Consider the following 144,179-nt stretch of genomic DNA (forward strand, 5'->3'; position numbering starts at 1 on the left):
CAAGATCCGAAAATAGTACAATACAATCCTAGAAATAAGCAGTGGATTTTCCCCCAAGTCCATTTTAATAATAGATTATGGACTGCTTTTACTACATTCTCTGGCAACGAATTCGAGTTTAATTTACATGTTGAGTGAATATAACTTAATACATTTCTTGATTAGCTTTCGAAGGTTGCCCTTCTTCGTCAGATCGGAAGAAGGGCAACCTTCGAAAGCTAATCAAGAAATGTATTAAGTTATGTCCAAAAAAAAGGGTATCATCTTATTTTCTTTTCCATGTTTTATTTTGTTTGATTTCTATTGATAACCTTTAAGAGTGGACTAACACGGCTACCACACCTCTCTACATGTTGAGTGAAGAAATAGTTTTTCCAATTTGTTTTAAATTTACAACTTTGTAGCTTAATTGTGTGGCTCCTAGTCCTAGTATTTCTAAGCCCTCCTTAAATAATGTTACTATTCTACTGCAAGAGCTTTTTACCCCATGTTAAGTTTTTAGGGTTATAAGTGCCATGGTATGTTTTTTGTTTTTAATTACAATCAGTCAAAGGAAAGTTGATCAGGTTAAAGAATGCTGACAATTTGCCATTCCAACATTTTAGGTCAGTCTTATGAAATCCGGCTGCATGACAATAGGAAACAGGGAGACTATCAAGATTTCAGCACAAAGTATGTGAAGGTAAGGAGGGACTGGAGGTTTTCTTTTCTTTTTTTCTTGTTGATAACTGCTCCTTTCTTGATGATGGAGCACAACCTCATATTTGGGGTGAATGTGTGTTTGGGAGAGGAGGAAATTCTTGTACAGAAAAACAAACTTTTCTATAAACCCAAATTGCAGTGAGGCTGAAGAAGGGCCCTCTGCAACACTGATTCATAGCTAACATTTTACTTTAGGGGCTGATGCACAAAAGTCCCCATAAAGCACCGCTCGCTGTTTCCACCAAATAGCAAGCGAAGAGTTGCATGCAGATGAGCTGCATGGACTTTTACCGTGTAGCTCGGGCCAGGGCATGTGCATAGCAATTGCTAAGCGTGGCTGCTATGTTCATGCCCTGAACGGCTAAGCGTGGCTCCATGGCGACTTTTTTCAGGACAGCAAAGCCACTGCTACACACGGCTTTCATATATGGGTTTATTGTGCATGTATGAAAGCCGTGTGTACCTTTTTTTTCTAAACCACGGGACACAGCAGCAGGATCGAGGGCGAAGACCGACTGCTGGGGGCTACCCAGGTTCATTGTACTTTTGCCGGGTGAGTCCATGCCCGCCCACCCTCTGGCCAGCTCTGCAGCAAGCCGGGATTGATGGTGGTGGGTATGGGACAGCAGACAATGGGGCGTCCAGTCCTGCTGGCCTGAGGGGGTGCTCGGAGTTCCTGCATGGGTCATAAGTGGGCCTGACCTTCCACCCTACCCCATTTCCCAGCCCCGCACACAAAGCTCTCGTGGCTGACAGCTTCAGGGACACTTCAGGGAACCACTACCGACAGCTCTTGACCTCCCATTAAAATTTCTTCAGACAAGGCATTGGTCAGGAATGCACTTGTACCCCACATTTTCCCACCTCTTTGCAGGCTCTGTGTGGCTTACATAGTACCGTGAGGTGTTAGCCACCTCCGGTGATGAAACAAATACAGAATGATGTTACAAAACACTGGAGAATCAAGAGAAGAAGAGTGTGATATATTGTTCATTGCAGGTTATGGCTTCGTTGTGTTGCTGAGTTCAGTTACTTAAGGTTTACTTAACGATTTTCGTTGGCTGCCACCACGAACGGAAAGGAGCCCGCTGAACCCTTTTATGCATGTTTTGCAGAATACCGTCCTCGCTAAACCGGCTTGAACCGGTCTAAATCGCACATTGCTGCCCTGGTAAAGAAAAACACTTGTACCCAGGAAACTGTGCGGTTTTCAGGTGGCTTCTGTTGCTGCTTGGAGTGCCAACGAACATTTCAGAACAAGATATATTAGAACCCAGCTATGTCGGGGTTGTGGAGTTAGAGGCACAATGGGGCATGTATGGTGGACAGGTGTGAAAATTAGGGCTTTTTGGAAATCAATCCGTAGCAGGTTGCAGCGGTGGTCGGGAGGCCTGATACCATGGAAACCTGCCTTTTTTTTCTATTCTCTGCTAAAGCGGAGGGCTTCACCCCCGATCAGCAAACTCTGTTGCGGTATGCTACTTGCGCAGCAAGAGTTGTAGTAGCCTCATGTTGGAAACAGCCCTTGACTCCGCCGATAGAGAGGTGGCTTCAAACATTGAGGCATGTAAGCGAGATGGAGAGGCTACTAGCAGAGAGGCGCAATCTGTTAAACAAGTGGCGTATGATCTGGGAACCTGTTGTCCTCCATGTATAAATTCCAATGTCACCAAAGCAGTGGCGTAGCCAAGGGTGGGCCCGGGTGGGCCCAGGCCCACATAGTAGCAGTACACCTTTGATGTAGCTGGCAGGGATCCCCAAGCCCCACCAGCCGAAAACTCCCAACAGTTGTCTCTCCTGCATACCTTGTAAACAGCAGATCTTCACCTGCAGCGGCTCCACAGCCTTCCCTCTGATGTATTCCTGCCTATGCAGAAACAGAAAGTTGCATCAGAGGGAAGGATGTGGGGCCAACATGAGCAGTGTGTATTAGTTGCTGCTCGCCACCAGGGAAAATCTGCTATTTAAAAGGTATGTGGGGGAGGGGGATGTTCGAGAGACCATATGGCATGCAGGCGGGAGAGGGAGAGACCAAATCACTTGTAGGACAGGGCAGAGTTCTTCTGCCCACCCGTCTTGGGACCAGGCCCACCCAAAATTGGGTGTCTGGCTACGCCCCTGCACCAAAGGTACCAACAGCACAAGTCCTGGGAGGGAGGGGTTAGGGAGGGGGGAGGGTGGGAGTAGGAGGGAGGGAAAAGGACCAAAATAAGTTTATAAAATATTGAAGTCCACACTGAACAGTTAGAGAAATAACGTTGTGTATTATGTTGTGATGAGTGCATTGTAATGGGTGGTTTGTTGTCTCTTGATATTTTGTATTAACTGTTAATAAAGACTTCATTCAAATAATAATAATAAAAAAAGATATATTAGAACATAAGACCTCCATACTGGGTCACACCAAAAGTTCATCGAGCCCAATATGCTGTTTCCAGCAGTGACCAATCTAGGCCACAAGTTCCTGGTAGGATCCCAAAAAGTATCAAGATTCCATGTTGCTTACCCCCCCCCCCCCCCCCCCCCCCCCCCGGCAAAAGCAGGTGCTTTCTCCCAAGTTTACTGTAATAGCAAGTTAGAAACGTTTTCTCCAGGAACTTTTCAAAACTTTTTTTTTTAAGCCCATCTATGCCACCTGCTTTACCACATCCTCTGGCAATGAATTCCAGAGCTTAATTATGTGATGAGTAAAATATTTGCTCAGATTGGTTTGAAATGTTCTTAGTCATGGTAATATCCCCTAGGTTTATTACTTTTGTAAGAGTAAACAATTCATGATACCAGACACTGAATAAATCTACATTTCCTGCCTTCCTTTTAATAATGCTTGGCTGTTCAGAGTATCATCCGTGTAGTCTTCCATGACCGGCGTTTACAGTACACAGAGCATCAGCAACTGGAAGGCTGGAGATGGAGCCGGCCTGGGGATCGGATCCTTGACATAGGTGAGTCTGTTTATCTCTCCTTTTCAACTTTCTTCTGAAAATTTGCTGAAGCCCCTTCTTGAGCTGGATTGCAGTGCACTTGCCAAAATTAATCTCCATGTATCTGACCAGTCGAAAGCTACCCCCGCCATTTAATTCACTTTGCTGTTAAGACTGAGTCTGTGTGATGATATGTTCAGTTTTTTTTTTTGTTTTTTTTTAAAGTGAGTCTGGGGTCTGGTAAATGGTTTGTGTGTGGCAACCTTCTGTCCCTGCTTCAATGTAATCTTTTTTAAAATTTTAGGGGTTTTCTTCTACAGATATCCCATTATCAGTCGGTATCTTAGACCCCAGGGCCAGCCCGACTCAGTTAAACACTGTGGAATTTCTGTGGGATCCCTCAAAGAGAGCTTCAGCATTTATTCAGGTAATGTGGGCACCTGTAGTGGAAGGATGACACTAGAAATAGTGTGCATGTACCTTGTCATTCTTAGAAGGGGATTTCATCATTCATAACCTACTGTAGAAAATGCTTACATTTATAGGTTTATATCAGCAAAACTGAACAAATGCAAATAAATAGAAAGAGCTTAAGAAGCAGGGGTGGCCCAAGGCGAGATTCCGCCCCCTCCCCCAGGGCAAGTTTTAGCATCTCCCCCTTCCTTCCTCAATCGTGTTCACTGAATTTACCTTCTTTCTTCATGTTCTAAACACTGCCGGGAGCAGCCTCTTTTTCTACTGCGGCCATCTCTGAGGAAACAGGAAGTTACATCATGAGAGGCGGCTGCAGTAAAGAGAAGAGGCAGGTGCCAGCGGCAGGGCAGTGTATTGGAATTGTGCCTGCTGCCGCCGGCTTATGGAGCATGAAGAAAGAAGGTAAATTCGGAACAGGGTGGAGGAAGGAAGGGGGAGATGCCGCTCCCGAAAGGGTGCCACCTGAGGCCCCCGCCTCAAGTGGCCTAATGGTCTGGTTGCCCCTACGCTAAACAGTATTCTGTAAATGGTGCTTAAAGTTAGGCGTCATTTATAGAAAAGCATTTAGCGCAGGGAACCAACTGGTGTAAATCCTCGCACCTAAATTAGGCGCAGATCTACCTTATTCTGTAACAGTGCACATTTAATTGCAGGAACACCCCCGATCTGCCCCCTCACCCTCCTATAGTTACGCCTCCTTTTTGGAACCACGTAAAATTTGTGCGCAGTTCCCGACACCTAAAAATGCTGCATAAATTTTAATAAATGCCTATTAGCGCCAATAATTAGTAGTCAATGATCGGTGCCAATTGGTTGGTTTGTTCAATTAAATTGTGCGTGAAAATTGGGCACACATTCTGTTTTCTGTTTCTAAATTTTAGCGCTGTTTACCACATGGTAATTGAGTTACAGGGTTTTGTGGTAATTTAGCAGTTATCGTGCAGTAAACCACACGTTAAAAGCTTTTTGTGTCTTTGGGGGCGTGGCATGGACAGAGTGGGTGAGAAGGGATTTGGCAGTGAACATGCTGCACTTATCACGTTCTGGAGTCCTTTTACTAAGCCGTGGTAAAAAGTGGCCTGAGGTAGTGCGAATGCCAAAAACGTGCCCATTGGTCCATTTTTTACCACAGCTGGGAAAAAAAGGCTTTTTGTTTTTTTTTTTTAATGAGGCAGTAAATGGCTGCGCGCTAGAATTAAAAGTAGTACATGGCTATTTACTGCCTGAGCCCTTAACGCCATCCATTGATCTAGTAGTATGGGCTCATATGCTACACGCGTGGTACTCATATGGCAGGCGCCAATGTGGCCACGCTGCCGAATACCGCTGGGAATGCCGCCCCCCCCCCCCCCCCCCATGGTAGAAAATAGAAAAATATTTTCTACCTCAGGAAACCGTGCACTCCAACTTTGAAATTACCAGTGGGTGGGGTATTCTAACCGGGCGTTAGTATCAGTTTGGCACCGTCTACACGTGCAGTAACCCTACCACCTCTTTGTAAAATGGCCTCTCTAATTGCCTAACTTGGAGTTAACGAGGGATCACTTACTACCACCTAAATAGGAGGTACTAAGCAGGGGCGTAGCCAGACTTCGGCGGGAGGGGGGGGTCCAGAGCCCGAGGTGAGGGGGCACATTTTAGCCCCTCCTGGCGGCGCTGCCACCACCACCAACTTTGACCCCCCCCCTGCAGATGACCCTCTCGACCCCCCCTCCCGCCGGCAACGCTCCCCTGCCGCCGTCGCCTACCTTTGCTGGCGGGGTGCCCCAACCCCCGCCAGCCGAGGTCCTCTTCTTCTGGCGCAGGGCTTCATTCTGTTTCTGAGTCTGACGTCCTGCACATACAACGTGCAGGACATCAGACTCAGAAACAGAACGAAGCCCTGCGCCGGAAGAAGAGGACCTCGGCTGGCGGGGGTTAGGGTCCCCCTCCAGCAAAGGTAGCCTATGGTGACAACGGGGGAGGGTTGCCGGCGGGAGGTGGGGAGGGTTGGTGGAGGAAGGGGGGGGGGTCGAGAGGGCCGTCAGGAGGGGGTCCAGGGGCAAATCTATGGGGGCCCAGGCCCCCATTGCCCCACATAGCTACGCCTCTGGTACTAAGTACTTCTGTGTTAACCAGGAGCAGGTACCTCTCCTTTTAATGTGAATGTTAATGCATGACCTGCAAAAGAAAATTAGTGGTAAAACCCTCAACAGATGCTACCACATGGTAAAATCCTGCGTTAAGTCACTGTAACTGCAAATTTTTACAGCAGTTTAGTAAAAGAGCCACAACGGGAAGCATGTTTTCAAAGCACTTAGACCTACAAAGTCCCTTAGTATCCTATGGAACTTTAGTGCTTTGAAAATGAGCCCCATTAAAATGCCTCTTAAATCTTTTGGCAATAAGTGAAATAGTCAAAAGCAATTGCCTGTGATACTTGTCTGCCTTGTCTTCCTCCTACCCCCACTGAGGAGCAGTATAAAGAGAGGGGATGTAAAATGGTGTCTGCAGTAAATGACAGCCCTCCTATCACTGCTGTATCATTCCCCTGCTGTCTGTTGACAATGAGTGTCAATGTGTTATGTATGGGACTTTTTAAGCTGATATGGCACTGGGGGTTTTGCAGACTGCCAATGGTACAATTTAATTATGCAAAATCAGGTTTCAAGTTAGAGTGTTACTCTTTTGTATGTTTTTAAAGTTTGGGTTTTTCATGAATTTAAATACCAAAGAAATTTCAGGAGGTGTAATAATCTGTTCGATAGTGTCCCTTTTAAGTCACAATTCATGGGTTGCATTGACTAACAGTGAAGCCCATGAAAATTCACCCTTGTGGTTTAGGTAATCCAGACAGATCTTTAATTGTATTATTTTTTTTCTAGTAACTTAAAACAGGAAATTGTAGGATTCATTGTAGGCAGCTCCTTGTGACTCTGGACAAGTCACTTAACCCTCCATTGCCCCATGTAAGCTGCATTGAGCCTGCCATGAGTGGGAAAGCGCAGGGTACAAATGTAACAGAAATAAAATAGATACTATTGGTGATTCTACATGGAATGTTGCTACTATTTGAGGTTCTGTTGCTACTATTGGAGATTCTACATGGAATGTTGCTATTCCACTAGCAACATTCCATGTAGAAGGCTGTGCAGGCTTCTGTTTCTGTGAGTCTGACGTCCTGCACGTATGTGCAGGACGTCAGACTCACAGAAGCAGAAGCCTGCACGGCCACATTGGTGATCTGCAAGGGCCGACTTCTACATGGAATGTTGCTAGTGGGACTCTGGGCAAGTCACTTAACCCTCCATTGCCCCATGTAAGCCGCATTGAGCCTGAGTGGGAAAGAGCGGGGTACAAATGTAACAAAAAAAAAAAAATCCACGTTAAGTATGGGGGAGGAGGGAGGAAAAGGGAAAGTATTATAAAAAGGGGTTTTGGGTTCACATAGGTTTCCATGTCAAAACAATTGATTGATGTTTCTTTTTAGGTTCATTGTATCAGCACAGAATTTACACCAAGGAAACATGGAGGAGAGAAAGGAGTCCCCTTTCGGATCCAAATTGACACTTTCAAACAGAATGAGAATGGGGAATACACGGAGCACTTGCATTCTGGTAGCTGCCAGATCAAAGTGTTCAAGGTATGGAAGTGATTGGCTTTCTCAGACATGTTAACAATAGTGGGTGTGTTCATCCTTCCCACTTGATTTGCAAGGACAGGAATTTGCAAAACTTGGAACTGACAAAAGTTACTAATGCTGTATCATGAGTAGAGAATGACATGGGGACAGGGACTGAGCCTGAGGGGACGGGGTGGGGTTGGGGACAGAGTCTGTGGGGACAGGGACAAGCTTTGTCCCTGTGTCATTCTCTACTTCGAAGGCTGTTAATGAATTGGACAGTTATTTATGTTCGAGTCATGCAGGCGATGATTTCATTTTTTGGAAAACAAGCAAAATTCCTGGCCACAACTGGCAAAATTTCCATGGGGGATCCTGTACATTCCTGCTACCTGCACATCATCCGAGAAGACATTTTCTGTTGCAGGAAGGACTGTGGAAGACAGGCGAGCTAGTCTGAATCCTGAGATGGTTGATGACTTATTCATCCTTAGATTAAAAAATCATAACGGTGCTTCATAGGTCATATTTCTCCCCCACTAGGGCATACAGAATGAGTTGTATTTTGTACCCCTGCGCATTTTAACAGGGTGGATTAGGGTTCCTTGGGGTAGTAGAAGTCAGCTATTGTTGGAGTTGGTAGAGGGTGGTGGTGGTGAGGGGGGGGGGGTTATTATAGTTGCTCGTTGTTATTGTTTTCTATTTGTGATTTATAAACAACAGTTGCACAGTATATATTCCTTTTTATACTTTAATAAAAATATTTAAATATAAAATCATAAGTGTTCGAGGCTTCTTCAGATGAGGACAAAGCCCGCGAGGACGGGGATAGAATCTGCAGGGATAGGGACAAAACCTGTGGGGACAGAGACAGAACCCATGGGGATAGGGTGGGGATGAGGACAAACTTTGTCCCCATGTCATTCTCTAAATGAGGGGGTGTCAAGGAAGCACAAAGGCAGACTGTCTGCGAAACCCAAGATGGAAAAAACAGAGCAGATCGTAGGCAAACAAAACGTGATTTATTAATATAAACAATTGTAATATATGTATACACACACAAAAGCATTTTCAGAGGTACGTGACTGTCGGATTGACTCTAAGTCAGCATTCTACTTTGTGGCATCTCTGATCCAGATGTTTTTTTGAATCAAGATGATCTTCTTTATATTGATTACAGTATATTGAGCACGTATCTATTACCCTTGACAGCAAAGGATTACTGTGTAGCCCCTGAAGCAGCCCTGTTGGGCGAAACACGGCCTGTGTCGGGCTGTTTTTGTGCGTGTATACATATATTACAATTGTTTATATTAATAAATCACGTTTTCTTTGCCTACGATCTGCTCCGTTTTTTCCATTCTCTAAATGAGAACTGTATCCTCATTCTGGTGGTGATGGGCTCACTGTAGCCGTAATTTAAAATAATTTAATCTATAGACTGGGATAATGCAGATTACGGAATAATCCAGATTATGCTCTAACCGATTGATTTGTATATAATGCAGATAATGTCAAATGCCTTGCTTTCAGCTGGGTCCTGGAGGTACAGGGAGGTAGCACTTGCCAAGGTCATACAGAGTGGTAGGGCTAGAGACCATTTTTGAACTCATGTCCCAGGATTTCTCTGATGTGTGGTCTACTGTTCTAACCACTCTTTTTCAGCCTGTTGAAATTTTAGGCTGAACGAGTATTTTCTTTTCATAGCAGCATCACCGCTAACATTGCTTAAAAGCTAGGACAGATCCTGAGACTTTGTTGTAGCCTGGCAGACTACTTTAGGGGCCACTTCATTCTTGCATGCCTGGTTCCTATTTATTTCCATCTAAAGTACTGGGTGGCAAGACCAATAGTGGAAGTACAGGAAGAGAGCCTTTTTCAATTGAAGGAGAGCTCTGGATGAGGGGGCATACGATGAAGTTAAGAGGGAATAGATTTAGGAGCAATCTAAAAGTATTATTTCACAGAAAGGGTGGTGGAAGCGTGGAATGGCCTCCCGGTGGAGGTTGTGGAGTTGAGGACTGTTCCAGAATTTAAAAAGGCGTGGGATAAGCATGTGGGATCGCTTAGGAAAAGGAAGAGTTAGGGGTTACAGAGAATGGGCAGACTGGATGGGTCATATGACCTTTATCAACCGTCATGTTTCTATGTTTCGACTGATTGAAGCACCACCAACAAAGGTCAAAGTGAGGAGAGTTCCAAATGACCAAGGCAAACAAGGAGTAAGAGCTTCCAAGAGCACCTAGTGGTCATGCCTTATAGCGTGTATTATTCCAGTGCTCTTAGGGTTTTTTTCCCATGTAAAGACTCTGCGAAGCTGACTTTATCTGCACTGCTACGACCCCTGAGGAAGGCTTTGTGTTGAACATGGCCCGTGTAGGGTCTTTGTGTCAGTTTATTTTGGCAAATAAACTCTTAGATGCTCTTACACTTTGTTTGCCTTGGTCATTTGGAACTCTCCTCGCTTTCACCCTTGTTGGTGCACCTTGACTGTTTGTGGAAATTGTGAGGACCCCTCCTCTTTTCTTGCTTTGAGAGTATTGATGGAAGACCAGTAGTGCTGATGGATGAGGTAAGCCAATACAGTGAGCAACATCTACGGAAAGTGTGCGTTATGTGACGTGCTTTGTTTTCTGCTTACAGCCAAAGGGGGCGGATCGAAAACAGAAGACTGACAGAGAGAAGATGGAAAAGAGGACCGCACAGGAGAAGGAGAAGTACCAACCTTCTTACGAAACAACGATTCTTACAGAGGTAAGAAAAAAAATTTTCTGTCTTCAGAGTTCTGCCCTGGCACTGGATTTTTTTTTTTTTAAAGGCATGTTTTGCATCAGGCAACATCACCTTTTGTCTGTCTGTCCGTTTGTCTGCACTCATCTGTTTGCTTGTGCGTGCTCAAACATGTGGAGGAGTGGCCTAGTGGTTAGGGTGGTGGACTTTGGTCCTGAGGAACTGAGTTCGATTCCCACTTCAGGCACAGGCAGCTCCTTGTGACTCTGGGCAAGTCACTTAACCCTCCATTACCCCATGTAAGCCGCATTGAGCCTGCCATAAGTAGGAGAGCGCAGGGTACAAATGTAACAAAAATAAAATAGATACTATTGGAGATTCTACATGGAATGTTGCTACTATTGGAGATTCTACATGGAATGTTGCTATTCCACTAGCAACATTCCATGTAGAAGGCTGCACAGGCTTCTGTTTCTGTGAGTCTGACGTCCTGCATATACGTGCAGGACGTCAGACTCACAGAAGCAGAAGCCTGCGCGGCCACATTGGTGATCTGCAAGGGCCAACTTCTACGTGGAATGTTGCTAGTGGAATAGCAACATTTCATATAGAATCTCAAATAGTGGCAACAGTGGAGGAGTGGCCTAGTGGTTAGGGTGGTGGACTTTGGTCCTGAGGAACTGAGTTTGATTCCCACTTCAGGCACAGGCAGCTCCTTGTGACTCTGGGCAAGTCACTTAACCCTCCATTGCCCCATGTAAGCTGCATTGAGCCTGCCATGAGTGGGAAAGCGCAGGGTACAAATGTAACAACAAAAAAAAAACACATGCATTCCAAGTATATTAGGATGAAGTGCCAGTGGTAATACCCAGCTCCCACCAGCATAGATCAAGGTAGAGCTGGCACAACAACAGCAGAAAATTAAAGGGCTCACTAGCCTGAATTAGAGGTCCTCTGGATCCCTCTCCTGGGGGGACCTCCGATTCCTTGTGGTCCAGTGAGCTTCCCCTCCTCTCCCTCCATTCCTGGGACCCAGACTCACCTGTAGGAGTTTGGGGGGGGGGGGCGATGGGGGCTAAGAGTGATCACCACTTGCTTCTGCCCCAGTAGCTGTCTATTAAAATATGGCACTGGTTGACCCCCCCGAGCAGTAGTCAGGGTCTATTGGGGAGGGGGGCGTTCAACAAGGCCACTTCGCCTAGACCTCACAAAGAAAAGGAGCCTCCATTTGGAAGATGTCTATTTGTTTAATAATATTTTTAAAACTGGAAATGAAATTAACTCAGCTACTGGATTTTTCTTAATTGTGAACAACTTTGCATATTTCTACAGCGTTATGCTTTTCAGGATGAAAAATTATAGTCAATAGCCAGAGTTGTGACGATTATATATCTTCCTATCTAGTATAGAAAAAAAGTAAAAAAGAAATAAAGAAAAGTTATACTAGGCAGTTCACCTTCCTTAAGGTCAAGTTTAAAGCGTGGGGTTCCCTGATGGTTTGAAGTTATAGTTATGCTTCATTGATTTGAGTTTTTCAAGTCCTGATTAAGAGATATAGTTTAGATTGGCGCACTTGAATCATTAAATTGGTATAAATTATTATCCCCTTTTTTTTGACAACAGACTTTTTCTTCCATGAGTGAAGGTCTCTGGAAGTTTTTACTCTGTTTTTTTTTCGGAAGGTGGAGGAGCCTAAGATGCCAGCCAATACAGTGGTGTCCTATTTTAAAGGTACCCTAGGCTTCTGAGGCTAATTTTATAAAAAGATTCATATATCCATTTACGAGTGATTATAGTGCTTAATCTACTATAACATTGTAGAGTGTTTTTGCCTTATAGTTTCTATATTTCTACAGCTAAAAATTGTGAGCCCCATTTAGCCCTGGGCCAGACCTCTTTGGTTCTCTTAAAGTTCTGGCAGTAATCTCATGGTACTATTGCTGCTAGGGGTTATGTTTCTAAATTTTTTATTTTTTATTTATTTCAATTTATATAGCATATCTTATTGCAACTGCAAAACAGAATGGTTTACATGTGTAAAAAATACAACTCGTATGTACAAACAAATAGAACTCCAGTCATGACATAAGTAATGCCATACTGGGAAAAGACCAAGGGTCCATCGAGCCCAGCATCCTGTCCACGACAGCGGCCAATCCAGGCCAAGGGCACCTGGCAAGCTTCCCAAACGTACAAACATTCTATACAATCAAGCCATTGTGACATCACTAATGAGGTTGGCTCTTATTGGTGGAATGAGCCACTATGACATCACAATAGGTTAAATCACTGCTCTATGTAATAAAAGTGAGCCAAGTAGAGGACATAAGTAAATAAGTAATGCCACACTGGGAAAAGACCAAGGGTCCATCGAGCCCAGCATCCTGTCCACGACAGCGGCCAATCCAGGCCAAAGCTCCTGGCGAGCTTCCCAAACGTACAGACATTCTATACATGTTATTCCTGGGATTTTGGATTTTTCCAAGTCCGTTTAGTAGCGGTTTATGGACTTGTCCTTTAGGAAACCGTCCAACCCCTTTTTAAACTCTGCTAAGCTAACCGCCTTCACCACTTTCTCTGGCAACGAATTCCAGAGTTTAATTATGCGTTGGGTGAAGAAATATTTTCTCTGTTTGTTTTAAATTTACTACACTGTAGTTTCATCGCATGCCCCCTAGTCTTAGTATTTTTGGAAAGCGTGAACAGACGCTTCACATCCACCTGTTCCATTCCATTCAATATTTTATATACCTCTATCATGTCTCCCCTCAGCCGTCTCTTCTCCAAGCTGAAAAGCCCTAGCCTCCTTAGTCTTTCTTCATAGGGAAGTCGTCCCATCCCTACTATCATTTTAGTCGCCCTTCGCTGCACCTTTTCCAATTCTACTATATCTTTCTTGAGATGCGGCGACCAGAATTGAACACAATACTCAAGGTGCGGTCGCACCATGGAGCGATACAACGGCATTATAACATCCTCAGGAAAGCACAGGAAGCCAGAAGTAACAACAACAGCACAAACCATGTACTTATTTGTAAATGTAATCCTTATTGGTGGTCCTGTGAGACTACCGCGAAGGATCAGCTTGTGCCATAGTTGTATAGAGGCAGCTGCTATGACAGGGGTGAGTGGGGTTTTCCGCTGCCCCCATTGCCTCTCTCCAGACTGTTAATGATGAGTCAAGGTCCTGGGGAGAGGAAAAAGCCAAGCCAATTTGACCCAACCCTATATAAAGGAGGAGAGGGGGAGGTGGGGCAGGTGGAATCTGGGCAGGCTCACTGGACTACCAGGGATTAGAGGTCCACTTGGGGGGGGGAGGGGTGTTATGTTGCCACCAAACAACACACCTTTGTGCAATTTTTAGAGCCTAGAGATATCTTTAATTTAATTTGTTTTAGGAAGTTTGCTTAGCACTTACAAAAACAAAATTATCCAGTTTTTTTCCCTGTTTTCTTTTTCTTCACCAGATACGGGCATTTCAATATATATATACTAGGAAAAAAGGCCCATTTCTGACACAAATGAAACGGGCGCTAGCAAGGTTTTCCTCAGAGTGAGTGTGTGATACAGAGAGAGAGTGAATGAGTGTGTGTGTGTGAGAATGAGTGTGTGCCAGGGGCCCCCTCCCTTGCTCCCAGTTTCAGGGTCGGCCCCCCCTCCAAGTTCCAGGGTCACCCCCCCTTCCTCCATCCCAGTTTCTGGTTCCGCCTGGCCCCCCTCCAAGTTCCAGGGTCTGCCCTCCCTCCCACCCACCCAGTTCCAGGGTTGTTCCCCCCCCTCTGTCCTTCCCAGTTCCAAGGTACTTGCCCCTTCTCTTTCCCTCCCCTCCCCTCCAGCCACCCACTTGCAATGTTGTGAAGCTGACTCTGTGGCTTCATTGAAGTGAAAGTTCCTAAGTTTCGTCAGGTTCGTCGCTCTGTAACCATCTGTCTCGGCCCCGCCCTCACGCCTCTGATAGGTCTGCCGCCCTCGACGTCAAAGTGTGATGACGTCGAGGACGTCAAAACGTGATGACGAGGGCGGCGGACCTATCAGAGGCGCGAGGGCGGGGCAGAAAGAGATGGTTACAGAGCGACGAACCTAACGATCCTTCGAACCCTTCACTTCAGTGAAGCCACGAAGTCAGCTTCAGAACGTTGAAGGTGCCTTTTAGATATGTATGTGTGTATGTATGTGTGTGTATATATATATATATATATATATATATATATATATATATATATATATATATATATACATACTATAATTTTTTCTTTTTCTGGAGTGCCTCTTTTATTTAGCTTCTTCCATCACAGTTTAATTTTAAAGCCACTTCTGTGCATAACGCAGAGACTTTTGTGGGCAGAAAAAAATTGCTGATGAAATTGTGCGTAACTGGAAAGAGGAGTTACTGGGGGTGGGGTTAAGAAGGACCTTGCATTTATGTGTATACTTTTGAAAACAAGTGTGTAAATTTAACCTAGATAATTTGTGCATGGTCAGGAATAGATGTAAACGTCGGTGTACACAACCCCTGGGGTAATTTTCAAAGCGTTAATACATGGCATTTTTTTCATTTTTGAGAATTCGCTGGTACCAAGACAGAGTATGAGCATAGTGTTTCCACATGTACTTGGGAGTAACTTCAGTACTGAATCAGTCCACTCCTGTGCCAACCCTCACTGCGCCCTGTGCAAACATTGTCACACTAATGTATGCAAAGTATAATTACAGCACTGCTTCCATATAATCATGATGTAGAAGTGGTATTTATGCTTAGCATTCATCGTCTCACCTTCTATAGAATCCAAAACACACAACAATCAGACCGTACAGGTCTTTATCTGCTGTCATCTACAATGTTACTATGTTATGTTAGCACATCGTTCCCTGGACAGTAAACTGTGGGGTGTTGCAGGGATCCATATTGTCTCCCATTTTTATTCAATATCTACCTCAAGCCTCTGGTTGAGGTGCTTCGATTTGATGGCTACAAAATTCTACATCTATGCTGATGATGTGCAGCTACTCATAACCATTGAACCAGTTCTACTCACAGCTCTGCCTAACCACAAATCAAGAATGTTCAGACAACAAACTCTGCCTGAACCCACGCAAAACAGATTCTTTGGGTAGGTACTTAACACAAGTGGACAAATACCTGACTTCAAAATACCTTTTGGGAAGTATGAACTCCCCCTAAAATCACAGGTTGGGAATCTTGGGGTACTGGCTAGATTCATCACTCACTCTGATCCCACAAATTCAAACAACCTTTAAAAATTGTCTGTCACCTTCGGCAGCTACAAAATCTCTGCATACAGTGGTCCATGCCATGATAACAGCAGCACGACTGATAGAAGGCCGCAAGTGGCGAGGCCACATCACACCCTTCCTGCAAAAACTACACTGGCTACCAATACCTTACAGGGCTAAAATTTAAAACTCTGTGTTTGACTTTCAAGGTCTTCGGACAACATGGGCCAGAGTACTTAAAGAATATGTTAGCCCTTTGCACACCTTTGAGACCTGCACCCTTGTCAAAAGAAATTGTTTGATATGATACCCGCCAGTGAGCCTTCTCAGGAGTAGCCCCCACGCTCTGGAATTTACTCCCAGAGGGATTAGGTATAACTCAAGACTACCTCTACTTCAGGAAGCAGAGGAAAGCCTGGCTCTTCTCCCAAGCCTGCACCTGGACTAGTTTGCTACACACACTGTAACTTAGATCAGTTCCTTATCTCTTGCTTAATTACACAAAGAACTTGCCTTGAGTTTTTTGCCAATCATCAAATTATCCCAACTGACTCTGTACCACACCGTCCATATATGGCTACATGCTATAACTGTATTGTAGAAAAACATTAGCATCATATCTATGTTGAATGTTCTAATGTATGTTTTTATTGGATATTCCATCACCATTATGCTGACATATTATATCTCTGTTATTTGAATTTCAGTGCTGTTAAATGCATATATTTTTGATCACGTTTCATGGTAGTTCTATTATGTTTTAATTTTATTGTTTTCTAGTTTACTTCATTTACTGGATTTATGTCTATATTACATTTTACCATTGTTATGCTGTTAACAAAATTGTAAGTTTTATGTTAAACTGTACCTGCTGTACACCGCCTTGGGTGAATCTCTTCATAAAAGCAGTTAATAAATTCCATTAAATAAGTAAATAAAAAATCATAATCGTCCACTTACATAAAACCTACACATATAAACATAATACGAAAACCCAAAAAGCTTGCAAACCACAAGATCAGGGAAGCATTGAGCTGACCCATGAATTGGCTTTTCAATTGCTGAGAAATGCTGAAAAGTGCTAAAGAGCACACACACAAAATACAAAATAAAATGTTAAATCATGTGAGTCCCCCAATTTTTGCTAACCCTCTTTCCATGTGGAAAGTGTCCTTTACTACATGTGGGAATCTTTGGAATTGACTATTGGATTTTGAGATCCTATGAAAACACAATCTATACAGGAAAAAAAGGGGAAAATAAGTACAAGTGGCAATGAACGTGATATTGAAAATAGATGCCGAGGAACTTTGAGGCAAGTGATCGCTGTATGAAAAGAGGAGCTAGGATCTCAAATAGCTGGGACTATAAGAGATCCAATAGCCCGTTAATTGAGCTACTACTGAAAAAGGTGTGAGCAAAATGTAAATAGATTAGTTACATTCAGGTACACTGGATACTTCTCTGTCCCAGGAGGGCTCACAATCTACATTTGTACCTGAGGCAATGGAGGGTTAAGTGACTTACCCAAGTTCACAAGGAGCAGCAGCGGGATTGGAACCAGCCACCTCTGGATTGCAAGACCAGTGCTCTAACCACTAGGCTACTCCTCCACTAGCAACATTCCATCTAGAATCTCAACTAGTAGCAACATTCCAGAATCTCAAAAAGTAGCAACATTCCATGTAGAATCTTCAATAGTAGCAACATTTCATATATTTTTTGCTCACACCTTTTTCAGTAGTAGCTCAAAGTGAGTTACATTCAGGTACTCTGGATATTTCTCTGTCCCAGGAGGGCTCACAATCTAAGTTTGTACCTGAGGCAATGGAGGGTTAAGTGATTTGCCCAAGATCACAAGGAGCAGCAGTGGGATTTGAACCAGCCACCTCTGGATTACAAGACCGGTGCTCTAACCACTAGACCACTCCTCCACTTATACTTATCTGATGCCTCTTTGTTCTTTAGTATGTTTTTGTAAGAATATTTATTTTATCGCATTCACGTTCATTACTACTTGTACTTGTTTTCCCCTTCCACTTTTTTCCTGTATGGATTTTGAGATCCTGGCATGCACCATTTTTATGCCTGTATTCAGGGCCCCTTTTACAAGAGCGGCAGTGAGCCCAACATGGGCTTACCGCTTGTTTAAAAAGGAAGTACCGCCGGGCTACAGCAGCCTGGCAGTAGTTCCCACCCCCAGTGCGCTGTCATATCCAGTGTGCACCTGACCACTCGCTACCCAGTTACCACTGGGTTAGCGTGGGAGCCCTTACCGCCATCTCAGTGGGTGGCGGTAAGGGCTCCTCCTCAAAATGTCCGTGGCTGGCCATTTCCTCAAAAAAAAGAGACCTACGTTTTACCCGCTGCGGTAAAAGGGGGGGGGGGCCTTGGCGCACGTCAAAAAACACGTGCTGACGTCAGTGCAAGCCCCTTTTTTTGCTGCAGCTTGGTAAAAGGGGCCCTCAATTAGTTTGTGTTCTGAGCTCCAAGCATATCAAAGGGAGTGCAGTGAGGGAGGGACATTTCTGAAGCATCTCTGCAAGGACTATCCTATATAATAAAACGCACCTCCAACGTTCTGAAGCTGACTCCGTGGCAGTAAAGCCTGAAGCATTCGTGCTCTCAGAAAGGATGCATCCATCTCATGAATTGACGTCACGTACTTCCGGGTACGTCACACGCAAAAGCTGACCAACCAGAGGTGGGTGGGCGGGCGCAAATGCTGACCAACCAGAGGTGGAAGGGGGTCAAGGGAAAATGGAGAACCGCTAGGTAGGTGGAGGGGGGCAGAGGACAAAGGACCGCTAGGTGGCTGGAGGGAGGGGGGCAGAGGACAAAGGACAATCACTGGGTGGCTGAAGGGGGGGCAGGGGAGAGAGGTGAATCGCTGGGCAGCTGGAGGGGGAGCAGGGGACAGAGGAGACTCGCTGGGTGGTGGGAGGGGGGGCAGGGGAGAGAGGGGAATCGCTGGGTGGATACAGGGGGTGGGGGCCAAGGAAAAAGGATAATCGCTGGGTGACTGGAGGGGGAGCAGGGGAGAGAGGAGAATCGCGGGTGGCTGGAGGGGGGCAGGGGAGAGAGGGGAATGGCTGGGCAGCTGGAGGGGGGAGCAGGGGACAGGAGACTCGGTGGGAGGGGGGCAGGGGAGAGAAGAGCATCGCTGGGTGGATACGGGGGGGGGGGGGCCAAGGAAAAAGGATAATTGCTGGGTGACTGGAGGGGGACCAGGGGAGAGAGGAGAATCGCTGGGTGGCTGGAGGGGGGGGGGCAGGGGACAGAGCAGACACGCTCGCACCCAGCAGTCTCACTCTCTCACCCAGCAGTCTCACTCTCTCTCTCTGTCACACACAGTCACTCTCACACACACACTCCAACAAAAACCTTGCTAGCGCCCGTTTCATTTGTGTCAGAAACAGGCCTGATTTCTAGTTTGAGTATAAAGGCTCTGGCTCTGTTTTCTATAAACACCTCAAGGAACTTCACATGTTGCTTTTTAGAGCTGAAGCACAATAACCTGTGATAACCCACTACAGGCTAAGCAGGTAGAGGAACTATGAGGAGAGAGACTGGGTAAAGATGGAAATTGCCTTAGCACAGTGGTTCCCAAACCTGGTCCTGGAGGCGTCCCAGCCAGTCAGATTTTCAGAATACCCACAGTGAATATTAATGTGAGATTTGCATGCACTGCCTCCACTGCATGCAGATCTCTCTCATGGATATTCATTGTGGGTATCCTGAAAACCTGACTGGCTGGGATGCCTCCAGGACCAGGTTGGGGAAAAAAAAACAAAGAAAATGACATTCAAATTATGTATGGTTGATACGTTACTCCTGCACGGTCAGTTGTTTTCCAACGGTATTGCTGGGGACAGGGAGGGAAAGTGTGGGGCATGTTTTGAAGGCTCTGTTCAAAAACCCGAGCTTATCGGCTGTCAATCCAATATAAAATTCACAGGCTTGCAGTCCCCAGGAATCCCAGTATCTTACTCAAAGGCCTGGCCTGGAACTGACCATGGTGCTAAATATTTGTCTCCAATAGTACTTGATTGCTACCATGATTCTGGTGCAATTTTGGAAGAAAAAGAGCCTCCCCCACTTCAGGTTTAGTTTTCTAGATTGCAGTATGTTTAAGATACAGAGATACCGGTTGTAGAATGCAATAAGTCCCTTTGTAAATAAGAAAAACTGTGGGGTCCCATTGCTGGTTTCCTATATTTGATCCATAGTTTTATTTTTCAGATGCCTCACAACCCCTTTTCTAGGATAATCCACTCCTGGATTACTTTACTTTTTAGGGACTAATTTGATTAGGCAATGGGGGTGTGAAGAAACAGTGTACTTTAAGCCTGTAAAACATATTGGATATTTTCGTGTTTTAATTATGTATGAAGCGTATTTCTCCTATTTGCCTACAGATAGTGCATGTTTATGCTTAAAGCTGTTACAGAGGACTGACTTCTCTCTCTTCTTTTTTTTTTTTTTTTTTAGTTTGCACACAGATAATAGGAAGTTCCTGTAGTGATGTAACTAGGTTTTATTTTAAAATTTGTTAACTGGGCTCTGATTGGGCTGGAGTTTGAAATTACCCAGCAGTTGTTGCTGGCTGTTGCTTCAGTCTTAGCCTGGAAGAAGAGAGAGAGACAGATCTCTTTGCTTAGGCTCTGTGAGCAAATATATTTCCAGATCTTCCCAGGTACTGTTTAGATAGTATACAGATGTTTAGTTTTCTAATTGGTTCATTTTTCAGTTACTTGTTACTGTTTGCTATTTGCATATATTTTTTTCTCTCCACTGTTCCAAGTTTTGAGAATAAACACATTTGTTTGTTCTTTCTGTCTGAACTGATAAAGAATCCTGGTGGTTTGTGTGTTGGGTCTGTGAGTGCTTTCTGGGAACTGTGGGACCACTGGGAGTGTCCCACATTTTTTGTACTTTAGATTGTAAGCTCCTTTGAGCAGGGACTGTCCTTCTTTGTTAAATTGAACAGCGCTGCGTAACCCTGGTAGCGCTTTAGAAATGTTTAGTAGTAGTAGTGGCTCCAGTAACTTAGAAATCATTGGGGATAATTTCAGAGCGGGAGACTTGCTCAGAGGCGGTTGTGACCCAGTCGGTGGAAGGAGGGTGCTAGTGTGGAGCTTGAGGGGCAGGTGCAAGCAGACCTGAGCTGTGCTGGGGATAGACCCTCTAAATGGCTGCGGGGTAACCCCAGGCGGGTGGCTAAGCGTTTAATGACAGCGACCCCAATGTTCCCTTCTTAACTGATTTGTTTTGCCCTGTTTTGTTGAGTTTAGAACTGGCCCATTTCTGTTTTTTTCTTTTTATTCTGGGATAAATTGAAAACATTGAAATTAAAATAGAAGTTATACTGACAAGGCAGCAGGGTTACCATTTGCTGGTTGTTTTGGGTTGTTCTTTATGTGGCATCTGTGACCATTATGGTTTTTACTGTCTGTTGTTGTACTTTTTGTGATTTATCTAATTTAAAAGACCTCTTTAAAAAGAATCATGTGGGTCCCATATGCTGAGATTATATTCATGCCCCTTTCTGACTTCACATGAAACTTCCTTTAAATTAGTCCTCTTACTTTCTAACGCTTATTTCTCCGTCTTATTTGTCTCTGTATTCCACCTTTGCTTCCATCTTATGATGTATATTCAAGTGTTTTATTGCATGTTGTGTTGACATTTTAAGTAGCATACTATGTCATGCATGTACTGTTGTTTGAATATTTTTACTGCTGTAATTGTCTGCCTACATTCAACTTATTCTTGCTGTACACTGCCTTGGGTGAATTTTCCTAATAAATAAATATGCAGTAATCAGCAAGCCTTTTTCCCTTTTTATAATACTAGTTGTGATGTTAAAAAAAAACAAAAAAAAACCCCCACCTATATCCAGTGTCACTATCCAGATAGTCCAGTGATGGGCAACCTTTTGAGCTTGGTGTATCAAAATTCGCCAAAAAACCGAGCATAACTCGGGTGGTGTGTCACTTCGAGAAAAATCACTGCTACTAGGACCGCTACCGGGCTCAGAACTAACCTTAAAGCCTCCTTTCACGTCACAGCAAGCAGCAGCAGGGCAGACCTCTCCTCCTTCCTTCTGTGCTCCGCCCTCGCGGACGTTACGTCAGGCGAGGGCGGGACACGGAAGGAAGGAGTGGCCTGCCCTGCTGCTGCTTGCTGCGACATGAAAGGAGGCTTTAAGGTTAGTTTCTGGGAGCGAGGAGGGAGGGCGGACCACACTGCGGCGCCGCCGCGTGTCATCGAAAATGGCTATGCGTGTCAGTGCTGACACGCGTGTCATAGGTTCGCCATCAGGGAGATAGTCAGTGGTGCTCACAATTAGTAGCTATATATGTAACCATGATATTCGTCCTGCATAGCTGTAGCCAACCAGTTTAATTCAGAACAGCTTTTTGTCAGGCCTAAATTAAAACTGCTTAAATGTTACAAATAATGGCTGTACCACTATACCTATAGTTCAGTCTAGCACTATCCAGACGTGAAGGACTGGCCTAGTGCTTAAAGCAGCAGGCTGTGAAGTAGAGAGACCACTAGTACCCCTTGCAACCTTGGGCAAGTCACTTACCCGTCCATTGCCCTAGGTATAAACTTAGATTATAAACCCTCTGGGGATAGAGAAGTATCTACTGCACCTGAATGTAACTCATCTTGAGCTACCACTGAAATCCATAAGAACATAAGCATTGCCATACTGGAACAGACCGAAGGTCCATCAAGCCCAGCATCCTGTTTCCAACCGTGGCCAATCCAGGTTACAAGTACCTGGCAAGATCCCCAAACTGTACAATACATTTTATGCTGCTTATCCTAGAAATAAGCAGTGGATTTTCCCCAAATCCATCTTAATAATGGCTTATGGTCTTTTCTTTTAGGAAATTATTCAAACCCTTTTTTAAACCCTGCTAAGCTAACTGCTTTTACCATGTTCTCCGGCAACGAATTCCAGAGTTAAATTACACGTCGAGTGAAGAAATATTTTCTCCGATTTACCTTCATTGCATGCCCCCTAGTCCTAGTATTTTTGGAAAGTGTAAAGCCAAATACCAAGAAATGAATAGCAGCAGATTGTTTAGGAGTTTTTGGGAACTGAGAGGCATATTTTCAAAGCACTTAGCCTTTCAAAGTTCCATAGAAACCTATGGAACTTTGGGAGGCTAAGTGCTTTGAAAATATGCCCCTATAGTACTGCAGAAAATTCACATCTAGGTGACATTGTATGTTTAGCAGCAGTCTGACAATAGCCAACCCTCCCCCCCTCTCACACACACACATACGGCAGCGATTTAGTTAATACGCTTTCTCATAAAGCAGTTCTTTACAAAGCTAATGCAGTCTTTGAATGAGACTCAGTAAAGCCTTACACATGCCTGTGGGATGGATTTGTTCCCATTGTAGATACTTTTGAGTTGGAGATATCCATCTTTTTGTTTAAAAAAAACAAAATTGCTATCATTTGTGAAATGATTACCTTCTGGCTAGTGACTCCCCTGCACTGTTGCTACTCCACATAACGAGCTTAACAAGTGCTTGTTTCTGAGAAACATTACTTCTTTGATTTTTAAAATCCTCTGTAGCAATGTTGGTATTTAAAGCCTAATCCTATTTCCTGTGATCTTGCACTTTCAGAGGCAAGAGGGAAAAAAAAAAAAAATCAGTCAGCAGATCGAGAACAAACTTTCATAAATGGGGGGGGGGGGGAATCTTCTTTCATGGAAATCAGAAAAAAATTCACCTCCTTGCATGCATTAGGCCACTGCGGTTTTTAAAAGAAGAGATTCCGGGGTTGTCTCACTCCATTTCAATCACTGATCTCTTCTCGTGGAGTGGTTCTAATTTCTGGGCAAAGCCTCAAATTCTTAAAATTCTTCTGATGCAGTGACTGGCGTTCAATTTACTGTGAGGTACTGTTAATAAATCCTAGCACGACTGTGTTTCAGTTTGAGGTTCAAGGCAGTTTACATCATAAAAAAACTCATGCAAAAGTAAGGACTTGCACAAACATAAATAAAAATCAGTAAAATGTACTAAACAAAGGTTTTAGCTTCTTATGAAGTTGCATATAGTTTACTTCCAGTCAGATGTACGGGAGAAATTCATTCCATATAGCAACTGTCCATATGGGAAACATTGCATCAAATTGGCGGTTCAGATGCATGCCATTAAAAGCAGGGAATTTCAACAGAAAATGATCTCTTACCCGGGAAGAAGTAAAAAAAAAGGAGCGCAAAAAGAATTGAATAAGCAATTCGGATGTGCTACCATAGAAAACATGAAAAATCACACGGACAACTTTAAAAGTAATACACGCTTTTAAAGGAAGCCAACGGAGCCTCGTATACTGAGAAATACTCTCGTATTTTTTCAAATGGAAAAACCAATCGCAATGCTGTATTTTGTATTAATTGCAGTTTATTCAACAATTTAACACTCAATCCCTCGTAAAGAGAATGGCAATAATCCAGGTGGGACAACACCAACATCCGGACTAGTAATGCAAAATGAGTAAGACTGAATCAATTAGTGGAGGAGTGGCCTAGTGGTTAGGGTGGTGGTCTTTGGTCCTGGAGAACTGAGGGATTGAGTTTGATTACCACTTCAGGCACAGGCAGCTCCTTGTGACTCTGGGCAAGTCACTTAACCCTCCATTGCCCCATGTAAGCCGCATTGAGCCTGCCATGAGTGGGAAAGCGCAGGGTACAAATGTAACAAAAATAAAATAGATACTATTGTAGATTCTACATGGAATGTTGCTACTATTGGAGATTCTACATGGAATGTTGCTATTCCACTAGCAACATTCCATGTAGAAGGCTGTGCAGGCTTCTGTTTCTGTGAGTCTGATGTCCTGCACGTACGTGCAGGACGTCAGACTCACAGAAGCAGAAGCCTGCGCGGCCACATTGGTGATCTGCAAGGACCGACTTCTAGTGGAATAGCAATATTCCATGTAGAATCTCAAATAGTAGCAACAGTGGAGGAGGAGTGGCCTAGTGGTTAGGGTGGTGGTCTTTGGTCCTGGAGAACTGAGGGACAGTTCGATTCCCACTTCAGGCACAGGCAGCTCCTTGTGACTCTGGGCAAGTCACTTAACCCTCCATTGCCCCATGTAAGCCGCATTGAGCCTGCCATGAGTGGGAAAGCGCAGGGTACAAATGTAACAAAAATAAAATAGATACTATTGGAGATTCTACATGGAATGTTGCTACTATTGGAGATTCTACATGGAATGTTGCTAATATTGGAGATTCTACATGGAATGTTGCTAGTGGGACTCTGGGAAAGCGCGGGGTACAAATGTAACAAAAAAAATTGTAACTGCTGCATACGGTAAAAAATTTGTTTCCAAAGATTAACCTGCGATTCAAAAGTAAGCAGAGTCCAAGATTACTCCTAAAACACTTGATTCTCTATCTACCTTTTAAGGTTTTCCCATTAACCAAAGATAAAGTGGAAAGGACAAACCCAAAGTACTTTAATTTTGATTGGATTTAGTTTAAGCGTATTCTTCACGGTCCACTGTTGAACTTTGTCCATACAGTGCAAACTCTATAGCAGCAGGTATCATCTACTGTAGTGAAAACTGGTACTTATATCAGAATATCTGCATAAGAGAACAGACACTCACCATCCATAAGAGAGATTTCCCAGAGAGCTCATAAAAAGATTATACAACATAGGTGACAGTGGAGAACTCTGAGGAACCCCAAAATACAAACGCCAGCTCTTGTATAACACACCTTCTTTCCGCACACTATAAGACCGATTTACATAGAAGTTCCCGAAACCAGTTCAAGACCGGAGCCATCAATTCAAGCACGCCCAGTTCCTCCAATAACAATCCATGTTCGACTGAATCAAATGCAGCCGAAGTGTCATATTCTAATGAGAGTATCTGTTTAACCCTACTTAAATAATCTCTAATCTCTGTTGTCAAAGTTAATAAAAGGGACTCTGTGTTGAGGTCTGAACCCAAACTGAGACAGATGAAGACAGGAATATTTATCTATATAGAGTGATAATTGGTAGTAAGACTCCAAGAATTTTGTAAGTATGGGGATCCCTTCAAACTTGAAGTAAGGGACAAATCCATCTCTTGAGACTTGAGAATAAAGGGCCTCCATTGCCCCATGTAAGCCGCATTGAGCCTGCCACGAGTGGGAAAGTGCGGGGTACAAATGTAACAAAAAAAAAAAAATCTGATCCATCCCTATGGGAAATCTGCCTGAGACCAAAAGATTGTTAAAAATGTAACTAGCCATATTTGTAGGTGATTAGCTAACAAATGAGGAGTACAGATATACAAAACACCGTGACAATGTGTAAACTTAGGCAATAAAGTACATAAGCAATCCCACCCTGGGAAAAGACCAAGGGTCCATCGAGCTCAGCATCCCACCCACGACAGCAGCCAATCCAGGCCAAGGGCACCTGGCGAGCCTCCCAAACGCACAAACTCTACACACGCCACTCCTGGAACCGTGGATTTTCCCCAAGTCCATTTAGTAGTGGTTTATGGACTTGTCCTTTAGGGAACCGTCTAACCCCTTTTTAAACTCTGCCAAGCTAACCGCCTTCACCACGTTCTCCGGCAACGAATTCCAGAGTTTAATTACGCGTTGGGTGAAGAAAATGTTTATCCGATTTTGTTTTAAATTTACTACACTGTAGTTTCATCGCATGCCCCCTAGTCCTAGTATTTTTGGAAAGCGTGAATGAACAACTTCCACAGTAATGGAATCAAATGAATTCCATACTAAATTTGCATGAATACCAATATCAGATCTAACGCTGTTCTCTGTATATCGTGTTATTATTATTTTTTTTTTGTTACATTTGTACTCTGCGCTTTCCCACTCATGGCAGGCTCAATGCAGCTTACATGGGGCAATGGAGGGTTAAGTGACTTGCCCAGAGTCACAAGGAGCTGCCTGTGCCTGAAGTGGGAATCGAACTCAGTTCCTCAGGACCAAAGTCCACCACCCTAACCACTAGGCCACTCCTCCACTATTTGAGATTCTATATGAAATGTTGCTATTCCACTAGCAACATTCCATGTAGAAGTTGGCCCTTGCAGATCACCAATGTGGCCGCGCAGGCTTCTGCTTCTGTGAGTCTGACGTCCTGTACTCTGCGCTTTCCCACCCATGGCAGGCTCAATGCGGCTTACATGGGGCAATGGAGGGTTAAGTGACTTGCCCAGAGTCACAAGGAGCTGCCTGTGCCTGAAGTGGGAATCGAACTCAGTTCCTCAGGACTAAAGTCCACCACCCTAACCACTAGGCCACTCCTCCACTCCAGATAGATATTATAGATAGATGTGTGATCTTTTACAAGATGGAACTGCTCCGTGAGAAAAGGTCTGTGATTTAAATCGAGAGGCTTTTTCCAGCATCTTTGCCGGTGTTTCTACTCTTTTTTTAAAATACGAGACCTCTTATTTTATTTCATAATCCCAACAGCTTACTGCATGCAGTGAGACACTTTTGTGTTTTATGGCTGATGGACCAGATCTTTTTCTTCGTGATTGTGAATTTTGTTATCATCTCACGATATGATATTTAGGCTACTTCTGTGTCCCAAGTTCCATTAAACTAGGTCTTATTAAACGTGAGCCCAAGTTTTGCTTAGAGCCTTAAGCGGCTGCTTAATACTGTCCTTCCGCTGCCCCTTGTGTCTCTGTGAGAGATAGTTCATGGGAAGGTGTGGAGGGAGGGAGGAAGGAGTAATAAGGGCGATTGTCAAAAAGTTCAGACAATTAGGACTAGTAGGGAAGGGCTGGGAGGGATTTGAACAATGGTCAGGAACAGAAAATAGAACCAGTCACCCCACCCCTGATCCCAATTGTGGAAGGAAGCCTATGTGGTACATTTTTTTCTTTTAAAAAAAAAATAAGTGAGGCCTTACTGGTTTTAGATCATTTGAGCAGTAATGGGAGTAGAACTCAAGAAAGAGCCAGCCTCCGTGCATTTCGTTGTAGCAGGGATGCTTGAAAGTGGTAAATGATAGGATAATTTAGAGATCACCTTTAGGGTAGATTTAAAAATGCAGGGATGAATGGCAAGCTTTCACCTGTACTGGGGAGGAGTGTAGTTTTTGTTTAGTAAAAAGTAATGACTTGTCTTTGCAACATAAATGGCCTATTGTTTGGTAGTAAGAATGAAAGGTTTTGATGGGGGAGAAGGAAGGGGAAGTTAATTGATTGGGAGGGACCGTGAAATTGAAGATGTAGCCGCGTGGCGGTGCCTGTGTTGGAAGAAATGCTGTGCTATTTCTACTCTGTGTTTGAGAACCAGGATAAAGTCCCTGGAGATGTCGCTTGCTTCTAACAGAATGCGACATCAGTTAATGTCATATATATCCCCGCAATCATTTTATTTTCCTTTCATTCAACCACATAAAAAAAAGCTCAGACAAATTAAAACTTACACATCGGTGGCGTAGCCAAGGGTGGGCTTGGGTGGGCCCAGGCCCACCAACTTTGAGCTCAGGCCCACCGGTAGCAGCACACCTATGATGTGGCCAACAGAGATTCCCAAGCTGAAAACTCCCAACTGTACCTCCTGTGTACCTTATAAATAGCAGATCGCCTGCAGGAAGCAGCGACTGATACATACTGCTTACACCGGCCCCACAGCCTTCCCACTGACGTATTCCCGCCTATGCGGAAACAGGAAGCTGCATCAGTGGGAAGGATGTGGGGCCTACAAGAGCAGTGTGTATTAGTTGCTCCTCACTGAGAATCTGAAATTTAAAAGGTGTGCAGGAGAGGAGGGATATTTGAGAGACCATATGGCATGCAGGCAAGAGGAGAGACCAAATTACCTATGGGATGGGGTGGGGTTCTTCTGCCCACCCATCTTGGGCCCAGGTCCACCCAAAATTGGGTGTCTGGCTACGCCCCTGTTACACATTTAGCACTCTAGCTGTCTGCTATTTCATTAATACTCTGAAGTGGTGATTCTCATAGTCCATAAATGTTGTTCAGTGTTCGCACGTGTCTGTGGAACCGCACTCGACGTCTCTGGGAATGTTTGCTATTTTCATTGATGTATTTGAGTTGGTTGCATAAGAAATATACAAATCCTCAAGTGTTTGCTAAGATTACGTAGTGCTTGTGTGCAAATGTTTTGTTACCTCTTTGAAGTCTTTAGTGCAAACATCTGAAGGTATTCTGTGCAGGCCAACATCGGCATACTTTTCCTATAGGATAACAGGGTATAATTTATTTATTTGTTGCATTTGTATCCCACATTTTCCCACCTTTTTGCAGGCTCAATGTGGCTTACATTATGCCGTAAAGGCGATCGCCATTTATGGAATAAGAAATACAGAGTAGTGTTACAATAAAGTTCATAGATGTTGAAGTACAATATAAAGTAAATTAGATAAACAGTTCATTTCAGCATAAGAGATAAGGGGCTAAATCGTTAATGTTCATTGGTGGCAAATTGAAACAATCAGGTGAAGGGAATACAATTTCATCTGGTTCTGATGGAGTTTAGATGTTAGGTCATTGGTGATGGGTCATTATGGTATGTCGTCTTAAACAGGTTGGTCTTTAGTAACTTCCGGAATGCTTTTAAGTCGTGCATTGCTTTTAAGGCCTTTGCTAGTATATTCCACAGTTGCGTGCTGATGTAGGAGAAGCTACCTGCATTTATTGATTTGTATTTAATTCCTTTGCAACTGGGGTACTGGAGGTTCAGGAATGTGCGAGTTGATTTTTTTTTGTGTTCCTGGTTGGCAGATCTATGAGGTCTGACATATATATCGGGGCCTCACCATGAATGATTTTATAAACCAGGGTACAGATTTTTGAACGCAGCTCATTCCTTCAGTGGAAGCCAGTGCAGTTTTTCTCTTAGGGGCTTAGCGCTTTCGTATTTCCCTTTTCCAAATATGAACAAGTTTAATAATAAGTTTAACAAAATAAGAAATCCTTCACAAAGTTAATATTGCAAATAACATAACTGTTTGTTTATTCTTGGTTATTAATAATAACTCACAGTTTTTATAGTTATATATAAAGCCATAGTGCGCCTATAGATCCGTGCCAAAGTCGTGTATTCTGTAATGACGCGTGCAACTTAATTAGCTTAACAAGCCAATCAGTGTTAACAGCACTTAGCAAGCAATAATGAGCACTAAATGGCAATAATTAGAATTTATGCACACAACTCACTGAGTGTGTTCTGTAATGCGCTGTGCCTAATTTCTAACGCGCGCAGCCAAAAAGGGGCGTGGTTATAGATGGAGAAATGGGAGTTTCGCGGGCATTCTAACATTTACGCATGTAGTTATAGATTATGGCCCAGTGTGCATAAATTTACATGTCTGGATTTACGCCATATTTTTTCATTGGCGTAAATGGATGCGATTAGTTTTAGGCACTGAGATAATCAACTAAGTGTATCCTATATACTGCGCCTGAACCTAGGCACCACTTATAGAATACACTTAGGCTAAAATGTTTTCCGCACGGATCTTTTAGGCACCATATATAGAGAATTCCCCCCTCCCCCCCCCAATTATACATAGGGGCTAAGTGGGGAAATGGATGCCCAGGTCAGGCATTCACATTTCCCCCAATATTTTTGCAAAAGGCTCTGCCGATTTGTGCGTAGTTGTAACTCTAGCCATGCTCTGCCCAAGCTATATCGACTCCAGGAACAGATTATGCAAAAGTATGTGTGCTGCTGCTGATTACATCTGCATTTGTTTGTTTATACACCCCCACCAGTTTACGTGTGCCAGTTTCCACGTAGAAAAACAAGCTGAGCGATAGCCTGTGCTGGTTTGTATTTTTTTTTAAACTCTGCTCACTGTGGGCTTTTAATACCCAATTATTCAGTGCCAGGCTGTCCCAAGATGTACTAGTCCTGAATGTTTGGGGATTGGGCGGTTGCCGGCATTTATTTCATTACCAGCAATATTCAGATCAGTACCAGGATTATGTTACTCCACTACTTATGCAGCTCCACTGGCTTCCGATTTACTGTTGTGTTCACTTTAAAATCCTGCTGTTGACTCATAAAGCCCTATTATCTGGGTGAACCACTATCCTTGTCTTCTGTGGTGTTCCCTTATACACCGACCTCTTCCGTAGGCTCTCTGGATGCTAATCGTTTAGTTGTACCAGGTCCCAAGGGAATCTACTAGAAATTCGGCCTTTCGTCCTCCCTCAAATTGTGGAATTTGTATTTATTTATTGGGATTTATTAACCACCTTTATGAAGAGATTCACACAAGACCGTGTACAGCAGGTACAGTTTAACATAAAACTTACAATTTTGTTAACAGTGTAACAATAGTAAAATAACCAAGAATAAACATACCTACAATAAAAGAGGTAAACCTGAAAACAGTAAAATTGAAACCTAATAATAGAACTACCATGAAACAGTATCAAAAATATACACATTTAACAGCAGTGAAATTCAAATACCAGAGATATATAATACAATGTTAGCTTAATACTAATGATATACCTAATAAACAGCATTGGATCATTCAACTAACATAGACTTGATGCTAAATAGTTTCTGTCTTTACATCTGTAGTGAAATGTCCCTATATAGATTTAAGAATCTCCTAAAAACTCATTATACATTGGCCTATCACTTCCCAAGTTGAATCTGCTCAGACACACCATTTTTTTTTTTTTTGCCCTTCTGGATCGATGGATACACTGATTATATTGTAGAATTTGCTTGGATGAGTGTTCTTGAATGAATGTTGTTAACTTTCCTTTTTAACTGGATGGAGCTCTTTCTGTTTGTTTATACTTTTCTGGGGCAGGGGAATATCTTTTTGGTTGGAAGGGCCACACGAACCAATCTCCAGCCACATCTCCGAGTTCTGTAGTTGCTGAAGTAGTTTTGGGCAAAATATTGGTGAAGCCATGGCCTCGGTGGCCCACTCCGTTCTGTTGCCTGTGCTTTTACATTGTACAATGCTTAGATATGCATTGCCATTTACAGGCGGTGTAGCAAGTTTAATAAATATAACTGCCTGGAGAAAGTTAGGATAACTTTTTTGCTGTGTTAACTTTATCGAGGTAGTTATATGGTTAGTGGACTGGGAATCATTGCTAACAAGTAAATCCAGGTTTTGCCCAGACTGTGCCCCTGGATTGCACCGACATTAACCTCTGGATTCTATATATGGCGCCTTAATTTCCGTATGGAAATCGAAGCGTATTCCATAACAATGCGCATAACTTAATTGGTTAACTAGCTAATCAGCACTGTTAATTGGATGTTAACAAGCAATTAGCACTAAATGGCATTAATTACGATTTACACGCACAACTCGCTAAGTGTATTCTGTTAACGTGTGTAAATTCCAAGTTGCGTAGTTGAAAAAGGGGCATGGGCGGGTCATGGGCATTTCGAAAATCTATGTGCATTATTATTGAATACACCCGCTCTGCACCTAATTTAAGCATCGGGATTTACGCCAAGTAAAACGTGGCGTAAATGGATGTGACCCAATTTGGTCACGTGGAGAGGCGCTCGGCATATTCTATATATCGCGTGGAAATTTAAGCCGATTCTATACGATATAGGCATATTTTAGAGAATACGCCTAGGCGTGGTTTTTTTTTTTTCTTTTAACTGCGCAGATTTTTCAGGCGCTATATATAGAATCTAGCTGTAAGTGGGATAGTGCTGCAGTGGCACTAGCAGGTTAAGTGTCGCTGATTATCTGGGCATTATCTGGTCAACGTGAGTTAACTGGGTATCAGCTACTTCCTGGTTAACTCGCACTGAATATCAACCTTATGCTTTACACACTGAAGATGCTTTTGTGAATTTACCTCCTTCATGTATCGCTGCAGATAGGATGTGATATGTTTTGAATGAGACTTCAATCCCACCACAGAATTTAGCAAACTTCCTCCAGATCTGGATTAGAAGTGTGTGTTTTGGGAGGGGGGATGGGTGGGAGCAGCTCATTCTTCTATTAAACACTGTAACTTATCTAGAGCCAAGACCTGTATTTTGGCAGAGAAGTGCGCATCTGTATGCCCAGGATGTATAAGAGCAGAGAATATCAGCACGTGTGCATAAACGCCCTAAGTAGTATTTTATATGGCCTCGTGTAAGTGCTATAGCAACCAACTGCAAGGGAAGTTTACATGTGGGAGGGCAGGGGGTGGGGGAGCATGGGCAAGACATGGTTGTGTCCAAAAATGCGTGCAACTTGTAGAATACTGTATGTTGCATGCTTTGTTTGCTGCTCTTAGGCATCCCATTTACACTGGCATAAACGGGCGAGCTTATATTTGGGTGTGAAGTCAGCCACTCAAGTGGAGGAACGAGGAACACTATGAGCGTAGAAAGGTAAACAGGGGAGTAGTGTGGACAAGAAGACGCTTCCAAAAACACAAGAGAGTTGGAGGTTGTCATACATGAGATTTATTCATGGAAAGCCACTAAACTACTATACACGGCACCGTGTTTTGGCAAAATTGCCTTCCTCAGGAGTCTTATTGTAAATATGAAACGCGAATTCATCAATAGTGCGTCAACACATCATAATGACGCTGAGACGGGGCAGTCTTGAAAGACTTGGGACACACCTCAGAGAGAGTATAGACAGCCGATGACTAGCACTACCGAAAGCTGCAGTAATTGCTACCAGTAGCGCTAGTCATCGGCTGACTCTATACTCTCTCTGAGGTGTGTCCCAAGTCTTTTTCAAGACTTTTCCATCTCGGCATGTATTGACGAGCTATTTGATAAATTTGTGTTTCATATTTACAATAAGAATCCTGAGGTAGGCAGTTTTGCCAAAACGCAGTGCTGTGTCAAGTCATTTAGTGGCTTTCCATGAATAAATCTTGTGTATAGAGAGGAAGGTAATCCACCGAAGTGAATGAACACAAACTGTTTGTCTTCTATAGACTACAAAGAGATGCTACGCGCTTGATATTAATCTGTCAGTCTTTTTCAAGACTATCCACCAGTATATTCGTTTTCCAGACTACTTATCAGCATATCCATTCTCCAAGCCATGAGGATCTTTCAAGATAATTGGATAATAAATCCTTTTTTCAACCCATGTGGATCATTCAAGACTCCTGAGGCAGGCCTGTGGCCAAAACACAGTACTGTCGAGTCTGTGAATAAAGTTGTTTGCTTCATCACCATAGTCCCATCTTCCTGGAGTCATTGGTCCATTTCCCACTGCCTATTTGATGGTAAATCTTGTGTATGTCAGCCTCCAACTCCTTGTGTTTTTGGAAGTGTCTTGTCCTCACTACTCCCCTATATTTAGGTATACCAGTGTTAGGTTTATGATACATTTAGGTGACCCTATAGAATTATCACCTTAGCCCTTACAACTAGCATAGAAACAATCTCTAGATTCATTATTCTATAGAAGTCTTGACTTGTATACTTACTAGGTTTCTTTGTCTGTTTATTGCCCATAATATCCCATTCTGTGTTCTTCTGTTTATTCAGTGCTCCCCGTGGCCAGAAGTACCTTATCAGGTGAACAACTCCCCATCTCCGGGCTACAATAGCTCACCAAACAGTTTCAGCATTGGAGAGGGGTAGGTAATTTTTATTGAAATTTTTGGAATGGTTGTGATTAGTTCTAATTCTTTTCTTGACAAATGGAAGTTTTGTATGCGTTTTCGTCTTTACAAAAGTGATGAATTGTATTATATGTGTATTTGAGTTCGGAGTGGTGGTGGGGGTCTTGATCTTTTTTGTAGCTTACTACCCGTGGGAAGTTATGCAGTGGTGGGCTATGGATTGATAGCAGACAACCTGTACCAAGAGACATTTGGGAAATTCTGATCTATCGCATAAAATGTCACTAGCGCCATCTGCACACATTTCCAGAACTATTTGAAGAAACTTTTAAATAAAGTTGAACAAAAATGCATTTTGGAATTCTTGCAGGACGTGATTAGCTCCTCCTTGTTGTGCTGTATGGGCACTGTGATTTCCCGGCATGTATCCTGGGCATTCAGAACTGTCATATCCACCCAGGAGATCCCAGCACTTGGCTGTGCCTCATGTGTTCACTTACTGGGTGTGTAGTTTCACAGTGTACGCCTGTTCTGTCTTAATTGCTAGACAAGCAATTTCATCTTTAAATCATGAAGATTTATTTTCTGGTAGGCACAAAATTAAAAGAAAAATGATCATTTCTTAAGGGATTCTTTTACTGTGGGCAGAAAGTAGACAACACCTTTTAGAAAATGGGTGTTTTAAAATTTTTTTTATTTTAATTCTTTTAACCTTGTGCTTTTGTATGGCCAATTATTGAACACCATGTCAAATAAGAGAAGAAATAACTGGTAGTTCTTTGGAATCTGAGGGCATTTCTATTAGAAACGAGGGACCAGATGTACTAAAGCATTTTTCCCATAGATGAAAAGAGGGTGAAAAAATCCTTCAGTGTTAGGGAGATTATAAATTTGAGGATTGATAAGAAACCGAAGACCTAGGCTAATCCAGGCAGACTGGATGGATCTTGCATTTGTTTTCTGTGTGTCAGATTCTCTGTTTCTGTTCTACGTTAGCACTTTGAGTCTGGCTAAGACGAAGGTAGGGTTATGAGCACCCTGAAATGCTGTGGGATCTGATCCTAGAATTCAGAGCAGAGATGACTCAATGGGGATTGCAATTTTAAGAGTGTGTACTGTCCATGCCGTTACCCCTCCCCCCCACCTCATCTACTACTTAGAGAAAACGCTAAAACAGAGTGATGAAATTGGGAACTGTTTTTGTTCAAGTTCTAATGGTTGACTGTGGGTGCATGTCTAGGATTATTAAGTTATTGATGCTCTACAGCTGTTGTGAATATTGTGTATCACTTTTAACACTGTATCCCTGATTATCTTGTCCACCACTTTCTATATTCTGTGCCCTTCACATTTCATTAAAAATTTTTTTTTGTGTGTGTGTGTTCAAGATACGATGATAAGTTCAGGACTGTCATGAGTAGATATGTTTATTCTTGCCAACCCAACAGATTAAAGAAAATATGCATAAGTGGTTGAGAATGTCTGTCTATCTGGGGGCAGAAGACTATTGGAGCAAGGCCAAATTTGGCATGGGGGAAAACCCAGTGAAGAGACACATGAAGGGCACTTCTGTAATAGAACGCCTGCAATTAGGCACCAAGAATGTGCCGGGTAGGAGCCCATTCTGTAAAGGAAAGTAGATGCCTAGTTTTCTTTATAGAACACAACTGTAACTAGATATATCGGACCCAATATTCAGCTTGCGGGAGGCAGGCCGGCTAAGTCCGGTGGTGGGTTCTGAGCCCGGGTATTCAATTCTGGGCCCTTTCCAGAGACTGGCATTGAATGTCTAGGTTTTTTTTTGGCCGTTATGAATTTAACCGGCTAAGTTAATATTCAGCGCTGGCCAGTAAGTTTATAGTGGCCAAAGATAATCCTGCTATTTAGGTGGTCTGACATGGCTGCTTAACTTAGTGAAGTGCTGAATATTCACGGCTAGCCGGTTAAGTGCTATTTTTAACCGGTCAGGAGCCGTTCCTAGCTGGTTAAATAGTGCTGAATATCGAACAGATAGGCAATAACATTTAGGTGCGAGCACTTATGCCAGTGTATACTAATACACTCGTATATACTTTTTTCAAAAGAGAAAAACGGCTAAAAAGTAGCATAAAGCAGCGTTTGGGCGTTTTTCTTACAAAAACGTCCAAATCAGTATTTTCAAAACCTATTTTTCAGATGTTTTTCTATGCGTCCAAATCTCAAGGGGGTGTGTTTAAGGGCGGGATTTGGGCGTTCCTTAGCTCTGTCTGGTTAAGTTGAAACTGACCAAAGATAGACCTGCAATTTCAGCTTCTGAATTTGGCCACCAAACTTAGCCAGCAATGTGCTGAATATTAGCAGATAGCCAGTTATATTGCATGATATAGAGCGGCATAATCGACCAGAAACGCCTATCTCCATGGGCGTTTATCTCCGAGAACGGGTCCGTGAAGGGGCGGAGTGAACCGTATTTTTAAAAAAAATAGACGCCCATGTGTTATTCGCCAAGGTGTGAGCTGGGCGTTTTTGCTTCTCAGCGATAATGGAAAATGAAATCGCCCAGCTCAAAAACGAATAAATCCAAGGCATTTGTTCGTGGGAGGGGCCAGGATTCATAGTGCACTGGTCCCCCTCACATGCCAGGACACCAACCGGGCACCCTAGGGGGCACTTTTACAAAAACAAAAAAAAAGGTAAAAGAGCTCCCAGGTGCATAGCACCCTTCCCTTGGGTGTTGAGCCCCCCAAATCCCCCTCAAAACCTACTGCCCACAAGTCTACACCATTACTATAGCCCTAAGAGGTGAAGGAGGGCACCTACATGTGGGTACAGTGAGTTTGGGGGGGTTGGACGACTAAGCATTAAGCAGCACAATTGTAACAGGTAGGGGGGGGATGGGCCTGGGTCCACCTGCCTGACGTCCACTGCACCCCCTAACAACTGCTCCAGGGACCTGCATACTGCTGCTTGGGAGGAGGGTATGACATTTGAGGGTGAAAGTAAAAAGTTGTGAAACATCATTTTTTTGTGGTGGGAGGGGGTTAGTGACCACTGGGGGAGTCAGGGGAGGTCATCCCCGACTCCCTCTGGGGGTCATCTGGTCATTTAGGGCACTTTTTGGGGCCTTATTCGTGAAAAAACAGGGTCCAGGAAAAGTGCCCTAAATTCTAGCTACAAACGTATCCATTATCGGCGAAAGGCGCCCATCTCTGTTCGGGTGATAACCACGCCCCAGTTCCGCCTTCACCACGCCTCCGACACGCCCCCGTCAACTTTGTCCGCATCCGCGACGGAGTGCAGTTGAAAGCGTCCAAAGTTCGGCTTTCGATTATACCGCTTTATTTGTTTTTGTGAGAAAAACGCCCATCTCCCGATTTAGGTCGGAACTTGGGCGTTTTTCTCGTTCGATTATAAGCAGGATAATCAGTTATCTGCTAACCCCCAGATTATATATATCGCGTCTAGATTTCCACGCAGAAATCCAAGCGGATCCCCTAACAATGCATATAACCTAATTAGTTAACAAGCCAATCAACGCTATTGGATGTTAACAAGAAATTATCAGCACTCACTGGCATTAGAATTTACGCACAGAACTCGCTAAGCGTATTCTGCAACGTGGTCTGCTTAAATTCTAATGCGCATGGTCAAAAAGGGGGTGTGGCATAGGCGGGAGAATGGGCGTTCCCAAAATTTACACGCAGGATTATAGAATACACCCTCTCCGCACGTAACTTAGGTGTCAGTATTTACACCAAGTTTTACTTGGTGTAATAGCTCGTGACTACATATAGTCGCACAGACGGCCGATAACCATATTCTGTAAACACGGAAATGTGGGCCTATTCTATAAAGTTTAGGTGTACTTTATAGAATACGTTTAGGCAGAAATTTTTTCCACGCAGAATTTCCAGGCGCCGTATATAGAATCTACTCCTAAGTGCTAATTTGGCAATACTCAGTGGGAGAACCAACCATTCCTGGCTGGTTAAATGGATTTAAATATTGGGTGGCAAGTGGGTTTTTTTTTCCCAGTAGGATTTAACACAACGGAGCCCCAGATTATTCGTATTCGATCTAAATCACTATTCAGCTGGATACAAATAATGTATTTGGGGAACTGTTTGGGGCCGATTCGAATCAAATACAAATGTTCGGTACAGTCCTGGACTCACTTTGACATTAAACTGATGTTAACGTGAGCTGCGAACAGCTGTAGTAATTTCCTCAGCCCTGGATCTAAAACTGTGGTTATGACCTCAAGTCCATGGGACAGAAATACACACACACCAGTTTGATTTTCAGGCTAACTGTAATATATATGCATGAAGAAAGTGTTGCCTACAAGAATATCTTAATAATAATAGTAAAACTTTATTTATAACCCGCTATATCTATAAAAGTCTAAGTGGGGAACAAACCACATACAGAATCAATAAAACACATAACAAAAATTGTTTCTTTCCTCAAGACTATACAGTAATTTGCTGTATTACTCTTAAGTAGAGGAGTGTGGTAGCCGTGTTAGTCCACTCTTAAGGTTATCAATAGAAATCAAACAAAATAAAACATGGAAAAGAAAATATGATACCTTTTTTATTGGACATAACTTAATACATTTCTTGATTAGCTTTCGAAGGTTGCCCTTCTTCCTCAGATCGGAAATAAGCAAATGTGCTAGCTGACAGAGTATATAAGTGAAAACATTCAAGCATTACTATGACAGTAAAATAGATACCATTGGAGATTCTACGTGGAATGTTGCTATTCCACTAGCAACATTCCATGTAGAAGGCTGCGCAGGCTTCTGTTTCTGTGAGTCTGCGCGGCCACATTGGTGATCTACAAGGGCCGACTTCTACATGGAATGTTGCTAGTGGAATAGCAACATTCCATGTAGAATCTATAGAAATCAAACAAAATAAAACATGGAAAAGAAAATAAGATGATACCTTTTTTATTGGACATAACTTAATACATTTCTTGATTAGCTTTCGAAGGTTGCCCTTCTTCGTCAGATCGGAAATAAGCAAACGTGCTAGCTGACAGTGTATATAAGTGAAAACATTCAAGCATTACTATGACAGTCTGACAGGGTGGGAGGATGGGGGTGGGTAGGAGGTATGCATGGGGACATCAAAGCATATCATTGATATTCTAACAGGATGGGTGTGGATAGGTGAGGGGTGGGGTGATCAACAGAGACATACAGCTTTATGGTTTATAATGGGCTAGGAACCCCAGGTCCTTGTTAAGTCCTTTCTGTTGGGTGTTAAAATATTCAATCATTCTGACTTCAAAGGTCTTACGTTCTTGTATGGTTTTAAAGTTACAGAAGGGCACACGTCCCTGTAATTTATCCAGTTGCAAACTATGCCAAAATATTTCACAGGACCCCACAGTTACCCACAAAGGAAAGATATTCAACATAAAGGGATCTTTCACTTGCTCATCTTCCTATGTGGTATATATCATTCAGTGTAAAAAATGTAACGAAGGATGCTATATTGGAGAAACAGGCCAGATGCTTAAGACAAGATTCAATTTACCTAGACATCACATGAACAATACAGCCAGCAGGGCCCCCACCCCGGTGGGACAGCACTTCACAGAACCAGGACACTGTACCAGTGATTTCACAGTAAGAATACTGAAAGGTAACTTTAAAACCATACAAGAACGTAAGACCTTTGAAGTCAGAATGATTGAATATTTTAACACCCAACAGAAAGGACTTAACAAGGACCTGGGGTTCCTAGCCCATTATAAACCATAAAGCTGTATGTCTCTGTTGATCACCCCACCCCTCACCTATCCACACCCATCCTGTTAGAATATCAATGATATGCTTTGATGTCCCCATGCATACCTCTGACCCACCCCCATCCTCCCACCCTGTCAGACTGTCATAGTAATGCTTGAATGTTTTCACTTATATACACTGTCAGCACATTTGCTTATTTCTGATCTGAGGAAGAAGGGCAACCTTCGAAAGCTAATCAAGAAATGTATTAAGTTATGTCCAAAAAAGGTATCATCTTATTTTCTTTTCCATGTTTTATTTTGTTTGATTTCTATAGATTCTACATGGAATGTTGCTATTCCACTAGCAACATTCCATGTAGAAGTCGGCCCTTGCAGATCACCAATGTGGCCATGCAGGCTTCTGCTTCTGTGAGTCTAACGTCCTGCACATACGTGCAGGACGTCAGACTCACAGAAACAGAAGCCTGCGCAGCCTTCTACATGGAATGTTGCTAGTGGAATAGCAACATTCCATGTAGAATCTCCAATAGTAGCAACATTCCATGTAGAATCTCCAATAGTATCTATTTTACTGTCATAGTAATGCTTGAATGTTTTCACTTATATACACTGTCAGCTAGCACATTTGCTTATTTCCGATCTGAGGAAGAAGGGCAACCTTCGAAAGCTAATCAAGAAATGTATTAAGTTATGTCCAATAAAAAAGGTATCATCTTATTTTCTTCTCCATGTTTTATTTTGTTTGATTTCTACTGATAAAATAAACTTGATGAAATGAAGGCACTTCGAGTAGCTGTTTCTGAGATGATCTTGGAGAGCGAGCAGGTTGCTAACACCTTAGAGTGGCCCTGAGTGTTGGGAAGATATTACCATTCAATATTTAAAAAACTAACAATAAAATTTTAAACTCAATACGGAATTTATAGGGGGCCAATGCAGTGATTTCAAAATTGAAGTTACGTGATCATTGGTGTGATCCCCCTTTAATCACTCTAGCTATGGAATTTTGAACAAATTGCAAGGCCTTCAACATATTACATGTAATTCCCATTAACAAACCGTTACAGTAATCTAACAGTGGACAAACTGCATATTCATTGTGAGTATCCTGAAAACCTGGCTGGCTGAGTGAGCCCTGAGAACTGGGGTCAGAACCCTTGAAATACAATTGCACCACTTTTTTCTTAGCTGAAAATAGCAATTGAACGCAGAGTGATCTAAGATCTCGATCACGTCATTGACTTGGCAGGAAAAAAGAAGCAACTTTAAAAAAAAAAATTGTACATTTTGCATCAGAGGAAAACAATTGCTGATCTTAATATAACTTTTTCTTTCCCAACTTTATATGATTTTTAGAAACTGTTCTCCGACACACCAAGTGGACCCACCACCTCCAAGCGGCGATGTAAGTATTTGGGAGATCATGTTAACTTGGTGCTTTTGTTTTTTTAGGAGACTGGTGAACAAATTCATTTCAAGACCTCTTATTCTTTTTGCAATGTAGCACCTCCTACCTTCTGCCTCCATTCAGGATGTCCAGCAGTGGCTCCAGCGTAACAGATTTTCTCAGTTCTGCCGACTCTTTTCAAATTTCTCCGGTAAGTTGAGAGGTTCTCTTTGGCCATGTCTTCACCTTCCTGGCAATACCTCTGGTCATGAGAACTATGAGTTTCCGGTGACATGGAAACATGGTTTTACATCTCTGGTTAAATTCTAATGTTCACTATAGTCTATACTTTTTTTATATTATCACAATAGCATGCATTACATTTAAATGAACATTATTGTACTACATATTTTGCATACTTGTGTTTCAAAATGCTTTTTTAATGGGTTATTACTCGTTCCTTTACACTGTATTACATGGCATTATTTATGGTTTTCATTAATTTTTTATACACTTTGTACATTTATTATTTTTACCTCCTGTGTGTTTAAAAGTTATATGAGATTTAATTTATTTTTTTAGACTCCTGATGCAGGCCTTCTGGCCGAAACACAATGTTGTGTTAAGTCGCTTTCATTTTCAATAAACACTGTTTTACTAAAGACCAGTGGCGTAGCCAGACTTTGACGGGAGGGGGGTCCAGAGCCTGAGGTGAGGGGGCACATTTTAGCCCTCCCTGGTGCTGCCAACTTTCACCCCCGCTGCCGCAACCCTCTCGACCCCCCCCCCTTCCCGCCGCCAACCCTCTCCCGCCGCGTACCTTTGCTGGCGGGGGGCCCCAACCCCTGCCAGCCAAAGTCCTCTTCTCAGCCACGTGGCGTTGCCAAATGATCTGATCAAGTTTGAATCTGTTTCTGTGTGTGCGTCTGACGTCCTCAGACGCACGCACAGAAACGCAGGCAAAGTCAGTAGGCAGGCAGCAGGCAAGAGAGTAATCCAGGCACAGGTAAAGTAAATAGGTAGGCAGCAGGTCGAGAGTAATCCAGGTACAGGCAAAGTCAGTAGGCAGGCAGGCAGCAGGCAAGAGTACTTCAGGCACAGGTAAAGTCAATAGGCAGGCAGCAGGCAAGAGAGTAATCCAGGCACAGGTAAAGTCAATAGGTAGGCAGCCGGTCGAGAGTAATCCAGGTACAGGCAAAGTCAGCAACAAGGGATAAAGTAGAGAAGAAGCAAACTACTGAGCAAGTAACACCTACCAAAGTAGAAGCTGAAGCATGGAGTCCAGGAAGAGCTCAGCTGATAAAGTGCCGGCATCTGACATCAGCAGGGACCAGCAGGGAGAAGGAGCACAGTCATAGATCAAGAGCAGTGGAAGGAGGAACCAGAAGACCAATAGGAGAGAAGTAAGGGAAGCCAGGCAGAGGAAGAGCAGACCCAGGTGGGTGGAAGCAAAGCAATCAAGGAGCCTGGAAGCCAGGCAGAGAGAGAGCAGAGCCAGGTGCATGGAAGCAAAGCAATCAAGGAGCCTGCAGCCAGAGAAGAACTACACACACATGGCTCAGGGCAGTGCCAGTCAACTGTGCATGTCAATGGAACCCTGCGCAGCCCGAGGACGCCGCTTGCGTTGAGGTAGGGGACATGACATTTACAAGCATTGGTGGTGCAGTTGGAGTAAGAGCGATTCTCACTCTATCCTGTCCCTGCTGGCTCCTTTATCAGAATGGCTGCCATGATCTCAAGCGACAGTCTCGCGAGACCCCCACCAGAAGTAATGGGTAGGAGCAATTGCCTATGCATGCCAACTCCAGTCTCAAAATGGCTTCTGTGACTTCTGACAGCAGTTGTGGCAGCCATTTTGACAAGGGAGCCGGGAGAGGCAGGAGTGAGTGAGGATTGCTCCTGTTCCAACTGCACTTGCTGGATCACCAAAGCTTGTAAGGTAGGCCAGTGGTTCCCAAATGTTTTCGGTTCAAGGCACCCTTTGTATCTGAGCAATTGTTTTGCCCCCCATCCCCCCACGTCCACAGAGGCCTCCATCCCAACCCCGGCCACACAGGTCTCTATTTTTTTCTCTGCACAAATATAACAGACCATAATAGGGGTATCCCTATAACCAGCCCCTCCAAATGACACACTGATTACGATTTATAACAAATTACTACTCTGCTTATGAAAAGTTATTATACTTCCTCTGTGTACATCTGTATGCTGCACAAGCCAGCATGTCTGAAAATATAAGTGAGATTAAATCAAAAATGCTACCAACAATAAAGAAAGATGTGGATGTTGCAGCTCATGGGTTTGCTTGCTTTGTTTTAAATGGGAAGGGGAAACAGAGACTGACCTATTGGCTTCAACTTTTTGACTTCATCCCATCTTCTGTTTTCATCCAATCTCCGTGGCAGCAAAAGTGAGTCCTGAAGGCCATCTGCTCTGTGTTCTCAGTGGCTGCGACAAAAAAAAAAGCAAGCAAGCTCATGGCTGCAGCAGCCTTCAGGCATGTGCTGTCGGCTCTGCAGGTCCTCTGCCCCCGCTGATGTCAGCTTCCAGTTCCGGGGGCAGAACTGACAGCACGTGCTTTGAAGGCTGCTGCACTCCTGTGCTTGCTTTTTTTGTTGTTGTTGTTTTGCCACCTTCTGTTTTGCTGCGGTGCACCAGGGTGCCGCAGCACACAGTTTGGGAACCGCTGAGGGAGAAAGGGTCCTATGGGCGGTGGGAGGGGGCTGCTTTTGGTTTGGTGGAGGGACCTGGGAGGGGAGGTATTCCTATTTGGAGGGGGGAGGGGAAAAGCAGTGCTGATTCGAGATGGGCAGGCTTCTGTTACTCTTTCAGCCAAAACTGAGTGGCGAAATTGGTTCACAGCTTTAGTTTTGGCTGAAACTGAAAAAAAAATGATTTGGGGGCATCCTCTACTTCCGCCACACCAGCCACCAGTGAAACCTCCACTAGGAGCTCAGAGTGGGTTGGAGAGCGAAATTCGTGCCAAGGAGGGATAGGGGGAGGGAGATTGTTAGTAGGTGTTTTACCCCACAGCTCCTTTAAGCGATAATGGGCTTGATTTGTGACCCACTCTCTGTATTACTGTAGCAGTAATTTCCAGTGTTCTTGGCAGCAGCAACCCAGATTGGTGAGACTGAGTCACTTTTGCTTTCCTTTATGCAGCATCACTGCTCCTGCTGGATGTGCCAGCAAATACTTGAGTCATTTTTCTCTGTAATTTACCAAAGGCTCAGCGTTTGGTGAGCCTTTTGTAAAATACAGGGAGAATTGAGTATACCCTGACCTAGGGTTACCATATTTTGTCCCCCCAAAAGGGAGGACACATGCCCTGCCCCCTGTCAAACACCCCGTCACCCCCCTCCCCTTACCTTACTACTGCCCTGGTGGTCTAGTGACCCCTTTGGGGCAGGAAAGAGCCCCCCTCTTTCCTGCCCGGAGCGCTGCCCTGCATGCACCCTTCCTGTTGTTGATCTCTGCGCCGATTCAAAATGGCCGCCGAGAGATGAAGTCTCGCGAGGTCACGTCAACTCTCGGCGGCCATTTTGAATCGCTGCCGAGATCAGCAACAGGAAGGAAGCATGCAGGGCAGCGCTCCGGGCAGGAAAGAGGGGGGGGGGGGGTTCTTTCCTGCCCCGAAGCTGGAAGAGGTCACTAGACCACCAGGGCAGTAGTAAGTAAGGGGAGGGGAGGCTAGCAATCTGCCCGTTTGTCCAGACATGTCCGGGTAAATCCAGACATATGGTAACCCTACCCTGACCTGGATGTTTTAATTCCCATCTCAATGACCTGTCTAAAATGGGCCTTCATTTGTGCATAATTTTTACTTATCTATAGTCTGCACAAAAAAAGCCATTTCTCGTTATGGACACACTTCCTTTTAAAATTACCCATGAAAGGCTGAATGTATTAAAGTTTTTCCTGAGACTGTGTTACATAGGGAAAACCCTGTGTTTGTCTGGTCCTAATTTATTTATTTATTGGGATTTATTAACCACCTTTATGAAGAGATTCACCCAAGGCGGTGTTCAGCAGGTACAGTTCAGCATAAAACTTACAAGTTTGTTAACAGCGTAACAATAATAAAATAACCAAGAATAAATATAAATACAATAAATGACGTTAAATTGAAACCTAATAATAGAACTACCGTGAAACAGAATAAAAAATATATGCATTTAACCACACTGGAATTCAAATACGAGAGATATAATATAACGTTAGCATAATACTAATGATACACGTAATAATCATGCATTAGAACATTCAACTTGTTGACTTTTGCTACGTTTCTAGTTAATATGGGACAACTTCTGTAAGAAACACACCTTTCTTAACCGCCTTCATGCAAGGTGATGCACATTGGAAGGAATAATCCGAATCATAGTTACTCATGCTAGGTTCCACCTTGGGGGTCAGCATTCAAGAAAAAGATCTAAGTGTCATAGATAATTACGCTGAAATCTTCTGCTTAGTGTGCGGCAGTGGCCAAAAAAGCAAACAGGATGCTAGGAATTATTAGGAAAGGGATGCCTTTGTATCGCTCCATAGCGCGACCACACATTGAGTATTACGTTCAGTTCTGGTCGCTGTATCTCACAATAGCGGAATTAGAAAAAGTTCAAAGAAGAGCGACCAAATTGATAAAGGGGATGGAACTCCTCTCGTATGAGGAAAGGCTAAAGAGGTTAGGGCTCTTCAGCTTGGAAAAGACGGATGAGGGGAGATATAATTGAGTTGCACGAAATCCTGAGTGGTGTAGAACGAGTAGAAGTAAATAAAATTACAAAGACAGGGGACACTCAAGGAAGTGACATGGAAATACTTTTAAAACAGGAGGAAATATTTTTTCACTCAGTGAATAGTTAAACTCTGGAATAGTCTGCTATTGAGACTGACACGGGGGATTTGTAGCATGGAATGTTGCCACGATTTGGGTTTCTGTCAGGTACTTGTGACCTGACTTAGCCACTGTTGGAAACAGGATACTGGGCTAGATGGACCATAGGTCTGACCCAGTATAGCTACTCTTATGTTCATGAAGTCTTGCCCCTAGGAAACCTGAAATTATCTATTGCTCTATTTGTAGATTTCTTTAAATACCTTGATTGTCATAGGTGCTGACTTACTGAAAATGTCTAAAGAAGATTTTGTCCAGGTCTGCGGCCCTGCTGATGGAATCCGCCTCTTTAATGCCATAAAGGGCAGGTTAGTAAGATTACAGTCTTTTATCTTGTAGTATTGGTTGCATGAAAAGTACACGTGAGCTGAGTGGTACAGTTCCAAAATTCCTTGCTATTAATCCCTAAACTCTCCTGTATTTTTTTTTTTTTTTTAATGGAACTGTTCTGGAATGTCCGAGTTAAACTCCAAGCACCTGAACCCCAAATCAACTACAACCAAAATGGCTGGGGGGGGGGGGGGGGGGGGAAGTACAGCCTGTGAAATTAAGGGGTATCAAGTTTCACCACCTTGAAAAGGAGGTAGATTTTGCTCACTGTAGCAGTAAAATACATGGAAAATGTAACGGTTCCGGCACTAATTTTATGTTCAAATGTAATTAGAAAAGCTTTGAGAAGCAAAAGAACTATCCAGTGGCATTCCTTGGTCGGCTGCCACCTGGGGTGGATCGCTTCTGCGCACCCCCTCCCCCTCCCCCTCCCAGGTGCAGCGTTGTCCATCCCCTCCGTGTGTAGTATGACACCCCCCCCCTCCGGCGCATCACCTTCAAGCCTCCCCCTCCAGTGCATTTTTCCTAGGGTTACCATTTTGTGTCCTCTGAAAAAGAAGACACATGTCACGCCCCCTACCCCACCCCACCACACCCCCTTCAGGTCCTCGTTCCGCCCCTATTCCCCGCCCTCCACGTCACATAGTCCCCTTCCCCCCCCTCGTCACATACCCCCCTCTTACTATCTAGCCCTGGTGGTCTAGTAGCGTCTTCTCTTCGGGGCAGGAAAGAGCCCCCTCTTTCCTGCCCGGAGCGCTGCCTGCCCTTGCCTGCTACATCCTCCTCGGTCTGGCTGGGGATTCAAAATGGCCACCGAGAGTTGAAGCGGCCTCGCGAGAGTTCAACACTCGGCGGCCATTTTGAATCCCCAGCCAGACCGAGAAGGATGATAAACGGGGAGGCAGCGCTCCGGGCAGGCAAGAGGGGGCTCTTTCCTGCCCCGAAGACGTCACTAGACCACCAGGGAACATGGTAAGGAAGGGGAGGGGACGGGAGACCACACCCACGGCGCCGATAGCCTGCCCGCACCCGCGCCCACATTTGTCCAGAAATCCGGACAAACGTGGGCACGGGCAAAATCCGCCGGACGCCCCGGACATGTCCGGGGAAATCCGGACGAATGGTAACCCTAATTTTTCCTACCTGCAGGGAGCAGCCGCGCAGCTGTCAGCTCCGCTGATTCCCTGCTCCCTCTGCCCCGGAACAGGAAGTAACAGCAGAGGGAGCAGGGAACCAGCAGAGCCAACAGCCGCGCGGCTGTTCTCTGCACCCCTCCTGCCGCGTGCACCCGGGGCGGACCGCACCCACCGCCCTGCCCTAGGTACACCACTGGATCTGTCCTTGGTATGATAGTTACTCTCTAAGGAAAAGTCCTAACCCGAAAATTCGGAGCTGATGACCATTGAGAAGGAATTTCATGGTGTCCGGGGGTTAGTGTGACCTTCGAAAATACATTAGTATTTTTTTTTTTTCTTAGTTAATTCATAGTTTGTGATTGTGTTCCCCTTCAACTTTAATACATTCACGAGGTCTTTGACACCACTGAGCTGTTGGCTCAGTGAATTCTGGGATTTCATTAATTAAGAGCTGAGCTGTTTTCAAGCTCGATGCACTGGAGCTCCAAAATAAAGTACTTGGAAATGTGTCAAATTTTCAGGCAGAATTTTCTGCAGCAGTAGGACATTTTTGGGTTATTTTGGAAAAATGTTGGGGTCCCATTTTTTTTTGCAGACACCTTGTATTTTCACTCTTGTAGAATTTGGCTACTGGTGCACAGTAGCTTTTGTCATCTTTGTGGTACAAGCAATTTATGCTGTGCTTGCTGGTAGCAGGGGCATAGCCAGTATGGTGCCACGGGGGCCTGGGCCCCCATAGATTTGCCCCTGGACCCCCCCCCTCCCGCTGTCGCCAACCTTTGCTGGCGGGGGATCCCAACCCCCGCCAGCCGAGCCGAGGTCCTCTTCTTCCCAATCCCACGCAAAGCTGGACGTCAGACTAGAACGAAGCCTTGCGCGGGATTGGGAAGAGGACCTCTGCTCGGCTGGCGGGGGTTGGGATCCCCCACCAGCAAAGGTAGGCGACGGTGGGTTGGCTGCAGGAGGGGGGTCGTTGGGTCATCGTCGGGGGGGGGGGGGTCAAAGTTGGTGGCGGGGGGGGTTCAGCAGTGGCAGGCGGGGGGGGGGTCAAATTTGGTGGTATGGGGTTCAGCAATGGCGTGGGGGGGGGGGGTTGGCGGCGCTGGGGGGGGGGCTAAAATTTGCCCCCTCACCTTGGGCTCTGAACCCCCCCTCCCGCCCCTGGCTGGTAGCCATCTCTTCTGGAACTTTACGTGGGCTGGAAGCAAGGGACTGTATGCATTCAGCAGTGGTGTGTGCAGTCCTGCAAAACTGGTCTCCAATTTAACATATTCTGCCTTAGCTGCAATGAAAGCTGTTATGCTTTTACCTGTGGAAGATGTGAAAAGAGGCTGATGGGTTTCACTGGTACATAGTTCTTCCATGTACTTAAATCAAGGGATAAAAACAGGATTATTGTTTAATTGATCTGCAGGCATGTGCGTCCCAGGCTGATAATCTATGTCTGTCAAGAGTCAGAGCAGAGCAGGACTCATCAGTTGCAGAAGAGGGAAAGTGCAGATGGCAATATGTGTGGTAAGTTTCTCATGGTACAATAAGAAGTTGTCATGTGCAGATATCATGACAAGTGCTTACAGGCACGTCGTATGATATGGATGTAAAATTCACTAAACTTCAGCCAACAGTGTATTGATCATGCATTGCCTGGAGCAGAAACCCACACAAGGGTTGCATGATGATTAACGGCCAGGGCCGCCGAGAGAGGGGGGGGGGGGGGGGGGGGTAAAATTCCCTTTGCCTCCAAGGGGGGCCCGACGCCGGGGTCAGGCCACCGGCGTTGCAGTCCGCGGTCTCACCTGCCTGCCTCCATGGCTCCGGGCCCCCTTCATTCAAAGTGGCAGTCACAGATTGCCTCTCTTCTGGCCTTCCCGCCCTGTGTCCTGCCCTCGCGGAAACCGGAAGTTACATCAGACGAGGGCGGGACACGGAGGGAAGGCCAGAAGAGACTCGATCTGTGACTGCCGCTTTGAATGAAGGGGGCCCGGAGCCGTGGAGGCAGGCAGGTGAGACCACGGACTGCGGGGGGGGGGGGGGGGGGCAGAGGTCGGGCGACCTTGCCCCGGGCCTGGCCTAGTCTCTTGGCGCCCTTGTTAACAGCGGTGAGGAGGTGGAAATGCATTTCTAGAGTATTATAACACCTTTTTTTTTTTTTTTTTTTGTGTATCTGCAAATATAACTTCCTATACTCCAAATCACTGGCAAATGCAGAACTGCTGTACAACTCGTTAAGTAGCTGTCAAAAGTTGTCTCGTATCTGCAAACAGTTCCTTTTTTATTTATCTGTATTGTCAGATCCAAACTGGTGTGACAATTGAGAAGTTAGTCTGTCAGGCTCAGCACAAATCAGCAATAACATTATGCTTGCCGCTCTGTGCATACTTTAAGCATGTGCTAATAAGAAACCGGAATTTAGTTCCATTATGGTCACCAGCACTGGCAGACCCAGATCTCTCTGTGTGGGGGATTAAATGTGGAGGTATCTAATGAAGGCTGTCTTGGCAGGAAAACGGAGAGTGTGTGGTTGAACTAAGGGGTAAAGTCAAAGGAATGGAGCTGAAATTTAGCCACTGAGATGATGCCCAGTTCCTGCTGGATTCTATATATCGCGCCGAGATTTCCACATGGAAATCGAAGCGTATTCCATAACAATGTGCATAACTTAGTTAACGAGCTAATCAGCGCTGATAATCGGATGTTAAGGAATTATCAGCACTAATTGGCATTAATTAGAATTTACATGCACTACTGTCTTAAGCGTATTCTGTAACATGGTGCACATAAATTCTAAGTCACATAGTTGAAAAGTGGGTGTGGAATGGGTGGGTCATGGGCATTTATAAAATCTATGCGCGTTGTTATAGAATACACCCGTTCTGGAGGAGAGTCTATAGATGGCGCCCATTATAGAATATGCTTAGTTGATACTTCAGCGCCGATATCTGCACGCATCCATTTACACCAACGAAAACCTGGTGTAGATCTCCGCGCGTAGATTTAAGTGCACTGGGCAAACGAATCTTTTCCGGAGATGGGAAGGCGGTAGAACGAGAGGACATGAAATGAGATTGAAGGGGGGCAGACTCAGGAAAGATGTCAGGAAGTATTTTTTCACGGAGAGGGTGGTGGACGCTTGGAATGCCCTCCCGCGGGAGGTGGTGGAGATGAAAACGGTAACGGAGTTCAAACGTGCGTGGAATATGCATAGAGGAATCCTGTGCAGAAGGAATGGATCCTCAGAAGCTTAGCTGAAATTGGGTGGCGGAGTAGTTGGGGGGAAGAGGGGGTGGTGATTGGGAGGAGAGGATAGGGGAGGGCAGACTTGTACGGTCTGTACCAGAGCCGGTGATGGGAGGTGGGACTGGTGATTGGGAGGCGGGAAATACTGCTGGGCAGACTTATATGGTCTGTGCCCTGAAAAGGACAGGTACAAATTCAAGGTAAGGTATACACATATGAGTTTGTCTTGGGCAGACTAGATGGACCATGCAGGTCTTTTTCTGCCGTCATCTACTATGTTACTATGTTACTATGTTATGTTCTATAACCAAGGTGCCTAAATTTGGGAAGGCCCATGAAACGCCCATTTCCCTGCCCATAACCACGCCCTCTTTGCCTCCACACATTAGAAGTTTGGCACACATCGTTACAGAATACATTTAGTGAGTTGTGCACCTAAATTCTAATCAGTGCCAATTAGTACTCATTATTGCTTGTTAAGTGCTGTTATCAGCGCTCATTAGCTTGTTAAGCCAATTAAGTTACGTGCAGTGTTAATAGAATCCGCGCCATTTTCGCCTCTTCTGTCTATTGCGGCCCACCTCTGAGGAAACAGGAAGTTATGTCACAGGTGGGCCGCAGTAGAGAGAAGAGGCCGGTGCTGGCGGCAGGGCAGCCAATGGAAATCGCTGTCGCTTCCGCCTTTTATTCTTCTCTCATCTTCTCAATTCCCCTTGCTCCCTTCACTTGTCTTTATAGCCATGTTTTTTTTTTTCCTTCTCCCCCTCCTCAAATCATTTTCCCCTCTTCTCTTCCCTTTTCCCTCCTCTCCCTGTCCCCAAGTCAGCTGCAAGCTTCAGTATTTCACCAATTAGGGGCAACGGCAAACTAATCCTTACTCCAAACTTGTTCCTCCATGCTTTGACTCCATATTGTTCCATATTCTTCGTTCCTGGGAAGTGTAAAGACAGGACCTAATGCTCCAAGGGTACATTTTTATTACTTCCCATGCATGAAAGGACCCAACATGTGTGCACACTACAACTCGCTTATGGGAAGCATATTGGCTCACATGCTCTCTACAATTATGTTTCTAGGTATGTTTTATTAATATACATATTGATATACCGCTTTTAACTTTTGACAGAACTCAGCGGTTTACATTAAAAATAAACAATTTAGTAGAAAAGAACTCCATTCCGTATCCTGCATTATCAAGAAAATCTAAGCGGGGGTTCAACCTCACATACACATATAAAAAAAGAGATGTCTGAGGGGAGACATGATAGAAGTATATAAAATAATGAGTGGAGTGGAACAGGTGGATGTGAAGCGTCTGTTCACGTTTTCCAAAAATACTAGGACTAGGGGGCATGCGATGAAACTACAGTGTAGTAAATTTAAAACAAATCAGAGAATATTTTTCTTCACCCAATGCGTAATTAAACTCTGGAATTTGTTGCCAGAGAACGTGGTGAAGGCGGTTAGCTTAGCAGAGTTTAAAAAGGGGTTAGACGGTTTCCTAAAGGACAAGTCCATAAACCACTACTAAATGGACTTGGGAAAAATCCACAATTCCGGGAATAACATGTATAGAATGTTTGTACGTTTGGGAAGCTCGCCAGGTGCCCTTGGCCTGGATTGGCCGCTGTTGTGGACAGGACGCTGGGCTCGATGGACCCTTGGTCTTTTCCCAGTGTGGCATTACTTATGTACTTATCATAAAATTTTAAATAAACTATCAAACTAGCAATTTAGCCTCACATCATGGTAAAGCAAAATTCAGTATCTGTTAATAATCTGACATCAGTTTACAACTTGTTCCATTCTTGTGGACCTGCAAATGAAAAGTCTCCCAAGTCTGATCTCGGCCAAAAGAACTTTCAACAATGCTGGGATAGTTAAACATAAAAGTTCCTTCTGATCTCAGGGCCCTGTTAGGTCTGCACATCTGGCAGATAAAATGGTGCATTATTTGCTAAGCCTTGTAACATTTTAAATTTTGTGCAAAATTGGACAGGTAACCAGTGTAGATTTTCGTCAAACATGGTTTAATATGTTGGTTACTGATCTGAATAAAAATGGGGCTGACAAAATTCCTACTAGATACTGACTCTTGCAGTGCCGTAGCGAGGGCAGCTGACACCTGGGGTGGGTCGCCGCTGCGCACCCCCCACCCCCACCGGAGCGCACTTTTACTTACATTGAGAAGCGCGGGACGGGCAGGTGGGCCGATCGGCCCCCCGAGTGCACATTGCTGGGAGCTGCGTCGGCTCCGCTGGTTCCCTGCTCTCTCTGCCCCGGAACAGGAAGTAACCTGTTCTGGGGCAGAGGAAGCAGGGAACCAGCGGAGCTGACACCCCCCAGCGGCGTGCACCCGGGGCGGACCGCCCCACCGCCCCCCTCCCTTCTACGCCACTGGACTCTTGAGTTGTTAATGTTGGAACCGAGGGCCTTTCAGCCTCCCACATCTGAAACTGTTACAGATTATTTTTGGTTGTAAACATTAAAGTATTATATTTAAGGAATTGGGGGTTGGAGTAGTATCATGGGATATCACTAAATCGATAGCAAGAATACCCTTATTAGTATCGGATGCTCGCTTAAGAGAATGTGCCTATCGTTGTATTCACAGGGGATATGTAACTACAGCTCAACTAACCCATATGGGAGGGAATCGGAGCCCAGAGTGTCTCAAATGTGGGAAGGACCCTGGTACAATGCTACATATGTTTTGGAGTTGCCCCACCTTGAAAAGGTTTTGGACACAAGTTCGAGGCTTTTGGAAGGAGCGGTTGGGGCTTCGGATCTTAGGGTCAGCTGAACAATTGCTTTTAGATATCCCGGGGTCTTTCAGAGGGCAGAATAGATTTGAAACAATATTGCTCTGAAAGATGAGCTTACTGGCCAGGAAATGCATTTTACAGTACTGGACAATTAAAGATCCTCCAGCATATTGGCACTGGAGAAATCAATTGCACCAGTTGGCATCTTGGGAGGCCGGAGAATCCCAGCTCTCAAAGAACAAGAGAGTCACGTTTTTGGCTGTCTGGGGTCCTTATCTGAGAAGTCTAAGCCATAGAGGTCGAAGTTTACTCTTAAATGCAGGGTGAATCCATGGATTAATACTGAATAGCTCTCCAGGTCTGGGGAGGGGGGAGGGAGGGGGGTAGAGGAGGGGGTTGGGGGAGGGTGGGGGTAGGATAAGTACACCCTGACGGGAGTAAATAAATAAAAAAAGAATGTTGTATTTAAGGGAGGGGGGGGGGGAGAAAGGGGGAAGAAAAACTCTAAAATGATACATGTTCATTGATCAATGGTTGAATAATTAGATTGAGGTTTGATGACTGTTATCAGCAGAGCCTTGTAAGTCAACGTTTATGTTACTGTAATTTCAATAAAAACTGTTTCAACATAAAAGCAGAGGGGAAGGAGGGAGGGTTAGGAGGGGATGGGAGAAATTGTTAAAAAGTTTTGATGATGGATTTTATCATTGTATTTCTATTTTGAAAGTTTGACGGTGGCAATTATGTTTATGCCAGATATTGGATGTAGTTATTTTGTTTCATCAATAAAAATGTTGAAATATATATAAAGTATTATATTTAACATTTATTGCAGTATACCATGCGATTTTCTTAGAGGAGCTGACCAGTCTGGAGCTAATAGAGAAGATAGCAAACTTGTACACAATTTCACCACAGCAAATAAATCAGATCTACAGGCAAGGACCAACAGGGATCCACGTAGTGGTGAGCACAGAGGTAAGAGATGTTCAAATGAACGGTTGTAGGTATGTTTTGCAGACATAGGCCTTCCCTTTCCAGAGCTCTTTGAGGGCATTTCAGGTTTGTGTTCTGCTTCCCTAGCCCTTTGCAGCGGAAACATTTGCCAGGCTATTTAAACTAACTTCCTTAGGAGCTCGTGATCATGAAACTGCAAGTGTCCTCGGCCCAGTGGCGTAGCTACGTGGGGCCTGGGGGGCCTGGGCCCCCGTAGATTTGGGCCCTGAACCCCCTGCCGCCGCCAACCCGCCTACCTTTGCTGGTGGGGGACCCTAACCCCCCGCCAGCCGAGGTCCTCCTCGCAAAAGGGTTCCTATTCCTTCTGTTTCTGACGTCCTGCATGTTGTACTTTGTACGTGCAGGACGTCAGACTCACAGAACAAAGCTGATCTGCAAGGCTTCGTTCTGTGAGTCTGACGTCCTGCACGTACAATGTGCAGGACGTCAGAAACAGAAGGAATAGGAAGCCTTTTGTGAGGAGGACCTCAGCTGGTGGGGGGTTGGGGTCCCCCACCAGCAAAGGTAGGCGGGTTGGTGGCAGGAGGGGGGTCGAGCGGGTCGTCGGGGAGGGGGGGGTCAACAATGGTGGGCGGGCGGTGTCGGCGGCAATGGGGGTGCAGGGGGGGAATTCGCGGTGCCGGGGAGGGGGGCTAAAATGTGCCTCCTCACCTCAGGCTCTGGACCCCCCTCCTGCCGAAGTCTGGCTATGCCCCTGCCTCAGCCAGCCGCAAGACTCTTCTAAACTGTAGCTCGGCCTATATAATCAGGTTAGGATTAAAGCACAGGCCTAGTTCGCCTATGCTTTAAACCAAGGCCCAAATATTTGAAAGAGGGCCTGTAAATTCAGTGACTCTCAAGGCAGGTTTTTGCTCTGGTAACTCAGCTGCTGACAGAAATCAGAATGCATGTGGGGGGGGGGGGGGGGGGGTTGGAGTGTAAGCAAGCCACCGCTGCTCATGGAGACCTGTCTATTCTTGCCACCCCCCTGTGCATTGTCCTCAAGATGACAGAAGGAGCCAGTAGCTTCTTACCTGCTGTGTCCTCCTTGGCTGGTTTTCTTCTGGGCTTAGAACCATACAGAGCTCTATTTGTGGAAGTTTTAAAATACATTTTGTATTACAATGGGGGAGGGGGGAAGCACAACATACTTGTTTGCCTAGGGCCTACCATAGAGTTTAAGAACACAAGAATAGCCATACTGGCAGAAGCATAGCTAGGTGGAAATGCACCCCCAAATGGACTTCTGCCGACGCCTATTTTAAAATATGCCCCGGTGCCATCAGAAGTCCGCTTTCTGCTCCCCTAGCACCCTCACTTTGCATACACTTCTGTGTACTGGGTTAGACTAATGGTCCACCTAGTCCAGTATCCTGCTTCCAACAGTGGCCAGTGTAGGTCAAAAGTACCTGGCAGTATCCCAAAATAGCAGCAAGATTCATGCTGCTGATCCCAGGGTTCATCCTGCCCTGTGTATATCAGACAAAGTGTGGTGTTCACTCCTTCCACTGAAGAACTTCTAATCCAGTAAGACAAACGGGATGGTGGAAATCAAAATATGCTATGAAAGGAATTTTGATTGGTGAGGGTAACATTTATAGTGGGCGGGTTCTTCCATTGGCTTTGCAGGTCTTGAGCACTTTAGATTATTTTTCTATCATCACATTTGGAAAGTAGGTTGCCATGTTCTTGAGTCTTGTCATTCCTTCTTTGGGTCTTAGGTAGGCTTCCTTTCTCATGTCCCAGTGTAAATATTTTGTCTTCTAGTTCAGTGTTTTTCCCAAGTCAGTCCTGGAGTAACTTCTTGCCAGACAGGTTCTCGGGACATCCACAATGAATATGCATGAGATTGATTTACATACACTAACGCATGCGTCAACCTTTTCCTACTTGAGCACACAATTCTGGAATGCGCTGCCGCGAAATTTAAAAACGATCTATGAACTGACTTCCGCAAATTACTGAAGACCCATCTCTTTAACAAGGCATACCACAAAGATCAACAAATGTGAAATCCTCCACACATACCTATAATTGCCTTATAATATCTGCTTGTTATATTACTATCATGCTTTATCACTCTCATGTTACCCAAGATCCTTCTGGAATACTAAATGTCTATTCTCTTATGTATTTCCACTATTCACGATGTATTGTAAGCCACATTGAGCCTGCAAAGAGGTGGGAAAATGTGGGATACAAATGCAATAAAATAAATAAATAAAATACATTATCTCCATTATATGCACATCTCTTTTTTATGCGTATTCATTGGGAATATCCTGAATACCTGACTGGCAAGGAGGTTACTCCAGGACTGACTTGGGAAATACTGTTATAGTTGGTACCCATGAAAAGCTGATGATTGGCCTGCTGTTTTGTTGCTGTCAAGTTTGGCCTGCTGGAGTGGAGGAGTGGGTTAGTGGTTAGTGCAGTGGACTTTGATCCTGGGGAACTGGGTTCAATTCCCACTGCAGCTCCTTGTGACTCTGGACAAGTCACTTAACCCTCCATTGCCCCTGGTACAAAATAAGTACCTGAATATATGTAAACCGCTTTGAATGTAGTTGCAAAAACCTCAGAAAGGCGGTAGATCAAGTCCCATTTCCCTTCCCCTCCTTTATTGGCTAGGATGATGTATTCCAGGGCTGCGCAAGGAAAGTCCGTGGTATCATCGTCGTCTTGGCTGCCGCGTAAAAGTGTGCGCTTTTCAACTTGCTTCATTTGGACCAGCAGTTTTCTTACGCTTCTTTGGAATTCTAGCATTTATTGGGCTCCTGTGCCCATTATACAGACCGACCTTTAGTTCGGAAGAGCCTCACAGGTGGTTCGAGGTGACCTGCAGTTTCATGGATCATGAGCCCCTAAGGAACTTACTTTAAATAGCCAGTAAAAATGGCTCCAAAACTTGCATTGCAGAAGACAAATGAGGCAGAGCACAACATTGAAATGCATCCTACGGTTTTAAGTGCATGTTTAGTCTCCCAAAAGTCTCCTTTGCCATTTTACCCAGATTAAATCTAAGGCCCTCAACTTTTTAATTGCTGCAAAGTGCTTCCAGGCAACTTTAGGTAGAGAATTGCCTTTGCTAGCTCAGCCATCTGGGGAGTGTAATTAAATGCTTCAGTTACATATTAACCATGTGGATTGCTTTCTGCGTGGTTCTTCGTGTGCCCCTGGTAGAGCAGCTAAAGTGGGGGAGGGGGCACCGAGAAAATGTACTTCATGGGCCATTAACTATATTAAGTGTGTGCATAAACATGCAAAATAATAATAATTTAAGAAAAAGACGTGGAAGGGGGATAGAAGAAAAGAAATGCGCTTGAAGGTTGTACCACTTGAAGTTTATGATGTCCTGGCCGTGGCGTAGCCAAGGGTGGCCAGGCCCTCCCACTTTCAACTCAGGCCCACCCAGTAGCAGCACACCTATGATGTGGCCCAAAACTCCCAATGACTGTCCCTCCTGTATACCTTGTAAATAGCAGATCTTTGCCTGCACTGAGCAGCGACTGATACATACTGCTCGCACCAGTCCCACTGCCTTCCCTCTGATGTATTCTCGCCTATGCAGAAACAGGAAGTTGCATCAGAGGGAAGGCTGTGGTGCCAACCAGGGGCGTATCTGCGTGGGGCCTCAGGGGCCTGGGCCCCCGCAGATTTTGCCCTGGCCCCCCCTACCGCCATCAACCCTCCCCCGCTGCCGTTCTTACTTTTGCTGGCGGGGGACCCCAACCCCCGCCAGCCGAGGTCTGCTTCCACCTGCCGCTGCCTTCAAAACTTCTTCTTCAGCCGGCGGGGGACCCCAAACCCCCGCCAGCCGCCCCGCGCTGTTTAAAATTCATCTTCGGCCTCCGTGGCCGTGCTGCTGGGATAGGCGGCGCTGTTGAAATCCACTTCGGAGTCTGACGTCGCAGCACGTACAACGTACAACGACGTCAGACTCCGAAGTGGATTTCAACAGCGCCGCCTATCCCAGCAGCACGGCCACGGAGGCCGAAGATGAATTTTAAACAGCGCGGGGCGGCTGGCGGGGGTTTGGGGTCCCCCGCCGGCTGAAGAAGAAGTTTTGAAGGCAGCGGCAGGTGGAAGCAGACCTCGGCTGGCGGGGGTTGGGGTCCCCCGCCAGCAAAGTAAGAACGGCAGCGGGGGAGGGTTGGCGGCGGGAGGGGGGTGGAGAGACTAAGTTATTGGTGGCGGTGGGGGCTCGGCGGCGGCGGCGGGGGGGGCGGGGGGGGGGGCGCTAAAATGTGCCCCCTCCCTCTGGCTCTGGCCCCCCCTACCGCCGGAGTCCAGATACGCCCCTGGTGCCAACATGAGCAGTGTGTATTAGTTGCTGCTCGCTGCTGGTGAAAATCTGCTATTTAAAAGGTATGCGGGGGAGGGGGGGGCTGTTTGAGAGACCATATGGCATGCAGGCGAGAGAGGGAGAGACCAAATCAATTGTGGGACAAATGAAGTTCTTCTGCCCACCCAAAATTGGGTGTCTGGCTCAGTGGCGTACCAAGGTGGGGGCGATCCGCCCAGGGTGCACACCGCTGGGGGGGGGGGGGGTGCCGCGGCGCGTGCCTGCTGCGAGAGTTCGCTAACTTCTCTCGTTCGCTGCAGCTCCCTCTGCTCCGGAACAGGTTACTTCCTGTTCCGGGGCAGAGGGAACTGCAGCGAACGAGCAAAGTTAGTAAACTCGCAGCAGGCGTGCGCTGCGGCAGCCCCCCCCCCAGCAGCATGCACCCGGGGGAGGGGTGTCTTTTGCCGGGGGGGGGGGGGGGGGCGCCGCCCCGGGTGTCCGCCCCCCTAGGAACACCACTGGTCTGGCTACGCCCCTGTGTCCTGGTCTTTTCTGTGGTTTTCTTCCTCTTCTGGCAGCTGCTTTTGACGTTGCTTAACAGGTACCAAAGTTCTGTTAGTTAGAAGCTGTAGTATTGTCCCTTTAAAAAGTAAGTAATGAAAGCATGAGAATCAGAGGCTTCAGGAATGCTTTCCAATATAGACTGTAGAAGAATTGGATGGGCATGGTAGAGTCGGAGCTGTTTGGGGATCTCGGGAGGGTATAGAACAGGGGCGTCCTACCTCGGCCCTCTCCAGATCGGGTTGTCAGGATTTCCCCAACAAATATGCATAATATCTATTTGTATACAGTGAAGGCAGTGCTTGCAAATAGATCTCAAGCATATTGTTTGGGAAAAATCCTGAAAACCCGATCTGTATTGCGGCCCTCGAGGACCGAGGTTGGAAACCCTGGTATAGATGTTTATGGGGGTGTAGATGGGGTAAATTGAGAGTGTATTATATGTGGGGTGGGTTTGGAAGGACATGGATATAGTTTATTGTTAAACTTGAAAGTGTAAGAGTATGTAGGTTCTAGATTTGTGTGTGTTGATATAGTGAGTAGGGTGATGGGTAGGTAGATGTCTGGGGATGTGTGGATGCCGGGTGAGTGGAGGTGTACGATGTGAAGGATTTTAAATATTTCAGATGCAGTTGAATGGGTGTGTGGGTTGTGTGTTGTTTATAGATTGGTGTTGTGGTGGGGGTGGAGGGGAGTAACTTTGGAAATGTGGGGAACAAAGCCTTGAAAGTACTTTTTTGGTGTCCTCCTTCTCCAGCTGCTTCAAATATTTTTCCCTGTCTCTGTTACTCTGTGCTGCTGTTTGCCAAATTGCTGGTAGGTTGAGGAAGAGATTTTGGAATGGAGCAGGGATGAACAATCACAGTTTTGAACAGTTTTTCTCAAAGAAAGCCGTGGTGATCAAGGCTGAGTTTGCTGAAGAGATTAACTTGATTTTTCTGCTCTTTGAATTTGAGATAGTCAAACATTCTGCTTGCCAAATCTGGTGAATTTTTAGAAAGTAATTGTTTGTTTCATGGGGAAGAAGTGGAAAACGTTTTTAACTCTTAAGCAGATCCCTAACATCCAACAGCATCCTATTCCAGTGGTGCCTAAACCTGCCCCGAGGAATCTCCAACCAGCCAGGGTTTCAGGATATCCACAATGCATATTCATGCAGATGTTCTGAAAACCTGGCAGGCTGGGCAGATCCCCCCCGGGATAGGTTTGGGAATTACTACTCTATGCTATGCTTTTATTTTGTACAGTAGAAATCAAACAAAATAAAACATGGAAAAGAAAATAAGATGATACCTTTTTTTATTGGACTTAACTTAATACATTTCTTGATTAGCTTTCGAAGGTTGCCCTTCTTCGTCAGATAGGAAATAAGCAAAATGTGCTAGCTGACAGTGTATATAAGTGAAAACATTCAAGCATTACTATGACAGTCTGACAGGGTGGGAGGATGGGGGTGGGTAGGAGGTATGCATGGGGACATCAAAGCATATCATTGATATTCTAACAGGATGGGTGTGGATAGGTGAGGGGAGGGTGATCAACAGAGACATACAGCTTTATGGTTTATAATGGGCTAAGAACCCCAGGTCCTTGTTAAGTCCTTTCTGTTGGGTGTTAAAATATTCAATCATTCTGACTTCAAAGGTCTTACGTTCTTGTATGGTTTTAAAGTTACCTTTCAGGATTCTCACTGTGAAGTCACTGGTACAGTGTCCTGGTCCTGTAAAATGTTGACCAACAGGCGTGGGAACCCTGCTGGCACCAGTATTGTTCATATGATGTCTATGTAAATTGAATCTTGTCTTAAGCATCAGCCTGTTTCTCCAATATAGCATCCTTCGTTACATTTTTTACACTGAATATACAGTACAAATAGAGAGGGTAAAACAGCGTACAACCAAAGTATACAGACAAAAAAGAGCAACACTGGGCCTTCAAGACTAGGACAACAGGAGAACTTTATTAACAGGTGACCCGATTACCGGTGCACAGGAGAAGGCTTTTTCCTGGAGCTTGTTTTTTTGTGTTACAGCGGATATCCTAAATAACACTTTAATGTGTTGAGGCACTTGACCTACATTATTAATATACTTCAGTATCAATACTCTGACCCCTGAGGCAGGCGTCATTTGGCGCCGAAACACGGCCCCTGTCGGGTCACCTGTTAATAAAGTACTCCTGTTGTCCTAGTCTTGAAGGCCCAGTGTTGCTCTTTTATTGTCTGTATCCTTTTATTTTGAAAATGACCCGACACGGGCCGTGTTTTGGCATAACAAACGCCTGCCTCAGGGGACTGTGGTAATGGAGATTTACGTGACGTGTCCAGGGTCACAGAAAGTTGTAGTTGGAACCGAGCCAGTTGCTGTTTCACCTCGTTCTAAAGACCTGAAAATGAGGTGAAACAGCAGCTGGCTCGGTTCCAACTACAACTTTCTGTGACCCTGGACACGTCACATGTCGGGCCATTTTCAGAATAAAAGGATAACATTTTTCTCAATCCTGAAGGCCCAGTGTTTGCTTTTTTGTGTGTGTGTTTCTGGGGGTCCACAGGCCAGTCAGGCTTTTAGGATATCCCTAACGAATATGCATGTTCATATACTACAAATAACTATCATTCCTTATTTCATAATTATTCCATAATTCTTTATTTATTACAATACAATGCAAATATCAAGTATCCAAAATCATTCATTTAAAACCAATATCTCTCATCCCTCACTCTCTCTCTCTCTCTCCACATTCATACCATGCAAACTCAATCAAACCTCATTCCCATTTATCTAGCTATCAAACATATAAACGGCGAGTGACCGTACTCACTCGCAAATGCGCAGTAGAGACTTCCCTCTCTGCCCCGCCCCCGCTTCAATACGTGATGATGGGGGCGGGACAGAGAGGGAAGTCTCTACTGGCATGCTGCAGACGTCGGAACCGCTCCCCCTCCGCCCCTCCATCTGGCCCGAGCACTGTGAACTTACATCACCACGCAGCAGCAGGCACATCAGCAAAGCTGCCGTCAGGCTTCCTTCTCTGCCTTTGTCCCGCCCTCGCCGATGTTGCGTCACACGAGGGCGGGACACAGGCAGAGAAGGAAGCCCGCCCCGACGGCAGCTTTGCTGATGTGCCTGCTGCTGCGTGCTGATGTAAGTTTACAGTGCTGCTCGGGCCGGGTGGAGGGGCGGCGGCGGAGGCGACTCCGGGGTGGGGGCTCGGAACCCCCCCCATTCCAAAAGTAGCCCGTTTTCACGGGCTCAACGGCTAGTAATATATATAATATACTGTAAAACATTATTCCCTAAACCAAATCTCCCTCTATTATTACAAGCCTAAACATTTTGAGGGTTTTCTTTGTTTGTTGATATTAAAGTTGATTTTGCCCACACTGCTAAACCATTTCCCCAAATTCCAAAGCAAAAAAGTGCAAGAATCTCTTCTCTGAGCTAATGCTTTACTACATTATAAGTTACTACAAATCTTCCAATATGTCAGTGAATAGCTTATGGGCAAACGTTCCTGTGCAAAAAAACAGAGTTCTTACACTCTAACGAATATGCATGAGAGAGATTTGCATATCATGGAGGTGACCAGGTATGCAAATCTCTCTCATGCATATTACAATTATTAACAGAGATCACTTCTCTACCACCACCTCTTCGTAATGGATCAACAGAGCCCACCCCTATCTCCACATTCTCAACTACTACACGCTGTTCTTTTAATATCCCAACAGAACAACATTTACATAACATCGTTAAAAATATTAAATCTACTACAGCTCCCCATGACTCTATCCCATCTATCTTCATTAAACAATCTGATAAAGAACTCAGCCCTTTTATTCGTCATATGATCTATCTCATCTTCCCACTCAGTAGGAACCATCCCAGCAGCTTGGAAACTAGCCATCGTGAAACCCAAACTTAAAGATCCTTCAAAATCCATCTGAAATAAAAATAACTAACTGTGCGCACCTAAATGTGGGAATGGACTTCTATATGTCCTGTAGAATTGTTTTGCCGTGTAGGAATTGTATTGGATTCCTGTCTTACTTTTTCCGCCCAGATTTCTAGTCTGTGCAAATCTAGTTTCTACATACGCCGTCAGTTGCGTTCAATTCATAGGTACTTCGATCTAGATACATTTCATTCTCTTGTGCTGTTGGTATTGATAACCGTCTTGATTATGGAGACATTAAGGCTCATTTTCAAAGCACTTAGCCTCCCAAAGTTCCATAGAAACCTATGGAACTTAGCCTCCCAAAGTGCTTTGAAAATATGCCTCATAGTCTACTTAGGATGCTCTCGCTTAAACCGAAAGAAGGTGCAATCAGTACGAAACGTGGCTATTAAACTGGTCTGTCATGCACGAAAGTTTGACCATGTTTCTCCCGTTTCGAAAACTTCATTGGCTTCCAACAGAACAATATATTTCATTTAAACTCCTTAAGCTCATTTTTAAGGCCCATAGAGTTGGTCTTCCTGATTACCTCTCTGCCTTTACAATTCCCTATTCACCAACATGACTCCTTCGCTCATGATCGTCTGGTTCTTCCACATCCTAAATCAGCTCAACTTGAAAGCAGTCATCGTACATTCTTCTTTGCAGCTCCTGCTCACTGGAATTCCTTCCCACTATCTTTAAGGTCTGAACTTTCTTTTAAGAACTTTAAAAAAAGCTCTGAAAACCAGGTTGTTTAAGCAGGCTTTTATTTAACTAAAGGAGAGAGTTTGGTTGTCATACTGCATTGCTAAACCCCCCCTTTTCCCAGCCTTGCTCTTATACTATCCATCCACCCTTATGCATGGAGATAGGAGGGTGACAAAGCAGTACAATTTTATGGTTTATAATGGGCTAGAAAACCCAGATCTTTAAGTCCTGTCTGGTGGGTGTCAAAATATTTAATCATTCTGACTTCAAAGGTCTTGCGTTCCTATATTTCTTTTCTGAATGTTTGTTTTTAGCCTGTAAACCACCCAGAACTGCAAGTTAGCTTGGGCGGTATAGCAAGTATAAATAAACTATAAAGTACAGGGTTCTGTAAGTTTTATGGTATAAATGGGAGCCCTACCCATGCCCTCCATGCTCAGCCCACGTGTATGCCCACCCCTTGCTTTTGGGCATTATAGCGCTTAAGGCTCTTGCGTGCATGAGACACTTCTTCCGTTTATACACGTGTATAAAGGGGTGCTTAGTTATAAAATTGCCCTTTACATGACTATTTTATAAAATACACACATGTACCTAAACTGCACTCCTGGGATCATGTACAAGTAGATGCAATCATTCCCATCTTTGCACGTGTGTACCTGCAGGCTGTTTATACTTCTTCATGAACTATGGCTTGATTTGATTGTATTTTTAGATTATTTTATTTTATTGGTGCATATGTGTAGGTTTTGTTCTGTTTATAGACTCCTGATTCAGGCCTAACGACCAAAACATGACTCGTGTTGAGTCTTTGATACTCGGCAATAAAGATTTTGCACCACACCGTTTGTTTTGGGACTTTGTCACCTTTGCTGTTCATCTTGTGGAAAGGCTTGTTCTTCGTGCTTGGGCTGTTTATAACCGCCGTGTTCCACGTGTCAAACATACTTTACATATGCATATGGGTGGGTGGGGGGGGTGGGGGATTCTATAAATGATGCTAAAATTAGACACCATAAAAAGGGCGCTGATCCACACCCTTCCTCCCAGGGCCTGATTGGTTTTTGTCTTTTCAGATGGTGCAAAATTTCCAGGATGAATCGTGTTTTCTAATCAGCACCTTAAAAGGTAAGTATTCTTTTTTTTTTTTTTTTTTTTCCCCCCTGGATTGTTGCCCATGTAAGAATTTTCACAAAAAATGAAATTAGATACTCTAAGGGGCCCTTTTACTAAAGGGTGTTAAGTCTTAGCATGTACTTAATGCGCAAAAAACAGCCTACCTGAAACTCATTAAAGTGTTATGTGGTATTTTGCCTGTTATCATGTGCTAACCCCCCCGCATGATAGATATTTTTCAGAAATGTGTTTTTGAGGGGGCTTGTCATGGGTGGAGAATGGGTGTGGAAGCATTACACAGCTAGTGTGTTCTGATTACCGCATTAATTTTTCACAGGTAATGCACATTAATGACATTAGCATGTGACCTGAAATAAAAACATTTTTTTAAATGCCCTAAAAAAATGCCATTTTGAATCTGGGCTTAGTGTTCAGGAAGGTCCCATGCTAAGATGCGCTAAGCCCAGATTCTAGTACACCTTAGCAAAAGGGCCCCTAAGTTCTAGCTGAATTTATTGATAAACATTTGTGGGACAGGCCTCAGCAGGATCAGAGGTAAGTCAATTTGTGTGCCAGCGTCAGGTGCTTTTGGGGAGAGGGGTGCTGCTTGTGGCTGTGCAGGGTGGGTCCCCTTCCAGTACAGGGCTGGGTTAGGTACCTTCCTTGCCTTCCTGTATAAAACTGATGCTACTCTACCTTGAATTTCAGGCAGTGTATGTGTTGGTACAGGGTCCTGGGTGGAGCAGTTTTGCACTCATTTATCTTCAGTCAGAGAAGAGAGCAGCTCTCTTGAAATGTTAAATGTTATGGTCATGATTGTGACTCTTTTTTATAACTTAATATTAATAAGGGAGAAAATTGAACCCAATTCAAATTACTGAATTAAAATCAAAAGGAAAAATATTCACAAATATGACCAGAAATGTGCAAACGTATAAATGCTGGCTATCTCAGAAATACATCATAACGTTCTCAAAAGGTGGGAGTTCGTGTGGAAGTGGTGGAAAACCATGCACTCAAAAATACTGAAGATGAAACCAAAAGATGGCACAGAACAAACCTGTGGTACATAAGTAATGCCACCCTGGGAAAAGACCAAGGGTCCATCGAGCCCAGCATCCTATCCAGGCCAAGGGCACCTGGCGAGCTTCCCAAACGTACAAACATTCTATACAATCAAGCCATTGTGACATCACTAATGAGGTTGGCTCTTATTGGTGGAATGAGCCACTATGACATCACAATAGGTTAAATCACTGCTCTATGTAATAAAAGTGAGCCAAGTAGAGGACATAAGTACATAAGTAATGTCACACTGGGAAAAGACCAAGGGTCCATCGAGCCCAGCATCCTGTCCACGACAGCGGCCAATCCAGGCCAAGGGCACCTGGCAAGCTTCCCAAACGTACAAACATTCTATACAATCAAGCCATTGTGACATCACTAATGAGGTTGGCTCTTATTGGTGGAATGAGCCACTATGACATCACAATAGGTTAAATCACTGCTCTATGTAATAAAAGTGAGCCAAGTAGAGGACATAAGTACATAAGTAATGCCACACTGGGAAAAGACCAAGGGTCCATCGAGCCCAGCATCCTGTCCACGACAGCGGCCAATCCAGGCCAAGGGCACCTGGCGAGCTTCCCAAACGTACAAACATTCTGTACATGTTATTCCTGAAATTGTGGATTTTTCCCAAGTCCATTTAGTAGTGGTTTATGGACGTGTCCTTTAGGAAACCGTCTAACCCCTTTTTAAACTCTGCCAAGCTAACCACCTTCACCACGTTCTCCAGCAACGAATTCCAGAGTTTAATTATGCATTGGGGTAGAGAAATATTTGTTTTAAATTTACTACACTGTAGTTTCATTGCATGCCCCCTAGTCCTAGTATTTTTGGAAAGCGTGAACAGATGCTTCACATCCACCTGTTCCACTCCACTCGTTATTTTATATACCTCCATCATGTCTCCCCTCAGCCGTCTCTTCTCCAAGCTGATGAGGTTTTTGAAAAAAACGCCCCTCCCCCACTTCTGCAGGTGACAATAGGCTTAGGGTACCTTTACCCACAGTGTAAAACGGGTGCAGAGAGAGAGTCCATGTGGGGCAATCCTTTTCAGACATCCACATGTGCTTATCCCATGGGTATTAAATATCTGTTGTGCACCGCTGGCATGATTTTCAAAAATACTTTTTTTTTAATTAATGTATTCATACTTGCTTTTATGCCTCTTATTAAATTGTATCAAGGCATTTAACAGCGTAAAAATGAAATACAGTTCACAATGGAGTGGAGGAGTGGCCTAGTGGTTAGGGTGGTGGACTTTGGTCCTGGGGAACTGAGGAACTGAGTTCGATTCCCACTTCAGGCACAGGCAGCTCCTTGTGACTCTGGGCAAGTCACTTAACCCTCCATTGCCCCATGTAAGCCGCATTGAGCCTGCCATGAGTGGGAAAGCGCAGGGTACAAATGTAACAAAAATAAAATAGATACTATTGGAGATTCTACATGGAATGTTGCTACTATTGGAGATTCTACATGGAATGTTGCTATTCCACTAGCAACATTCCACGTAGAAGCCTGCGCGGCCACATTGGTGACCTGCAAGGGCCGACTTCTACATGGAATGTTGCTAGTGGAATAGCAACATTTCATGTAGAATCTCAAATAGTAGCAACAGTGAAGGAGTGGCCTAGTGGTTAGAGTGGTGGACTTTGGTCCTGGGGAACTGGGGAACTGAGTTCGATTCCCACTTCAGGCACAGGCAGCTCCTTGTGACTCTGGGCAAGTCACTTAACCCTCCATTGCCCATGTAAGCCGCATTGAGCCTGCCATGAGTGGGAAAGCGCAGGGTACAAATGTAACAAAAATAAAATAGATACTATTGGAGATTCTACATGGAATGTTGCTACTATTGGAGATTCTACATGGAATGTTGCTATTCCACTAGCAACATTCCATGTAGAAGGCTGCGCAGGCTTCTGTTTCTGTGAGTCTGACGTCCTGCACGTACGTGCAGGACGTCAGACTCACAGAAGCAGAAGCCTGCGCGGCCACATTGGTGACCTGCAAGGGCCGACTTCTACATGGAATGTTGCTAGTGGAATAGCAACATTTCATGTAGAATCTCAAATAGTAGCAACAGTGAAGGAGTGGCCTAGTGGTTAGAGTGGTGGACTTTGGTCCTGGGGAACTGAGGAACTGAGTTCGATTCCCACGTCAGGCACAGGCAGCTCCTTGTGACTCTGGGCAAGTCACTTAACCCTCCATTGCCCCATGTAAGCCGCATTGAGCCTGCCATGAGTGGGAAAGCGCGGGGTACAAATGTAACAAAAAAAAAAAAAAGTGAAATCTTTACATGCAGTCCAAGACTCCCAGTTTATCTCAGCATAAAGCATACAAAAGCTGTGTGTTTTTTTTTTTTTTTTACTAATTTGCAGTACTTTAGTTTTGCTATAACCTTGTTTGCAGGCGCAATGGATCCCCCAGTTTAGGGCTGTAAAAACCAAAAGCTGGTTGTTTTCGTTCTCATTCATTTTATTTCTGTTGAGGGATAATTACTGTTGGGAAGAATCCCTGCAAAGGGTGTGTGGGGGGGGGGGGGGGGGGAAAGTCCCTTTAAAAATGACCTTGCATGACACAAACTATGTACTCGCAAACCAGTAACTCCTGTGGTTATTCTGAAAACTGCCACCTCAATTTATAGCACCTCCTTAAGTGAAGCTGCTTCTGGGAGGAAAACATTGTCTCTGGAATACTGTGAAATCAACAGGCATAAAATTGCATGCTGTTTTGCTGGGTGCCTCTGAGCTATCTGGCTCTGTGCCATAGAGGGTCAGGGGTATGGAAAGATGCAGGACGGGCAGCACATGAATGTGGATGAAGCACATTGAATTAGCAGCCCTGTCAAGGTACAATAGGTGAAAAGGTCCCCTGCCTGGAGGGTGTTGAAGTAGGGGGACTGTTTTAAACTTTTCTGATAGTGACAGGTGCCAAAACAGAAGGTGAGCGTGTCTGTGTGTGCATGCGCGTTCTTGCATAAATCTCTCTCTATATAAACTGTTTGGGGATTTTTGTTTTTGTAGAGTGGCCATGAGGGCTTCCAAGACAGGAGTAGCGCATTGCTGTGGTCTATTACTGTAAACCAGGCGTCCTCGAAGCCCACCACCCAGCCTGTTTTTCAGGATTTCCACGGTGAATATATACGAGATCTATTTTCATTCACTGCTTCCAGTGCATGCATGCAAAATAGTTCTTATACATATTCATTGTGGAAATCATGAAAACTGTGCTGGATTGTGGACCTCGAGGACTGGATTTGAGGACCACCCCCCCCCCCCCCCCTATTGTAAACCATTTCTTGGAAGCTCTTCGCTGGCTTTTTTTACGCCAGTGTCCTGACATCCTCCAAACTGAGCTCGAGGTCTTCACGCATGTGCCAATGCATGATTTATTGAAATGGCAGCGTTCACAAAATACAAAATTCAACCGGGGCAGCTGAAGAGAAGAAAGTGGTTAGGGTTATTGTAAACAGGGCTGTGGACTTGGTACACAAAACCTTCAACTCTGACGCCTCTGTTTTTCTGCTGTTCAACCCCACCTCCTACTCATATTAGGCTTTTAAGGGGCCCTTTTATGAAAGAGTGGCAAGCCTACCGTGGGCTTGCTGTGAGGCAGTTTGGCTATACTGCCTGGGCTCCCAGGGGAAGCCCGGTGGCAGTTCCTGCCCCCACCATGTTCCACTTGTGCACATCAAAAAAAACGTTTTTTTCTTTCAGCGGCAGGGGTGCTCCTGGTGGTAATCAGGCAGCGCCAAGATACAGCGGGAGCCCTCATCACCTCCTATCAACTTCTGTCTTCTGTGGCCAACACATTCAAAATTAAACTTCTCCCAGTGTGCACTGGGCTGATTGAAGATGCCAAAGGAACATACACACCTCCTTTTTATCCATAAATATAAAGAATCCCATAGTCCAAAAATGACAAATCAGGTCGAATCGCTATAGTCTGTGGTCATGTGGCAAAACAGCTGCATCATTCACAAAACTCTTTTCAATGTCTCTTGGGCTGACTTATTACTATTTTACTACTAACTTGCCAGAGTTCATCCTTATTTTCTTGGGTCTGCTTTCTATTTTCTGAAAGGTGCCCTTTTGGCTTTCACTGCCTCTTCCACCTCATCATTAGACAGTGTTGGCTGTTTGTCCTTTTTTCAATCTTTTTTTTTTTTTTTTATGTGTGGAATGCATTTTATCTGAACTTCCAAATTCTTTTTTTTTTTTTTTTTTTTAATAATGATCATTCCTCATGCAAACTTTCGACCCTGGCAAGCACTCCATTTATTTTATTTCTAATTAATTTCCTCATTTTATTATAGTATCTCTTTTAAAAATTAAGCTTTACACATGCTACTCAGTGTGCTAGCGATTAAAAAAAATATATATATACTTTTTAGAGGGGAGTGTCATGGGTGGAGACAGAAGCATAGCCAGGTTTGAGGGTGCAGGGGGAGCGGAGAGTGGACGGCGCCAGCATATATTTTAAACGAGACAGCTCGTGTCAAAAATAAGCACCGTCACCGTCAGAACCCCATTTGGGGGAGCGACCGCTCCCCTGGCGACCCACCTAGCTATGCCTCTGGGTGGAGAGTGGGTGTTCCCACATTATGCAGTTAGCGTGTTATTAGCGTGTGCACTGACTGGATAAGGCAGAGTTAATGGGGCAGAACCTAGCACCTGGCTAAATAGGAGGCGATAGGTACTTGCGTGTTAATTCTATGCAGGTGCTGCACATTAATGACAGCACACGACCTGCAATAACATATTTTTAAATTCTACTCTCCCTCATTAGTGCTGCATTAAGTCTGGGCTTAGCAAATGGGGAAAATCCTGCATTAAGCCCAGGTTTTACTGCAGTTTAGTACTACTACTACTACTTAACATTTCTAGAGCGCTACTAGGGTTACGCAGCGCTGTACAAAATTACAAATCAACAAAGAACGGTCCCTGCTCAAAGGAGCTTACAATCTAAAGGAAAAGGTCCCCTTAGTTTTCCTTGTGGAAAGATCAACTAATGGAATGATTTTTTTTTTCAGTGAAGCTACTAAAATAAAATAAAAAAATGGTTGGAGAAGTAAAATAGGATTACTGATATATAAACTGACAGATGCTATCCTGTAGTTCACGTGGACAGGGCCAGTTTTAGACATGGTGTGGCCCAGGGCAGAAATTAAGGAGGGGGCCCCTGACCCTGATTCCCTCTCCACTGATCTCCCCACCTGCATTGTTCCCATGTGGTCCAGGCCAGGGGCGTATCTGAAGTGCGGCGGTAGGGGGGGCCAGGGCCAGAGTGAGGGGGCACATTATAGCCTCCCCCCGCCGTTGCTGTCGCCTACCTTCGCTGGGGGGGGCCCCAACCCCCGCCAGCCGAGGTCCGCGTCCTCCTGCCGCTGCCGGCTGCCTGTAAAAGAATTCCGTCAGCTGGCGGGGGACCCCCAACCCCCGCCAGCCAAGCCGAGGTCCTTTCATTTCTTCTACTAAAGCTGGCGTCGAAAGTTTCTTCTGAGTCTGACGTCGCTGCACGTTGTACGTGCAGGACGTCAGACTCAGAAACAGAATGCCCCTGAGGCCCCACGCAGATACGCCCCTGGTACAGGCGTCTCTTCCATTTCTCCCCACCATCTCCCTCCCTTCCCCTCACCTTGTGGTCATCTTGAACATTTTTATTTCCCTTCTCAGAGGGGCCTCGGCGCAGCAGCCATCCTCATAAACTTCCTTCGGCTGTCACGAATCTTTCTCTCTCTGCCATGATCCGCCCAGGTGGAAACAGGAAATTGCATCAGAGGGGGGCGGATCGCCTCAGAGAGGGAAAGCTTCACGGCAGCCGCAGACAGCTTGAGAGAATGGCTGCCGTGCCGGGCATCTCTGAGACGTTAAATACATTTTTAAAGAAGGTTGGGAAGGAGGACGAGACAGATTGTAGTGGGGACCATGGGACCCCTTGGAGCTGTGAGGCTCTGTTTGCCCCCCCCCCCCCCCAACGCCTTCCTTGCACGTGGATGAGCGGTCCTTATTTCTAGATGTCATTTCTTTGCAACTTCTCTTTACATGTGAGTGAATTTTCTTTTTATGGCTTGTTAGTCTTCTGTTTTTTTTTTTTTGTGATCACCTTAACTTAGTAACGGGACTCATTACATCATGTCTCCATGATAAGAACAACACCCAGCCCTGTCTCTGCCCTAAGGGCCATCAAGTCTGGGATTTTATTACCTAGACTATGAGCCTTTATGCTTTTGTAGCCTTTCAGATGCTGCTCTTGTCTTTCCCATTATATGTGTTCTCATAATCACATGTATCTTACCTGTTCTTTATAGGTCATATTTCTCCCCCGCTAGGGCATACAGAATGGCTTGTATTTTGTACCCCCAGACATTTTAATAGGGTGGATTGGGATTTCTTGGGGTAGTAGAAGTCAACTATTGTTGGGTTGGAAGGGTGGAGGGTTATTATAGTTGCTGATTATTTATTTTTTTAATTTGTGATTTATAAACAGTTGCACAGCATAATGTTCCTTTTTATACTTTGATTAAAGACATTTTAAATATAAAATCAAAAGCGCTTGAGGCTTCTGCAGATGAGGACAGAGCACACGGGGATGGGCCGGAGACAGAACCTGCGGGGATGAGGTAGGGGACAGAGACAGAACCTGCGGGGATGAGGTGGGGGACAGAGACAGAACCTGCGGGGATGAGGTGGGGGACAGAGACAGAACCTGCGGGGATGGGGTGGGGACAGAGACAGAACCTGCGGGGATGAGGTGGGGGACAGAGACAGAACCTGCGGGGATGGGGTGGGGGACAGAGACAGAACCTGCGGGGATGAGGTGGGGGACAGAGACAGAACCTGCGGGGATGGGGTGGGGACAGAGACAGAACCTGCGGGGATGAGGTAGGGGACAGAGACAGAACCTGCGGGGATGAGGTAGGGGACAGAGACAGAACCTGCGGGGATGAGGTGGGGGACAGAGACAGAACCTGCGGGGATGGGGTGGGGACAGAGACAGAACCTGCGGGGATGAGGTGGGGGACAGAGACAGAACCTGCGGTGGGGACAGAGACAGAACCTGCGGGGATGGGGTGGGGGACAGAGACAGAACCTGCGGTGGGGACAGAGACAGAAACCTGTGGGGATGAGGTGGGGGACAGAGACAGAACCTGCGGTGGGGACAGAGACAGAACCTGCGGGGATGGGGTGGGGACAAAGACAGAACCCACAGGGATGGGGACAAACTTTGTCCCGGTGTCATTCTCTAGTTAGTACTCTGTGAAAGAAAGGAGACACCACGAAGGCATTAAACGTAGATGCCCTGTTACAGAATTGTCCTTTCTGTGCATCTCCCTAAACTAGACGAATCTACTAGGCAGACTGGGTGGCCTATTTTCCTTTATATACCACTGTTTACTATGCTGCCGTGTAGTAACTCTGTGAATCATGTTGGGCTATTGCTTATGCCAAGCAAGCTGGTATTACTTTATAGTCCTTCACAGTGTACTACCTTTGTACTGGGAATTTGGCAGCTATGAGTTCTTTACAGGGAACTGCATTTCTGCGGAGATTTCACTTTAGTTTAGTTGCCACACAGATTCTTTACCAGTAGGTCCGTGGTTGGCAGGAAGGTCTCAGACCCAAAATGAACACGTGACAATTTTGATCTTGCCGCACGTCCATTTTCGGCCAAAAAAAGAGGCCTTTTTTTTTTTTTTTTTTTTTTTACAGGCGCTCTCTAAAATGGATCAGCGCACGCCCAAAACGCGTGCCTACACTACTGCAAGCCATTTTTCAGCATACCTTTGTAAAAGGACCCCTTGGTTTCTGGTTTTCTACTTGGCCTTCAATGTTGCTACATGTTTTCTGTTCTTGAGTCAATATACGTTTGTTTTATATTAATACTTGGAGGGTGGGGGGATGCCAAGGTTAAATCTTTGATGGCTTCTTTTCAATTGCTTTTTCTGTAAAGGTTGGGCTCTAATCATTTATGTTCCTTTGTATTTTTATTGACTGAATTCTTATATGTCATCAATAAACATGCTGTAATATAAAATAATGGGGTGGGTGGGGGTGGGGGAACTGTTGAAAGTTTGACAGATTGTATCATTTTGTTTTATTGTGTGCACTTTGATTATTTTCATCTTTATATACCCAGATTGTTGGATGAATTTACTTTGGTCATCAATAAAGAATGTTGAAATGTAAAAGAAGCATCTATAGGATAATTTTATAAAGGTTTTTTTTTTTTCCATATGGAAGGGCCTCTTATAAAATTTGCCTGTGGTGTGCATGCACCAACAACAGGGGAATTCTCAACCCAGTCCTTGGGAGACACCTAGTCAGTTAGGTTTTCAAGATACCCTCAATGAATATGCATGTACTAGATTTGCATACAATGGAGATAATGCATGCAAATTTACCTCACTCATATTCATTGTGAATATATTAAAGCTGACGGGCTGGGTGTGCCTCAAAGACTGGATTGAGAACTCCTGGTCAGTAAGAGGGCTTGTATTTACACATGAATCATGGCTGCATAAGTAAATAAGTATTTCCATACCAGGAGAGACCAAAGGTGTCCAGCAAGCCCAGCATCCTGTTACCAACAGTGGCCAATCCAGGTCCAGGTCAAGATCCCAAAACAGTACAATACATTTTTTTTGCTGCTTAACCTAGAAATAGGCAAGTCCATTTAATAATGGCTTATGGACTTTCTTTTAGGAAGGTAGCCAAACCTTTTTAAGCCCCGCTAAGCTAACTGCTTTTACTACATTCTCTGGCATCGAATTTCAGAGTTTAATTACACATTGAGTGGAGAAATATTTTCTCTGATTTGTTTTAAATTTACTACTGGGTAAGCATTCCTGGGCATGTAGTTTGGTAAGAGCAGGGGCAGAGTTGCTCAGTGGCAACCTATTTTATGTGACTTATGTCTGGGGAACATTTTGAATAGAAGTTAAGTAGCACTTCTTTTTCTATAAAAATTGTGTTTGGAAGAATAATAGTATCCACTGGAGTGGCTTACATCTCTGAATATCCAGCGTAAGATGCAGTGGTGTAGCCAGACCCAGTATTTTGTATGGGCTCAGAGTTAATTTAGATGGGCCCTTCCTCACCCCCCCCCCCCCCCAAGAAATATTTTAAAAAATGATAGATTTTATTTCACATACCCCACATCAACGTCTCTCCTCTTCTGCGGCATCCCGGCAATTGCCTGCCCGTCACTGAACCCGTCCACTCCCAAGTGTACCGTACAGGCATCCCCAGTGCCTGCAGTGATTCATTATTGGTGTCTGCACCGGCCCTGCAGTCTTCTATTGGTTGGGTCCTGCCCTCACTGATGTCATTTCCTGTTTCCTGTCTGGTGGAACCCGGCCGATGGAAGCCTGCGGGGGCCAGTGCAGGCAGTAATAATGAATGACTGCAGGTGCTGGGGACGTCTCTAAGGTACACCAGGGAGGAACAGGGTTCAGTGATGGGTAGATGCTGGCCACGCTGCTGATTACTGCTGGGAATGCCCCAGTGGTAAAAAATAGAAAAATATTTTCTACTGCGGGATTTGGCGTGCGCCAAACTCAGAATTACTGCCGGGCGGATGTGCTACCCTGGCGGTAGTGCTGATCTGGCATGCGCTACCGGTGCGTTAGCCCTCCTGCAGCTTTGTAAAAGGGTCTCTTAGTGTATGATCCCTCCCAGCCCAAAATCTCACAGGTATATGGATGGGTTAATTTTTTTTAATGTTGTTTTTTTTTTAATTTATTTCTAGCTGAGAGCAACAATGGCTATCACATCATCTTGAAGTGAAGGCTGCGAGAGAGCAGGGACCGGACAGGCTCCCCCTCCGATTCGCTGGGACAGTCACAGCAGAAACTGGAAATGTGAAGATGGCTTTGGATTAACAAGTGTTAAAAGGGCTGTTCTGAACAATCACCACCAACAAAACGCTACTAAAAAAACAAAAACAAAAAAAACCCATAAAAGCATCAAAAACATTCAAAAAGATGTTTTAAAGAATTTTAAAGGCCAACGCTTTATTTTTTTTCTAAATATATGTTATAAATATTTGTTTTTATACAATCTCTTGGAGCATTTCTGCTCTTTGGTCACAAACATCCACCTTGTTGTAGAGGGGAATAAAACAGAGAAAGCATTTGGGGAGGGGTTGACATTAGTGCCTTATGCCCCAGCCATCCTTATGACCTGAAAGGAGGGGTGATTACAATTTGCTCTGTAGCTTTCAATGTGCCTTAGATGCTGGTCAGCTGAAATCTTGTCCATACAAACTCAGTAATAGTGTAAATCTTATGCCTATTTAATCCTCTTAAATTGTTTTCCTAGAGGGAATTGCATTTTTTTTTTTTCTTTCCTTCGCCTTGGATAGAACAAAATCAGACCCCTGGGGAGATTTTTTTTTTTTTTTTTTAACTTTTTGAGTTATATGTTTTCTCTTTCTCTCCATTGGCCGCCCTCCCTTTACCCTGAAAAAGGAAAAAAAAACCCCAAACATACGCAACTGAAGACTCTACAAATTTTATTTTGTTTTGAATGTTGAAATGACACCCCCCCCCCCCCCCCCGCTAAGGGTTGCATGTTTTTAGCATTTTTGAGATTATTGACAACAAACCTCTCCTGTGTCTGAAGGACCCGAAACAAAATGATACATTGGACTTTGAAGGCCTGTTTGAAGAAATATCAGAAGATGCAGGTGTACATTGCATGACGATTAGTTTAGTATCTAAAGAGAATGATGTGTTTTGAGACAATATCTTACACGGTTGTCAAAGGATGGCTTTTATTAAAGAAAATATTTTTATACTTTTGACAATCTGTCTGGCTTTTAGATAGTCCGTAACATATCTTGGTGTCATCCACTGATGGGAAATGGTGATTTTGAGAAGCAATTTAGCATGGCACTGCATTGAAAAACTATTTTGATGAGCTTAATTTAACAATAATCCTATATAATAATTTTCACCTCCAATGTTCCATGGCTGCCTGGGTTCGTAACATCTGATGACGTCAGCTAGCCTCCAGCGTTCCGTTCCCCCTCACTGCCCCGCCCTCGCATCAAAACGTAATGACGTCAGATGGTGGAACAGTAAGAGAGAAGGGAACACTGGAGGCGAGCTGACGTCAAGAGGGGAGGGGAGAATTGATGGATGGGATGGGAGGACAGTAGAGGAGAGAATCGCGGGACATGGATGGGAGGGTAGGGGAAAGACAAAAAAATCACTTACAAGAAAGCCTTTCTAGGGCCCGTTTCATTGTTGAGGAAACGGGCTGGGTTCCACTAGTAATAATAATAAAAAGCGAAACCTAGCAATCTCGCACCATGCCCTGCTTAGGAGGAAGCAGAAAAATGTCATCAGGCATCATCATGTTGCTTGAGTGTGGTGGTCTGGTGTCCTTTAAACATGATATTCATGCTTTCCCTCAGTCTGTTCTAGAAAATATGATTTTGGTAAATGTGTACCGATATCTAACTTCAGGGAAAGATACGGTGATCATATTGCTTGTGTTCAAAAAGGGCAGTCTGAGCTTGCCCAGAGGATAACCCACATGTAACATAGTAGATGATGGCAGAAAAAGACCTGCACGGTCCATGCAGTCTGCCCAACAAGATAAACTCATATGTGCTACTTTTTGTGTATACCTTACCTTGATTTGTACCTGTCATTTTCAGGGCACAGACCGTATAAGTCTGCCCAGCACTATCCCCGCCTCCCAACCACCAGTCCCGCCTCCCACCACCGGCTGTGGCACAGACCGTATAAGTCTGCCCAGCACCATCTCCGCCTCCCACCACCGGTTCTGGCACAGACCATATAAGTCTGCCGAACACCATCCCCGCCTCCCAACCACCAGTCCTGGCTCTGGCACAGACCGTATAAGTCTGCCCAGCACCATCTCCGCCTCCCGCCACCAGCTCTGCCACCCAATCTTGGCTAAGCTCCTTAGGATCCATTCCTTGTAGTATTCTCAAGAAACCGAAGTCTGACCCGAGCATAACTAGTACCAACTTAAACTGGTGCATTGGTATGATTCCTGTCTCAGGTCATCTGCTCCTCAGCTGCATTCTCGGCTCCTGGGGGAGGGAAAAGAAAGGTGGGAGTCGGCCATCTTGTAATGGAGACTTCTAGGCCTCTCATTCCAGAACTTCGGTGTCTCGAGCCAAGCAGTGTTGGTGAAGTGACTGAACAAAGTTGTGAGGGGATGCAAACTAGGGGAAAAATTTCCTGGACGGATGCAAATAAACTCTCAAGCAGCAGAAAACTGCTTGGTCAACCTCTTTTTTTTTTCCCCCTCCACCGACCGAAAGCATAAAATAGGAGTGACTGAGCCTGTCCCTTTTTCAGTGCAGCGATATGATCACTGTAAATGATAACACCGTACAAGAGATATTGCTCTGTGTGTGCCTGCCAGCTCATAGAATTTTGCTGAACATTAAAAATTCAAAACGTTTTCATATTTTTATAATATCTTGCTTTTCTCTGTAGAATTTTATTTTTAAATTTATTGCCTTATATTTCCTAATTTTGGCAGTCAGGTATCTTATTGGAGATTTTCTCTGTTTTAAAGATGAGGGATTGCTTTTGCCGTTACACTTTAAAATATAGTGAAGATAACGTTCAAACCGCAGTCAAAAAGCGTACAAATAAGCAGTTGGTTTACGTGCTTAGCTTTATGCCGACATTCAGCAGCTTTGCTCATTAGTTTGGAACTCTTAAATTAAATACTGCAGATGATTTATCCATTTAAAGTTAGGGCTACCGTTCTCCTAACTGGATAAATTGATCTGGGCAGAGGCCGAGCGTTGCTGCCAGCTGCATACAGGGGCCCTTTTACTAAAGGATTGGCACAGTCTGGAAGTGCCGCAGAAGCCCGGTCGTAGTTCCCATCCCTAGCTTGTTCCATTTCTGGCACTACAAAAATATTTTGTGGCACCGGTGCTTACTCAGTGGAAATTGGCGCTGCCCGGTTACCACCGGGTTGGCGCGGGTGCCCTTACTGGCATCTCAATGGGTGGCGGTAAGTACTCCCTCCCGAAATGGCGCTGAGAGGAGCCCCAAGTGCCTGACTGCCTCATAGCTTTTTATTTTTCTCTTTAAAATGTAAGCTGCTTCTGGAGCCCCACAAGCAGACTGAACATTTTAAAACAAACAAAGAATCAAGTGTATGTTGCTGCGGTCCCTCCACCAATCCAGTTCTCTTAACTTTGCAAGTGGGAATGATTTCGGGGGTACAGAAATCTCTCTGGAATAAATTGTCCCCGATACTTTCAGGCCAAGTCTAAGAAAACCACATTCCTGCTGGTGGCACGCATAAGCAGATCTGGCCGTGAGGGTCAGCAGTGAACTTTTTACTGGCGGGTACTTGTTAGGAAGGTAGCCGCTCTGCTTTAAGGGGAAATGTGCAGCAGGAGGGAGAGAAAAAAAACAGGGGGAAGGAATGAGAATTGTGTACTCCTATCAATGTTCCTTTTAATTTGTGACAGGCTCTGTGTGCAAAAATTCTCTCTTATAGAACTTTTTATGAACCCGGTTCCCAAATTTGTATGGTATGAGCCAAGTGCACATCGGGAAATATAATCTAAGGAATATCAGGATTTCATCGGTGTTATGAAAGCAATTTTACATTAAAGGCCCTGTTTACAAAGCTGTGTTAGAGGCCCGCTAGCGTTTAGCTAATCACGTAGATGTCCATAATATTCCTATGGGCATTAAAAACGTTAGCGCACCTTAGAAAACAGGGCCCTAAGTTTATTTTAGCAAATTATTTGTTTTAAATAATTAGAAAACATCAGCCACTAAAATAAGGCAAATACGACTAGTTTCAGTTTCCCTGTTCTGCTTTAAAATTGTCACCACATTACATTTTCTTGTGTACAATGTTTTGCTGTGTGCACGGAGTTCATGACCTGTGTGCACATCGCACAGCATAGAGGGAACACAGCTTTCTATGGCTCTTCAGATATCATAAGTACAAATAATTCAATAGCTATCTTTTTTAATTTTTTTTTTATTGGGTCTTCAAACAAGAGGTCTGTGTGGTTTGAAAAGCTGATCTACTGTTCGATTAGCACAGCCTACATAGAATTCAGTCTCCTCCATTATCAGCACGGGCTGCTAGAACGCTGCTCTTCCAGGGGTCCTTTTACTAAGCTGTGGGGGAAAAGGGGCCCTGCAGTAGCGACTGCCATTTTTCCCACATGCCAGGGCCCTTTTTACTGCAGCAGGTAAAAAATCCCCCCCCCCCCAAAAAAAAAAATGGCCACCCATTGAGGTGGTGGTATGGGCTCCTGTGGTAACACAGCAGTAACCGGGCAGTGTGCAGCGATGTCCGATTACCACTGGGTTGGCGCCGCGCTATAAAAATTTTGTTTCCGGCATGATGCACACTCAAGCCAGAACGACCACCGATGACCGCGTTGGGCTGGTGGTAGTCCTGAGTTAGCGTGCAGTAAGCCCACATTGGGCTTACCGATGCTTTTATGTAAGGGCCCCCGAATGAATGCATTGCATTTCTATTAGCGTGTCTCAGATATAATTGCCAGTAGGAACCATCGCATAAATAATCACGCTTTTATTCAGGAACTGACAGATCGCTGTGTTAAAAAACAGGGGGAACTTTATTAGCAAAGTGCATTAGGCTATTTAGGGACCCTTTTAGTAAGGCGTGCCGAAAAATAGCCTACGCTGGTGTAGGCACGTGCATTGGATGTGCGCAAGTCCATTTTTCAGCGTGCCTGCAAAAAAAAAGGCCTTTTTTTGTGGCTGAAAATGAATGTACGGCCAAATTTAAACAAGCGCGTGTCTATTTTGGGCCTGAGACCTTACCGCTAAGGTAACGGGTGACCCCCATACATGGCCGATTACCACCTGGTTAGCGCCACGTGGTAGAAAATAAGAAATGATTTTCTGCCGCCCGTTTTGGATGCACGTCAAAATTTAGAATTACCGCCCGGGGTACACAGTAGCCGGGCGCTAGTTCTAATTTGACATGGATTGTACACGCCTCGGCACCTACGTGTCTTAGTAAAAGAGCCCTTAATGCATGGTTTGGCACATGGTAATAGCTCAGGCACAAACACATTAATAGCTTACATGGCATTTGTACAGTTGGTGCTCGCTAAGTTGTGCACTAAAACTTTTTTTTGGGGAAGGGGAAGAACTGGATGGGGCATGGGTGGAGAATGGCCACGGAGAGTGTTTGGTACTTGCCACATAACAAGTGCAGTGCATTCTCATGCAGTCGGCCCGGGTCCACTTAACCGTCTCTTAAATAGGAGGCTGTAAGTGGATCTGAAGTAACGACTATTTCAGTACCGTGCACTAAGGGATGTTTTAATGCAGGATCTGCACACGAGATGCTGGGCAGTTGCTGCATTAGCCCCCTCGTTCTATAAAGGTTGCCAAAAATTTGCACATGCAAATTTATGTGCGTTCCTGATTTGTGCGTGCAATTTAATAGATTATTGAGCCAATTAGTGCCAATAATTGGCTTTTTAACAAGCAACTATTGGCACTAATTAGATTTAATTGGGACCAACATGCATAAAGGTGTCCTTTTACCAGGGGCGTAGTCAGACCTCAGTGGGAGGGGGGGCAGAACCCGAGGTGGGGGGGCACTTTAGCCGCCACCGCCACAACTGCCCCCCTCCCCCGCCGCCACATCAGGTACCTTGTTTGCTGGCGGGGGTCCCCAATCCCACCAGCCAAAGAGTCTTCTTCAGTGCCGGTCAACTCCGGCGCCTTCGTTGTGTGATCATCTGTTTCTGGCGCCTTACGTCCTGCACGGGGCTCTTCGGCTGGCGGGGATTGGGGACCCCCGCCAGCAAACAAGGTACCTCATGATGCGGCGGGCGGGGAGGTCAAATGTAGAGGGGGCCAGGGCGTAATCTGTGGGGGCCCGTGGCCCCACATAGCTACGCCCCTGCCTTTTACTAAGCTGTGGTAAAAAGTGGTGTGCAGTAGTGTAGGCACGTGTTTTGGGCGTGCACTGGGCCAGTTTTTACCGTGTCTGCAAAAAAGGGCTTTTTTTAAAATGGAATGGGAAAAGGGTATGCGGTAAAACTGAAACCAGTGCGCCCCTAAAACTGGCCTGAGCCCTTAACGCCACCCATTGATCTAACATGCTACACACATGCTACACATGCTAAGACAGGTCGGCATGCGCCAACTGCCGGAAGTAAATACATCATCCAGGCGTTATAGGTGCGCACCAAATCTGAAGTTACCACCGGGGGGGGGAGGGGGGTACGGTAGCCTGGAGTTAGTCTCATTTTGGCTCACACTGTATGCATGTAGAGCCTACCTAATGCATCTTTGTAAAAGGGTCCCTAAGGTGCCGGATCCGCGCCTAAAATTTATCTGCAGTCCAAAAAAGGGGGTGCGGAAACGGGAGGGGTCGTAGGTGTTTTCACAGCAGAAAGGGGGTGTGGATTTGAGTTACACATAAGAATTGCAGAATATGGATGCTCGTGAAAATGTAGGCATGGGCATTTGCACCATGTTTTTTTCACTGGTGCAAATGGCCTTGCTTGAATTTACACGTAACCTCTGCTTGAGTGTTTATTCACTATACTGTGCCGAACTTTAAGGTGCGGCTTATAGAATACTGCTTAAGCAGGTATTTTTCAGCGCGGATTATTTTAGGTGCCATATTTAAAATCTAGCTCTACATTTGCACTTAATGCATGTTATTTCTTGTGTTAACAACATTTTGCAGTTAAGGCACTTCTAGCACACTTTTTAGTAAAAGGGCGCTATAGTTTCCTTATTAAACACCATTCTAGTTGTTATTGCATGGTAAATTGAAACCATTTTGGCTTGGTTCATGCCACTGGATGCTGAGTTGCTTCTTCTGGTTGAAGAAATACCTTGAAGTCTTGGTTGGCAAGATTACAAAGCTGAGCTCTGTTCTCCCAAGCAGCACAAAGTGCCTTAAAAGCATCATTTGTAGGCCTTAGAATTGCTTTATTGTGGAGCACATAACTATTTTCATATATTTAGGTGCCTTTCTAGTTGTGGGCAGTGGGTGCTTAACTTAGTGGAGAAAATGTTGCTTTCTTGTTTTATATTGCGGCATGATCCCCAGGGTCACACAGGCCAGTAAATGAGGCAGGGGCGCTGAACGCTCTTTCACCCTTGTGTCCTTTTTCCAATTCGTTTTGTCTAAGCTGTATAGTTCTTGATTTTTCAATCAGAATTTCGAACCTTTTGATTGCTGTGTTTAAATCTAAATGAGAAACAAAGACACGGATGGTGTCGTTCGTTTGTGCGTTTTCGTAAGCAGAGAGACTTTTCAGTACTTATTTATTACGCTTAATTTAACTGAACTTTCAACTTGAATGTGTCCAGTTGCCATGATTTTGTGGAGGTATTTGTACATACATGAGAACTCTTGAAAGCAGGGGGTGGAAAACATGTTCTCTTTGGAGCTGCAGACGCGTATCTGATACTCATGATACCTAAAATTTGCAAATGGATGTTAGTTTCTTTAAGTTGTATCGCACAAATATTCATTGTGGAAATCGTGATAATGTTTGCGGCACTAAGGGCTGGCAGGTGCCATTCCTGCTTCCAAGATTTTGTCTCTGACTTTCTCCTTTCTAGATCTAGCTTCTTGTTTTGAAAAGTAGGATGTTTTTAAGTTGTGGAAGGCTATGTCTACCCAGTTTGTTTTTTGTTTTTTTTTTAAGCTGAAAAGAATATACAGGAAGGATAGACTTTAGGTCCTGCTGTGTCATTTGAATGTTTGTCTCCTCTTTACCGTACTAACAGCCTTGTTCATGCAAAAAACAAAACAAAAAAAAAACAACAAAGTTTGCAAGATTCACTAATATATATTTGTGTACGTGTGCTTGTATATTAATTGTGCAAAACGTTAGGACAAATTTGGCAGCTCAGATTTCCTGCTGCCATGCAGTTGGTGTAGTAGATGAGGCTTCTTATGCAGATGGGGCATTTATCTGTATTTGTAGTAAAAATAAAGGTATGAGTAATATAGGATTCTCTCGCTAGTGATTAGCGCTATCTATCTTGTGGAGGGTGGGGAGGAATGTAGTCTTCCCGTGTTTCTCCTAAAGTGAAAAGAAGTAGCATATTAACCCATCAAAAATAATGTAGCTCTTTTACTGAAGTGTGAGGAGGTGTCCATCCTTTCGCCGGGGGGAGGTGTCCTTTCGCCGGGGGTGGGGGGGGGGGTCGCGCTGCACCCAGGGTGGTGTCCTTTTGCTGGGGGAAGGTGTCGCGCTGCACCCGGGGGGGGGGGCGCATCGGCGATCCGCCCCGGGTGTCAGCCACCCTAGGAACGCCGCTGAGCAGATGTCAGGTTTAATGTATAATTCCTCCGAGAAGAAAGCAGTGGCTCCTGTGGAACCATTAAACGTGACATCTGCTCCCACGGAGCTCCCTACCTTGACTCTATACTTGGACCCCTGAGGCAGGCGTGTACGCCGAAACACAGCCCGTGTCAGGTCATTTACCAATAAAGGACTTCTGTTGTCCCAGTCTTGAAGGCCCAGTTGTGCTTTTTTTTCTGTTTGCTATTTTGTGTATACTGTTTGACCCTCTCTGGTTGCCAGGTCGTTTTTGCTAAGCAGGACATGGAGAATGCCCAGCACTTAAAGTACTGAACTTACTGGATACTAACCGACTAAGTAAGTGCATTACTGGTAACTTTAACAAATGTGTTTGACACCTAAACAAGCTGAAAGAATTTTATTAATCTCTTGTATATTAATGATATCAATCTACTTAACGGAGGAAAAGACCTCAAAACCCTTCATTGGTGCATGATGTATATATATAAAGGTAAGATAACAGAAATTTCTTTGGCAATTTTTATGACCGTTATTAAGATTTGGTGCACAATGTATTTATAGAGGTATAATTGAAAAAGATAACAGAATAATTTAAGAAAAATTTCTTTGGCAGTTTTTTTGACCGATGATAAGAACGGAGTCCAACAATGAGCTGACATTGAAGATATTATACTTGCTGTCAAGCTGGGACTTTTAAAGTCTTTTCCTCCAAGTTAAGTAGATTGGTATCATTAATATACAAGTGATTAATAACATTTTTTCAGCTTGTTTAGGTGTCATACGCATTGGAGTTTGCTGAAATTAAGTCTATATTGAGTTTTGAACTTTAACAAATGGCCAGAATGTGAAAATGTTGGCAATGTCCCTTCTTGCTGCCAGACTAGTTTTGGGCATGTCGCACTTTAAAACCCTATGTTACAGCGCATAAAGCTCAAAACTTAGGACAACAGCCCCCAAATGAGTAAAAACCAACCAACAGAGGAGCTGTATAGAGATGCCTTAATTCTTTTCACTAAAATAGGCCAATGAATGTATAAAGATGCAAGTTTTGGATTGCAAAAGCTCCTCCAGCAATGTACCGTAACTTCCCTGAAATAGTTTTCCTGTAAAGTTTAAACACCTGTTTTTGTTTCTTTTTGTTTTAAAGTAATAAAGTCTCTCTGGAAAGTACATTGGCTGTGCTCAAGATAATATATTGTGTACAGAAATGTGCAGATATTTCTAGTGTTTGTTTAGTTATAATGACTTTTTGTACTCTCCCTTCACGTGGTGGTATGTGTGTGTTCTTTATGGTTATAGTTTAATGATGTGGTTTGATGTTCACTTTCTCAATAAGTACTAATCAGTCAGCAAATATGATCCCTGTGGTTTCTAGAAGAGAGATATGTACAATGCCTTGGTACTTGCAAAAAAAAAAAAAATGTAACTAAAACTGTGCATTTGCCTTTCGAACAGTCGTTAAGAACTTCCTTTTTCATGAGGACGTATTTTCTTCCTGAGTAGGTACTAATGTATATTTTTTAAGGGTTTTATCTTTTATTTGAAACCTCCTCCAAGTTAGGTGTGCCCATCATTATGAACTTAGGTAAAAGTGAGGCTCAGTGTTAATTACTAACCAGGGGCATAGCCAGACACCCAATTTTGGGTGGGCCTGGGCCCAAGATGGGTGGGCAGAAGAACCCCACCCCATCCCACAGGTGATTTGGTCTCTCCTTCTCTCACCTGCATGCCATACAGTCTCTCAAACATTCTCCCTTTCCCGCATACCTTTTAAATAGCAGATTTTCACCACCAGCAGCAAGCAGCAACTAATACACACTGCTCATGTTGGCCCCACGGCATTCCCACTGACACAACGCATAGGTGGGAATACGTCAGAGGGAAGGCTATGGGGCCGGTGCAAGTAGTATGTATCAGTCACTGCTTGCTATTTTTTCGAGGTATGCAGGAGGGAAAGTTGTTGGGAGTTTTTAGCTGGTGGGGCTTGGGAATCTCTGCCAGCCACATCATAGGTGTTCTGCTACTAGCTGGGCCTGAACCCAAAGTGGATGGGCCTGGGCCCACCCTTGGCTACGCCACTGTTACTAACAAACTTTTCTTTATTATTCCGGAAGAACTCAAATACAATGGTGGTGGCGGGAATAAGACAGGAGATCTTGGGAATAAAACCGAAGAGAAGGCGCAGCTAAGAAATGGTCCACTTGATACTTTCGGAGGATCCTAGCACGAATGCTTTTAAAGAGAGCTGTTCTCTGCTATTAATGCTTATGAGTCAGCTTGTAGCTCATGTCAAGGTTTTAGTTTGTACGGAGAATTGATGAAAATCTTGGTAGTCAACATGCGAACCCCAGCAGAGAAATGCATAACCTGACACGAAGTATTCTAAGCTATTGGGTGTGGGTTTTGCACGCCTTCTGTTAGGATGGTGGATTTCCTCCTAGTTTGATGTGGTTTTTACTTGTGCTTCTGATGTTTGTTTGCACTTCGGTTCTGCAAATGCTATTTTGGTTGGGATTTTGTGATAGGTGAGACCTTTTTGTAAGCTACAATTTTACTTTGGCTTGTTGTTTTTTTTATAATTGTATCTGAATTTTGTTTTTATCTTGCTTTCCATTCCTTGTAGCTGTTTCCCTGTTTTTTTGTTTGGTTTTTTTTTGTTACTGGAATTGGATTATTTTAAGCTGCTTTTTGTTTTTCATACATTTTGTCTTGTGGGTAAAGTACATATTTTCTACAGGCTGTGAGAAATGCCCGTATTCAATGGTGATCGCATTACATGCTTTATACTTACTGACCAGTGAATCCATTTGGCATTTGGTTAATAAAGAGCAAATAGGTGTGGGTAGAACAGAGACTGAAATGTACCAGTTAGGAGTCATTACTGCCACTTTTTTGTACATGCAATGAGAAGCATATTTTGCACTGGCTAGTGTACAGGAAAACATTCTGTAACTGGAATTATCTAATAAAATGCAAATAAATGTTGTTTTTAATAAAAGTTTTTTTTTCAATTTCACAATTTTTCGTGTCATTCGTTTTTAATTCTCCCAGATTATTCTCTTGTCTTTCTGTAATACAGTGGCATAGGAAGGGGGGGCAGTGGGGCGGTCCGCCCCGGGTGCACGCCACTGGGGGGGGGTGTCGGCTCGCTGGTTCCCTGCTCTTTCTGCCCCGGAACAGGTTACTTCCTGTTCCGGGGCAGAGAAAGCAGGGAAGCAGCAGAGCCGACGCAGCTCCCAGTGACGTGCACTGGGGGCGGATCAGCCCTCCCGCCTGCCCCCCGCTGCAAGGTAAGGGTGCATTTCGGGGGGGGGGTGCGCTCCGGAGGGGGGGTGCGCCATGCCCGTGCTGCACCCGGGGGGGGGGGGGTGTGCACAGCGGCGACCCGCCCCGGGTGTCAGGCACCCTCACTACGGCACTGCTCTAATATTGCACTCCTTCCTGTAGATCAATAACCACACTAGCTTATAGCAGAAAGTGATATTAGATTGTAAGCTCTTTGAGCAGGGACTGTCTTTCTTCTATGTTTGTGCAGCGCTGCATATGCCTTGTAGCGCTATAGAAATGCTAAATAGTAGTAGTAGTAGTAGGAAAGAGAGAAAACAGTTGCAACCTCAAAATGCTTAAAAGCAAAAGGTATCGTGCACTGCAAATTTTATCTAGCTAATAACAGAATGATGCTTTTTGCAGACCTGACTGAGACTTCCAGGACAGCAAACAGATAACTGTGAAAGAGCAGAGCTCCTGGATCTTTAAGAACCATACCCAGAGTGCTGGCAGCCTCGTGGACATGCCAACGGTTCTATTGTGTGATCTGGGAAGCTGAGAAAGATTCCAACCAATCAAACAGAGACACGTGGAGGGGCATAATCGAAAGGGGTGCCCAAGTTCTCTTGACGCAGGACGTCCTTCCAAAGGGGCAGGGAAACCCGTATTATTGAAACAAGATGGGTGTCCATCTTTCGTTTCGATAATACAATCGGGGACGCCCAAATCTCCACATTTAGGTTGACCTTAGAGATGGTCGTCTTTAGAGATGGTCGTCCCCGGTTTTCAGCGATAATGGAAACCGAGGACGTCCATCTCAGAAACGACCAAATCCAAGCCATTTGGTTGTGGGAGGAGCCAGCATTCGTAGTGCACTGGTCCCCCTGACATGCCAGGACACCAACCGGGCACCCTAGGGGGCACTGCAGTGGACTTCATAAATTGCTCCCAGGTGCATAGCTCCCTTACCTTGAGTGCTGAGCCACCCCAAAACCAACCCAAAACCCACTCCCCACAACTGTACACCACTACCATAGCCCTAAGGGATGAAGGGGGGCACCTACATGTGGGTACAGTGGGTTTCGGGTGGGTTTTGGAGGGCTCACATTTACCAGCACAAGTGTAACAGGTGGGGGGAATGGGCCTGGGTCTGCCTGCCTAAAGTGCACTGCACCCACTAAAACTGCTCCAGGGACCTGCATACTGCTGTCAGGGAGCTGGGTATGACATTTGGGGCTGGCATAGAGGCTGGCAAAAAATATTTGTAAAGGTTTTTTTTTGTGTGGGAGGAGGTTAGTGACCACTGGGGGGAGTAAGGGAAGGTCATCCCCGATTCCCTCTGGTGATCATCTGGTCAGTTGAGCACCTTTTTGAATCTTGGTCGCAAGAAAAAATGGACCAAGTAAAGTCGGCCAAGTGCTCTTCAGGGACGGCCTTCTTTTTTCCATTGTCGGCTGAGGACGCCCATGTCTTAAGCACGCCCCAGCCCTGCCTTCGCTATGCTTCCGACACGCCCCCAGGAACTTTGGTCATCCCCGTGACGGAAAGCAGTTGAGGATGCCCAAAATCGGCTTTCGATTATGCCGATTTGGGCGACCCTGGGAGAAGGACGCCCATCTCCCGATTTGGGTGCCCTTCTCTTTCGAAAATAAGCCTGAAAGCAACCCTAGGTAAAAAGTCGAGCAGAAACGTGAATAGTAGGGGCAGACGAATGGCCTTTCCAGCAAGCACAGAGGCAACTCCAGAGGTGAAGCCAGGGACCAAAGGTTTATTGAAGCACCAAACACTAAAACGGACTTAACACGGAGCCGTGTTTCGGCGTAGGATGCCTGATTCGGCAGTCACAAAATCTTTTGGATAGATTCTCTGTCTTTTGCAAATACAGATTTATATAAAGGAACAGTGGATGCTCCTTTGAGTATATCGTGCAGAACTTAAAACACCGTCTGACCAAAGCAGCGGGGGAAAAGTAAAGCGTTTGCATTACGAGTTCTGAAATGAAAGAGTTAAAGTGGGAATTGAACCCAGTTCTCGATGTTCGCCGCATTGACCACTACTCCATCCACTTACTTGCTGCTTTCTTAAAAATGTCCGTAATATCTGGATCCGTCATAGAACCAGCATCTACTGTCACTGTCACATCTTTGGGGGCTGGTAGATGGTCAGTAGACCACTGGGGAATTAAAGTGGGGGGGAGGGTCATGCCTTCATCCTTCCAGTGGCCAGCTGGTCAGTTTGGGCACCTTTTTATGACTTAGTCCTGATTGAAACAGGTCTAGATAAGAACATACTACTTTTCTGCCCTGGACCTTTTTTTTTTCTTTTCTATTACCACAGACAAACAGCCAAATGGTAAGCCCACCCAAAACATGCCTCCGACACACCCCCTTGCTATTTATTTTTGTTACATTTGTACCCTGCGCTTTCCCACTCATGGCAGGCTCAATGCGGCTTACATGGGGCAATGGAGGGTTAAGTGACTTGCCCAGAGTCACAAGGAGCTGCCTGTGCCTGAAGTGGGAATCAAACTCAGTTCCTCAGGACCAAAGTCCACCACCCTAACCACTAGGCCCTTGCAAATCACCAATGTGGCCGCGGGGGAGGTGGTTGGGAGGCGGGGCTAGTGCTGGTCAGACTTCTACGGTCTGTGCCCTGAAAATGTCAGATACAAATCAAGGTGAGGTATACACAAAAAGTAGCACATATGAGTTTATCTTGTTGGGCAGACTGGATGGACCGTGCAGGTCTTTTTCTGCCGTCATCTACTATGTTACTATGTTACATACATTCTTTTTAAAGATTGGATTGCACTGTTTTGCTTTGATGTTGTACACATCCGATACTGCATGATTTTAAAACTAGATGTTATTTGACCCCTGACGCAGGCCTATGAGCCGAAACGCGTTCCGTGTCGGGTCAGATTTGCTGTGAATACATTAAAGATCTGCCACCCATCGCTCTTCGTTGTGCGTTTGTGCTTTAGTATTTAGCGGAGTGCTTCTCCCTTGATTCTCGGTTATTACTGAGAGGATAAAATGTTTACATACTAGTAAACGTACCCATTGATAGATACGAAAAGAAAATTATACTGGTAGTTCAAGGTTCTCCTTCTGACCTACAAATGCACTCAGTCTGCAGCCCCGCATTACCTTTCTACCCTCATCTCCCCTTACGTTCCCACCCAAAACCTCCCCTCACAGGACAAATCCCTCCTCTCAGTACCCTTCTCCACCACCGCCAACTCCAGGCTCCGCCCTTTCTGCCTCGCCTCACCTCACCCTATGCTTGGAATAAACTTCCTGAGCCCTTACGCCAAGCCCCCTCCCTAACCATCTTCAAATCCTTGCTCAAAAGTCCACCTCTTCAATGTTGCTTTCGGCACCTAACCTTTATACCTTTCAGGAAATCTAGACTGCCCCAATTTGACTGACTGTACATTTGTCCTTTAGATTGTAAGATCCTTGAGCAGGGACTGTCCTTCTATGTTAAACTATACAGCGCTGCGTAACCCTGGTAGCGCTTTAGAAATGTTAAGTAGTAGTAGTAAACTCTGGTTTTGCCTGACATAGATCAGTTCATAGTACAATTTAAGGAGGGTGCTAAAGGGTCCATTTGGGAAATAGATGCCTTGGGAGCCTTCTGATGGGATTATTACATGCCTGCGTTAGGCTTTAGAAACCAGTTTGACCGGTTGAACGGTATAGTTTGCTGGCTGCTTGCAAAGATCAAATAGGACTTAACTTACAATTTCTAATTAAAAAAAGAGATAAGATGAAGTAAGATTATCAAACAAAGGCTCGGAAAGGTAGATACTTTCTCGCAATCTCTGGTGAAATCAAGGAAATTCTAGTAGAACAGGTTTGAGAAGTTATTTTGCTTATTTGCCCTCTAAAGGTGGTTTTCATCTACTTATTTTTAGATGTGTCCCCTCAGCGCCTGACTCAATTTTTAAGTCAATCTTGACTGGCAACATGGCTTCCAGTTATAATGTGCTAAATACATTTTCTTTTTCATATGTGGGAAAATTTTTGAAATAAATTCACCTTTTCATCAGTGACTCCAGTTATCATAGGAATAGCTCATGGTATTGGGTGCTGAAAAAAAAAAAAATAAATGATTTGGAGCCATTTTGATATTTATGGAAGTAGACCTTTGTGCATTGATTAATATGAAAACAAATTAAGTTTCAAATTTATTTGGTATACTGCCTTATAGACATACCATTCAGGTGGTTAAAATGTAAAGAAGATGTGGTAAAGGCAGTTAGCTTAGCGGAGTTTAAAAAAAGGTTTGGACGGCTTCCTAAAGGAAAAGTCCATAGACCATTATTAAATGGACTTGGGGAAAATCCACTATTTCTGGGATAAGCAGTATAGAACGTTTTGTACTTTTTCAGGATCTTGCCAGGTATTTGTGACCTGGATTGGCCACTGTTGGAAACGGGCTTCATGGACCTTTGGTCTTCCCCAGTATGGCAATACTTATGTACTTATGTAAGATACAAAAAGAGTGAACTACAATTCACATATAGGAAAGAAATAGGAAGGAGTCACTCTTGTAATGTATCTCTAAAAAATCGAAACATCTGGATCTTTACAGCAACTGTTCAAGAGTGAAAGGGGAGATGTGAATCGCTTGTTTACTCTTTCCAAAAATACTAGGACTAAGGGCACACAATAAAACTAGAAAGTAGTAAATTTAAAACAAATCGGAGAAAATATTTCTTCACTCAACATGTAGTTAAACTCTGCAATTCATTGCCAGAGAATGTGGTAAAAGCAGTTAACTTAGCGAGGTTTAAAAAAGGTTTCGATAACTTCCTAAAAGAAAAGTCCATAGTCCATTATTAAAATGGACTTGGGAAAATCCACTGCTTATTTCTGGGATAAGCAGCATAAAATGTACTGTACTGTTTTGGGATCTTGCCAGGTACTTGTGACCTGGATTGGCCACCACTGGAAACAGGATGCTGGGCTTGATGGACCTTCGGTCTGTGTCAGTATGGCAACACTTATGTACTTATGTAATGCTCAAAAGCCTTTTGAAAAACAGACGTTTTGAACTTCTCAGTGAGATTTCTGAGTATAGGAATGAAGGAAGGTTATTCCATAAGGTAGGGCCCATGACACTAAAACTGGAGTGTCAGAAGGTGTTCAAATAAATGTGATGTGGTGGAATGAAGGACTGGCCAAGAGATTCTTCAGGGATGATTGGAATTGTGCGGGAGCAAGTATAGGGAACCAAGAGGTAGGAGGGGAGTTGCTGAATAGGGATGAATGGAGGGGGCAGGTGACAGAGGAGCATGGATTGGGAGGGCAGGGCTCAGGGAGAGAGGGGAATTGCTGGATAGGGATGAATGGAGGGGACAGATGGGCATGGATGGATATGGATTGCAGGGCAGGGAGAGAGGGGAATTGCTGGAAAGGGATGAATGGAGGGGGCAGGGGACAGAGGAGCCTGGATGGGCATGGATTGGGAGGGCAGGGCTCAGGGAGAGAGGGGAATTGCTGGATAGGGATGAATGGAGGGGACAGATGGGCATGGATGGATATGGATTGCAGGGCAGGGCTCAGGGAGAGAGGGGAATTGCTGGATAGGGATGAATGGAGGGGGCAGGTGACAGAGGAGCATGGATGGGCATGGATTGGGAGGGCAGGGCTCAGGGAGAGAGGGGAATTGCTGGAAAAGGATGAATGGAGGGGGCAGGGGACAGATGGGCATGGATTGGGAGGGCAGGGCTCACACTCTCTCTCTCATATACAATGTCTTTCTGACTCTCACTCTCACACACTCTGTCTCACACTGTATCACATTCACTCTCTATGTGCCACACAGTCACTCACACACTCGCTTGGTCTCATACACTCACTCTCACAGAGAATCTGTGTCTCACACACACTCTCTCTCTCGCACACACACACACACACACTCTCACACTGTGTCTCACATACACACTTGCACACACTCTCATTCTCACACACACACTCTCTCACAAACACACTCACACCCAGACTCACTCTCTCTCTCTCACACACACACACTCGCACTTTCACTCTGTCTCTCACACAGTCACTCTCACATACACTCTCCCAAACATACACACTCCGAGGAAAACCTTGCTAGCGCCCGTTTCATTTGTGTCAGAAACGGGCCTTTTTTTACTAGTTATTAATGTTTTTATCCCAGCAACTTTATTGTTCTATAAATCAATCCACCTTGCTTTTAGTAAAATTAAATTTTGAAAATGACTGCCACTCATTTGGGTGTGTTTGTGAGTGATTATTAATGCAGCACAGCTAAAATGGTGGCAGGAAGTGGAGTGTTCAGTCTGATGAAAAGTTCCTTCAAATGATGCCAGGCTGTAATACTAATGTCTTCTGACTGGGAGCCAGATGCACAAAACCTAACGAGCCCACAACTTGCGTTTTAAACTGGTTCCAGGCAGTTTAAAACGCAAGTAGTTTACCGGGGCATGCACCAAGGGCATTTTTCCTGTCACGGTAGCAGGCAACGAAAACGGAATGCAAATTATCCAAAGGCTATTATAATGAGCTGCAGTACCGTTGCAGCTCATTATAATGAGATGCACTACCGTTTTTCCGATTCCCTTACCGTGGAAACCCTAACGTGAGGTCTGCACCTCTCGTTAGGGCTCCTGTGAGGGAATTGGAAAGGAAAAGAGCCCCAAAAAAATTAAAAAAGGAAGAAAAAAAAGCAGCGAGCGCACGTGAGGGGCGTCCTTTATGGACGTACTCTGCCTGCGCTTGTGAGGGACGTCTTTTCACCGTTTTTGTTTTTTTTTTTAGTTTTGTCTCCCCTGCACTGCTCACCTTCTGTAGCAGCGAGGAGAAGAGATTAGGGAATCGGGGACCTGCAACTCGAGTTGATCCAGAGTTCGGGACGTCCCTTTCCATTATGCTCCTCTTCCAGGGCTCTTCAGCCAATCAGAGTGCGTGTAGCTGACACCAGCAAGCTAGATGCGCTTTGATTGGCTGAAGAGACCCAAGAAGAGGAGCATAACCGAAAGGGACGTCCCGATTCTCCGACTGGCTACTGAGGTAATGGTGAATGCAACGGAGCTACAACGAGTAGCTATTTGCATTCCCTTTCCTTAGTGAATTCTCGTTCCCTACCGATTCGCTATGGAATCGGTAGGGAATGGGAATTACCGATGACTTTAGTGCATCTTCCTCTCGGTCTGCAGATACCCATCATTGTCATCTGCATTAGAAGTACTGTTATCTAGTTCATCACCTCATGTTTATCTTTGTTATCATCGTCATAATGTTCAATTACAGAGAACTGATGCAAGAATGTCAAATATGTGGTAACTCTTCAGTCTTCTTAAGGCCATACGAGGAAACTTCCCCTCTAAAGATTCTATCAATCCTGTGGACAGTCACCCCAAAGGAAAATTTTCCATGGGAGGATCAGCAGTCTGTAGTGGTAGAGACACATATCTGCTTACAAAGAATTGTAACCAGCTTTAGCTTCATCTCCACTTCAAAGTCACTCTACTCATCACTGTTCTGTTTGGTTGGAGACCACTAACCAGTTCAACAAGCACAGGCAACTCTACTGTTTTCGAAATGTAACATGAGATGATCCACTATTTGCGTGACCAATGGTTTATATTAGCAAAATCCTGTTCCAGTTTTCTGCTTCATTTAGTTAATCAAGGAAGTGTCATTTATCTCTCTTCCACTCAGTGGCGTACCAAGGGGGTGGGGGCGGTCCGTCCTGGGTGCACGCCACTGGGGGGTGCCACGCGCCTGTCGGCTCCACTTGTTCCGTGCTCCCTCTGCCCCGGAACAGGTTACTTCCTGTTCCGGGGCAGAGGGAGCATGGAACGAGCGAAGCCGAGAGGTGCGCGGCACCCCCCCATCAGGTAGAAATGCACCCAGGGGGGGTCGCGCTGCACCCGGGGGGGGGGGGTGCATCGGCGATCCTCCCCGGGTGTCAGCCACCCTAGGAACGCCACTGCTTCCACTTTTACTTTTAACTGCAAGCATCAGATATAATTGAGTAAAAGTAGTACAAATTGGCAAAATTATTACTTTGGTAAAAGTAACAAATTCTTTACAAGTAAAAAGACAAAACTTTTACTTAAATACAGTAACTTGTTATTTTTACTTAGTTACTATAAAACACTTTATTTCTGAGCACATTGTTGGACAATTCTATAACCTAGGTGGTAACATTTGTGTTCACGTTATCCATGAGATTCTATATATCTCGTCTTAATTTCCACACAGAATTTGAAGCATACTCTATAAAAATGCATGTAACTTAATTGTTTAACTCGCTAATCAGTGCTGTTAATTGGATGTCAACAAGCAGTTCTGTAACAGACCCTGGTTACCTCCATTCCTTTATAGAATATGCGCCAACTGCGCACCCTTGAGGTACCTAAATGCGAGTGTCCATACGTAGAATTGTCCCCCGAATTCTATGCTGTTGATGACTGTCCCAATTGTACAGCTAGAAGACTGATTTTGAAAGAAGATGTCCTGGAAGAATTGGATCGAATTAACATTCCAATATAAACTACACGCATTTTCAAAAAAATGGCCTCTTATTAAATGCTGTCTTCTGGTATACGAAAGCTATCTGTTTGGGATAGTCAGTAGCTATGCTTGCTTCTTTCACGGGAAATGAGTTGTCTTGGGTTTGTTTTCTTCTTCATTTTGCTTTGTTCATGTAGCTCTCTTGTAAATGCTGATTTCTGGTAAGGACAGATGTCTGCATTTGAGAATTAAGGCAAAGACACATGTACTCCAAAGAGACTCATGCAAGGAAATACCTGCCCTTTTCTGCTTGGGACAATGGGAGTTAATGATTTATGGTGCTAGAAATGTCAAGATGTGTAAACTGAAAATACGCCTGGGTTGCTCTGCTGTTTAAAGAACATGCTAAGCTCTAATGTATCACTTTAAAATATGAGAATTCATTTTCTGTGCCAGAAATCTGAGTAACAGCAGATGATGACAGATAAGGATCAGTTGATCCACCCTGCCTACTGCTGTCCCTGCCTATGGTATCTCCTAGCTCTCAACCATTCAAGCTTGGTCTCTTGAAGGATTTTGCTCCTGGCTGGCAGCCAAACCGCCGGGCTCCTACGGTAGTTCCGGCTTGGCACACGGCAAGCCCATTGCCAAGTATCAACTCTTTAGTAAAAGGGCCCCTAAGGGATTTTCTGTCTGTCCTTTTAAATATTGCAAACCCAACCATTCTTGGTTGTTGTAGGTATGTGGGTTTAAAAAAATGTAATACCTTGCTAAGATTACCAGATTTCCGATCTGACGAAGAAGGGCAACCTTCGAAAGCTAATCAAGAAATGTATTAAGTTATGTCCAATAAAAAAGGTATCATCTTATTTTCTTTTCCATGTTTTATTTTGTTTGATTTCTATTGATAACCAGAGGAAAAAGAAAAGGTACATAGATCGCCAATGGTAGAAATCTGCCAGTCAGGTGTTCCCGAGTATACATTTATTTTCTTACAAGGTACATACTGGGAAGTCTTCCTTGCCTGGCCCTTCAAGCTTAACAAAACAACAATAGCGTTTAGACCCTGTGAGGAACAGGTTCATCCTGCTGTGATATATATCAGCTGGAAATTCAAGCTGCAGGAGTCGGAGAAGCACTTTGCATCGTTCCAAAGTGTCTACAACTATCTATAGCCCCTGCAGGCATACCTTTCACCTCTTTGGGACTGATTAGTGCCACATAGATGTCAACTTATGTCTCATTCTGTGAACCAGGGCAGGGAGGGGAAACATATAAACACAGGAACTAGAAAAAAAAGGGGGAGGTAGTTTATTGCAGCTACAAAACCAAAGAAAAACAGAAAACAAAGCAATTTGCTGTAGTTAGAAATGAGCACTTTATATGAACTGAACTGCACAGGTGACTATGAATTTATCAACATGAGGGGCAGCAAAAAAAAAACAGTGGAGAGGAGCAAGGACCAGTGCGGAGCCAAGACAATCTCTTAAAAATCTTAAATTGGTAAAAGTTAGAAGTGAAATGCCAAATATCAATTTTCAAAAATCTCAGAATTTTCATGAAAAAAGCAACTATTTTAGATATATGAAACAGTCTTCCAAATGTATATAGAAATATAACTATACAGAGAAAAGCACAAGTTGTTTCATCCTCATCTTATCCAGCCCAAAGATTTAATCCAAAGGATAATAATTGAACAACTTTTTTTTTTGTTACATTTGTACCCTGCGCTTCGCTTTCCCACTCATGGTAGGCTCAATGTGGCAATGGAGGGTTAAGTGACTTGCCCAGAATCACATGGAGCTGCCTGTGCCTGAAGTGGGAATTGAACTCAGTTCCTCAGGACCAAAGTCCACCACCCTAACCACTAGGCCACTCCTCCACTGTTGCTACTATTTGAGATTCTACATGGAATGTTGCTATTCCACTAGAAGTCGGCCCTTGCAGATCAGCAATGTGGCCGCGCAGGCTTCTGTGAGTCTGACGTCCTGCACCTAGTGAGTCTGATGGACGTCAGACTCACAGAAACAGAAGCCTGCGCAGCCTTCTACATGGAATGTTGCTAGTGGAATAGCAACATTCCATGTAGAATCTCCAATAGTATCTATTTTATTTTTGTTACATTTGTACCCTGTGCTTTCCCACTCATAGCAGGCTCAATGCAGCTTACATGGGGCAATGGAGGGTTAAGTGACTTGCCCAGAGTCACATGGAGCTGCCTGTGCCGGGAATCAAACTCAGTTCCTCAGGACCAAAGTCCACCACCCTAACCACTAGGCCACTCCTCCACCCAACTTGTAGGAAACCTCTTGATCCCTATTTTCTTTGAAAAGGTAGAACGTAAAAAAGCTGTGGATATTGAACAATGGGAATTCTCTGGGATTTTCAATACTTAAAAAAAAAAAATTAACAGTTGTGTGTCAACTTTCACTCTCAAAAGCTGCCCTCAGCAAGTCCAGGTTTTTTTTAAATCTAGTTCCTCTCTCCTTTTCTAGGGCAATCCGAACACACCACCCTTTCCCCCCCCAGAATGAACCGCACACACTCTTCCACAGAAAGACGATATTTGAAATCCCATAACCCTTTACCCTTTTACAGCAAGGAATACGCAAAGAGTCAACAAGAAATACTTTGGAGCATCCTGTTCAGGGGTCAAGGGGCAGCTGGAAGCAAAATTTTGCTTATTCATAAAACAAATATTCCTGACATAGGGTCCACATTTCGCCTATTTGGCTTCGTCAAGAGAATAAGCTAGAGTTTTAGGCAAGATGTCATCAATGTGGGCTACTGTTAAATCAGATTATTTTATCACAAGTAGGGTTATTTTAGCACAGGCCCCATTGTATAAAATTGGATCCTGTGCCAAAATAACCAGACTTATGATAAAATAACCTGCCTTAACAGTAGCCCATGTTGATAACTTCCTCCCTTAATTAATGTTACTAACACACAAGGAAGGGAACTGGACAACCCATTGATTCATAGCAAACAAATACTAGTGCTACTGACCGCCTTGAGTTAAAAAATAAACAGAAAAGAAGAGTAGACATTAATCTTGCCTGAGAGGATGCAATTTTGCTCGTTGCTTTTCAGACTGAAGGGTATTAAAGGATTATGCAAAAGTTGCCTGAGGTTAGGTTTTTATCTACTAATGAGAAGGGTCATAATGATTTGTTTCAGAATATGATATAAATACTTCTTTAGCTTCAGGTATTTTTCCTCCACACCTTAAGAAAACGAGACTTCCACTTGTAGTGAAGAAAGGTTTAGATGTAGAGGGATCTTGCCAGGTACTTGTGACCTGGATTGACCATTGTTGGAAACAGGATACTGGGCTTGATGGACCTTCGATCTGACCCAGTATGGCAAAGCTTATATTCTTATGAGACTGGGTGCAGGCTAGAGGGGGAACAAGAGAGAGAGAAAGAGAGAGAAAGAATGCTGCGTTCGGCACCTAACCCTTACCGTTCAGTGAATCCAGACTGCCCCAATTTGACTGCCCCTATCGGACCGACCGTTCACTTGTCTATTAGATTGTAAGCTCTTTGAGCAGGGACTGTCTCTCTTTGTTAAATTGTACAGCGCTGCGTAACCCTAGTAGCGCTCTAGAAATGTTAAGTAGTAAGTAGTAGAAATTAGGTGTTCTCAGAGTGTGTGATTCTCAGAACGAGAGCATGAGTGCACGCGTGCATTCACATGTTTTGGCCCTCCGAATGTTGCAAAATATAAAATGTGACCCCTGATAGAAAAAGGTTGGACAAATCTGCCCTAGAGAAACGGAGGCATGGAGGATATGATACAGATGTTTAAATACTTAAAAGGTATACAAACTAAGCATTTCTAAAGATGAAAAATGGTAGACGTCATGAGTTGGGGTTGCAAGGTGGTAAACTTCGAAGCAACGTCAGGAAATACTTTTTCACAGAAAGGATGGTGGATGCCTGGGATGCTCTCCTAGGATAGATGTGAAGACAAAACCAGTGATGGAATTTAAGAATGCATGGGATTAACACAGAGAATCCCTATAGAGAAAATGGATGGAATCAATTAAAAGAAAACTTAAATGACCTCATAGCTGGCGTGAGCTTTGCTGGCAGCTTCAGAGGTTGGGAAGTAGGGCCAATGCTGGGCAGACTTCTACAGTCTGGGTCCTGTTAATGGCAAAGACAGATTCGGATCAAGACTGGAATGGGTTTGACAGCAACTCCAGTAGTTGAGTAGTAAGACTGGTGCCAGGCAGTCTTCCATGAGCTGTTCCCCCAAATTGTGGCGGGATATTTTCGATATAATGTCTAAATCCGATTTTGGACGTTTTGCAGAAAATGTCCAAAAATCCAGTAGTGAACATGACCATTCAAACCAGAAAAATGTCTAATGTTTTGTTTCAAAAATGACCATTTGCTAGATGTTTTTGTGCTCAGTGCCTCTATCTTTTAGTACCATTTTCGAAGAAAAAACATCCAAGGTAAAAATGCACAAAAACAAGCCATTGGGATATAGGAAGAGCCAGCATTCATAAACTGGCCACATGGACATCCGAGCAGAGCAGTGGGGCACCCCAGGAGGCACTGCAGTGGACTAGATGGGCCATGAGGTCTTAATCTGCTGACATTTACTATGTTACTATCGGCTAATTTTCGAAAGAGGACACCCATCTTTCGACAGAAATCGGAAGATGGACGTCCTTCTCCCAGGGTCATCTGAATCGGTATAATCGAAAGCCGATTTTGGACGTCCCCAACTGCTTTCTGTCGCAGGAATGGCCAAAGTTCATTGGGGCGTGTCGTAGGCATAGCGAAGGCGGGACTTAGGCGTGCCTAACACTTGGATGTCCTCGACCCATTATCGAAAGAAACAAGGACGTCTCTGATGAACACTTGGACGACTTTACCTGGTCGTGTTTTTCTTACGACCAAGCCACAAAAAGGTGCACAAACTGAGCAGATGACCACCGGAGAGAATCGGGGATGACCTCCCTTTACTTCCCCAGTGGTCACTAACCCCCTCCCACCCTCAAAAAGCATCTTTAAAAATATTTTGTCATACTCAGGTCCATGACAGCACTATGCAGGTCCCTGGAGCAATTTTAGTGGGTGCAGTGCACTTCAGGCAGGCGGAACCAGCCCCATCCCCCCCCCACCTGTTAAGTTTGTGGAGGAACCAGCAAGCCCTCCAAAACCCACCACAAACCCACTGTACCCACATCTAGGTGCCCCCCCTTTACCCATAAGGGCTATGGTAGTGGTGTACAGTTGTGGGTAGTGGGGTTGGGGGGGGGGGTTGGGGGCTCAGCACACATGGTAAGGGAGCTATGTACCTGGGAGCAATTTCTGAAGTCCACTGTAGTGCCCCCTAGGGTGCCCGGTTGGTGTCCTGGCATGTCAGGGGGACCAATGCACTATGAATGCTGGCTCCTCCCACGACCAAATGGCTTGCATTTGGTCATTTCTGAGATGGACGCCCTTGGTTTACATTATCGCCAAAAATCAGAAACGACCATGTCTAGGGATGACCAAATCTAGGGACGACCAAATTTAAGGATTTGGACATCCCTGGCCGTATTATCGAAACAAAAGATGGACGTCCATCTTGTTTCAAAAATATGGGTTTCTCCGCCCATGGATCGGGATGTTCTGCGAGGACGTCCAAATTGAAACGAGGATGTCCCTTTCGATTATGCTCCTCCACGTAACCATGGACCAGGCTCAGGGAACATTTGGAGGATGGGACAACATAATGATTGGGCTATACATGAAGGTACTCAAGACACAGCCCACTGTAGAGGCTGGATCTGAGCTAGAAGCCTAAAGGAGTGGGAGGAAACTATAGGGTCTCCCTCTCCTCCTTCCAAAAAAGTGATCCCATTCTCCCCTCAAAAATTCTCTGCAGGAAGATACAGCAAGAGGGCAGGGATGACAGATTACAAAAATAAAAATAAAATAAAAAATAACAGCGTGTAACCTCAGATCTGAACATTAAGAACAATGTCACTGCAGAACATTTCATTAGAGGTAGTCATTGGAAAGTGTACACCCCGTCAGCAGTGCCTACATTTGTAACATGCTCTGTAAGTGCGGTATTCTATAGGGGAAGCTGTCACACCAGTTTTTTGCCCTGGCTCTAGGCTCCTTAAGTGCTCTGAAAGAGCCCGAGGAAAAAGAACAGAAATTATGGGTCAGTTGAACTGGTATGGAGGAAATCTCATGCAAAGACTAGAATTTGCTTGGTGCTGGAAAGGAGAAACCTTGTGAAAGAGCATAAATAATTTTGTCTTACATTGCTCATTTAAATAATCACAATAACGAGGTAACAATTCTATTTATATATGTACTGTGAAAGATAGAGTCATGCATGCAGAACATAGTGTGAATACAAATGCTTTGCAGAAATAATACACAATTGTTACTCAAATCCAAATGGTCTTCATGTTTTCTGCCTTAGGCATGTGAAATGCTGTGTTGACTGTGCCTTAGGTACCTGAGTGATGGTCTGAGGCTTTGCCCAAAGACCTACAGAGTTAATAAAGGAATCAGAAGTAGGAGATAACCCATGTGTATTTAATTCCTGAGCCCCAAAACTCTCTCATATTACGATTGGAGGAGTAGCCTAGTGGTTAGTGCAGTGGACTTTGATCCTGGGGAACTGAGTTTGATTCCCACTGCAGCTTCCTGTGACTCTGGGCAAGTCACTTAACCCTCCATTGCCCCTGGTACAAAATAAGTACCTGAATATATGTAAACCGCTTTAAAAGGCAGTATATCAAGTCCCATTTTCCTTCCCTTATTATAGCTATAGCTGCTTCTAAGACTACTCTGATCAGAACCATCAATACTACTACTACTACTTTTCTGACTACTACAAGTACCAATACAATTAGAAGTGCCACAAAACAAATTACTTGTCCACCAGATACTGTTAGTACAACTATTACTACATCCATTACCGTTCTGACTATTACTACAAGTACTAATACAATTACTAATGCCACAAAGCAAATTACTTCTATATCAGTAATGTTTGTAGTAACAGTAGCTACTTCTAGTACTGTTCTGATTACTACTACAAGTACTAATACAATTAGTAGTGCCACAAAACAAATTACTTCTATGGCAGCTACTGTTAGTACAACACTTCTTTAAGATTTGTATGGCACATACTGGATGTGTACGGCACTTTACAGAGATATGTGGAGGTGCATTTTTGAAAGAATGTCCAGATCAGAATTTGGACGTCCTGCTCATAGGACTAAATTCTATAAATGGTGCCTAAATAATCAGTACAGAAAAGAACAATGCTTATCACAATTCTATAAATAGTGCTTATATTAGGCAAAGAACCCTTTATTCTATGACATTGAGCATAAATTAAAGGAACACCCCAGATCTGCCAATGACCCACCCATGGATGTGCTCCCTTTTTGGACCTGCGCATAAAATGTATGTGTATACATTTTAATTAAATCTAATTAGCACCAATAATTGCTTGTTAAAATCTCAGTTGGCACAAATTGGCTCATTATTCAATTAAATTGCGTGCACAATTTTAAGCAACTTTTATAGAATTCGGGGGCTAATGTCAACCCCCCCCCCCCCCATCCATCTCACAGCCATTTTTGAACTGGAAAAACATCTGGATTTCCTCTTTGAAAATACGTGGCACAGATGTTCTCACGCTGAAAATGTCCAAAATGAACAGCCATTTTCCAAAATGAAACATCCAAAACATGAACACCAAAAACCAGACACAAAAACAACTGTCTGTCATCATTTGGTCCCTGCAGAACAGAGGAGCAGCCTAGTGGTCAGTGCAGTGGACTTTAAGCAATAGGACCTGGGTATAAATCCCACCTTCATTCCTTTATGTTATTGTGAGCCCTCCAGGAACAGATAATTACCTACTGTCTCTAAAGGTAGTACAATAATCCTCAACGCTTGCAGGTGTCTCATAAATTCAGGTACAGTAGATATTTCTATATTCTAGGAGGGCTTACATATTTGTATAGAAATAAGAGTTAAAATGGGAGTTACATCTGAGTCCCATTGTTTAAAGTCCACAGCACTGACCACTGGGCTACCCCTTACACTTGCTTGCTGCTGTGTTAGGAATGGCCATAATACCTGAAGCTGTGGAGCCTGGTATCCACCCTCACTGTCACTTCTTGTGGAGAGGGAGGGAGTCAGTAACCAGTAGGAGATTAAGAATGGCTAATGCCTTCATCCCTCCAGTGGCCAACTGCTCAATCAGGACACATTTTCATACCCTGGATGTGATTGAAACAGGTCTATAAAAAATAAATGTCCTTTTTTGCTTTGGATGTTTCTTCCCATTCCATGATCGCTTAAAGACATCATAATTTTGGGCCCGCCCTAGTCCCACCCAAGACAAGCCTCCAACATGCACCCTTGCTATCTGGATTTTTTTTTTTTTGTTACATTTGTACCCCGCGCTTTCCCACTCATAGCAGTTTCAATGCGGCTTACATATTATATACAGGTACTTGTTTGTACCTGGGGCAATGGAGGGTTAAGTGACTTGCTCAGAGTCAGAAGGAGCTGCCTGTGCCTGCAGTGGGAATTGATCCCAGTTCCCCAGGACCAAAGTCCACCACTCTAACCACTAGACCACTCCTTCACTAGTAACATTCCATGTAGAATCCTGCCCTTGCAGATCAGCAATGCGGCCGCGCAGGCTTCTGTTTCTGTGAGTGACGTCCTGCACATACGTGCAGGACGTCAGACTCACAGAAACAGAAGCCTGCACGGCTGCATTGCTGATCTGCAAGGGCAGGCTTCTACATGGAATGTTGCTAGTGGAATAGCAACATTAACATTCCATTTAGAATCTCAAATAGTAGCAACAGAATCTCAATAGTAGCAACATTCCATCTAGAATCTCCGAAAGGGAAATGGGACTTGATATACCACCTTTCTGAGGTTTTTGCAACTACATTCAAAGCGGTTTACATATTGTATACAGGTACTTATTTATACCTGGGGCAATGGAGGGTTAAGTGACTTGCCCAGAGTCACAAGGCACTGCCTATGCCTGCAGTGGGAATTGAACCCAGTTCCCCAGGACCAAAATCCACCACGCTAACCACTAGGCCACTGGATGACCTGCACTATGAAACATCCAAATTCTGCCTTTTGAAATTTATGATTTGGATGCTTTCAGCAGATGGACATTTTTTGGCCATTTTGAGACATTCTCCTGCTTCGAAAATGAGTGCCGGGGGGGGGGGGGGGGGGGAGGTAATTCTATAAAGGAGGTGCTAACATTTATGTGCCAATTACACATGTGCCCTCCACCCTAGACAATCTGGATTTTGACCTCAATTCAGCACAGAAACCTTTTTTACGGCAATCCTGAAGAAAATCTATTCTCATTTAGACAAACACATGATTATTCTGGCAGTTTCACTTGACTTAGTAAATCACACTCTCTTAGTATCACACTTAACTTCTATGGACATTGCTGGGGAATGTCTTTCCTGGTTCACTTTGTTACTTTCCAACCATTCCTATAAAGTTATCACATCCTTTTCTAGTGCCTCACCGCAGTCATTGACTTGTGGTAACATAGGGGGGCATAATCAAACTGGGCACCCATCTTTAAGGGTGCCCCGGCGAAGGGGTGGGGCATCCCGTATTATCGAAACAAGATGGGCGTCCATCTTTTGTTTCGATAATACAGTCGGGGCCGCCCAAATCTTAACATTGAACCTGCATCCAGTGGGAAAATGTAGGATATAAATGCTTTTAAATAAATAAATTTAAAAAAATTTAAATAAATTTAGGTCGATGTTTTGCGCATTCATACGGGTTTTGCACATACATGCAAAATTTTGCCTAAACGTGCAATTCAATTCATGCATATGTTACATAGTGCTTTTTTGAGAGGTGGGCATGTGTATGGGCGGAGTTTGGTCAGGGCATGGGAATGACTTAAAGAATACTTAAGTTATACATATAGGTGTGAGCACTTACATCAGCTTTATGGCTGGAAGTAGGTGCTTACTTTCCTTTATAGAATTAGGTGCCACATAGGTTGCTCTGTTATAGAATTGCTCTTATAATAACTATTTCTTCAAAGGGCAGTTTTCAAATCCATTATAAGTACATAAGTACATAAATATTGCCACACTGGGACAGACCAAAGGTCCATCAAGTCCAGCATCCTGTTTACAACAGTGGCCAATCCAGGTCACAAATACTTGGCAAGATCCCAGAAAAACTCAATACATTTTATGCTGCTTATCCCAGAAATAATCAGTGGATTTTCCCAAGTCAATTTAATAATGGTCTATGGACTTTTCCTTTACAAAGCCGTCCAGACCCTTTTAAAACCCTGCTAAGCTAACTGCCTTTACTACATTCTCTGGCAACGAATTCCAGAGTTTAATTACCTGTTGAGTGAAGAAATATTTTCTCTGATTCGTATTAAATTTACTACTTTGTAGGTTCATCACATGCCCCCTAGTCCTAGTATTTTTGGAAAGAGTAAACAAACGATTTATGTTTACCCGTTCCACTCCACTCATTATTTTATAGACCTCTATCATAGCCTTCTCTTCTCCAAGCTGCAGAGCCCTAGACACTTCAGCTTTTCCTCATAGGGAAGTCGTCCCATCCCCTTTATCATTTTTGTCTCCTTTCTCTGTGCCTTTTCTAATTCCACTGTATCTTTTTTGAGATTCAAGGTGCGGTTGCACCATGGACCTATACATAAGGCATTATAACAACCTCACTTTTGTTTTCCATTCCTTTGCTAATAATACCTAACATTCTATTTGCTTTCTTAGCCGCTGCAGCACACTGAGCAGAGCATTTCAACTTATCATCAACAACCACTCCGAGATCCCTTTTTTGGTTGGTGACTCCTAACGTGGAACCTTGCATGACGTAGCTATAATTCGGGTTCCTCTTTCCCACATGCATCACTTTGCACTTGCTCACATTAAATGTCATCTGCCATTTAGATGCCCAGTCTCCCAGTCTCGTAAGGTCCTCTTGTAATTTTTCACAATCCTCCCGCGATTTAATGACTTTGAATAACTTTGTGTCATCAGCAAATTTAATTACCTCACTAGTTACTCCCATCTTTAATCATTTATAAACTAGTAAAAAAGCCCCGTTTCTGATGCAAATGAAACGGGGGCTAGCAAGGTTTTCTTCTGTGTGCATGTGGGAGTGTGTGTGTCCCTGCCCTCTGCCCTCTCTCCCTTCCCCTGTGCTGTCTGTCCCCTCTGCTCTCTGTCCCCTCCCCTCTCGGAGTCGAGTCCTTCAGTGTTAAGTTTCCTGCTGTGCTGTGTTTGTGTTACAGAGATAGCGAGGGCTTCTGCCCTCTCTCCCCTCCCCCCTCTGAGTCCTTCACTGTTACAGAGAGAGCGATTTGATTTCGTGCTTTGCAGTGTTTTCCTCCACTGTTTGTGTTACAGAGAGCGTGAGGGCGGGGCAGACACTCATGGGGAAACCGGATATCTCTCCCCCTTCACACTTCCGGCTGGAGGCTTCATTTAGAACGTTGGTGGTGCCTTTTATATATAGAGATATGTTAAAAAGCAGCAGTCCCAGCACAGACCCCTGGGGAACCCCACTAACTACCCTTCTCCATTGAGAATACTGATCATTTAACCCTACTCTCTGTTTTCTATCTTTTAACCAGTTTTTAATCCACAATAGGACACTACCTCCTATCCCATGACTCTCCAATTTCCTCTGGAGTCTTTCATGAGGTACTTTGTCAAACGCCTTCTGAAAATGCAGATACACAATATCAACCGGCTCACCTTTATCCACATGTTTATTCACCCCTTCAAAGAAATGTAATAGTATGTTATTCATGGAGACAGGCTCTGTGAAAATTGGCCACTCACATTTTGCATTGCATCAGCACGTATACGTTAGCATTTTCAAAATCACCTGTGTTGCTTTAGTTGGGAAATGTGCCTGCAGCAAATGTGTCTGTGGGAACTTTTCTAATCTAATCTAATTCATGATTTATAGACTGCACTGGTCCCAGCACGAGGTTCTAGGTGGTTTGCAATATAAGAGCCCACATAAAGGTGAGGAAAACTTCCCTATGAGGAAAGTCTAAAGCAGCTAGGGCTCTTCAGCTTGAAGAAAAAAGGCTGAGGGGAGATATGATAGATGTCTATGAAATACTGAGTGGAGTGGAACGTGTAGATGTGAATCGATTATTTACTGTTTCCAAAAATACCAGGACTAGGGGGCATGCAATGAAGCTACAAAGTAGTAAATTTAAAATGAATCAAAGAAAGTATTTCTTCACTCAATGTGTAATTAAACTCTGGAATTCATTGCCAGAGAATGTAGTAAAGGCAGTTAGCTTAGCGGGGGTTTAAAAAAGGTTTGGTTAAGCCATTATTAAAATGGACTTGGGGGAAAATCCACTTCTTGTTTCTAAGATAAGCAGCATAAAAAGTAATGTACTGTTTTGGGATCTTGCCAGGTACTTGTAACCTGGATTGGCCACTGTTGGAAACAGGATGCTGGACTTGATGGACCTTTGGTCTGTCCCAGTATGGCAATACTTAATTATTGGCACTGATTAGATTTGATTGCTACACGTGTAAAGTTAGGTGCGAGATCCATGCTTAAAATTTACACGCAGTCTGAAAAAGAGGGTATGGAAAGGGGACAGTCATGGGTTTTTCAGGGCAGAACAGGGGCGTGGTTTTGAGGTACACGTGTAATTACAGAATAAGGGTGCTCCATGCTTCAATGTAGGTGTGGACATTTGTACATTGTGAATGAGCACCCATGCTATATCTCACACATTTGGAGTACTTTCTTTTGGATTTTTGATACCTTCGGTGGTCATATAGTGCATCAGTTCATGTATGCACAAGAGTGGAGGAATAGCCTAGTGGTTAATGCAGCAGACTTTGATCCTGGGGAACTAGGTTCAGTTCCCACTGCAGCTCCCTGTGACTCTGGGCTAGTCACTTAACCCTCCATTGCCCCAGGTACAAATAAGTATCTGTATATACTATGTAAACCACTTTGAATGTAGTTGAAAAACCACAGAAAGCTGGTATAGCAAGTCCCATTTCCCTTTTTAAAGACCCTTTTGTTCCCCGCCTCCCTCCGGCATTACCATTTGAAACTAATTACTCAATGCCAGCTCCTGAGGCAGGCACGTTATATGCCAAAACACGGTGCTGTGTCGAGTCTAGAGCACTGTATTTATTGTGAAATGCTGATTTTTAAGCACTGATATTATTTCATCGTGCATTGTTTTACATACGTTGAATTTTATGTGGTGATTTTATGTTTATTTTATTTATAAATACACCAGAGCATTAAATATTTAATTTTATTGATCCTGAGGTATTTCTAGGATGGGCGGGACAAATTGCTTGTTCTTTTGGCCGCTGTCGGTGACAGGGTGCTGGGCTCGATGGACCCTTGGTCTGTCCCAGCATGGCGATGCTTATGTGTAGCCTTCCTACGTTCCCACTTCCTTTGTGTGGTGCGGGCATTTGTACCATGTTTTTATTGGCGCCTAAATTTCCACGCGACCAAACTTTAGGCACAGCTCACAGAATAACAGTTAAGCGTTTTTTTTTTTCAGCGCTGTATATAGAATCTAGCCCAGAATGGGAAAACAGCTTTAGTAACCAACCTTTGAATGAACAACAACTCTTGTGATGCTTGATGTGGTTGAGCAGGAACAGAAAACCGAGGAGAGAAAAGACAGTACATTTTGTTCAGCTTGGAGAAGAGACGGCTGAGGGGAGATATGATAGAAGTGTATAAAATAATGAGTGGAATGGATCGGGTGGATGTGAAGCGACTGTTCACGCTATCCAAAAATACTAGGACTAGAGGGCATGAGTTGAAGCTACAGTGTGGTAAATTTAAAACGAATCGGAGAAAATTTTTCTTCACCCAACGTGTAATTAGACTCTGGAATTCGTTGCCGGAGAACGTGGTACGGGCGGTTAGCTTGACGGAGTTTAAAAAGGGGTTAGATAGATTCCTAAAGGACAAGTCCATAGACCGCTATTAAATGGACTTGGAAAAATTCCGCATTTTTAGGTATAACTTGTCTGGAATGTTTTTACGTTTGGGGAGCGTGCCAGGTGCCCTTGACCTGGATTGGCCACTGTCGGTGACAGGATGCTGGGCTAGATGGACCTTTGGTCTTTCCCAGTATGTTCTGTGTGGCTGGAGCTTGAGCTCTGAGTTATGGAATTTCTCTGTCTGCTGAGAGTTGGTCTCCTCTAAACAAAGGATAGAATTGAGATGGATATCTTGCTGCTGCTGTTCTAGGTATATGGATATTTATTTTATTTATTTATTAGGATTTCACTCAAGGCGGTGTCCACCAAGAACAGCTCAAACATAAGCAACAGACAATTACAACAGTAAAAATATTCAAATAACAGTACAAAGTATGGCATAGTATACAATGTCAACACAATACATAGTAAAACAATTTAATAGCGTAGGGTATAAGCAAAGATGGAACATATAAGGCCAGAGAGATGATTAAATGTTATCTCAGCTAGGGTCGGAGTGGATAAACATGTCCCGCTGCAGTATGTGCAGCCCGTGTCACTCCTTGTGTGTGTGAGTGAGACTAACAAGTTAGTTACTTCTTCCATTAAAGTCCTGGTTGAAGCAGTAGCATAGCCAGAGTTGAATTTTTAGATGGGCCTGGAGGTGGACTGGGTGGGCACAGGCCTCGCATTTCCTCTCCACCCGCTACCACCACCGCCACATTTCCTCTCCACCCGCTACCTTCCCCCCCACCCCCCCACCCCGCGACAGCCCCCCCCTGCACATGGTCAGTTCTGGTCATTTTTACTGACCTGAAGCGCCGTTCTCCCTCCAGCACCGGCGATTCCCATAGCCAGCCTTCTGCCAGCGTGTGTCGTCGGAGCCTCTTCTCAGGCACATCCCGCCTACTCTGCAACTTCCTGTTTTCCGCAAAGGTGGGTCGCAGGAAGTTGCAGAGTAGGCGGGATGTGCCTGAGAAGAGGTCCCGACGACAAGCGCTGGCAGAAGGCTGGCTATGGGAATCGCAGGTGCTGGAGGGAGAACGGCGCTTCAGGGCAGTAAAAGTGAGCAGACCACGCGGACGGGGAGAGCGGGCAGAAGAGGCTGGGCGGGCCTGGAGCAAAAGTGGCTGGGCCTGGGCCCGTCCAGGCCCACCCGTGGCTACGCCCCTGGGTTGAAGAGCCAAGTTTTCACCTGCTTCCTGAAGTAGAGATAGTCTTGTGTTAAGCGAAGCCTTTCAGGAAGTGTGGCGGCTACTCCGGAAAAGGCTCACTTGTGTTTATCGCATCGTGCGATGTCCTTCGGAGAGGATGTAGTTAGGGATATATAAACCACACGGTGAACACTTTCTAGTCTTTTCCTGCTGTCCTTTTCACATGGAAATAATATTATTGTCCCAGCCCTGGGGGTAATTCTATGATGGGTGCCAAAAATTAGGTGCCCCAAAAAATCTAGGCACTAAGTTAGTATTCTATCACAGCAAACTTGAGCGCCTAATTCATTATAGAATTCTAGCATAAGTCTGCGATTAGGTGCCTTAATTTAGGCTCCACAGAAAAAAGGGAAGAACTAGCCTTTGCCAGTTACCGCTGGGTTAGCGCGGGAGCCCCTACCGCCACCTCATTGGTGGCGGTAAGATCCCCCTCCCCGAAATGGTCACACGGCAAGTGCTTTACTTGCTCCATGGCCACTTCCTGCAGGAAAGAGAGACGTCCCTTTTACCCGTTGCGGTAAAAGGGGGTCTTGGCGTGCGTGAAAAACACACGCCGATGCCAGCACAGGCCTCCTTTTGCAGCAGCTTGGTAAAAAGGGCCCTTAGGCCTCAGTTATAGAATAGCTCCTAAGTGTACTTAGGCATCTAACTGATGTTTATCCCCACTTTGGCACTTAACTTCTCTTAACTGCCATTTGAGGTCTAAAAGTTAGGTGACTAATTGGCACCTATCCTAGGTGCACTATCAGCGGCATAATCGAACGAGGACGCCCATCTTGTGACACAAATCGGGCGTCCTTCTCTCATGGTCGTCCAAATCGGCATAATTGAAAGCCGATTTTGGGCGTCCTCAACTGCTTTCCGTCGCGGGGACGACCAAAGTTCACGGGGGGGGGGTGTCGGCAGTGTACAGAAGGCGGGACGAGGGCGTGGTTAAGAGATGGGCGTCCTCGGCTGATAATGGAAAAAAGAAGGGCGTCCCTGACGGGCATTTGGCCGACTTTACTTGGTCCAATTTTTTTCACGACCAAGCCTCGAAAAGGTGCCCGAACTGACCAGCTGACCACTGGAGGGAATGGGGGATGATATCGCGCTTGGTTAGCTCAGGAGCCCTTATTGCCAACCTCAATGGGTGGCGGTAAGGGCTCCCCACCACCTGGCCACGCAATAAGAGTTCTCTTACCGCATGGCCACGTTTATCTGGGGTCTCTTTACCGCTGTGGTAAAAAGGGCCCTGGTGCGTGGGAAAAACAGCCCCACTGCTAGCACAGATTGCTTTTTTCCCCGCAGCTTGGTGAAAGGACCCCATTGTTAGAAAAGTTTCTTTCATAGAGTTATGAGGTCAAATGAGAAATACCACAAGTATCTATTCTATCCCATTCATTGTTTAACCTATATTCAATGCTTCATGGGAGTTGTCTCCAAAATGTAGGTGTAAAGTATTATTACAGTGCCGATGACTTAGAGATCTGTTTCCTGGATGTTTCAGATGGGTTGGTAGAGTTGAATAAAGTGAATAAGACTTTAGGTGCTATTGATCTTTGACAACCAGAGAACAAGTAGAAGTTAAGGGCCACAAGCTTTGAGGTCTTCTGGTTAGGAAAGAGGGACTTATATCCATTATTCCAAATAGCATTGGAGGGCTTTGTTGTTCAGATGTCCCTCGTGATACATAATTTGGCTAGATTCAGGGTTGCCCGCGAGGACGCAAATCTTGTCAGCGCTTGATCAAGTTTTTGGTTTTCTTCGAATGTTGAGACATCCTGTAGTGTCAAGAAAGAAACAGGAGCTGGTGGTGATCTATTTCTTGATTATAGCCTAGTTAGGGGTCCTTTTACTAAGGTAAGCTAACAGATTTAGGGGTCCTGTTAGAGAGCGGTGGGAAGCCCAATGCGGCTGCTGGTGGTACTCCCGCCCTGAGCGCGTGCCATTGAAAAAAAAGAAAACCCGTGGAAATGGCTTGTGCGGTAATAACCCATTGCCATGCGCTGCCTGGTTACCACTGGGTTAGCGAGGGAGCCCTATCGCCACCTCAATGGGTGGCGGTAAGGGGAAGGGGAAATGGGACTTGATATACCGCCTTTCTGAGGTTTTTTTGCAACTACATTCAAAGCAGTTTACATATATTCAGGTACTTATTTTCTAACTGCGGCAATGGAGGGTTAAGTGACTTGTCCAGAGTCACAAGGAGCTGCAGTGGGAATTGAACCCAGTTCCCCAGGGTAAAAGTCCGCTGCACTAACCACTAGGCTACTCCTCCACTAGCAACATTCCATCTAGAAGCCTGCCCTTGCAGATCAGCAATGCGGTCGCGCAGGCTGCGTTACTGATCTGCATGGAATGTTGCTAGTGGAACAGCAACATTAACATTCTATGTAGAATCTCAAATAGTAGCAACATTCCATCTAGAATCTCCAATAGTAGCAACATTCCATGTAGAATCTCAAATAGGGAAAGGGAAATGGGACTTGATATACTGTCTTTCTGAGGTTTTTGCAACTACATTCAAAGCGGTTTACATATATTCAGGTACTTATTTTGTACCAGGGGCAATGGAGGGTTAAGTGACTTGTCCAGAGTCACAAGGAGCTGAAGTGGGAATTGAACTCAGTTCCCCAGGATCAAAGTCCACTGCACTAACCACTAGGCTTCTCCTCCACTCCAGGTAAGGGCTCCCTGCCGCATGGCCATGCGATAAGAGTTCTCTTGCCGCATGGCCATGCGATAAGAGTTCTCTTGCCGCATGGCCATGCGATAAGAGTTCTCTTACCGCATGGCCATGTGTGTCTGGGAGCTTTTTTACCCACTGTGGTAAAAAGGGGAAAAAAGGACTCTAGCAAGCAGGAAAAACAGTCCCCATCGCTAGTGCAGGGCCCTTTTTCCCTGCAGCTTGGTAAAAGGACCCCTTAGCGCACAATAATGATAGCATGTTCTAAATCATAAGATGCCCATAGGAATAGAATGAGCTTCTTATCATTTAGTGCATGCCAATCATTTGCACATGCTAAATGCATTAGTGCCCCTTAGCAAAAAGGACTCCTTGGAGTACAGCAGTTCTGCTTACCTGAGCCTCACCCAGAAAGATCTATGTTAATTATAACTGCTACAGAATGCGACAGCCAGGATTGTGGCAGATTTAAACTATCAAGATCTTGTAACACCAGTTTTGAAATCTTTACCCTGACTGACAATTGTGGTTTTGATGTCAATTTCTACAGTTTTTAAAGGCTGTAAAAGGTATAGCCCCATGTTACCTGAGAGAAGATTTATTGGTTTATACATCTGAGCGGACCAGGAGCGTAGCCAGACTTCGGCGGGAGGGGGGGTCCAGAGCCAGAGGTAAGGGGGCACATTTTACCCCCTCCCCCCGCTACAGCCGCCAACCCCCCTGCCATTGCCGACCCCCCCCACTGCCGCCGCCACCACCAACCTTGATCCCCCTACCGATGACCCTCTCGACCCCCCTCCTGCCACCAACAATCCCCCGCCGTCAGCGTCTGCTACCTTTGCTGGCAGGGGACCCCAACCCCCGCCAGCCGAGGTCCTCTTCTTCCTTCGTTCTGTTTCTGAGTCTGACGTCCTGCACGTACAACATGCAGGACGTCAGACTCAGAAACAGAACGAAGGAAGAAGAGGATCTCGGCTGGCGGGGGTTGGGGTCCCCCGCCAGCAAAGGTAGCAGACGGTGACGGCGGGTTGGTGGCGGGAGGGGGGCTCGAGAGGGTCGTCGGCAAAGGGGTCCAGGGCCAAATCTATGGGGGCCCAGGCCCCCGTGGCCCCACATAGCTACGCCCCTGGAGCGGACATTATATTTATAACAAGGGCATCAGTTAGCAGTTCTGTTGAATAATGAAGTGCGTTTACAGAAAACACAGGATTATACATTTGTCCTGTAGGCACTGTTATTGTGGAAAAAAACTTCCAGAGGGGTTGGGCGACTCCTCCCAGTTTCATAAAGCTGTCAAAATACACGGGGGCCCATCTACTATGCCGCGGTAGGCTCTACGCACGTGTAGCGCGCGCCCAAGTGAGACTACTGCCAGGCCAGCGTGCCCTCCTGGCGGTAATTTCAGATTTGGCACACACCTTTAATGCCTGGATGAATTATTTATTTATTTCCTCCTACGCAACGTATCGGCACTCGGCGCGTGCTGACCGGTCACCATATGTGTAGCGCTTGAGCCTTTACCGCTAGATCAATGGGTGGCGTTAAGGGCTCAGGCCGGTTTTGGGCATGCGCTGGCTTCATTTTTACCGCAGGCCCTTTTCCTGTCCTATTAAAAAAAAAGCCCTTTATTTGCAGACGTGGTAAAAACTGGCCCGGCACGCGCCCAATACATTTGCCTACTCTACCGCAGGCCACTTTTTACCGGGGTTTAGTAAAAGGACCCCCTGGATTTTAATTAAACCTTATTTCTGAATTGCGTGACGCAGGGGCGTAGCCAGACTACAGATTTTGGGTGGGCCTAGGCAAGAAGTGGGTGGGCACCAAATGTTCTCCCCCCACCACCACAAAAAGACATCTCAGCTGGCAGGAAAATGCTTCTTTCCACCTTGGCAGTCTGCAGCAGGGATGCGCTGTAAACTGAACGTGCGCAGGTGCCGGTATTGTAGACAGTAGCGTTTTCATTACAATCAGGGGGAAGTCTTCAGCTGGTAGAGCTTGGGGTCTCCACCGGCTACCACTAAATGTGTGCTGCTGTTGGGTGGGCCTGATCCCTAAGTGGATGGGCCCTGGCCCACCCAGGCCCACCTGTGGCTACCCCACACTGGCGTGACGTGAAAGAGTTTTCAATTGTTTTTTTCTTTATTGTAAAGTCTGCTTGTTTATTTGCTCTTGTAAATCATTATGGGCCATTGGCTAGGCGCTCTTGCTAAATATGAAATAAAAATATACAATTTACCTGTGGGTGTAGACTTTATACATATTTTGACTTATCATGCTCCGTTCTTGTGATGGAAAAATTAGAATGAATGGTGTTGAAAACAAACACCTTTGAAACCACCAAATCTGTTCTCAGCCTGAATTTGGGACCTATGGATCTGTATTACCTTCCCACAGCTTTCTCTGCTTATGTACTTAAAACTGTGCCCAGAAAAGAAATTGTTACCATCTCAGAGGATCTGGTCAGCAATGAAAACTTTATTTTGGGATGGTTCACTACATCGTCTCCTTGACCAGGATTAAGAATCCAGGGGCCCTATTACTGAGCCGCGTAGGCACATATGCGTGCCAATTCGGAACGACCGCCCGGCTGCCTCATGGCTCGTGCGGTAATTTCATTTTTTTACGTGCGCCGGAAAATGCATTTTATTTTCCGGGAAGCTGCGCTAACCGGGCAGTAATCGGCATTGTACACGCGCTGACGATTACCGCCCGGTTAATGCATGAGACCTTACCGCTAAGTGAATGGGTGGCGGTAAGGTCTCAGGCCCAAAATGGACGGGCGCCAATTTTCATTTTGCCGTAGGTCCATTTTTGGCCCCCAAAATAAAAAGTCCTTTATAACAGGTGCGTTGAAAAACGGACCTGCGCGCGTCAAGTACACGTGTCTACACCAGCGCAGGCCACTTCTCGGCACACCTTAGTAAAAGGACCCGCCAGTATCCAGGGTAGGGATTTGGATCCACCCATACAGTACTAGTTGCATGTAGAACAGGGGTGTATCTGCGTGGGGCCACAGGGGCCTGGGCCTCTGCAGATTTCGCCCTGGCCCCCCTCCCGCCGCCAGCCCTCCCCCGCTGCCATTTCTTACTTTTGCGTCCGCTTCCTCCTGCGCCTTTAAAAATATTTCTTCAGCTGGCGGGGGACCCCAACCCCCGCCAGCCAACCCGAGATGACAACTTGCAGGTTCTTCCTCCGCCGTGGCCAACATGCTGGAGTTGAGCGTCTGAATCCAGTTCAGAGTCTGACGTCACAAGGAGCTGCAGTGGGAATTGAACTCAGTTCCCCAGAATCAGAGTCCACTGCACTAACCACTAGGCTACTCCTTCACTAGCAACATTCCATGTAGAAGCCTGCCCTTGCAGATCAGCAACGCGGCCGCGTAGGCTTCTGATTCTGTGAGTCTGACGTCCTGCACGTATGTGCAGGACGTCAGACTCACGGAAACAGAAGCCTGTGTGGCCACGTTGCTGATCTGCAAGGGCAGGCTTCTACATGGAATGCTGCTAGTGGAATAGCAATATTAACATTCCATGTAGAATCTCAAACAATAGCAACAGAATCTCAATAGTAGCAACATTCCACCTAGAATATCCAATAGTAGCAACAGCAACACTCCATGTAGAATCTCAAATAGGGAAAGGGAAATGGGACTTGATCTACCACCTTTCTGAGGTTTTTGCAACTACATTCAAAGCGGTTTTACATATATTCAGGTACTTATTTTGTACCAGGGGCAATGGAGAGTTAAGTGACTTGCCCACAGTCACAAGGAGGTGCCTGTGCCTGCAGTGGGAATCAAACCCAGTTCCCCAGGACCAAAGTCCACCACTCTAACCACAGTTAGTTTTTAGGGTTTTAAATTATTGAGGCCTTTTAGAGTCGCTATCATTTTGCCATGCTCGTCCCAGTAAGATCATGACAAAAAACATGTTTTTTTTGAGAACTATAAGACAATGGACACCTGCAATGATTGTATTATGAGAGATGGTTATTTGTGACACACCATGGTGCCAATAACCTGTCCTATTTCTGACCACAAAAAGTGGATTAAAAATCTGATAAATAAATAAATAAATAAATAAATAGATAGATGAATAAGTCTAGAAACTAGCCAATGATTCATGGTTACGCAGTCCAAGCTTTTGTACAAGGGAATCTTTCATCATACTCAATATATTCTTTGAAAACATTTTGGCAAAAGTGGACAGGCTCTGAATCTTTTACTCCCTTGGGAACTCTCACAATGTGTTTATTGTTTTGATGGCAATAATTCTCAATACCTTCAGCTTTTACCATGGTTCAGGTGTTTAGAGATATGGGAGATGATTCTATAACTTGGCACCAACATTCAATTCAAAGAGAATCCACATGCATGGAGAACTCAAAAGATCCCACGAAGTAACTCGAGAAAAGGAGGAAAGCGGGAATAAAAGCCAGGGTTTCCAGAGCCAGGACCGCAGATGATCTTGAGTAAAAACAGTGTTTATTGGAAATCAAAGTGACTCAACACAGCGCTGTGTTTTGGCCAGAAGGCCTGCTTCAGGAGTCTGTGTGTTTGTGTCAGAGAGTAAAAGTTTAGGAGACACAACGGTTAGCTGTGATGGTCTTTAAAAAGACTGTGACGTACAGTTGCTACTGGATACTAAGACAAGAAGCCTTGTTAGAAAGATTTAGTTGCCACAGTGTAGGGTTACCATATTTTGTCCTCTGAAAAAGAGGACATGTGCTCCGCCCTGTCCCACCCACGCCCGCCCCTTTCGCATATTCCCCTCCCCCAGGTCACATATTCCCTTCCCCTGCCCCCTCGTCACCTCCCCTCCCCCAGGTCACCTCCCCTCCCCTTACTTACCATCTACTGCCCTGGTGGTCTAGTGACCTCTTCAGGGCAGGAAAGAGCCCCCTCTTTCCTGCCCGGAGCTCTGTCCTTGCCCTGCATCCTGTTGCTGTGGCGGTGTTGGGATTCAAGAAGGCCGCCGAGAGTTGAAGTCTCGCGAGGCCGCTTCAACTCTCGGTGGCCATTTTGAATCCCGAGGCCGTCACAGCAATAGAATGCAGGGCAAGGGCAGCACTCTGGGCAGGAAAGAAGGGGCTCTTTCCTACCCCGAAGAGGTCACTAGACCACCAGGGCAGTAGATAGTAAGTAAGTAAGTAAGGGAAGGGCAGGGGAGGCTAGGATAGGCAGCCCGCCCGCTTGTCCAGAAATCCGGACAAACGGGCGGATTGGCAAAACCCGTCCGGACGCCCGGACATGTCCTCAAAAAGAGGACATGTCCTCAAAAAGAGGACATGTCCTCAAAAAGAGGACATGTCCGGGTAAATCTGGACACATGGTAACCCTACCACAGTGAGGCACGCTTAATGCCAATTCTACAATTTAGGTGCACCTAAACTTTTATACAATATAGTGCAAAACTACATTGGCACCAGGGGCGTAGCCAGACACCCAATTTTGGGTGGGCCTGGGCCCAAGATGAGTGGGCAGAAGAACTTCGTCTTGTCCTACAAGTGATTTGGTCTCTCCCTCTCTCACCTGCATGCCATATGGACTCTCAAACATCCCCTCCCCTTGCATACCTTTTAAATAGCAGATTTTCACCAGCAGTGAGCAGCAACTGATACACACTGCTCATGTTGGCCCCACAGCCTTCCCTCTGATACAACTTCCTGTTTCCACATAGGCGGGAATAAGTCAGAGGGAAGGATGTGTGGCCTGTGCGAACAGTATGTATCAGTCGCTGCTCAATGCAGGCGAAGATCTGCTATTTACAAGGTATGCAGAAGGGACAGTTGTTGGGAGTTTTCGGCTGGTGGGGCTTTGGAATCCCTGCCAGCCACATCATAGGTGCACTGCTACTGGGTGGGCCTGGGCCCACCCAGGCCCACCCTTGGCTACGCCACTGATTGGCACACCGAAATGTAGATGCACCTGCTTATGGCAGCTCATTGGCGGGTGTAAGTCGACACGCCTAAGGGTCCCTTTCACTAAGTTGCAGTAAAAGGGACCCTGCGCTAGCGGCGGTGGAAGTTTTTGACGCATTCTAGAACCCCTTTTACCAACAGCGGGTAAAAAGGCGGGAAAAAGAAATGGCCGTGTGGTAAATTCACACTTGCCACACGGCCGTTTCGGGGGGGAGGGGGAGCATTTACCACTACCCACTGAGGTGGCGGTAAGGGGGCTCCTGTGTTAACCTGGTGGTAGCTGGGCAGTGCATGGAGCGTCCCTGCGGTATTAATTTTTCAAAACTTCCAACAGAGCCGGAAATGCTGCGCGGTGAGTGTGGAACTACTGAAAAACAAAGTGGGAAGTGGATCAATGACTTCAGGACGCCGAGACTATAGTGATGTAAAGTAGAATAAACTTTATTGTAGACTCGACACAGTACCGTGTTTCGGCCACAGGCCTGCCTCAGGAGTCTTTAGCGATGTGAATAATTTTTTTGAATCACTGTCTCGTCTTGGACATTACAAAAAAAAAAAAATTGTATCCAACGCTTGATAGTCTAATCAAAGACTTCCAAGATCGTAGAACAGCGGTGTAGCAGTACGAAAACGCTTGTAAACTTCAAAAGGAACTACCGCCAGCACCAGCGTTGGGCGGGCAAAATATTTCCAGACTGCCACGCAGCAAGCCCGCGGTGGGCTTACCGTCGTTTAGTAAAAGTGCTCCGTGCAATGCCTGCAACTGATGGCATTCATGGCTCACCCATGCGTATCTTCCCCTTGCATTGTGTGCTAACGGCCAGATTCTGTAAATGGCGTCTAAAAAATAAGCGTGTCCAAACGTAGCTTAGTGCTGTTCTAGAAACCGCGTCTAAGGTTAGATGCGGTTTATAGAATAGCACATAGGGCGGCTAAACACGCCTACATTTAGGCATGGCCGTTTACACCACTGAAAACCTGGTGTAAATACCTGCATCTAAATTAGGAATGATTCCCCCGAATTCTATAGCCACGTGCGTAAATTTGAGGAATGCTCCAACATGCCCACACTTCTCACATGGCCACGTCCCCTTTTTAGCTACACGCATTAGAATTTAAATGTGCCTCTTTTTAGAATACACCTAAAAAGGTGAGCATATAAATTCTAATTATTGCCAATTAGTTATTAGTTACACTACTACTCTAGTGCTCTCTAAATTTGTAACAATCAATCCTACTACAGCACTATCTTGTCAACACAGTCTTATTTGTTGTTTCAATAATCTAGACTTCAGATTTCCGGTGTGTTTATTCAATTTCATAAACTTCACCTCTCCGCTGTGTCTTTCTCTTAACAGCGGGAATCCTCATTAGTCATGATTATTAAATTTTCAATTTTTTGATTTTTCTAAAACATAGCACTTATCTTATATTCCGGCTTTTACTGGTTAGCTCTACAGTGCGCTTCTGTTTCGTAACTTCTTCGTCTGGAGCAATCACTTTAGTATACCAGTTCCCGTATCAGTTATGTCGTTTTAGCTATCGGACTTCTCTGTCTTTTTGCTTGTGTGCAATTAGTTATTAGCCAATTATCAGTGTTGATTGGCTCATCACTCAATTTAATGCATATAACTCACCACGCCTTGTATGGAACTCAGGGGTAAGTGGCTTTGGCAGTACTTTATAGAATAGTGTCTAACACTTAGACATATAAATGCTAATTATTGTCGTCACTGATGTAATAAATGCTACTGTTTTATATACTACGGACACACATGGCTGATAAATTGAAGTAATAACATTGGAATAAATATAATCTGAACTTCCTGAGGTAGCAGTATATGAACCACAAAACATAAGTACATAAGTATTGCCATACTGGGATAGACCGAAGGTCCATCAAGCCCAGCATCCTGTTTCCAACAGTGGCCAGTCCAGGTCACAAGTACTACTACTACTACTTATCATTTCTATAGCGCTACAAGGCATATGCACCTGGCAAGATCCCAAAACAATACAATACATTTTATGCTGCTTATCCTAGAAATAAGCAATGGATTTTCCCCAAGTTCATCTTAATAATGGCTTATGGACTTTTCTTTTAGGAAGCTATCCATACCTTTTTTTAAACCCCCGCTAAGCTAACTGCTTTTACTACATTCTCTGCCAATGAATTCCACTTTAATTAAAAATGCTGGCTATTGTCAGGTGGACCTCTGACTACAGCTAAGCAGCCTTTTTTCCTTGTTTGCTAAAATTTTAAATGTTTAAAAGTGATATTGAAAAATATAGACGATTAAAAACTGATCTCCAATTGAGGTTTTTTTTTTTAATTGCCAATGACTGGATGAAATAAGCAAAATTCAAATTGTAGTGCTTAGACGAGTTCTGAAGCTTTTTCCTCCTGAGAGAGTATTTGGCTTATCCAGAGAGAGTGAACTTTTGCATTTTATTCCTGGAGTGTTTTTGTGTTATGTTGCATATTGATGCCTCCATTTCTCTTTTGTTTATGAACTAACTAGGAAAAAAGGCCCGTTTCTGACACATATGAAACGGGCGCTAGCAAGGTTTTCCTCGGAGTGTGTGTGTTTTACGGAGTGTGTGTGAGAGTGAGTGTGTGATAGAGAGAGAGTGAATGTGTGAGTGTGTGTGACAGTGAGACTGGGTGCGAGAGTGTGTGTGTGAGAATGAGAGTGTGTGCCAGGGGCCCCTCCTTCCTCCCTCCCAGTTCCTGGGTCCGCCCACCCCCCCCTCCAAGTTTCAGGGTCCGCCCCCTCCCTCCCAGTTCCATGGTCGTTGCCCCCCTCTCTCCCTCCCTCCCAGTTCCAGGGTCATTGCCCCCCCTCTCTCTCCCCCCCCCTCCAGCCACCCTGCGATGTTTAACTGCAAAATTAGGGAGCTGTGTAGTGTAATAAAATGCACCTGCAACGTTGTGAAGCTGATTCCGAGGCTTCACTGAAGTGAAGGGTCCGTAAGGTTCATCAGATTCGTCAGTCTGTCACCATCTCTCTTGGCCCCGCCCTCGCGCCTCTGATAGGTCCGCCGCCCTCGATGTCATCACGTTTTGATGCGAGGGCGGGGCCGAGAGAGATGGTGACAGACTGACAAATCTGATGAACCACGGAGTCAGCTTTACAACGTTGCAGGTGCTTTTTTATTATAGTAGAGATAGTAATGCAAGTTATAGGAAGAGGGGATGGGATATTCCTTTTCCAGTTTCTACCATTTGTCTGTAACTTTTCTAGTCCAGGGTGGTGTTACAAAGAAAAACACAAAAGGCAACAGTCTACTTGCTACATAAAAGTCTGTTATAAAAAGTAGACCGATACACATATATAAAAACAAAGAAATAATTTATTCAAACCAAGATAAAAGCAGTACCCGACGTGGCCACGTTTCGCCCTCAGGCTGCGTCAGGGGTAAAACTAAAAATCAGGGGTGATCAACATACCCCTTCAAAAACAGCTGTGCTGGTTAACAGACACTGCTCTGGATCAAAGTGCAACAGCCTGAGGGCGAAACGTGGCCACGTCGGGTACTGCTTTTATCTTGGTTTGAATAAATTATTTCTTTGTTTTTATATATGTGTATCGGTCTACTTTTTATAACAGACAGGGTGGTGTTACAGACATCTGCACTAAGGGCTAGATTCTATAAATGGTGCCAACCCCCCCCCTCCCAAAACCCCCCCATTGAACGGTATTCTATAAGCCATGCCTAAAGTTAAGTGTGGTTTATAGAATAGCGCTTAAGTGCCAGGGACTGTCCTTAAATTTAGGCGTGTTCATGTTCACCAACGAAAACGTGGTACAAATGCCCCCTGATTCTATAATTGCACATGTAAGCAAAAACCATGCCCACGATCCACCCCGAACTGCCAATGACCCTCCCATTTCCATCCCCCTTTTTCAGGGCACAAGAAAAATTTAAATGTACATGCGTACATCTTAATTGATTCCAATTAGTGCCAATAATAGCTCTGTTAAAGCACAAATTATCGGGGTTAATTGGCTAATTGTTTACAAACTTAATTATGATTTAATCTTATCTCTCCATCTACCCTTAACAGTTGCATCCAGCTTCATTCACCACATAGGTTATATTTGTTTTCCAAAGCCAATGTTATAGCATTATTTATTGTACTTTATAATCTGTTTATATAATTTTTAATGTGTATCATTCATTTAATTGTTTGTTATGTAAGCCACATTGAACCTGAGTCATTCTTGGGCTACCGTGGGGTAAAAATGTCATAAATAAATAAATACATACATAATTTTTCAATTAAGATGTGCACGCAATGTGGGCATCAGGGGCGTAGCCAGACCTCGGCGGGAGGGGGTCCAGAGCCCAAAGTAGAGGGCACATTTTAGGCTGCCTCCCCCAGCTGCCCTTTCCCCACCGCTTCTGACCCCTCCCCCCCCCGCCGGACTCCGCCACCTTTGCTGATGGGGGTTGGGATCGGGCACCCCCGCCAGCCAAACCGGGGGCCCCAGAGACAATTTGGGGGGCCCAGGCCCCCGTGGCCCCCCCATAGCTATGCCACTGGTGGGCATGCACCCAAATTTGCACATGCATCTCAAAGCGCCCTAGAGTTAGGGGGTAAATGGGCAATTCTACAATGAGTATCTCCATTTAGGTGCTGAAAGATTGTGTGTAGGAGTCTACTTTATACCAAAACCTGGGTGCCCAGTTTCCATTATAGAATATTCATGAGATAGATTTGCATGCAGTGGAGGCAGTGCATAAGTACATAAGTACATAAGTAGTGCCATACTGGGAAAGACCAAAGGTCCATCTAGCCCAGCATCCTGTCACCGACAGTGGCCAATCCAGGTCAAGGGCACCTGGCACGCTCCCCAAACGTAAAAACATTCCAGACAAGTTATACCTAAAAATGCGGAATTTTTCCAAGTCCATTTAATAGCGGTCTATGGACTTGTCCTTTAGGAATCTATCTAACCCCTTTTTAAACTCCGTTAAGCTAACCGCCCGTACCACGTTCTCCGGCAACGAATTCCAGAGTCTAATTACACGTTGGGTGAAGAAAAATTTTCTCCGATTCGTTTTAAATTTACCACACTGTAGCTTCAACTCATGCCCTCTAGTCCTAGTATTTTTGGATAGCGTGAACAGTCGCTTCACATCCACCCGATCCATTCCACTCATTATTTTATACACTTCTATCATATCTCCCCTCAGCCGTCTCTTCTCCAAGCTGAAAAGCCCTAGCTTTCTCAGCCTCTCTTCATAGGAAAGCTGTCCCATCCCCACTATCATTTTCGTCGCCCTTCGCTGTACCTTTTCCAATTCTACTATATCTTTTTTGAGATACGGAGACCAGTACTGAACACAATACTCCAGGTGCGGTCGCACCATGGAGCGATACAATGGCATTATAACATCCGCACACCTGGACTCCATACCCTTCCTAATAACACCCAACATTCTATTCGCTTTCCTAGCCGCAGCAGCACACTGAGCAGAAGGTTTCAGCGTATCATCGACGACGACACCCAGATCCCTTTCTTGATCCGTAACTCCTAACGCGGAACCTTGCAAGACGTAGCTATAATTCGGGTTCCTCTTACCCACATGCATCACTTTGCACTTGTCAACATTGAACTTCATCTGCCACTTGCACGCCCATTCTCCCAGTCTCGCAAGGTCCTCCTGTAATCGTTCACATTCCTCCTGCGACTTGACGACCCTGAATAATTTTGTGTCGGCGAATTTAATTACCTCACTAGTTATTCCCATCTCTAGGTCATTTATAAATACATTAAAAAGCAACGGACCCAGCACAGACCCCTGCGGGACCCCACTAACTACCCTCCTCCACTGAGAATACTGGCCACGCAATCCTACTCTCTGCTTCCTATCTTTCAACCAGTTCTTAATCCATAATAATACCCTACCTCCGATTCCATGACTCTGCAATTTCTTCAGGAGTCTTTCGTGCGGCACTTTGTCAAACGCCTTCTGAAAATCCAGATATACAATATCAACCGGCTCCCCATTGTCCACATGTTTGCTTACCCCCTCAAAAAAATGCATTAGATTGGTGAGGCAAGACTTCCCTTCACTAAATCCGTGCTGACTTTGTCTCATCAGTCCATGTTTTTGTATATGCTCTGCAATTTTATTCTTAATAATAGCCTCCACCATCTTGCCCGGCACCGACGTCAGACTCACCGGTCTATAATTTCCCGGATCTCCTCTGGAACCCTTCTTAAAATCGGAGTAACATTGGCTACCCTCCAGTCTTCCGGTACTACACTCGATTTTAGGGACAGATTGCATATTTCTAACAGTAGCTCCGCAAGTTCATTTTTTAGTTCTATTAATACTCTGGGATGAATACCATCAGGTCCCGGTGATTTACTACTCTTCAGCTTGCTGAACTGACCCATTACATCCTCCAAGGTTACAGAGAATTTGTTTAGTTTCTCCGACTCCCCCGCTTCAAATATTCTTTCCGGCACCGGTGTCCCCCCCAAATCCTCCTCGGTGAAGACCGAAGCAAAGAATTCATTTAATTTCTCCGCTACGGCTTTGTCCTCCTTGATCGCCCCTTTAACACCATTTTCGTCCAGCGGCCCAACCGATTCTTTGGCCGGTTTCCTGCTTTTAATGTATCTAAAAAAATTTTTACTATGTATTTTGCTTCCAACGCTAATTTCTTCTCAAAGTCCTTTTTTGCCCTCCTTATCTCCGCTTTGCATTTGGCTTGGCATTCCTTATGATCTATCCTGTTACTTTCAGTTGGTTCTCTTCTCCACTTTCTGAAGGATTGTTTTTTGGCTCTAATGATTTCCTTTATCTTACTGTTTAGCCACGCCGGCTGACGTTTAGTCTTTTTTCCCTTTTTTCTAATACGTGGAATATATTTGTCCTGAACCTCCAGGATGGTGTTTTTAAACAGCATCCACGCCTGATGCAAGTTTTTTACTCTGCGAGCTGCTCCTTTCAGTCTTTTTTTCACCATTTTTCTCATTTTGTCGTAATCACCTTTTCTATAGTTAAACGCTAGCGTACTTGATTTCCTAGTTTCACTTCCTTCAATGCCAATATCAAAACCGATCATATTATGATCACTGTTATCAAGCGGCCCTCGTATCGTTACCCCCTGCACTAGATCATGAGCACCACTAAGGACTAAGTCTAGCATTTTTCCTTCTCTTGTCGGCTCCTGAACTAGCTGTTCCATGAAGCTGTCCTTGATTTCATCAAGAAATCCTATGTCCCTTGCGTGTACAGATGTTACATTAACCCAGTCTATATGCGGGTAATTGAAATCCCCCATTATTATTGTGTTGCCCAGTTTGTTTGCGTTCCTGATTTCCTTTAACATTTCCGCATCCGTCTGTTCGTCCTGGCCAGGCGGACGGTAGTACACTCCTATCACTATCCTTTTCCCCTTTGCACATGGAATTTCAATCCACAGTGATTCCAAGGAGTGTTTTGTTTCCTGCAGAATTTTCAATCTATTTGATTCAAGGCTCTCGTTAATATACAATGCTACCCCTCCACCAATCCGATTCACCCTATCACTACGATATAATTTGTACCCCGGTATGACAGTGTCCCACTGGTTATCCTCCTTCCACCAGGTCTCAGAGATGCCTATTATATCTAATTTTTCATTTAGTGCAATATATTCCAACTCCCCCATCTTATTTCTTAGGCTCCTGGCATTCGCATATAGACATTTCAAACTATGTTTGTTGTTCCTAAGTACATCATGCTTAGTACTTGACAGTATTAATTGGCAATCTTTTGTCTGATTTTTATTGTTATTTAAAGATACCCGATCTACTACAATCTCTTTTGCAACCTCACTATCAGGATACTCTATCTTCCCTGTTATGGTGATATCTTTGAAAGATACCTTATCCCGAACCATGCTCTTTTGAGCGACTGTCGGCCTTCCCCCCATTTCTAGTTTAAAAGCTGCTCTATCTCCTTCTTAAACGCCGATGCCAGCAGCCTGGTCCCACTCTGGTTAAGATGGAGCCCATCCTTTCGGAATAGGCTCCCCCTTCCCCAGAATGTTGCCCAGTTCCTAACAAATCTAAAGCCCTCCTCCCTGCACCATCGTCTCATCCACGCATTGAGACTCTGGAGCTCTGCCTGTCTCTTGGGTCCTGCACGTGGCACAGGTAGCATTTCAGAAAATGCTACCCTGGAGGATCTGGATTTCAGCTTTCTACCTAAGAGCCTAAATTTTGCTTCCAGAACCTCTCTCCCACATTTTCCTATGTCATTAGTACCCACATGTACCAAGACAGCCGTCTCCTCCCCAGCACTATATAAAATCCTATCTAGGTGACGCGTGAGGTCCGCCACCTTCGCACCAGGCAGGCAAGTCACCAGGCGATCCTCACGTCCACCAGCCACCCAGCTATCTATATGCCTAATGATCGAATCACCAAGTACAACAGCTGTCCTAACCTTTCCCTCCCGGGCAACATTTGGAGATATATCCTCGGTGCGAAAGGATAATACATCCCCTGGTGGGCAGGTCCTGGCTGCAGGAGTACTTCCTACTTCACCAGGGTGATGCTCTCCTTCTAGGAGACCTCCCTCCTCCAAGGTAGCACAGGGGCTACCTGACTGGAGGTGGGACTTCTCTACAACATCCCTGTAGGTCTCCTCTATGTGCAAATCCCTCTCATGAATATTCATTGTAGATATCCTGAAAACCTGACTGGCTGGGGTGCCTCCAGGACCAGGTTTGGGAACCACTGGCATAGATACTCTTCTGGCATTTTGCAGGTAAGTGTACACATTCAACATTGAGTTTATCTTCCAGATGGGTTGATTTCTCCTTCTTGGGCCCTGTGGTGTGAACTGAAGAAATAAGGTGCTAATACTCACACTAGAAACAGCAATGTCTGATTGCTCAGAATTTTGGGCTCACCTTCTCCTGTAACAGTTAAAAGCGAGTTTGATTCATCTGGCCAGTTAATAATACTGATACAAAGTAACATAGTAGATGACGGCAGAAAAAGACCTGCACCGTCCATCCAATCTGCCCAAGAAATGTGCCATTTTTTTGTGTATACCTTACCTTGATTTGTACTTGTCTTTTTCAGGGCACAGACCGTACAAGTCTGCCCAGCACCATCCCCGCCTCCCACCATTGGCTCTGGCACAGACCGTATAAGTCTGCCCGGCACTATCCCCGCCTCCCAACCACCAGCTCCGCGTCTCTGTTATCCAATCTCGGCTAAGCTCCTGAGGATCCATTTCTTCTGAACAGGCTTCCTTTATGTTTATCCCACGCATGTTTGAATTCCGTTACCGTTTTCATCTCCACCACCTCCCGCGGGAGAGCATTCCAAGCATCCACCACCCTCTCCGTGAAAAAATACTTCCTGACATCTTTCTTGAGTCTGCCCCCTTCAATCTCATTTCATGTCCTCTCGTTCTACCACCTTCCCATCTCCGGAAAAGGTTCGTTTGCGGATTAATACCTTTGAACATCTGTATCATATCACCCCTGTTTCTCCTTTCCTCCAGGGTATACATGTTCAGGTCAGCAAGTCTCTCCTCATATGTCTTGCGACACAAATCCCATACCATTCTCGTAGCTTTTCTTTGCACTGATACCCTGCAAAAAAGCTTGAATTGTTAGGTGGGGTCTGAGAAATCAGAATGAGGCAGCCATCTTAGATTAAGGACCTACTGTGCTTTGTGCTTTTCCGTTTCTTGCAGTTTCACAGTCTCCTCACCTTTGATACTACTTTCATTACCTCGTAACGTGCAACTGACCTTGGCTTCTGGTCCCTTCGTACTTTTATGAACAGTGCCAGTTCTAATTGTGTGCAGTGCTGGTTACACCTTCTGATTCTGAATACTCACCATTGTGCTAAGAATGGCCTGTGTTCTCTGGGTGGGGAGGTTCTTTGGCTTGTGACTTCTAGCACAGAGGAAGGGACGCACCAAAAAAAAAAAAAAAGGCACAGAATTTTCTGGCTATATATAAAATATATGATAAGCCACTGATGAGTGGCTGGGAATTATTGCAGTCCTACCAGTTCGTAATGCTGGTTTATCTGTTGACTTTAATCACCGCTGAATAGATTGCGGTTGATTGGCAATCCCATGAAGCTATCATAGTGCATGTGTAGTAATTAAGGATACCACACAAATATAATTCATACTGTCAGATTTGAAAGAATTTTATGTGTGACCTTTCTTATTGTTTTTTAATCAGCCTATATAACAAGTCCTGGGAAATCAATATTTGCAGATGGTTGGCTTTTGATCAGTAAGTTTTATGGCTTTGTGTCACAAATTTAAGTTAATTGACAATATTCTGCTTGACGTATAAAATACAATGTGATTGAAAAGCCTTTCTGGGCCTGTACAAGCCACAGGCCTACCATAGTAAAGTGCCTTGTTCCTGGGCAAATAGGCTTTGTGATTTTGACATCAATGGTGACCTTCGGCGACCACCTCAGTTTCCCGCTTTCCACCCTTTCAATGGTTTGAGTCATTAAAGAGGAATTTCATTGGTGGGGCTCTAGGTTCATGGGGGGGGGGGGGTGTCCTTTTACTAAGCTGCGGTAAAACGTGGATTGCGGTAGTGTAGGCACACATATTGGGCATGCGCCGGGCCAGTTTTTACCGTATCTATAAGAATTGGGGTTTTTTTTAAATGGGACGGGAAAAGGACCTGTGGTAAAAATGAAACCAGCGTGCCCCCAAAACCTGCCTGAGCCCTTAATGCCACCCATTGATCTAGCAGTAAAGGCTCACGCGCTACGCGTGTGACTGATTTGCCTGTGCCAACTGATGATTACCACCAGAACCGGTGCGCGTAGGAGGAAATAAATAAATAACGCATCCAGGCGTTATGGGCGTGTGCCAAATCTGAAACTACCTCAAGGAGGGCATGCTGGCCTGGCGGTATTCTCATTTTGGCGCGCGCTACATGCGTGCAGAGGCTACCGTGGCTTAGTAAGAGGACTCTAGAGACTTTTGATTGCCCTGTAGAATCACTTTCTGATCATAGTGTGTGGATACCTGAAAAATCCCAAAAGAAGCTGGTCAGTTCTTGGCTTTCCATACCACAGGCAGTGTTTTATATGCAGAGAAGGGCCAAGAAATGGGATCTTGAGTCATATGAAGTGTTTCCAGTTTGGCATCCTGACCACATAATACAACACTGAACAGAATGTTCTGTTTGCTCTGAATGCCTTCTAGCATTTAATTGCATAAGACAAACCGAGATTTTCCGCCTACGCTTTGGCTTCTGTAACAGAAAGAAGGGAATACTTTGTTTCCTCATAGGTGTAGACTCTGCTACCTTTTCACTTTAATCAGCTTGTGAAAAAAAAAAAAATCCATGCAGGCAATTCAGCACACGAGGTTTCTAGACAACATGCTTGAAATATTGTTCATTCTTACATTGATATCTGAATACATGCGACCTCTCTAAAGGGGACACATGTGTTTAAAAATGTCATATCATTCAAGGGTGGATTTGTTTGTGTGTGTTTGGGTAGGTAGGGTTTTGTCTATGTGTGTATGGGGTTATGGGGTGTACTATTAGGGAGGGGCAGTCCTTTCTTGTCATGAAACTGGGCAGGGTTTTGTTTGCCAATGACAGGTTTGGCAAGGACAGCCCCCCGCCCCCACCCCGGACTATCTCAATCCCTGGTGGTTCAGCAGGGATCTGTTGGGGCAGGGGCAATGTCCACTCGCTCTTGCCCATGGCTGTGGGTGTAGGGCTGTAGGGGTGTGTGCACATTGTGAGGTGATGTAGCGTATGGGGTTGTATGATTTGGAAGTATGGGGATGTGGCTTGGAAGGCACTTTTTAGTGTCATCTTTTGCTAAATTTGCTAATTTTCAGTTAATTATTCCCGTTTCTGCTTGTACAAATCTATGCCAAAGTAATGGAAGTGTTGGGGGGGGGGGGGGGGGGGAGGGGGCTATTGGAACATAGGATCCATATTTTGCAGCCTGTAACATTTTCCTATAGAAACAATGCGGCATGTTTCGGAAGTTTGGTTCCCTGAAAATACTGGCCTGATGCTTCTAGTTTTCAAACTCATCTGAGATATCCATATTTTCAGTGAATTGCTGGCCCTTTTTTGGAAAGTATTATTAAAATACAGATGGATGGACAGATATGGATTTCTTTTGCATCATTTTTGCCAACATTCCATATGTTGAAATATATAAAACAAGGTTTTTATTGGAGTGTATATGTTTGAGAGAGTGTGTGTGAGAGTGACTGTGTGTGAGAGAGAGAGAGAGTAAATGTGCGAGTGTGTGTGTGTGTGACAGAGAGAGAGTGAGACTGGGTGCGAGTGTGTCTGTGAGAGAGAGAGAGTGTGTGCCACCCCCCTCCCTCCCTCTCCCTTCGAGTTCCAGGGTCATCCCCTCCCTCCCTCCGAGTTCCAGGGTCCACCTTCCTTCTGTCCCTCCTCCCTTCTCCCTCCCAGTTCCAGGGTCCCCCTCCCTCCCAGTTCTAGGGTTGTCGTCCCTCCTTTCCTCCCTCCCTTCCAGTTCCAGGCCCCCTCCCTACGAAGTTTGAAAGTCATCTTGACTTACCTCATTGGGGTTATGGCGGCCACCAGCAGCGGTAAAAGGCGTGCAGCCTCAGCCCTTTTCTCTCTCTCAGCTGTGGTCCTGCCCTCATTTCCTGTTTCCGCAAGGGCGGGACCACAGCTCAGAGAGAGAAACAGGCCTAGGCTGCACGTCTTTTACCGCTGCTGCTGGCGGCCGCCATAACCCTGACTTGGTAAGTGAAGATTGAACACCGGCACCGATAACTGAACGAGAAGCGAGAGGAACGTGGGGTTGTGGAGGAGAGCGGCAGCGATGCAGAGTCCGAAGATAACGTTCCAATGAGGCTACCTGCGTTCGCAACCATCTCCTGACGTCAGACATGCAGGCTTCTACTGTGGGAGAGTGACGTCAGGATATGGTTGCGAACGCAGGTAACCTCATTGGAATGTTGGAGGAGCAAATTATTATGTTAGATCAGGAAAGCATACTACAGTAGGGACTGCTTTATTCACAACCATGAAAATGGAAACATGTCAAAGAAGTTTTAAAATCTCACGTAATTAAAAACATTATACAAATGGTGCAATAAATAACTATCACAAAAGGTGGACCCTTTATGCTAATTCTCAGAGATATTGTTTGCGATTTGAGCAAATTTAGCCCTTTCCACTAATGCTTTTTCCTAGTCAGGAGGGCCTCGAGTCTTGGGGAGGTTATCATTTACTAAAATGTAATCATAAAGAGCCACATATATGGGGAAAGCCAATTTCAAAGTAAAATATAAAAAGTTAACCTGCATAAATCGGCAGTTTGAAAATTGACCTCCTCCGTGTGCTACAAAGGTACAAGTTGCAAAAAGCAGCAAAATCAGGACAACCTTCAAAATCAGGACAACTTGGACATCAATCTCTCCTTAGTGACCCAACCCGGGCTGTGTTTCGGCGCACAGCTCTGCATCAGGGAGTCACTAAATCCCAATTATTCTGTTCAAGCAACGTAATCGCGTCATCAATATTTTCGAAACCAGTGCAAGACTGCTAGAAATGTCGCTCGCGAACCATGGTCTAGCTCCGGGATACACGACTGACTTGATCGACCTACCAACGAGAAACAGATCCGAATCAGCAAGAACATACCTAAATCTTCACTTCCCAAGATGCAAAGGACTCAAGTACAAATCAGCATACGCGTCCAGTTTTTCCTACGTTTGCACACAACTGTGGAACGCGTTACCAAAAGCCTTGAAAAACACGAACGACCACCTAAACTACCGGAAAAACCTAAAAACTCACCTGTTTAAAAAGGCATACCCCATCGATCCAACGTAAATGCCCGATCTCTGCAACACAACATAACTAAAGCACGGTACGGACAGGACACAAATCTTCCATTAAACGATCTCCTAATATGGCCACATTCGCTTTATCTAACTATTTAACCACAACATCATTTTGTATTTGGCTACACCGGAGTCCGCAAGCACTCTCCAGAGCCATGTAAGCCACATTGAGCCTACAAATAGGTAGGAAAATGTGGGATACAAATGTAACAAACAAACAAACAAACAAACAAATAATGTACTGAGAGCTTGGTTACTTGCCCGGCAACCTTGTAAGCACAAACACAATGAAGTGGGACATTAATAGATTTGATTTGCTTACTTTATTTATTTTTTGTCTATTAGATTGTAAGCTCTTTGAGCAGGGACTGTCTTTCTTCTATGTTTGTGCAGCGCTGCGTACGCCTTGTAGCGCTATAGAAATGCTAACTAGTAGTAGTAGTAGAGGAGTAGCCTATTGGTTAGTGCAGTGCAGCTCCTTGTGACTCTGGGTAAGTCATTAAACCCTCCATTGCCCCTGGTACAAAAATAAGTACCTGAATATATGTAAACCGCTTTGAATATAGTTGCAAAAACCTCAGAAAGACGGTGTATCAAGTCCCATTTCCCTTTCCCCCTTTCCCTTATGACATCACAATATCAGAAGTGAGCCAAGTATCAGGCAATCAAGCCATTGTGACATCACTGATGAGGTTGGCTCTTATTGGTGGACTGAGCCTCCACCTACCCTCCTCTCCTCCTTCCTGTACACATTAATTGATTTGATTTGCTTACTTTATTTTTTGTCTATTAGATTGTAAGCTCTTTGAGCAGGGACTGTCTTTCTTCTATGTTTGTGCAGCGCTGCATACGCCTTGTAGCGCTATAAAAATGCTAAATAATAGTAGTAGTAGTATTGGGACAGCAGCTTGTATCAGGCATATCTCAAGGGGGTCCGTAGCATTGTAACACCTTTACTGAAACAAGGTTGCTGTGCAAGTAACCAAGCTCTCAGTACATTATTTACCTGTTTCATGAGCGATATTTCCAGCACGCTTGTACTGGTATTGAAAATATTAAAGAAGAGATTACGTTGCTTGAACAGAATAATTGGGATTTAGTGACCCCCCCTGATGCAGAAGCTGTGTGCTGAAACACAGCCCTTGTCAGGTCACTAAGGAGAGATTGATGTTGAGAAGGGCGATGAAAATGATAAAGGGGATGGGACAACTTCCCTATGAGGAAAGGCTAAAGCGGCTAGGGCTCTTCAGCTTGGAGAAAAGGCGGCTGAGGGGAGATATGATAGAGGTCTATAAAATAATGAATGGAGTTGAACGGGTAGATGTGAAGCGTCTGTTCACGCTTTCCAAAAATACTAGGACTAGGGGGCATGCGATGAAGCTACAATGTAGTAAATTTAAAATGAATCGGAGAAAGTTTTTCTTCACTCAACGTGTAATTAAACTCCGGAATTTGTTGCCGGAGAATGTGGTAAAGGCGGTTAGCTTAGCGGAGTTTAAAAAAGGTTTGGACGGCTTCCTAAAGGAAAAGCCCATAGACCGTTATTAAATGGACTTGGGGAAAAATCACTATTTCTGGGATAAGCAGTATAAAATGTTTTGTACATTTTTGGGATCTTGCCGGGTATTTGTGACCTGGATTGGCCACTGTTGGAAACAGGATGCTGGGCTCGATGGACCTTTGGTCTTTTCCAGTATGACAATACTTATGTACTTATGATGTTCAAGTTCTACGATTAAAGGAACTGTGTTCCGATTTTGAAGGCTCCTGCTGCTTCTTTTTGCGATTTGTACTTTGTTCTGTACTATGGACCCTCTCTGTGCTGTTTTGTGTTCTATACAGGTACAAGCACAGAGGGTAACCACTGGGGTAGAGGAACGCAGGTAAACACCACAGGAGCGAAGCAAAAACTCCAAAAAGAATGGGGAACTACAGATGGCTCTTCACAAACAGACCATGGAATCACAGATTGGTACAATACAGTCTTTATTTGTTGTCGATGCACTCATATATAAGAAGACTCGACATGGCACTGTGTTTCGGCATGAAAGCCTCCCTCAGGAGTCTTTGAAGAAAGTGCACAGCGTAGAACGTATTGTTAAACCTGAACGGCCAAAGGCAAAGCAGTCTTTAAAAAGGCGCTGGGGCTGAAATAGCTCCGCAAAGAGCCACCCTTCTGGTCTCACTGGTATTTGAACAAGACCTCAATGCAATATTAAAATTATACTTTAAGTTTTCAAAGGTTCCTTTTTATGGAACAAAAATATGGATATTTCCAGATGTCACTAAAGTAACCCAAGAACGTAGAAAATTATTTCTGGCATTGAAACAGGATGTCCTTAAATTGGGTGGCTCATTTTTGATAGTCTATCCTTGCAAATGCCTGGTCAGGTTTAGTGGGATAAAGTATGTATTTTATGACTCAGAACAGCTAAAATCCTTTCTGGATATGAAACAGCTCAATGTAGAATTAGTTAAATGATACGTGACGAATTACACACATAAACCGCACTTTCTATATTTGTGTTAACATACCTGTATATAACTCCACTAAACTGTAATTCCCCCCTTAACTTGAGGTCTAAGGAAGCATGTACAACTTTTCCTTTTGCTTAATTTTTTAATGCTTGTATTATGCTTTTTTTCTGTAACAAGTGATATGCTTGTAAGAAATTGAGAAATCTTATAAATAAATAAAAAAATAAAAAGGCGCTGGGGCGTCTCTTGAATGTGGCAAAACCTCTTGTGCAGTGCACTAAAGAGAAGAACCATATAGGTACAATGCACATACCCTTAGATGCATTTAGAAGAGACATTCCTGAGACGTTGTTTACCTCGGTGAGGAAAAGTTCGTTTGTAGATACAGCAGAAAGCCTCAACTTTGTGCATGGTACAATAAAATAACATATCAAAGCATCAAACAACAAAAATCAAAGTAAACATTCCAGTTTCATCAGCATACAATCTAAACATTTTGCAGTAGATACACAGCATTAAAAATGTATCTTAATATAAAAAAGGAAGGACCAGAGCAGACACTATCAAGTGCAGAGAATCTTTATTAGAATGCCCCCCCCCCCTACGTGGCCACGTTTCACCAATTGGGCTGCATCAGGGGTAAAAACTAAAACAGCTGACAGAAAAATACATATACAAACTATTAGAAACATACGGCTCATGTCATTTACATCAAAATTAAAAGTCTTTAAAGAAGGAATTTCATAACAGATGTGTGTGTGTATCTATCTATCTATCTATAGATATAAAGGCTCCATAAGAAGCACACACATATATAAAAAAAACTTAAAAACATATACATTGTTTAATGTACTTACAAAATCAAATAAATTATTGATAGAAACACTATGTGCAATGGAATTACATAAAAGCATGTGTGTGTAAAAGAAACATGGAAGAGAAAGACCTGGTTATTCTATCTTTTCCTGATGAAGAAGCGAAATAGAAGGATTCCTTGATCTGTCGAGAATTGTGACATTGAGGAAATACAGCGGATATGCGATAGTTCATAAAATTATTTACGGCAAGGCCCCAGGATACATGACAGACCTCATCGACCTGCCAACCAGAAACACCACAAAATCAGAACGATCATACCTAAACCTCCACTACCCAAGCACCAAAGGACTCAAATATAAATCCACTTATGCATCCAGCTTTGCCTACTTAAGCGCACAGCTATGGAACGCGCTGCCAAAAGTACTAGTACTAAAAACTACGCTCGACCACCTAAATTTCCGAAAAGCACTAAAAACAGACCTGTTCAGAAAAGCATACCCCACCGACCTAACATAAAAAAACCTGGATAGCTGCGACATAATGTAACCAAAGACCGTAATAACATAGTAACATAGTAGATGATGGCAGAAAAAGACCTGCACGGTCCATCCAGTCTGCCCAACAAGATAAACTCATATGTGCTAGTTTTTTGTGTATACCTTACCTTGATTTGTACCCGTCTTTTTCAGGGCACAGACCGTATAAGTCTGCCCAGTACTATCCCCGCCTCCCAACCACCAGCCCCGCCTCCCAACCACCAGCCCTGGCACAGACCGTATAAGTCTGCCCAGCACTAGCCCCGCCTCCCAACCGTCTCTGCCACCCATTCAAGGCTAAGCTCCTGAGGATCCCTTCCTTCCGAACAGGATTCCTTTATGTTTATCCCACGCATGTTTGAATTCCGTTACCGTTTTCCTCTCCACCACCTCCCGCGAGAGGGCATTCCAAGCATCCACCACCCTCTCTGTGAAAAAATACTTCCTGACATTTTTCTTAAGTCTGCCCCCCTTCAATCTCATTTCATGCCCTCTCGTTCTACCGCCTTCCCATCTCCGGAAAAGGTTCGTTTGCGGATTAATACCTTTCAAATATTTGAACATCTGTATCATATCACACCTGTTTCTCCTTTCCTCCAGGGTATACATGTCCAGGTCAGCAAGTCTCTCCTCATACGTCTTGTAACGCAAATTCCATACCATCCTCGTAGCTTTTCTTTGCACCGCTTCAATTCTTTTTACATCCTTAGCAAGATACGGCCTCCAAAACTGAACACAATACTCCAGGTGGGGCCTCACCAACGACTTGTACAGGGGCATCAACACCTCTTTTCTTCTGCTGGTCACGCCTCTCCCTATACAGCCTAGCAACCTTCTAGCTACGGCCACCGCCTTGTCACACTGTTTCGACGCCTTCAGATCCTCAGATACTATCACCCCCAAGATCCCTCTCCCCGTCCGTACCTAGCAGACTCTCCCCGCCTAACACATACGCCTCCCGTGGATTTCTACTCCCTATCACTTTGCATTTCTTCACATTGAATTTTAATTGCCAAATCTTAGACCATTCTTCTAGCTTTTTCAGATCCTTTTTCATGTTTTCCACTCCCTCCGGGGTGTCTACTGTGTTACAAATCTTAGTATCATCCGCAAATAGGCAAACTTTACCTTCTAACCCTTCGGCAATGTCACTCACAAATATATTGAACAGAATCGGCCCCAGCACCGATCCCTGAGGCACTCCACTACTCACCTTTCCCTCCTCCGAGCGAACTCCATTCACCACCACCCTCTGGCGTCTGTCCGTCAACCAGTTCCTAATCCAGTTCACCACTTTGGGTCCCATCTTCAGCCCATTCAGTTTATTTAAGAGCATCCTGTGGGGAACCGTGTCAAAAGCCTTACTGAAATCTAAGTAGATTACGTCTATAGCACGTCCACGGTTCAATTCTCCTGTCACCCAATCAAAGAATTCAATGAGATTTGTTTGGCACAATTTCCCTTTGGTAAAACCATGTTGTCTCGGATCTTGCAGCTCATTTTCTTCCAGGAAATTCACTATCCTTTCCTTCAGCATCGCTTCCATTACTTTTCCAATAATCGAAGTGAGGCTTACCAGCCTGTAGTTTCCAGTTTCTTCTCTATCACCACTTTTGTGAAGAGGGACCACTTCTGCCGTTCTCCAATCCCTCGGAACCTCTCCCGTTTCTAAGGATTTATTAAACAAATCTTTAAGAGGACCCGCCAGAACCTCTCTGAGCTCCCTCAATATCCTGGGGTGGATCCCATCCGGTCCCATGGCTTTGTTCACCTTTAGCTTTTCAAGTTGTTCATAGACACTCTCTTCTGTGAACGGTGCTCTATCCAAACTCTTTCTCTCCCTCTCTAAGTTCCCTCAATATATTTACCATACATGAACCTTATTCTACCACTATCCTGCTTATTTTCGAAGGAAAAGGGCGGCCATCTTCCGAGACAAATCGGGAGATGGCCGGCCTTCTCCTGGAGCGGGCCAAATCGGTATAATCGAAAGCCGATTTTGGCCGGCTTCAACTGCTTTCTGTCGCAGGGCCGGCCAAAGTTCAAGGGGGCGTGTCGGCAGTGTACCAAAGGCGGGACGGGGGCGTGCTTAACAGATAGATGGCCTCGGCCGATAATGGAAAAAAGAAGGCCGGCCCTGATGAGCATTTGACCGGCTTTACTTGGTCCCTTTTTGTTCACGACTAAGCCTCGAAAAGGTGCCCGAACTGACCAGATGACCACCGGAGGGAATCGGGGATGACCTCCCCTTACTCCCCCAGTGGTCACCAACCCCCTCCTACCCCCAAAAAAATTAAAAAACATTTTTTTTGCCAGCCTCTATGCCAGCCTCAAATGTCATATCCAGCTCCATCACAGCACTATGCAGGTCCCTGGAGCAGTTTTTAGTGGATGCAGTGCACTTCAGGCAGGCAGACCCAGGCCCATCCCCTCCACCTGTTACACTTGTGGTGGTAAATGGGAGCCCTCCAAAACCCACCCAAAACCCACTGCATCCACATGTAGGTGCCCCCTTCATCCCTAAGGGCTATGGTAGTAGTGTACAGTTGTGGGGAGTAGGTTTTGGGGGGGGGGGTTTGGGGGCTCAGCACCTAAGGTAATGGAGCTATGCACCTGGGAGCAATTTGTGAAGTCCACTGCAGTACCCCCTAGGGTGCCCGGTTGGTGTCCTGGCATGTGAGAGGGGACCAGTGCACTACAAATGCTGGCTCCTCCCATGACCATTATAGGCAAAAACCAATGGTGACCATCTCTAAAGTTGGCCCAAATGTTGAGATTTGGTCGGCCCCGACCGTATTATCGAAACAAAAGATGGCCAGCCATCTTGTTTTGATAATACAGTCGGGTACGCCGCTTAACGGGGCCGTCATTAGAGATGGCCGCCCTTGTAGATGGCCGGCCCCGTTCGATTATGCCCCTCCACATCACCTTGTATTTGCTCATACCTGTATTTGTTCATACAGGAACCGGCTAACGCCATTTATGGTACTACTAGTAAAAAAAGCCCCGTTTCTGATGCAAATGAAACGGGGGCTAGCAATGTTTTCTTCTGTGTGCATGTGGGAGTGTGTGTGTCCCTGCCCTCTGGCCTCTCTCCCCTCCCCCCTCTGAGTCCTTCACTGTTACAGAGCCAGCGATTTGATTTCGTGCTCTGCTGTTTTCCTTCACTGACTGTGTTACAGAGAGGGCGGGGCAGACACTCATAGGGAAACCGGATATCTCGCCCCCTTCACACTTCCGGCTGGAGGCTTCATAGAACGTTGGTGTTGCCTTTATATAGAGAGATGTAAGCTGCATTGAGCCTGCAAAAAGGTGGGAAAATGTGGGATACAAATGAAACAAACAAACAAACAAATAAATAAATAAATAAAATGTTCCCTGGATGTCGACAAAAGTTATTATCACCCGGGTGAAGCTAAGTACCCTGTTTTGTTCTCCTGTGCAAATATATGGTATTTGGAATTATTTCTTCCATTTTTTGTATATTAGAGTGTTTTGAGATATTATCTTTATACCTCTGGGACTGAACAATAACAGAAAGCTCCCTCTGTTTTTTTACTGCAGAACTTTTTTCTCCGAAGTGAGTTGTTTTGCTCTGCAGGTGTTTTCGGAGGAGGCTGGAGCTAATGAGGAGAGCCCATTAAGGGGTTGTCCAAATATTTGGTACCCCGGGCTTATGAGGCTTTATTTGTTTAAAGTATAATAACTTATATAGTGAAATATTGTCCTCAGAGGTGTGAGGCCAATATTGTGAGTTTGGAGCAAATACTGTGATTAGTTTCTTGATGAATCAGGGGCGTAGCCAGACAGCAGATTTTGGCTGGGCCCCACATCAAAAACAATATCTCAGCTGGTGGGAAAATGCTTCTCTCAAGTCTCCACCTTGGTAGTCTGCAGCAGGCATGCGCTGAAAACTGAGCATGCGAAGGTGCCAGTATTGTGGAGAGCAGCATTTTCATTACCATGTGCTACTGTTGGATGGGCCTGAGCCCTAAGTGGGTAGGCCCCAGCCCACCCAGGCCCACCTGTGGCTACGTCACTGTGATGAATTGCTCTTTAGCAGATTTTTGAATTTTTAAAAGTACTATATCTCATAAAACCAACATATAAATACCTACCTAGCTGGTTCTGTGTGGAGTATCCTTGAAGGATACTATTGAAATAGGACATTTAGGGAATCCCAGTAGAGAGGTTTTAACAATACTTTAAGTAAGCCAGGTGTGCTTAATGAGAGAGCAGGATAAAGGATGCACATTATCCCCGTCAACTTCTCAGCTTGTAGATCCAAGGAAAAAAACACAATTTGAAGTGCCTGTAGACAAATGCTAGAAGCCTAAAAAATAAGATGGGAGAATTAAAATATATAGCACTAAATGATGAGGTAGATATAATAGGCATCTCAGAGACTTGGTAGAAAGAGGACAATCAATGGGACACTGTGTTAACAGGGTACAAATTGTATCACAATTATAGAAAGGATCAAATTGCGGGGGGAGGGGGGGGGTTGCGCTATATGTTAAAGAGGGAACTGAGTCAAATAAAATAAACATTTCACATAACACAGATAGCAGCGTGGAATCATTAGAAGTTTCATGTGTGAAGGGAAGGAGTATTCTTGTAGGGCTGTACTACCGTCTGCCGGAACAGAATGAACAGACAGATGAAGAAATGTTTACAGAGATTAGGAAAGCAGGCAAATTAGGCAACACTATAATAATGGGTGATTTCAATTAGCACAATATTGACTGGAGAAATGTTACATCAGGGAGTGCCAGGGAGATAAAATTTCTAGATGTAATAAACGACTGCTTCTTGGAGCAACATGAAGAGAAACTTACCGCAGAGGCTAAAACTCACAGTAACAACTTTATCAGGTACATCAGAAGCAAAAAGCCTGCTGCGAGGGAATCCGTGGGACCGTTAGATCATGAAGGAGCAAAAGGATCACAAGGCCCTAGCGGAGAAACTGAATGAATTCTTTGCTTTGGTCTTTACAGAAGAAGATTCAAGACATTTGCCTGTGCCGGAAATGGTTTTCAAGGGTGATGATGCAGAGGAACTGAAAGAAAGCTCTGAACCTGGAAGATGTACTGAGCCAAATCGACAAATTAAATAGTAGTAAATCACCTGGACTGGATGGTATACATCCAAGGCTACTCAAAGAACTCAAGCATGAAATTGCTGATCTGCTGTTAGTAATATGTAACCTGTCATTAAAATCATCTGTAGTACCTGAAGATTGGAGGGTGGCCAATGTTAACGGAACTTTTTAAAAAGGGTTCTAGGGATGATTCGGGAAATTATAGACCAGAAAGCCTGATGTTGGTGCTGGTCAAAATAGTGGAAACTATTATAGAGAATAAAATTACAGAACACATAGACAAACATGGTTTAATGGGAAAGAGTCAGCATGGGTTCAGCAGAGGGAAGTCTTGTTTCACCAATTTGCTTCATTTCTTTGAAGGCGTGAATAAGCATGTAGATAAAGGTGAGCCAGTTGATGTAGTGTATCTAGATTTTCAGAACGTTTTTGATAAAGTTCCTCATGAGAGACTCCTGAGAAAATTAGGGGCCCTTTTACTAAGTCGCATAAGTGTCTACGCGTGCCAAAATGGAGTTACCGTAGGGCTACCCTTTTGGTGCACATCCAATACGCGTGTCCGAAAAATAATTTTTATTTTCTGCCATGCGTATCAGATGCGTGCCAAGTGGCATTTGGAGCGCGTAGGTCATTACCGCCTGGTTACTGCATGAGACTTTACTGCTAGGTCAATGGCTGGCAGTAAGGTCTCAGACCCCAAATGGATGCGCGCCAATTTTCATTTTGGCGCACGTCCATTTTTGGCAAAAATAAAAAAAGGCCTTTTTTACTGGTGCGCTGAAAAATGATTTTGCATGCGCCCAAAACCCGTACCTACATTACCGCAGGCCATTTTTCAACGCACTTTAGTAAAATGACCCCTTAAAGAGTCATGGGATAGAAGGCAAGGTGCTGGTGTGGATTAGTGATTAGTTACTGGACAGAAAACAGAGAGTAGGGTTAAACGGTCATTTTTCTCAATGGAGGGTGAACAGTGGAGTGCTGCAGGGATCGGTACTGGGAATGGTGCTATCTTTTTTTTTTTATTTATCACATAAATGTAAGGAAATACAGAAATTA

The 144,179-nt window shown here is 44.6% G+C and overlaps 1 protein-coding gene across 1 annotated transcript; it reads left to right on the forward strand.

The window, feature by feature from the left end:
* Positions 1 to 574: 574 nt before the first annotated feature.
* Positions 575 to 76,459, forward strand: LOC115475141 (transcription factor CP2-like protein 1). The gene is made up of 13 exons (XM_030210880.1): positions 575 to 682; positions 3,542 to 3,647; positions 3,947 to 4,053; positions 7,570 to 7,722; positions 10,345 to 10,455; positions 34,167 to 34,258; positions 41,345 to 41,393; positions 41,493 to 41,586; positions 46,490 to 46,580; positions 49,153 to 49,253; positions 54,576 to 54,718; positions 65,306 to 65,357; positions 76,161 to 76,459. Exons 1-13 carry the CDS (start codon positions 575 to 577, stop codon positions 76,196 to 76,198), a joined length of 1,245 nt encoding a protein of 414 aa, XP_030066740.1. The 3' UTR covers positions 76,199 to 76,459.
* Positions 76,460 to 144,179: the final 67,720 nt, after the last annotated feature.

Source organism: Microcaecilia unicolor, chromosome 7 (assembly GCF_901765095.1).
Source record: "Microcaecilia unicolor chromosome 7, aMicUni1.1, whole genome shotgun sequence".
In the NCBI taxonomy this organism is placed as follows: domain Eukaryota; kingdom Metazoa; phylum Chordata; class Amphibia; order Gymnophiona; family Siphonopidae; genus Microcaecilia; species Microcaecilia unicolor.

Bases quoted from the DNA above. Each gene is read 5' to 3' on its own strand.
- LOC115475141 (XM_030210880.1), top strand. From the start codon at position 575: ATGCTGACAATTTGCCATTCCAACATTTTAGGTCAGTCTTATGAAATC. The intron at 34,259-41,344 runs GTAGGTAATTTT...TATGATTTTTAG, and splicing joins AGTTTCAGCATTGGAGAGGG to AAACTGTTCTCCGACACACC. The intron at 46,581-49,152 runs GTTAGTAAGATT...ATTGATCTGCAG, and splicing joins TTTAATGCCATAAAGGGCAG to GCATGTGCGTCCCAGGCTGA.